This window comes from Monodon monoceros, unplaced genomic scaffold (genome assembly GCF_005190385.1).
Source record: "Monodon monoceros isolate NGI ecotype Baffin Bay Population unplaced genomic scaffold, NGI_Narwhal_1 Super_Scaffold_22, whole genome shotgun sequence".
NCBI lineage: Eukaryota > Metazoa > Chordata > Mammalia > Artiodactyla > Monodontidae > Monodon > Monodon monoceros.
In genome coordinates, this window is record NW_021703779.1 from 90,610,520 (window position 1) to 90,746,660 (window position 136,141).

The following is a 136,141-nucleotide window of genomic DNA, read 5'->3' on the forward strand; positions in this document are numbered from 1 at the left end:
TAAATGGCTTCCATTAAGTTTATATACCATAGCATCTCTAACCTGTTTACCAGTTAGTTTTTGCTCCTTAACAAACCAGCCCAACATTTACTGGCATAAGGTAGTAAGCATTTATTACCTCATGGGTCTGCACGTTGGCTGGGTAGTTCTGGTCTTGGCTGGACTTGGCCGTTTTTCCCAAGAGCTTGCTCATGTGCCTGTGGTCAGCTGTGGTGTAGCCGAGGCCTGGCTTTGCCCGTCGTGGCTGGGCTCTCTTACATAGCCCAGATTCGAGGAGGCTGTTTTTACAGTCTGCCACACCGGGCATGCCTTCTGATCAGTTTGAATGTTGCAGTAAAGTATTCTATTGGCAAGTTACTATTCTCTTTGTGTTCATTATTTGTAAATGGAAGAGAAGGAAAACAAGCAAAACTGACCCAGCTTCTTTCTTTCTATAGGGCTTTTTTGATATCCCAGTGGACAATTTGTATGCAGAGCCAGCTGTCCTCAAGTGGATAAGGGAGAACATCTCGGAATGGAGGAACTGCACGATTGTTTCACCCGATGCTGGAGGAGCTAAGAGGTATGGTTGAAAGTCATGTTATTCCCAACGTACTGGGGAAAAGCTTTCAGACAGTTGTGTCAGAAAACGATGTTTCTCTATTGAAGTGAATTTTTCTCTTCTTGAAGTATAGTTGATTTACTATGTTGTGTTAGCATCAGGGGTACAGCAAAGTGATCTGAAAAAGACTATATATATATATACATACATATATATGTATGTGTATATATATATATATATACACATATACATATATATATATACACATATGTATATACACATATACACATATATATATATAGTCTTTTTCAGATTCTTTTCCATTATAGGTTACTACAAGATATTGAGAAGTGACAGTTTTTAAGTACTTGGATGTGCCGGTAGCTAGGACATGGGCTGGATATGGTTTTACTCACTCCTCTTCTACTGGCCTGAGTCACTACCTGAAAGACAGCAGAGGTGCACAAAATAGTCTGGCATCGTGGGCTTGACCATAACCCAACAGTGACTCAGCGCTGCAGGGCTAGCAACAGCGCTGTGACCCATCAGGAGGGGGAGGAATTTGGTTTTCTAATGAATGGCACCTGCTATCGAAGCCCATGATAATAGTGAACAAGTAAGCTTTTACATACCTCCAAATGGTTGGTTAAACCGTTTTGATCCTTTAGATTAAAATATTAAGCAGGAAGGAAAAGAAAGTGTGGTGATTTTATTTAAGCCAAGCTCTGAACATTCTAAACAAACTGATTGCCAGGGATTGCCAGTTGCAGTGCTTCAGCTCACGTGGTGCAGACTAAGAGCTTTTCATTTCTTTAGCGGCTCACTCGTTAGTAATGCATTCAAAAGCGTGACACATGTTCTTGTTGTGGAAATAGAATGAAGAGCTACAAAACACATGATTAGGAAACGCGAATTCAGATCTTTGCAAAAGCCATTCAAACCTTCAATGACTGTTTCTCAACAACCTCTTTATTTCAGGAACGTCAACAGAACTGATAAGCTGAGAGCTTGAGTTCTGTTCTCCAGCCAGATGTATGGCTTTGTGAGTCCCTTGTCGCTAGTTACCATCTGTAATACTAGAGACGGAGCCTAAAACACATCCCCCTCATGGTGGTTGTCATACTTGGGAAAATCGTCTTCCACAGAGACATAGAAAACGGTCACATTTGAAATAAGTAATCAAGCACGATTTTCTTTCCAAAGTTGGGTACAAAAAAACTGCCTTCAGTAGATGGTTTATTGCTAAATGATTTTGTTTGTTTGTTTATAATTTTCTTTTAGTGATGAAAGATTTTCAAAGTGAATGGCTATCACGTCTGTCTTGGCAGGGTTTTTGGACTAGGTAGAGATTCCTGTGTGATTGTGACTTGCACGTAGTTCTACCATCAAGGATATAGGGAGTGACTTTTTTGAGTCCTTTACACTTTGTCAGTCACTGAGTTTGTTGGCCATTGAGTGTGGACGGTTTGGGATGCTTGAACTAAGTGATCATGCATTTGCCTCTGCTAAATAATCATTCCAAGCAGATTGGTAACTTTTTTTTTTTTTGGCTGCGCCGTGCGGCATGTGGGATCCTAGTTCCCCAACCAGGGATCGAACCTGTGCTCCCCACTTTGGGATCACAGAGTCTTAACCACTGGACCACCAGGGAAGTCCCAGGTTGGTAACTCATGTTGTTTATGTGCCCATGCAGTAGGAAAGGAGAGCACAGGGTATGGGTTGTTTAGATCAGGTGTAAATGTTGCCTAGGTTGTGGTCCAAGTCTTGTTTGTTCTTTATTATATGGTCACAGGTTCTCCCTTATTCAGCACAAACTCGAGATATGTGACCATAGCCACAAGGGAAATAGGACATAATGCTCTGGTTGGATCAGTATTACATTAAAACACAAAACGCAAAGCATAGGCCTCTTCACCCATAAGAAGGATGGCATGGTGGAGCGTGGTCGTATGTGTCACTGGGGCACCACAGTCATATACACTGAATGGATTGCTGTTTGAGTGGTTACATGGTACTTTGTCGCCAGAAAGATTTGTTTTCTATCCCACCTTCTAGTCTGGTTTGTATTGCCTTGTAATTTTTTTTTTTTTTTTTTTTTTGCGTTACGCGGGCCTCTCACTGTTGTGGCCTCTCCCGTTGCGGAGCACAGGCTCCGGACGCGCAGGCTCAGCGGCCATGGCTCACGGGCCTAGCCACTCCGCGGCATGTGGGATCTTCCCGGACGGGGGCACGAACCCGTGTCCCCTGCATCGGCAGGCGGACTCTCAGCCACTGTGCCACCAGGGAAGCCCTTGCCTTGTCATTTTAAAAAAAGGAATTTTGTTTTGATTTGGAGATGCTTTGAGCTGTACAGCAAGATGCCTGGTTTGCCCAGTTAATTGGTAAAACTTTTTTTCTAGCAGTCCTTAAAGGAATTCCCAAGCTTGGTGTCCAGGTACAGTTGACATTGACAGCTGGTGGATCACTGAGGGGAGTGTGATGAGGGCGTGGGCATTGGAATGGGCTGGGTACTGCTCCTCTCCCACCAAGTTCAGGTTCACTTCTCACCACATCCGCATGTCAAATCGGGGTGATCTACACTCCCGGCATTAGTTAACCAAGTCACCTCTCTCTTCCCTTTCACTGCCAGTCTAGTAAACGAACGTGCCCTAGCATTCATTATACCGCTTCCTGGGACTGGTGAGGGTGTCTGTCTTCCCCTACAGTAACCCAGAATGAATTGTAATCTAAGTTTGACTAATACATTCATAAACTGCTCTCAGGGTATGGAGGCATTAGTCTATGAAACCCAGTTTGTGATGCCAATCAATTCCGGTTGCTTTCTTCCAACCCTGGGAACTGTTGGGTTTCAAGGAGTCTTCTCCCCCAGAAAACAAGCCCATCCTTTATTTCCTTTCTTTGTCCTAAGACACACACGCACACGCACACGCACAGGCACACGCACATGCACAGGCACACGCACACGTTTTAACTGTGAATACCCTGTGTTGCAGAGTGACCTCCATCGCAGACCGGTTGAATGTGGACTTTGCCTTGATTCACAAAGAACGGAAGAAAGCTAATGAAGTGGACCGCATGGTGCTAGTGGGAGATGTGAAGGACCGGGTGGCCATCCTCGTGGATGACATGGCTGACACTTGTGGTACAATCTGCCACGCAGCTGACAAGTGAGTGCCTAGTGGTGGAGCTGGGGGTTAGAAGTAAAAAGCTAACTGCTATCTGAATGCCCTAATCCTGCTGATTCTCTTTGGAACTGAATTGAGGAGATGATAACTAGCTTTCTTTTGTCACCCTAGGCTAAAATTGCAATGCATGTAAATTGATAAGTATTATTTTTTTCTCTAGATTTTCTTAGTTTTATTTTTCCTTGTTATTGTGCTAAACTTTATGTAACATGAAATTTGCTGTTTTAACCATTTTTAAGTGTGCAATTCAGTGGCATTAGTTGCATTCACAGTGTTGTGCAACTGTCACCACTATATTTCCAAAATTATCTCATCATTCTAAGTACTCTACTTTTGATAGTTTTTTTTTTAAGATTTATTTATTTATTTTATTTATTTTTGGCTGCGTCGGGTCTTAGTTGCGGCACGCGGGATCTTTTGTTATAGTGCATGGGCTCTTCATTGTGGTGCATGGGCTTCTCTCTAGTTGTGGCGTGCGGGTTTTCTCTTCTCTATTTGTGACGTGTGGGGTCCAGAGCACATGGGCTCTGTAGTTTGCGGCATGCAGGCTCTAGTTGAGGTGCACAAACTCAGTAGTTGTGGCACACGGGCTTAGTTGCCCCGTGGCATGTGGGATCTTAGTTCCCTGACCAGGGATTGAACCCATGTCCCCTGCATTGTAAGGGGGATTCTTTACCACTGGACCACCAGGGATGTCCCTTGATAGTTTTTTAAAACAAGTTAAGGTAAAAAATCCATATGCCTGAGGAGACAGAAATAGATTCTCATGTTTCTATTTTACCTAAGCTAGAATCCCTGGCCTTACCTTTTGACTGTTCATGTTCGCTGCTACTACCCTCATTCGTATTCCTTCTCGTCGTTTGCCTGCACTGTTCTGAACTGCCTTCCCTCTGCTCTCTGCTGCCAGTCACCAGTCTCTTACCTCCCCAGTCCATCTTTCACATTGCCACCATACTCGCTTATCTTCCTAAAACTAAGACTAGACTCTCCTCATGCCTCCTTTAAAACCTTAAGTGGCTCCCCACTGCTTATAATCCAAGCCAGTATGGACAGCATTGTTTCTCATAATTTGTTTTTTAAATCTCCAGGTATCCGTGCCTTGCACAGTGCCTAGCATATATGTATAATAAATGCTTAAAAAAAGAAAAAGACTTGTGTGCTCTCCTGGTTTGGATCCTGGAGTATACATTTATAAAACTCCTTTTATCATATTAGTAAGTTAATGCTAATTGCTCTTAACAGATCAACGCCCTGAACACAGTAAAGTTTCTTTCTTGTTCATGGTATGCTCCAACACAAGTATTCCCCTTCCAGTCTCGTGGCGCTGCATCTTTAACATTTCCATTTTGTCCAGCCAGAAAGGGAAAGGAGCATGGAGGATCATCTATGGGAGATTTTACAAGCCTCTGTCCACATTTAGATAGCCAGAATTGAGTCACATGGCCACACCTAACTATGCAAGGGAGGCTAGGAAATGTCCAGCTGTGTGCTAGGAAGAAGAGGAGACAGATTTTGTTGAGCATAGAAGTCTGTGCCACAGTCCTTCTACACTAATCCAAACCTATTCAGATAAGTTCTTAGTCTGTTTCTCTCTCCTTGCTATCGACTGAATTGTATCACCCTAAAATTCAGCCCTAACCCCCAGTGTGATGGTGTTTGGAGATGGGATCTTTGGGAGGTTATTAGGTTTAGGTGAGGTCATGAGGGTAGGGCTCTCATGATGATATTGGTGCCCTTATGAGAAGAGACACCAGGGAGCTCCCTCCCAACCCCACCCCCCATTCTCCCTCTTGGCCTATGCACACAAAGAGGTCATGGAAGCATATAGCGAGATGGTGGCCACCACCAAACCAAGAGAAGAGGTCTCAGAATGAAACCTACCTTGCTGACACCTTGATCTTAGACTTCCCAACCTCCAGAAACGAGTGAGAAATAAAATTCTGTTTAAGCCATCCAGTCTGTGGTATTTTGTTATGGCAGCCCAAGTTGACTAAGACATTCTTCTTCCCTAACTCGGATTTTATAGTGACAAGTAAGATTACTCCTAATCAACTCTGCTTTTTCCTCTAGACTTCTCTCAGCTGGAGCCACCAGGGTTTATGCTATCCTGACTCATGGAATCTTTTCTGGCCCAGCCATTTCTCGCATTAATAATGCATGCTTTGAAGCAGTAGTTGTCACCAATACCATACCTCAGGAGGATAAGATGAAGCATTGCTCCAAAATACAGGTGAGGCTGAGATTCTTGCAAAACAAGACTCCACTGAGTATTTAGGAGGTGGTTACATGTGTTGAATTAGGTGTCTGGGTGGGTTCTAAAGATTTCCTCCTTTGCTCTCAAGGCTTAGTCATCAGGATCTGTGACCCAAAAGGAAAAAGATCACGTGTCTAAATATTCAAACAGCTAGACCTAGAATCTCTGGAGGATGGAGCCCAGGATTCTACATTTTAACAGGCTCTCCCAGTGATTGTGATGCACACTCAAGTTTCCAGGTCCATGCTTTACAGTTTGTGTGTATCACTCTTAACTGTTGGCCCCTGCAAACATAATGTGAAACCTTTAAACTTTAAACTGACGGTATGCTCCTTAGAACTTCAGTGTTTCTCAAAGTGTGCTCTGGAAACCACCTAAGTTAGTCACCTAGGGTTCTCGTTAAAATGTAGATTCCTTTGCTCTACCCAGGGCCTACAAAAACAGAGGTCATGGGACCGGGACTTTAATTTCCCCAGGTAATTGTCAGACAATAAAGTTTGAGTGCTGTTGCACTAAAAGAACAAGGCCTTGCTTAATTAAAACTATGTACAGTAATCCATTCGCTTTCCATTAGAAATATGGAAATATAATCCACTAGAAATATATGGAATTGGAGGGTTGATATCATTCTTAAGGATTTCATTTTCAGCTTAAATATTCTTTTTTCATTCCTAAGAATTTTTAAATGCCAACTTACCACCATCTTGGTGAGTCTGAGTCAGAGTTTTTCCTCCATAAGCATTTTGACTCTTTCCCAAGTGGTTGGTTATATTTAAAATGTGGGTATGAAGAGCATCTGGCTGTGGGCTCCCTTGGGGAAACAGCACAGTGCAGCAGTCTTAAGAGGAAGGACCCTCATCGGGCTGCTCATCAGTGTCTGCAAACTGGCCAGTCATCTCTGTCTGTATGATACTAACCTGATGCTTGCCTTGCCCTCCTAGGTGATCGACATCTCCATGATCCTTGCAGAAGCCATCAGGAGAACTCACAATGGAGAATCTGTCTCCTACCTGTTCAGCCATGTCCCTTTATAATAGAATAAGTTCTGAGGCTTTTAAAAAATAAAGTGAGTCCCGCCCCTTATTTTCCTTTGGTATTTGATGAAAAATCCACCAGAAGACCCAACTTGTTACAGTGTAGCTTTCTACATCCCACATCAGGTATATGGGTGTTTCTCCTACATTAGAGAAAGATGGAGATTAACTGCTGGGATTTCCTACCTGTATTGTCTCGTCCTGGCTTCTTTGATCTTGTGAGCCTTGCAGCTTTAACTCCAGCTCAGCTGCTACAAGATGTCAGACTTTGGAAAAAGTTGTGTAAGGGTGTCTGAATGTGTTTGGGGAAGCTCAGACTACTTTGCATGTGAATGCTTCAGCGCCCCCCCACCCCCAAAATTGTGACAAGTTCTCTAAAGTCTGTACTAAATTCCAGCATGATCCTGGGGCAGCCTGAACCCAGCTCTGGTTGCTGAGCCCCTCTAAGACTGGAACAGCTCTAGGGCAGGAGCCTGAGGGGAGGCAACCCACCATGCAACAAATGCTTCTTGGGAGGAAAAAGCCTGATCCATCACCCTTTGCTTGGATTCTGTCACTTGGATTCTCCTTTGTCCCTGTTCCTTTCCATTTGGCCTGACCTTCTTTTCCTGGCCAAATATCAACTTGGTCCCAAGTGATCATTGTGCCAGTCTTCTGGAAAGCAAACTCGTTTCCTACTATATAATCTATAACAAGTTACATGAGACTATTTCGCTGTAGCTTAATCTTCCTTAGCCCACTGCCACTGCGGTAGTAGGTTTTAGGTGGTGTTGTAGTGCCTTTTGATTAATTTAACTGTTTAATTGTCATCTTTATTCCTTGGATCTATTTGACCTCTCAGATGACCTGAGATTTCTGTTAAAGAGATTGATGTCACTGTCTCTTGTAGAAGAAACTAATAAAGTTTCTGTTTGATTGTGGGTCTGTATCTGTACTGATCTCTCTGCCAAAGCTTTGGTTTAAGTGTCTTGGCTGCCCAATGATAGCTCTTACTTCTTTGTTTCCGAGCTATTAACTGCATTGAGTAGACACGGCAGCGGTTTTATTCAACTGTAAGACCTTAAGCTGTCTGGGGTTAACTAAGAACTAGATGTAGTGTAATTCTGTGCATTATACCTGAATTACAGGCTGTATAATGCCTGTTGGATCTCCGGTTCTTATTCCTGGTGATAGGAATTAGGTATTTTCTCAGAGGAAGAGAGTAGTTTCTACAATTTATTCATTTTGAGCCAATTTTGCCAAATGTGGTAAGACTTCCCTCCATCAGTAGTTGACACACATTTAGCATTTAATTTCAGCCCTTCTAATTATAACGCATTCCAAAATGTTGAGTGAGTTTCTTTTTGCATCGTCAAATAAGGACACTGACTTTTTGGGATGCTAAATGCTTCTGGAGCTTTGTGAAGAGTGCTCCCTTGTCTTTGAAGCCTGGTTCTGCTTTTGTTTTTGCTTTGTGTTGAACACTGGGATATTTACAATGATCTTTTGAAAAAAGTGATTGAAAAGGGACTGAATTGAGCTATGAAGCGTGTTCTTTTGACCCTCTAGCCCTCTTTCACTTCAAGTCTTTGCTCTGGGAGAAGCTGACATGGAGCACTGATGCTATAACTTGCTGATTCTGCTATTTCCTGAAGTATTGGGTCAGTCGATCAGGGCTTGCCATGTCAGAATATTTTGACATCAGACCTGTACTCTGGGCCCCCTTGGGCAATCCAGTTCCTAGGATGAGGTTTTGAGGCCCTCAAGAAAGGCCCTCAGTCCCCATCTTTGATCCCTATGCCCGGGGGGAAGGTCAAGATTCAATTCCCTGTGACACCCAGTAAAGTGCCCTAAGTACCACTGAGGCCATTCTTTTTCTCTCCAGTGGGAGAGACCCAAGTGTGCTGGATGGCAAGTGATTCTTGACTGGGGAACAGTAGCAGGAACAGACCTGGAGGGGCCGGGGAGGAGGCACAAAAGCTGGAGTTGCAGGGAGAGCACAGTTGAAAGGAAATAGCTATGTAACTGCTTCTGAGCAAAAGGCATCACCAGGTTCGATTTCCCATATGCCCTAACCTCCCCTTACCCTCAGAACTGGAGAAAAGGAGATTCCTTGGACCGAGGCTGAGCTGGGCAACCCTCAAACCTAATGCCTTTATCAGAGGTTTCTTTCATCTCAAGTTGGAGCTTTCCACGTTTGGAATAAAAGCGTTTTCTGCTCAAGAGTTTACTTAGCTTGCCCATTAGTAGCATGTAGCCCTTAACCTGAGGGTTATTAGAATCATGGAAAACTTGAAATTTTAAAAAGAGAAACGTTGTCTCCCCTATTGACCTGCCCTCCTACCAGCCTCCCTCTTAACTAGCTCTTGGGGGGGGGGGGGGGGGATGAGGCCTCCGAAAAGGAGTCAGGTTATTGGTGGCACCTCCCCAACAACTTTTAAGGTGAGGACGGGGGAAGAAAGCTCTGCACTGCCGCCCCGGGGCCCACCACTCGGACTGGAGACCACTGAGTGGGTATGTGCCCAGTTTGCAAAAAGAGCCATTACGTTCAGTCAGGAAGTAGAGCCAGCCCCCAGCCTCGCCTTAGTCTGCACCTCCAGCCTTGAGACGGCTGGCTCTTCAGTTGATTGGCTCCTGCAGCACTGAGCCCCAGTCTCCTCTGCTTCTGGTTTTCCCTTGCCCTGCCTATGCCCGGGATTCACTTCCGTTACCCTGACAGGGCCTTTTGCGACCAGTGCATTACAGAACCAAAAGAGATAGGAGGGCCCTGTGTTTTTGGAGTCCTCTACAGAGGCCAAAGCATCCCGCCACCCCGAATCACGAGGTAACTGAGGTCACCAGCGTCATCTGTGCTGCCCTCCTCTCGGAGCTGCAAATGGGGGAGGGGGGGATTGGAATTCACATAGCCGTATGGTGGGAACACACTGAAGTTAATTCACACCTCATCTCCAGGCTGAGGCTTGACCGATCATGTGCCTGTTAGTCATTTGCTGCCTCTTGCCAACAGCCGGCAACAGTAAGGCTGTTCTAAAAGGCTCAGCCTTTTGCACCTGCTTATCCAAAAGCACACTCGGTGGTGTCCCTTCCCTCAGAACCAGTCATTGGCCCCTGGACGCTCCTGCCTGAAACAGGTTCTGTCTTGACGGTCATGGTTGAAAGGCAATGGAGCTACTACAGCTAAAGACTCCCCCTGCTGCTGTATTCTTTCGCCAGGTTTTGAAGCCCGTTTTCTCTTGTAGATTTTTTTGGCGAGTCTCACACTCCTTGTTTAAGAATAAAGCAAATTCTCCAAATTATGACAGATGAGGCTTGATGTTCCACAGAATCTTGCTTGGTTCAAATATTTCTTCTAAATCACCTTTTCCAAAGTCTTGGCCAGACAGCGGCAAGGGAGCTAAGATGTTAACGGGCATATTCAGATCCCTGGTACTAAACACACGTCGGGGTTAGGATCCATCAGGCCTTGCCATTGGTTCTCGGGTTGCTCTTCTGGGATATTTCTGCCGGGGCAGGTGATGTTAGCTGCCTCAGAAGAAAACCTTTGTGCTGTTAAGAAAAACCTGTGTTAGGAAAACTATTATTTCAGGGAGAAGATTGAATGTGAGGCCAGATGTTAGTTTTCAAATCTCAAGGAAATTCCAGCGTGAAGTCAGTTTCTGAGGGTTTGCCTTAAGTCTGGTCACCAGAAGACTGACCTATGGTCACATTTGGTACATTTGCATGGGGGTGAGCTCACTGTTTCTTTGGGTTGGGGGAGCATGCCACCCGGCTTGTGAGATCATAGTTCCCCAACCAGGGATTGAACCCATGCCCCAGCACTGAAACTGCTGAGTCCTAACCACTGGACCGCCAGGAATCCCCGTGAGTGTAGATTAATGAGAAGCATTGAAGTGGAGGGTGAGCGATACAGAGGGTGATACGAAGAAGAAGCGATGGTTCTTTCCTTAAAGCTTTCAGGAAGTTGACTTGGCCCCAGAAGACCCGTGGTAATGATGGTTGAGTAGCTGCTCTACACGGCCTCTAAGATTGCAAAGGTAAAGGGTTCGCAGGGACTGGACAGGTTCCCACTGCCTCACCCTTCCTGAGGCTGCTTTCCTGTCTCAGCACTGAGGGCCTGGCCACCACCTTCCATCCCTCCTCCCCCGCTCTCCTGTCTGGATGCCCTTAGCCTTTGATGTTCCTAAGGACATTGATCTTGCCATGAAGTTCCTTAGGCCCTCTGTTCTTGAGCGTGTTCCCTTGGTTTTTAGCTTGCAGAGTGAAAGGGAAGGAGACACAGAGCGGCAGGGTAACTTTTTCCATCCCAACCCTTGGTAAACTTACCCGCCCCAGAGCCTCAGAAACCTGGCTGGCTTCTCTTCCAGCTGAGTCCACGTGGTGTGATCCTCTTTGCTGCTGACCTGTTGTACGCCCCTTGGTGACAGCTCACTGTCCCCACCCCATGTCTGGAGGGACACCAAAGCCAGCCACCAGAGTCGGACTCTTCCCCATCTTTCCCTTTCTCCAAGCTCTTTTCCCCAGTACGTTTCTCCAAAAGCTCAGTGGCCAGCCATAAAATTAAAAACAGGGAGGGGAAGGCTCTTTTTGAAGCAAAAATGTCTGAAGCCCTGCAGAGTGACAAGAGGCCTTTCTCCCATTCCTCTCCATCCTGCTTTGCTTTTTCAAATGGCTCAATTCTATATTCTCCAAGTTCACCTCCACACTTGGCGTGTCCACTTGCCGCTGCAGCCGGGTCTTATTGCTTCTTCACCCATAACAGTCGCCATGAGCTCACTCACATCTTGGGGTTTTGATTCAGGGTAAATCCCCTACCTACGGACAAGTTCTGTTCCAAGAGCGTGTTCGTAAGTCCAATTTGTTCGTAAGTCCAACAAAGTTAGCCTAGGTACCCAACTAACACAATCGGCTATACAGGACTGTACTGTAATAGGTTTATAATAATTTTCACATAAATAATGCATAAAAAACAAACAAAAAATAAACATTTTTAATCTTACAGGACAGTACCTTGAAAAGTACAGTAGTGCAGTACAACAGCTGGCATCCAGGGGCTGGCATCGAGCGAACAGGCAAGAAGAGTACTGACTGGAGGAGGGAGAGGAGGTGGGAGATGGTAGAGCTGAAGGATTGTCAGCCATAGGAGATGGAGGGCAAGCTGCAGTTTCACTCAACGCCTGAGGTTGATGGCACAGGTTCTGGTTCCTTGCTGGATTCAATTCTATCTACCCTCTTGAAAAAACGGTCCAGTGATGTCTGGGTAGTACTGTACCAGCTACATCACTGCTGCTTTTACACTTCTTCCAGACATCCTGGGCTTGAAATAAAGATACTGTACCACTGTACTCTATACAGTACTGTCCAGTAAAGCACACAAAAGCACAACCACTTGTAGAGGATGCACGCACGTGACAATGTACGCCAGACACGTGAACTAACTTACGTGACTGGACATGTGAACGCACATTCGCATCTTTGAAAGTTCGTAACTTAAAGGTTTGTATGTAGGGGACTTACTGTGAAACAAACAGGGCAGCCAGGCTTGTCCATTCACCCGGGCGATACACAGCAGAGGTTCTCTGTATGTAAGCAAGCCTGGAGCCACTCCACCCAACTGTAGCCCTCATCCTCAAAGTTCTTGGGGTAGGGCCTCTGATGACACAGTGGGTGGGGACTCAGTGTGCCGAAGGGGCTGCAGCGAGGCGGGGGAGGAGCACAATGAGAGGAGGTCTGCTGCAGCCCAGATGAGGACCCTTCCCAGCCTGGATGAGGACCCTTCCCCCTCCCATGGTTTTCCTGCAGCCACCAACCACGGGGCCTGTCACTACTGTCCGACTTCCACCAGGGGGAGCCAAGGGGGCTGGAGGGAAGGGAGACCTGCTCAGGGCTCTAAGCCCCTGCGAGAAATCCAGGTCCCCTCTTCCCTTTTATGTCCCCAGCAGTCAGGGTGATAACGTGGTGCCCAATTCCCACTCATTCAGCAGACAGGAAAGTGCACACAGTGTAAGCGCATTCCAAGTGCTGTGCTAGATGCTAGGAACACAGAGGAAACTGCCTTGGTTCTCTACCCGAGGCACTCGTCTAGAGGGCGAAACAGGACATTACAACTTGGTGTGATAGGAACTCTGATGAGGGAAGAGCAAAGTGCGCTAGGAGTACAGAAGGGGCACCTGAGCCAGTGGTGGAAGTCAGGGAAGGCTTCCTCGTGAAAATTATTTTGACTCAAAGCAGTTGATTACAAGTTGGCCAAAGGGGGACTGGGGAGAAGGGTGTTTCAGGCAAACAGAATAGCATGTGCTTACCTGGACATCCAAAAGAATGCAGCTGGTGTGTGTGTGTGTGTGTGTGTGTGTGTGTGTGTTTAGGGGTAAGATGGGGAGCCGCGATGAGGAACGGGGCTGGTGAGACCAGACCATGAAGGATCTTATAAGTAGAATGACCGGACGCCTACTGTCCCAGGGTACTTATTAATAGCACGCCCTTACACACTGTCCTGGTGTGGTTAACTGAGGACCCTATCATATGGTACCCTACTTGTAAGACACGCTTAGGAGCGTGAACTTTATCCTAGGAGCAGAGAGAAGCCACTGAAAGTTTTAAGCAGGGTACTGACAGGATAAGATCCACACAGTTAAAATAGACTGGCAGCATGTGAAGAATGGATCAGGTGAGGGTGAGTGTGGAGGAAGGAGATCAGTTACAGGGCCATGCTGTTGTCCAAGGGAGAGATGAGGGCAGCCAGGGCGAGAGAAGTGCTGGTAGAGAGAAGACCAATCTGCAATATATTTGGCAGGAAAGTGCAACAGAACTTGGTGATGTTTTGATGCATGGGTTGAGGGAGGAGGGGGTCCAGGACAACATCCATTTTTCTGGCTTGAGTGCCTGGTGGATGCTGGTACTGTGGAGGATGGGGCGTGATGCTGAAGTTCAGCTGAGGAGCTGCTAAGTTTAAGGTGCCTGGGGGAGGGCCCAACGGGCAGCCGTTGCTGCCAGCGGAGAGGTTGTGCTCATCAATACATTTCTGCCCAAATGCCCTCTCCAGATAGTCATGAGGCAGTGGGGCTGTGAACCGGGCCAGCCTTAAGGATGCTGGGTGTTTGAATCCAAAGGATAAGGAAAAGTGGGGGGAAGCTGTGGAATGGGTGGAAAGCTAGGGAACAATGAAGAAAGGTAAGAAGTGTTTTAAATGCACAAGATAAAAATCTGGATTATAGGTTATCTAAAGGAGAACGATAAATAGAAGCCAACAAAGAAGACTCTAAACGAAAGAAATGTGGATATTCTAAAAATTACAGACAGTTTACAACAGCATTATAGACAGTTAGGGAGACGTGTGTAAAAAGCCTTAACCTGTAATCTGCCACCCCATGACAGTGATGATTATTTTGGTGTATTTGGGAGGTATGCATGAGTGAAGCAAGAGCAGCAACAGCAGGTTAACTAAAGAAAATCTATGGTAACAGTTTAACAGGGTCCAAGGCCAGATTTAGAAGGCTACATCAGCAACCCAGCTAGGGAATGGCAATCAGGGACTCACTGAAAGCGGGGGGCAAGGGCTTCAGAGCCTTGTGTCCACATTGAACGGAATCCTTATGTTTTTCTTAATTAAAATGTCTATTTTGAGATGATTATAGATTCACATGCAGCTGTGAAAAATAATTCAAAGAGATCCCATATGCCCTTTGCCCACTTTCTCCCAGTAGGCACATCTTGCAGAACTAGAGTGTAATATACAACCAGAATCAATATATTGATACAAGCAAGATACAAACAGTGCCATCACCACCAGGAGCCCTCACAGCCACTTCCCTCCCACCCCTGCCCCCTCCTTAATCCCTGGCAACTACTAATCTGTTCTTCATTTCTATAATTTGGTCATTTCAAGAATGTTATATAAATAGAATCATACAGCACGTCACCTTTAGGGATAGTTACCAATAGTTTGTTCCATGGTATATATGTACAGTTCAACCATTCGCCCATCGAAGGACATATGTATTTCCAGTTTGGGGCTGTTAAGAATAAAACTGCTATGAACATTCATGTACAGGTTTTTGCGTGAACACAAGTTTTTATTTCTCTGGGATAAATGCCCAGAAACACAGTTGCTGAGTCGTATGGTGGTTGCATGTTTAGTTTTTTTTTAGAAACTGCCAAACTGGTTTCCACAGTGGCTGCATCATTTCGCATTCCCAGCAGCAGTGTACGAATGGTCCAGTTTCTCTGCATCCTCACCAGCCTTTGGTGGTATCACCGTTTGGTTTTTGGCTTTTGTTTACACACCTCTGAGAGGTGTGTAGTGATGTCTCCTGGTTTTCATTTGCGTTTCCCTAATGGCTGATGATATTGACCATCTTTTCTTGTGCTTATTTGCCACCCTTAGATCCTCTTTGCTGTAGTGTCTGATCAAATCTTTGTGGATCTTTTCTAAGCCTTCTGTTTCAGCTGGCTCCCTCTGACATGGCTCCAGCACAGAAAGGGGGGATAGGGCGCAACCGCAGGACTGCCAGCTGGGGGTCGAAATACAGGTCGCCACTCAGCCTCCACTGACAACCAAGTAGGGAGCCTCCCTGTTACTGGTGGTCAGGATTGGTAGTTCCAGCCTCCACTGATACCTCCTGGCTGGGAGGGGTAGGAGTTCCTCGTTACTGCTCCCCACATGGCCTCCACTGACATCACAGGGTGGGAAGGGTGTGTCTCCATTACTGCTGGGTGACAGAGAAAGTCTTAGCTCTCTACTAGAGCTTTTTTTTTTTTAATTTATTTTTGGCTGCATTGGGTCTTTGTTGCGGTGCGGTGGGCTTCTCATTGCGGTGGCTTCTCTTGTTGTGGAGCATGGGCTCTAGGCGCACGGGCTTCAGTAGTTGTGGCACATGGGCTCAGTAGTTGTGGCTCGCGGGCTCTAGAGCACAGGCTCAGTAGTTGTGGCACACAGACTTAGTTGCTCCCCGGCATGTGGGATCTTCCTGGACCAGGGTTCGAACCCGTGTCCCCCACATTGGCAGGCGGATTCTTAACTACTGTGTCACCAGGGAAGTCCTCCTAGAGCTTCTGACACCACCCAGCCAGGAAGGGAAGGGTAGTCGCATTACCGCCTTGTGGGTGTGGAAGTCCTCCGTCCCCACATGGTCTCCACTGATGCCTGAGGAGGGACCACATTACCACCAAGTGAGGATGAAAATCCAGCTCCCTCCTCTGCCTCCTCTCCCTCCCCATCTGGCAGGGGACTCGGGTGGGAGCTTGGGGGCCTGAAGCTGAAGTCTCTGCTCCCCCCTCGGCCTTTGCTGGTAGCGATGGGGCCACAGTTTTTCCTGTGGTGTTTAGCAACAGTAGAGAGGTTCATATCTAAAATGTTCTGTCTTCCTGGGCTGCCCCTTTCCTAGAGAGAGACAACTTTTGCTGGGGCTTTTTAATCTGCAACCATTAGCCTTTCCAGGTTGTCAGCTTCTTCAGCCCAAAGTCTGGGAAAATGAGGCAAGAAGAAAACTGAGGGAACTCACCACCATGTCGTTCCTTGAGTCCAAAAAACCCTAGCCTGCCTGCCTTCTCCACCTTTCAGAATCTCCTGTGGTTGTTTCGTACATACTCTCCAGAGTTTTCAGATGTACTTAGCAGAAGGAATCGGCAAAAGTACATCTACACCATCTTCCCAGACCTCCTTTTGCTTTTGAAAGAAACACAACTTTGTACTGACGAACAACATATCGGAAAATGTGCAATTCATAAGTTTACAGCTCAATGAATTTTCACACACTGGACACACCTAACACCTAGATCAAAGCAACAGAACATTACCAGCACTTCATGAGTCCCCTCATGGCCCTTCTCAGCCACACTTTCCACACTGGAGTAGCTACTGCCTCTGTGGCTCTTACCTGGCTAGCCCAGCAGAAGGGCAGCAACAGCTGGAGATCCACTCTGGCTTGTAGCTCTCTCCTGTGTTGTGTGCATGTGTGTGTGTATGCCTCCTCACGTGCAGGCTGGTGGGGTTTTGCACACCACTCTATCCATCTGACCTCCTCGCCTGGGCACCTTAGGTTTGCAAGTTCTTCACAGACCTGAGTTCAAATTTGAGTTCCATTACTTACCCAAAGTTCAGTGTAGTGACTGAGAACATGGGCATTGGAGTCAAACCTGAGTTCAAATCCCAGCTCTCCCATTTGTCGGCTGTGTGGTCCAGAAAAGGGTAATAACAGTAGGCCCTTATATGGTGCTGTGAGGATTAAATGAAACAACTCATGTGAAGTGCTTAGAAAAGCACTTGACACACAAGCCAACCCTCAATCAATGTAGGTATTACCACGGTTAGTATTAGCACTTGTGTGAATCTTAAGGGATATCAATTATGTCAAGTGCCCGATACAGTTCCTGACACTCGGTAAGTGTTAGCTCTCCTCCTTCCTGCCTGCAGGGGAACACTGAGGAGTTGGTACCTATTGTAATTTTGTTCTCATGGGTCAGAGGAAAAGAGGGAAAAGCTTCAGTGGGGAAGATCCTGTGGTTGTTTCATACATACTCTCCAGAGTTTTCAGCACACACCGTGGCTGTGCTGTGATGTCCTTCCCCGGGCCTCCTGGGAATATGCATCGGGCTCCCTTGTGACAGACTTCCTTCCCCTGCTTGGGAGCAAGGTCAGGTTCCAGTGCCTTCCTTCATGCCCCGACTCCGCACTCTTCTCAGTGAAGGCCTGGATGGAGCAGAAGGTAATGCTCGTGGGAAAGCCAGCCCCCTCTCCACAGGTTGAGGTCTGCCTGGCCCCCCAGCTCTGACACTACTGTACTTCCTTCTTAATATGGCAGAGTAAAGGCCCTGGAGAGTTCCGGGCCAGTACAACTCCATGTCCTAGCTTGGTCCCTGTGAGTCCTTTCCTTTCTCTGGCAAATGGTACAGGCCGCCATGCCCAGGCCTGCCTCGGTGAAGTTCCAAGGTGTCTCCCAGCACCCCGGTCTGGGGGTTAAGGAGAGAGCTTGTCAATAAATAACCAAAATGTAGTCTGACATAACCTTCATTTCCAAACTATGTCACTACACATTTCTGTTAGGAGAGAAGGAAAGAGTATCTTGAAGTTGAACAGAGCTAGGGCATTACAACTCCCCAAAGTTTGGGGATCAGCTACTGTAATACCTGAGTGTAATTTATGAACTCGTGCTCTGCCTTGTTCCAGTGCAGAGATTTGCTACAGCCTCTGGACTTATGGCGTTGCCCTTCTCTCTGCAGACAGCAGAGGGCCTCATTAGCACAAACTCAATGTCACTGACAAATATATGGGAAGGGATGTTTGCCAAGGTTCTTGAAGCAAGGTAAAACTTTAACAGAAATGTGCAAGAAAATTGGCTGTTCGGCTTAATTCCCTTTAAAAAAAAAAAGGATTTTCTGAGTTAATAGGGGTTAAGGAGAACCTTCTTATTGTTCCACTCCATGTGGTTGAAAATTCATCCAAAATTCACAAGTTGTCTTCACTGCCTCAATTTGGAATTGGGATCCTGGGTAGGGTTGCCAGATTTAGAAAGTAAAAATACAGGATGTCAAATAACAACCCTTGACATTTCGTTGTTTCTTTTTTAAATAAGACTCTGAAAGATGGAGACAGGAAGGCAGAGCAGCTAGGGAGCCCAGGACCTGAGGAAAAGCATAGTGGTGAGTTCCTTGGGTTTCCTTTTTGTTTTGTTTTGTTTAAAATAGCTTTTATGTCCCAACATTTCATTGGGTTTCCTTTTTGTCTCATATATTCTGGACTTGGTGCTGGGGAGGAAGGCAATCCAGAAGTGCCAGTGGCCACAGACAAAAAAAGCCCTTACAAAACCCAGCTCTCTCTAGGCAAAGGAACAGGAAAGAGACAGCCTGAGACAGAAAACTTTCAGATAAAAACTGCTCTATAGCAACCAAACACCACAAAGAAAAGGGAAGACCTAGTGAGACACCACAATTGCAGGCCATAAGGAGGTGTCCCAACACGCCCCCCCACACACACATACACACACCAGGGTGGTTTCATGAAAGACCTAGCATGGGGCCACGGTTTTCACTGCCACCAGACCATAAGGAGGTCCTTCACCCCATGGTGCCAATGGAGATACCCCCTCCCCTCCCAGTGCAGGCCTAGTGGGGAGCCTGTCCTCCCACTCCTACCTGGCCTCTGGATGTCAGTGGAGCCTGAGTGGGGACCTTGTCCTCCTTCTCCCAGCAAGATGGTGTCTGAGCAGGTTGACTAAAACAGAAGGTTTAAATGAGATTCAGAATCTCCTAATACCCCAAATGTGCAAAGTGCAATAAAAAAATGACTCATCTCTCCAAGAGCCAGGAAGATCTCAAACTGATTGAAAAGTGACCGTCAACAGACGCCAACACCAGGATGATGGAGCTGTTAGAATTATCTGATAAAGATTTTAAAGCAGCCATCATAAAAGCGCTTCCATGAGCAAATATGAACACGCTCGAAACAAATTAAAAAATAGTAAGTCTCAGCAAAGAAATAGAGACATAAAGAGACAACTGGAAATTTCAGAACTGAAAAATACCAAAACCTCAAAGGATGGGCTCAACAGCAGAGTGCAGGGGCCAGAGAGAAAGTGTCAGCACACTCCAAGATAGAACAATAGACATGACCCACTCTGAACATCAGAGAGAAAGTAGATGGAAATGGAAGAAAAAGAACAGAACCTTGCCGACTTGTGCGACTATAATAACGAAAACCTAACATTCATGACATTGGAGTTCTGGAAGGAAAGGAGAAAGAGGATGGGGCTAAAAAGGTACTAGAAGAAATAATGGCTGTAAACTTTCTAAATTTGGCAGAAGACACACACCCACAGATTCAAGAAGCTGGGTGAACCCCAATCAGGATAAACCCCAATATAATCCACACCCAAACACATCATAGTCACACTTCTAAAAGCCAAAGACAGAAAAAGTCTTAAAGACAGGGAGGGAGAATTGGGATTGACATATATACACTATTGATACTATGTATAAAATAGATAACTAATGAGAACCTACTGTATAGCACAAGGAACTCTACTCCATGCTCTGTGGTGACCTAAATGGGAAGAAAATCCAAAAAAGAGGGGGTATACATATACGTATAAAATTAATTAAAAAAAAAAAACACAGGGAGGAAGAAACAACACCTTACCCATAGAGGGAAAACAATTCAAATGACAGCAGATTTCTCATCAGAAACCATGGGGGCCAGGAGGCAGTGCTGAAAGAAAAAAAATGTCAACCCAGAATCCAGCGCAAATATCCTTCAGGAATCAAGGTGAAGAATCAAGACGTTCTTAGATGAAGGAAAATTAAGGACAATTTGTCACCAGTAGACCTACTCTGAAAGAATGAATGACTAAAGGAAGTTCTCTAAATAGAAAGGAGTCGATTAAAGAAGGAATAGAATCATAGAACATCAGAAAAAAGGAAAGAACATGGTAAGCAATAACATGGGTAAATACAATAGGCTTTCTTTCTCCTCTTGAGTTTTCTAAATTATGTTTGATGGTTGAAGCAAAACTGGTAACCCTGTCTGATGTGGTTCTCAATGTATGTAGAAGTGATATTTAAGACAATTATATGCTTATAAATTATACTTTAGTAAAGCTAGAAAAAAATAAAAGAAAATAAGAAGACAGCCCACTATATTATAAATGGTGGAGTGTAAAAGGAGATAAGATTTCTATACTTCACTCAAACTGGAAAAATGTCAATACCAGTAGGCTGTGATAAGTTACGTGCATATTATATAATGCTTAGAGCAGCCACTAGAAAAGTCACGCAAAGAGATACACCCCAAAGCACTATAGATAATTAAAATAGAATTCTAAAAATGGTACAAGTAACCCACAGGAAGTTGGAAAAAGAAAACAAAAAACAGAACAAACAAGAAACAAACAATAAAATGGTGGTCTCGATCTCCAGAATATACAGCAAATAATCCCATTTGATGTATATGGTTTAAATACACCAAATAAAAGTATTAGAGTTACACAGTAGATTAAAAAACATGAAAAGAATACTGGATGGATGTTAACTAGATTTACTGTGGTGATCATTCTGAAATATATACATGTAGTGAATCATATTGCTTACCTGAAACTAATATAATGTTATCTGTCAATTGTATCTGCATTTTTAAAAAGTTAAAAAAAAATACTGGATGGCCAGCTAAATTTGAATTTCAGATAGAAATGAATAATTTTTTTTTTTTTTTTTTTTTTGGTACGCGGGCCTCTCACTGCTGTGGCCTCTCCCGCTGCGGAGCACAGGCTCTGGACACGCAGGCTCAGTGGCCATGGCTCACGGGCCCAGCTGCTCCGCGGCATGTGGGATCCTCCCGGACTGGGACACGAACCCGCGTCCCCTGCATCGGCAGGCGGACTCTCAACCACTGCGCCACCAGGGAAGCCCCAAAATGAATAATTTTTGTAGTGTAAGTATGTTCCATGCAACTGCTATTTTAAGTTCCCCATAGCTGCTTGTTTTCTTCCCAATTTGCTCACCTCTCCTACAAAAATCAATAGTCCGAAGAAAAATAAGCAGTTTAACTCAGGTCTTTTCTCCAAGGAAACTGACTTGATTGTCTATGAGGTAGATATCTCTCACAAGATTATTGTGTGGATTAGGCGAGCTAATGGAAGTGAAAGCCCTTAGCACCCAGGAGTTGCTCAATAAATATCGTTAACTTCTTTCCTGAATCATCAAGGAGAACTTCCCAACATCCTGGGCCTGTCTGTGGCTCAGAGATAAAATCCAGCTGACCCTCTGAACTCTGAATGTCATTATTATTTTAGTAACGAATGGTTTTATTGAAAAGATAAAACATGGTTAACAAAAATCCAGGCAGTACAAAATTGTATACGATGAAAAGGAAGTCTCTCCTATCCCAGCCACAGTCCTCCACTTCCTCTCCCTAGAGGCAACCGCTGTTACCAATTTATGCTTCCAGAGGAGCTCTATGCATATGTATGCCTATATATAACCCTCTTTTTTCCCACCAGTGTGAACATACTAGCCGCACTGTTCTGCACCTTCACACGCTATTTTTAGCATCTAATTGCCTGGCTGCAGTGGGATACGGGCGGCCGATCCTGAGGGTCCTTATGAAAAACAGCCCTTTGAAACTTGTTGCTACCGCTGTTTTAAGGATGTCGTCAAGGATGTCGTTCATTGTATCCCACAACATCCTCTCTGAGGACCCCCGGGAGGAATTCCTGTCTGATCTGAGTACTGGGAACAGTTGCCCTTCTGAGCAACGACTTTGTTTTTATCTCCTGGACATTGTGAATTGTGTAACAAGGTTTCCCCTTTCCTGTTGGCTGCTAGAAAGCTTAGAGCCAACTTTCGGGCCCACCCTTCGTGGGAGCAGAGGTTTTGATGGTATGCATTCCTACCCTTATTCTTGGCTCCACGTCCTGCCCACTCTTGTTTTTCTTTCCATCTTTAATTTATGCTGCCTTGACTTATCTTGTGTGCCCTTGTAAGCTGCTGGAAATCTTTTCTGAGAAAAGGCGAAGTTGGAATAATTAAATGACCGCCTGACTTTATTTGCTCGCTCACTCTCTCACTCCGGTCCCCACCCCACACCCGCCTTAACCCCCATCGTATCCTTTCAGTGGCTTCTGGCGCTCTCCTCTGGCCTGCTTGACTCTTACTCTCCCCTCCAACCTTTTATTTAAGCTGGCTTTCATTGCACTTGGCCTTGGGGAGCCTCTCTTGCTTGTCATTGTCCCCCCCCGCCCCCATCCCTCACCATCGTCCCCACCTCCATATACATTGTGGGCAGCCTTTCCATGCTTGATTTGATCATTCTAGGACCGAAGACTGTGGCGCCTGGCCACACATCCGAACAACTCTCCATCCACTCCAGGTTCCAGCTTGCACCCTTGGCAGCGGGCCTGTGTTGGATGATGTCAGTAGTGTGTGCTATAAGAACAGAGCCATCACGGGCTCAGGTTACGTCTCAGGACCAACTTGGTCAAAGCTTTGAGGGAGGGTTCCATAGAAGAGAAGAAATCATTTCGAAGGGCGCTGCATCCTTGTTTCCCAGGTAAAGGGTTTGCAAGGCCAGGAAGACAAAGTGGTCTCTGGAAAAGACCGTGAAGACCGTCCAGAAAAATTAGGAGTCTTGAGTTCTGTTCCCACACCTGCCACTGAATGGCTAGGCAATGTCGGACAAGTCCTGTCTCCTCCCTGGACCCTGGTCTTTGAATTCATAAAGATAGAAAGATTAGATGATCTCTAAGGTCCCTTCCAGCTTTAACAGTTCATAGTTTCATGCTTGGTACTGCTCTTTTTAGGGCCTCTACACATGCCTCCTGCCCCGGGGTGTTTCCCAGCCTCTGTTAGCCACCCCACAGATCTAAGCAGGTTGGCTGATTCCGCTCCCACCGGAGGGTGTGCTCACTCCACTCGTCTGCTGCAGGTCTGCCTGTCCTGGCCTTGCTACTGAGACACTTCTACTCCTCGGCCACAGAAAAGCGGTTCCGGCAATTGCCAATCATCTAAACTGGCAGAGATGCTCCTATAGACCATAATAGTCTGAATTGAAATTGAAAAGCGTAATAAGTTCAAGGAAGACGCAGCTAGAAGGTCTGATGGGTCCACTGCTTAGCTAGTTGTGTTTTTCTTTCTATGCCTCTGCAGTATTGTCCATTTCACACTGCAGTGCTGCGGCGGGTAGATGGTCTGGATCATAATGAATGGTATTAATTAGCACAGTGATCATTCCCATCGGAGCTCAAAGTGCTCAGAAGTTAATCGTTACTTTTTCCATGGAGTAGAAATACATATTTATTAAATTTAGAAATCCTTCAAACACACAGAAAAATACAGAAACAATAATAGCTGATTTGAATAATTCATACTTGAGTGCAGTAATGTACTAGGGCTGTTCAAAGTACTTTTGGTGCATTAACCCGTTCTTCACAACAACCCAGTGAAGGTGGTACTGTAGCCACAAGTCAGATTTAACAAATGTTCACTTTTTGCCATACTTACCTGAAATCCTTTAAACAAGCAAACAAAAAAGAAATACAACATGGCAGAACAGTTAACATTCTCCCTACCCTGTTCCTCTTCTACCCTCCCCATTGACAACCATTATTCTGAAGTTGGTGGTTGGTGAGGTAGGGTCTTTGCTAGCTGTGTTTTACAGTTTTACTACATGGTGTATATCTATAAACATTCTGTAGTATTGATTCCTGGTTTTTTACTTTACATTAAGTGGAGTCATGATGTACATTTCCTTTTGAAACTTGAGTGGTTAATTTTGTGTCTTGCTCTAGTGAATGGCCTCATTCAAGCAGTTTCCAGATCAAAAAATGTCAAGCGTTAGGGCCCATCTAGACCTGCCTTAACAGAGAGCTCCCAATTCCCTCACAGCCTTGGGCTTCAAGAGGTCTTCCCATCAGCCTTCCATGGACCAGCTTTATGTCCCTTCCAATAGAGCCAAGCTAACTGTCTCCTATCAGGCCGCCAGCCAGGAATTTCCTCAACTTCAAGCTGCCCCCCTACCAAATCCCCTATATCTTTATTCGCCACCTTAACTTTCTTCATCCAATTTCACCAATCCCCAGAGCTTCAGTGATTACCCATTGAATGACTGGCTCACAAAACCGTATACAACCCAGATTTTCTCCCAATCTCCAGGCCTAGATCTCCATCTGCTGAACTGGACACTCTGTCTGGATGTCTTAAAGGCACCTCCGATTCAACTTGCCTCAAGGTGAACTTATTTCCACCCTCCTCTCTAAAACAAAACACAACTCTTGAAAGAATTGTCCGCACACATGGGTTCAATGTCTTGCTTCCCATTCGCTCTTCTTTTTGAATCCATTCATTCTTCAACCCTTTCCCATCTAGCTTCCAGCCCTACCACTTCACCAAAACTGTTCTTTTCAAGGTTCCTGGTTCTCTCCAAGTTACCAACTCCAGTGATCAGTTGTCTGTCCTCAACTTATTAGGCCCCTCAGCACCAGTTGTCCCACTGATCACTTACTCCTTGTTGATATTCTTTCTTCACGTCGTTTTGGGGGCCCCTCCACACTTTCCTGGTTTCCCTACCTCACTGGTTGCTCCTTTTCGATCTGCTTTGCCAGGCCCTTCTCATCTTTGTGCTCGCTAAACATTGGGGTGCCCAGAGCTCAGCCCTCAGGGCCCTCCTCCTCTCTCCCTGCTTTCAGTCTGACGGGGAGCTCATTCAGTCTCATTACTGATGAACCCCGAATCTGCAGCCACACTCCACACCTCCTCTCTGAACTCCAGACTCATATAGCCAAGCACTTACAAGGCGTTTCGGAGGTCTCACAGCCCCAGCAAGTGTGGTCAAAACTGAGTTCAACTCACTGCCCAAATCAGATTTCCCCACTTCAGGAAATGGCCCTAAGCAGAAACCTAGAAGTCACACTTGACATCTTCTACCTGACCTCCCATGTCCTATCCATTGCCAGGTCCTGCCAATTCTGCTTCCTAAACCTAGCCTTGTCCCCACCACGTCTCAACACCTCTATAGCTTTCACCCCAGACTGGGCCACCATATTCTCTTTCTTGGACTTGTAATTGTTTTCTCTGCCTCTGCTCTTGTCCTCCTGTAACCCATTCTCCATACATATAGCAGATATATCTATACCTCTATCTCCATCTCTATCTATCTGTATAAATTTTGATATTTAAAAACTGTTGTTGTGGACAATGGGCAGACACTAAAGGATCTGGAGTAGGCAAGTTCATATATATTTGACTTACACATATATTGACTGAGAAAGCACATATAACAAGTCCCCTATGTCAGATCCTTTGACATCTGCCCACTGTCCACAGCAATGGTTTGAAAACTTGTGTGTGTTTTTTTTCTTTTTTTTTTTGGCGGTACGCGGGCCTCTCACTGTTGTGGCCTCTCCCGTTGCGGAGCACAGGCTCCGGACGCGCAGGCTCAGCGGCCGTGGCTCACGGGCCCAGCCGCTCCGCGGCACGTGGGATCCTCCCGGACCGGGGCACGAAGCCGCGTCCCCTGCATCGGCAGGCGGACTGTCAACCACTGCGCCACCAGGGAAGCCCAGGTGGTGTTTTTTTTTTAAGCAGTGGGACTTTGATTAAAAAAAAGGTTTTTATGGAAACAAATGAAACTTGTTAACACAGGTCAATGTGGAGCTCTTCTAGTTGGAGAGGGGCAAAGATCCTACAGCCCCTTTCACTCAGTGTCCATCCTCGTCCCTTTCTCCCTCTCACCCCCCCAGAGGCTCCACGGAGGCCTCTCTGTGGAAGCTTAGCACTCCATGGAACACAGTGGGAAAATCTGCAGGATAAAAAGTCCAAACTCTAACAAAACAAACAGCAGCAATAAGAAAGTACTCTATGCTCTGGGTCCCGCTCCCCTGCCCGTCTTGCCACCCTACAGCATTCCTTCTGCATGGGCCACCCCCAGCAGTTTCAGCCCTCAGTGCACAAACGTCCTGTCCCCTGGAAGAGTCCCCCATCATGCCTGCTTTGCCTCAGTCCGACAAACTTCTCTTTCAAGAGTCAACACAAAAGTCAGCACTGCCCCTGCGAAGTCTTGCCTCACTCCTCCAGGAGGACTTGCGGGGGGGTGGCCGGCTTCAGTCTCAGAGCTCCCGGAGCGTTGCACTTTCTTGGCCTGGGTGCCTCGAGGGCAGGCATCTTCCTCTGCTTATCTGTGTGTACCACGGCGCCTGCTTTGTAACAGGTGTTTGATCAGTGTTTGGAGAATGGCCGAGGAGACAGAAGTGATGGTCTTGACCCTATTAATAGACCCTATTAATATGTCACTGTGACCAACAGGACTACCTAGATAGGGCTATCTTTACGATAAGAATGAACTCCCGGGAGCCTGGTTTCTTCTCTCCCAGCCTGGAAACCGTAAACACTGTATCCGCACTGTCTCAGGTTCCTGAGGGGAGAGAGAGGTTTCTTCAAGCCAGCTGCCTTGGCCGCTTTCCTGAACCGTATCTGCCTGTTTGAGAGCCCAAGAGCAACTCCAGGTTAATGAGCACACAGTGGCCACAATGTGCTGGGCTGCGGGTGAAGAGAACAGTCTCTCTAGTCTCTATATTATTTACACTAACTTAACAAAAGCGCTGCGCACAGGTGGAGGGGCACCAGCCTGAGAAGCCCCAGGGAAGGGGGTGGGGGATGGTGGAGCATGGAGCCTAAAAATTCAACACCAACCCTCCCTGGAAAACAGACTGAGGTGGCTCCCGCCATCTCCTGATGGTTTTTTTGTTACTGGTGCTTGCTTTTGTTTTGCTTTGTTTTGGGATTTTTTTTTTTTTTTTTAGTCAAGGAGGCACTCAGGGGGAGAAAGGGACTCAAAATAACAGCTCCCATTTATTTAAAGTTTACTAGGCACCAGACACTGCAGTGATGGTTTTGTGTCTATTAGATCATTTAATTCCTCATAACCCCTTGCGATAGACACTATCCTTATTGTCCCCATTTTACAGATGGAGAAACTGAGACGTGGCAAGGCCAAGTAGCTTGCCCCAAGTTACACTAGGAGTGAGCCAGGATTCAAACCCCTGCAGTCTGCCCCCAGAGCCCACGCCCTTTACCATTGCACTACACTGCCTCCCACTGGCTGTACAAAGGCCATGGCAGCTGTGGTCATGGTCCTTGGGAGCTGACAAAGAGGGCAACCAAAACTGACATGGTCTTCAAGGGGAGAGAATATGACCATAAGTACACAGGACAGAAATAGTAAATGAAAGCCAGAGAGGCTCACCAGTCAGAGTTGGTGCTGGGGATCTTTGGCAGCAGCGTGGCGGTAGGATGGAGCGAAGTGAGGAGATTTTCCTAGAGGGGCTGACAGGTGTGCTGAGACAAAGCAAAGTCAGGGTAGAAATCTGTGATGGCAAGCTTCCTCCGAGGAGGGCCAGGCCACTAGCCTGCTGCGGGGAATGGACTAATACCCCAACATCCACTCCTAGGCAGATTTCCCAAAGTGAAAACAGAGACTCAAACAGATTCTTGAACACCCATGTTCCCAGTATTATTCACAATAGCCCAAAGGTGGAAACCCAAATGTCTATCAACGGATGAGTGGGTAAACGAAATGTGCTCTATACATCCAGTGGAATATTGCTCAGCCTTTAAAAAGAATGAAATGCCAACACATGCTACAACTGGATGAACACTGATGATATTATGCTAAGTGAAGGAAGTCAGTCACAAAAGGACAACTGCTGTATGATTCCACCTACATGAGGTACCTAGAATAGTCATATTCATTGAGACAGAAAGTATCATAGTGGTTGCTAGGGGCCGAGGAGAGGGAGGAGTGGGAAGTTATTTATTGTTTAATGGGTACAGAGTTTCAGTTTGGGATGATGAAGAAGTCTGGAGATGGATAGTGGTGACAGTTGTACAATAGGTGAATGTACTCGATGCCACTGAATTGTACACTCAAAATGGTTAAAAAATAAAATAAAATAAACAGGCCCAGCAGCGGCCTGGTCCACTGAGCTTGCAGCCCACAAGGAATGGTGATGGGTTTTGAGGTCCAGGGACAGAGCCTCAGATGGCAGAAGCTCTTCAGAGAGAGGAGCGGCAGTGAGTGTGCATTACCTAAAGAGGGTGCCAGAGAGCTCTGGGATGACGCGTTTCCTCAGACACCTCCTTCCCCCACCGCACCCCCAGTCTGCGCCTGTATACATACACACACACACACACACACACACACACACACACACACACACACACACACTCACCTACCCTCTGCAGAGAAGACATTGCCTGCCAAGCCAGCAGGAGCAGCGTCGGGTGTGGCCTGACTCCCAGGGAGTCCTGGGGAATCCCTATAACTGGGCAAAGGTCGTGCCTGCTTGTCTCAGCTTCTCCAGGGAGTGTGTCCTCCCCTCCAAGGCCCAAGCCAGTTTATTCTCCAGTGAAAAGATTGCTAGCAGGTGTTACCTGTCCAGTCCTCAGGATCATTCTGGGGGAAAAGGAGGCAGTCCAGTCCAAGTGGAAAGATCAGGGACTCAGACTTGGGTTCAAATCCTGATTCTGCCACTTGGCAGTGTATGACCTTGGGCACAGTGTTCAACCTCTCTGTGCCTCAGTTTCCTTGTCTGTACAATGTGATTGCTAAGAGCTCAGGGACTTCTCTTCAGTTGTGAGGATTAAATGAGATATGTCAAGTGCTTACAGCAGTGCCTGCACGTAGTGAGGAAAGCTATGGTTCGTGGTGTCTGGGGAAGACAGCGACAGCCAGTCTCCAAAGACCACTGCCTTGCATCCCCCTAGGCGGTTGCTGGGTGAATCTCAGAAGGCCGTCTGGAAAGGCGTGGGGGAGGGAAGCGAAGAACCGAGCTGGTGACACTGCTGGCCTTCCACGCCTGGGATGCCTTCAGGGAAGGGGAAGGGGGCGGGTCCATCTCGGAGTCTCCAGGGGCCAGCTGTACAGTAACAGCCTCTGTTTCAATTCCTCCCCTCTTGGTGTCTAAGCTTGTTTGTGTGTCTGGAGAGGAAAGGCAAGGGCGGGGCTCTGCTGCACAGCACCAAGAACCACAAACACGCCCCTGGAGTGAGGGTACAGAATGTACCCAGACTGCAAACCACACCCTTGTGGCTTGGGGAGGCCCCTGGGGTGGGCTGGAGAGCTGTCACACTACATTGTTTGAGAGCCCTGTGCCTAGCAACCGGCCTGGGATTCCACAGCCTTCAGACAACGGGATGTCCTAAGGGGGCCAGGACTGAGTTAAGGGACCTCCCATCAAAGCGTCTTCCTGGATTGAGGGTGCCTCTGATCTGAACAGAGGTCCACGGACCCCTGGCACCCTCCTGGGCCAAACTAGGTCTGGAGCTGGCCTAGGAGAGCTTCCAGCCTAAGGCCACCATGAGGGAACATTCCCAGCCACAGCCAGACCCTCCTCACACCCCAACCCATTTATGGGAACAGATTCTGCCTCTCTCCACCTGTCTGCACCATCCCCAGGAGGCCTCACTAGGGTTCCCAGAGCAGTGGAAGGAGGGAGACAGATGGGACATTTGGGGAGGGTGGAGACAGTTTCCCAAAGGCTGAAGTGACTTGAAAATGAAAGACAATTGGGAGGAGGCCAAACCCACAAAAGATGAGGAAAGGACTTCTGGTCGGACGGGTCGGAGAGAGAAGGTCCTTTGAAACCAGATGAAATTCTGTGGGGACAAGTGCAAGGGGATCATTAGCGACAAAACCTAACAGCATAATTTGGCTCAACACAAATAAACAAGAAAACACTGAGTAAAGGAGGGAGTTGACCACAAGTTGAAGATGAATCAGCCTCAAAATAGAGCGTGGCTCACTTATGTTGGCCCCATTTTCCAAACCAGAGATCAGGATGCATATTTGACAAGGATGAGTGTACTTAGGCTAAACAAGCTTCAGTGTTTGGAATTGAGACTCTCTCCCCAGGAAACCTAGGTCCTAGGCTCCCTGAGACCATGCTCAGTAACAGTCTAGTCTTCATCAGAGAGATATGTCCAGAATCTGGTGGAAATGAAGAAGGTTCAGAAGAAGAAAAAGATGAAAAATGGGACCTCTGGGCAAAAATGAGCACAGGAGAGGCAGCGTGATGAGGTGGAAAGAACCCAGGCACCCATGTCCAGGAGCTGGACTCTTAGCTACTGTGCAACATCAGGGAAGTTACTGAACCTCTCTGAGCTCGTTTCCTTGTCTTTAAAAGTGGAATCATAATATCTGCCATAAAGATTTTTGTGAAGATTTAAGGGATTCAAGAGATGCAAAGCACAAAACACACAGTAGGTCCTCAATAAATGCATAGGTGTGGGTTTGGAGAAGGGAAGAATAAGATACCAGAGGATTTTATGAGGGGGCTATGAAGTAGTTGTTCTCCCACATCCATGGAACAAGGAGAAATGGAAGATAACTGGAGTAGCAAGGACTTTGCTGGGTGTGGGTAGGTAAGAACCTGGTGACCATCAGAAGTCGCAAACTGGCAGCTGACAGGCTGAATCCAGCCCTCAGGCATGTTTTGTTTGGCTCAAACAGTGTTTTCCAAAAACTTGAATTAGTTGCCAACCATTTAAAAAGTGGAAGATTTCACATAAAAATCCGTATTTCTGGCTTCTCTTGAAAAAGAAAATCTAGCAACTCTGGACCCACATGTCTGCATGACAGCGATTGTGGGAGGGGAGTGAGAGAGGGCTGCTTCTAGAAGGTCTCTCACACCACTGTTTCTCAAACTGTAATTCTTGGAGTAATCACCTGGGAGTTCTGTTAAAATGGACGTGCTAATACCCAGCATAGGCAAATCCATAGAGACAGAAAGTATAAGAGTGGTTGCCCATGGCTGGGAGGGAGGAGGGAATGGGGGGGGAGGGGAAGTGGGGGGTGGAACGGGGTGATTGCTAATGAGTACCAGATTTCTTTTGGGGGTAATGAAAATTAAACCAGATAAGGGGTGGTGGTTGGGACTTCCCAGGTGGTGCAGCAGTTAAGAATCTGCCTGCCAATGCAGGGGACACAGGTTCGAGCCCTGGTCGGGGAAGATCCCACATGCCGCGGAGCAACATCGCCCGTGGGCCACAGCTACTGAGCCTGCACTCTAGAGCCCGCGAGCCACAACTACTGAAGCCCGCGTGCCTAGAGCCGGTGCTCCGCAACAAGAGAAGCCACCGCAATGAGAAGCCTGCGCAGGGCAACGAAGAGTAGCCCCCTCTCATCACAACTAGAGAAAGCCCGCGCGCAGCAACGAAGACCCAACGCAGCCAAAAATAAAATACATAAATAAATTTATTTTTTTAAAAAATAGGTGGTGGTTGCACAAGATTGTGAATCTAATTCTAGAAACAACCGAGTTGTCCTCTTTCAAAGGGTGAGTTTTGTGGCATGCGAATCATCTTAATAAAGCGGCTACTTTAGAAATGCAGATGCTGATTCAGTAGGGCCAAGGTGGGGCTGGCGAGTCTGCAGTTTAAACAAGCTCCCAAGCGTGGTCAGCGAGCTCTTTACACCACCGGGTTTCAACCTGTGCTGCGCGCTGGAACCACGTGGGGAGTTTTAAAAGCTACCCACGCCCGGGTCCCACCCCCAGTGATTCTAATAACTTTGGTCTGGGGTGAAGCCCGGGCATCAGGATTTTTTTTTAAAGCCCCTCACTTGATTCTACTTTGCAGCCAACTTTGAGAACCACTGACACCCCCTGGCCGCTTTCCCCTTTCCCATTTCCTTACTCGGGGGCGCCCTGAGGCATTTGACCCCTGCTTTGCTCCAAGCCCCTGGAGGCCAGCCTGGCCCTGCCCGCTCCCCTCATCCCACCCTAGTTCTGGGATTCTGAAGCCAAACATTTCCTCCCCCCACTCCTCCCAAGTCCCTTGTTAGTGTAGGTTGTTTGGTTTTCTTGGGCAGCTTTGGGTGAGGACATCTGTCAGAGGCTTTTGGAAAATCAAAAGAACTCCGATCTTCCCAGGTGCCTTTGGTAACTAAGCCAGGACTCGCTGCCTGGACCCAGGCAGGGCTCCGCGGCCGCCCGGCCTCCCCGCCCCGCCCTCGTCTGGCTGCCGCAGGGCCCACGCGCCTTCCCGCTCTCCGGTGGCGCCGCAGGGAAGCCATGTGCTCGAAGGGGAGGGTGAGCGAGAGGCAAGGGATGCCGATTAGCCTTGATGCCCCCTAAGAACCAACCACAGGGACTCTCCCAGTGGGACAAGGACAGCAGGAGGGGAGGAGAGAGGGCGGGGGCTGGGGCGAGACCATCCACGGAGGTTTACTGGGTAATTGACGATTGCGTGAGAGCATCTTAGAGCGGCAGCCCTGAGCAAGGTCCAGGCGTGGGCAAGTCATTCCAAGTGAAAAGAGGTTATAACCACAAAAAGACAGAACATTTCGTTCTGAGTGGGAGGAAGACAGCTGGGCAAGGCCAATGGAAAGCCCCCCCCCCTCCCGCGCCTCCAGCCAGCCTTGCTTTTACAGGACTGATACAATTTCCCAGATGTTTTAAGCATAACATCTGTATTTTTTTCCCCCACTGACTACTTATTTTCTCTGTGCAGTCGGCTTGAATATAGCTATTTGTGTCCTCTTTCTCTCAAGTGCTTGTCTCTTTTCCTAGAGATTGGAAAGGATTTAATTAGATTCTACCTAGAAGGTGCAGTGAAAGCTGGGGGAAAAGCTGGTGTTAACTCAAAGGCTAGATTGCTATAGCGATCCGAATTGATTTAGCACCGGGGACATTTTCACACTTGCTCTTGATAACTCCTGGGAGGTGCAGGGACAAGGAGGTGCCTTTGGAGGGCTGGTGTACAGTTTGGAAAGCGAACAAACACCTCCAGTGGTGGGTCACTTCCTGGCCCTCCAGGATCCCCTCTCTTTTCAAGACTAGCTTTGCCCCTTGGGTTTTCGGTGTGTGGTGTGAATCGGGGCACATGGTGCCTACACTGGAGGATGATAGCTGAGGGGCCACCGGGAGGGCTATGTAGGAGGTGATCTTTTGAGTTCTTTGAGCTCCTGTTCCTTCCTTCCACCCAGGAGATGATCAGAGATCCGGGCTGTGAGGGGACCCCACCCCTGCCCCCGCGCACAGGCCTGCTTTGGGCAAGAGCAGGGCTGGACATTCTCACAAAGCTCACTCCGTGGCGGCAGCTGCTCTCCCGCACTGAAAAAGTTCTGACCAGACAGACCCTTAGCATCTCCTCGGCCCCGCCCCGCGTAGCCATCTTGCTCTCTGCCCCTGCCCTTTGCCCTCTTTCTCTGGCTTCTTCTCCCACAATGGCACAAGAGATAAAAGGCAAAAAAGGCTGAGCTGTAGAAGCAAGTGGCTCTGAATTAGGATGAGAGGCCCCGGGAGGAGGCAAAGGTGGCCTGAGGGGGACAGTTCTGAGCTGTGACCCTGGGAAAAAAATCTGACGAGGGGAGATGGGCGTGAAGTCAAAGGGGGGTAATTATACTTCTTAAGATTTATTGAACGCTTACTAAGTGCCAGGTACAGGGCTAAATGCTTTACATGGATAATCTCATTTAATCCTCTCAACTATCCTAATTGCCACCATTTTACACCTGGGTAGTAGCAATTGTGGCTCGGAGAGGTTGAGTAACTTGTCCAAGGTCCACAGCTAGTAAAGGGAGAGTGAAGCCTAGACCTCAGCGCCATCTGAGTTTAGAGCCACTGCCCTTAGCTAGAGAGCCTCTTCACTGACGACATAATGGCCTCAGAGGTTACCAAGGAAGGTGCTGGCAACTCCAGCCCAGGCCCTGAGGGACCACTGCGTCCCACAGATCCTGAGGAAAGACAGCGGGGCTTGTGGGAAAAATCTCACCCCACCCTCTGTGCCCAGCTTTGCAGCCCGTGACGATCCCTTCCCTTCTGTCAGCCGTAGGTCCCTGCCCTAGCCTGTGTAGATCCACGTGCGGTGGGAGGAGCCTGAGATGGGGCAGGATCAGAGGGCGGTGCAAGTTTCTGGGCTAGCTGGAAACAAATCAACACGCAGAAGCAGGCTCTGCCTTCTCGACTCTTGCGTCCCCAGGGAGTGCTAGGCTTGAGCTAGGAGAGTGTTCTAGATGTTCCTGGCCAGCAGGGCTAAGATGGGGCATCTCTTTCATCAGCCGTGCTAAAAATCGCCCCAGAAAAGGCCAGCACTGTTTAGACACCTGTTGTTTTCCTCGATGCGAACCTTTCTGTAAGGGCTGGCAGTGGAGACCCTTCGGAATGTTCTTCGGGGTTGCCTGGTCCTTGCCCAGCAGGCAGGCCCTTCTGGCCAGGGACAGTGAATCACCCAGACCAGAATTGATGCATCTGCGTGGGAGAACACTGTGTGCTCTGGACTGGTGCCGGAGCCCGAGGGGAAAGGGAAGTGTGCAGGACTGAGCGGACCAGGAAAGACTGGGAGGGGCTTCTGCTCTGGCAGCTGCTCAGGCTCCTCCCCCTAAGCTTCGCCAGTGTCACCTCAACTCCCTCCCTTGTGTGGCAGGAGGTAGTGGGAGAAGTCACTCGATGCCCGCACTTGGAGGCAGCTCCCCCGCTGGCCCTGGGCGTTGAGTCACAATCCCCATAACTTACTTCCCCAGTGTGTATTTAGCATTAGTGGAGCGTCGTCTGATTTGAGCTGGGTTCTCCTGGACTCCACCCCTTCTCTCTGCTCACCATTTCTGCCATGACTCAGGCCTTGCCCATTCCCCTTGCCACTACCTGAACCATTGTTCTGAAAGGTATCTGTCAGTCCTGTGGTTGAAACCCTTCAGTGGTTCCTCATCACCCCCCAGGGCACAGGGTAAACGTTTTGACTGGCATTCAAGGTTTTCCAGGTTTGGCCCAATCATGCTCTCCACCAGTGTAGGGATGCCGGATAAATGCAAGGGTGCTCAGTTAAATGTGAATTTCAAATACACAAAAAATAATTTTTTAGTTTAAGTACATCCCTGGCATTGTGTCCGGTATTTTTATTTGTTAAATCTGGAAACCCTACTCCAGCCACATAGCCATTTTTACTGATATAGCCCTACTTCAGGCCCTTAGCATCACTCTCTTGGACGAAGTCGCCAGCATCCAGAATGACTCCTTCACCCCTGGGCTCTCCCTCTTCCAAACCATCCTCCTGTCCGCCCCAAGATGTTGCTCAGGCTGCCATCCAAGAATGCTCTTTGCATTTCCCACTCCTGTCCAATCTTTCTCCACATTCGAGTTCTTCCTCCATTATGCTCTGTCACAGTGTCCCAACAACGGTCACTCCCCCCTCTTCTGGGCTCTTGACACACCCTACTCTCCCACCTAACATTTGGTTATGTCATTGCTTCCGTTGCAACGCGCTGATCTGTGGAGAGTGTATCTCTACACATCATGATGGCCAGCATCACGCCTCGTCCTTTTTATTCTCCCCCTCCTCCCACCATCGCAGAGTGGGGCCTCAGTCACTGTAGGTCGGTGGATCAATGCTTTCTTTGCTCCCTCACAAGACTGTGAGCTCCTCAAGGGCGGTCTCTGGACTGAGGCTTTGTGCAGTTCTGTTTGGTTTAACAAACATTTCTTGAGTGTGTCTTCTGAGCCAGGATCTGTTCCCAACGTGAGGGTACAGAGATGGCATACAGGGGGCATAGTGGTGCTGCCCTCAGGGAACTCACGGTCTGTCTAGGGAGTTCTGATATGTATGGTTACTTACAAGGCAATGTGAATTGTGCAATGAATAAAGCATATACAAGGTGTAAAGTGCTTACAGAGGTGGAAGTGATGAACAGAATTTGGGAAATGGAATGTCGGAGACATTATAGCAGAGGTTGTGCCTCTTTAGAGGGAGGGTAAGAGCATTCCAGGCAGGGGAACTTTATGTGTAAGCACAAAAGCTTGGAGGCAGGAAAGAGCATGGTGTGTGTTAGGGAACCATAGGGTCCGGTATGAAGGACCTGGAAGAGTAACATGAGGTGTTTGGATGGTGAATGATGAGGAGCTGTTCAAGGGTTTTATCCCCAGTTTTATTGAGATATAATTGATATATAATATAGTATAAACTTAAGGTGTATGTGCTGATTTAATACACGTTTATATTGCAAAATGATTACCACAGTAAGGTTAGTTAACACATTCATCACCTAGTTTTCATCTCATTCATTTCATCTCATTGGGCAGACTTGTGTATTAAGAGAGGCAATCAAAGCCCAACACAAAGCACCACATACTGCATGATTCCACTTATATGAAATGCCCAAAAATGGCAAGTCCGTGGAGACAGAAAGTAGATTAGTGATTGTCTGAGGCTGGGGGTGGGAACAGGAAGTGACTGCTAATGGGCACGAGGGACCTTTTTGGGGTGATGGAAAGGTTCTAAAATTGGATTGTGGTGATGGTTACACAACTCTAAATATACAAAGATCACTGAATTGTACGCTTAAAGCAGGTGAATTGTATGGTATGTAAACTGTATCTCGATAAAGCTGTTTCAAAATAAGAGACCATCAGTCTGGCCACAGTGTGGGAAATGGATCGGAGTGAGGCAAGCCTGTGTGGGGCGAGAGCAGTGAAGAAACTTCTGCAAAGGTCCGGGAAAGAGTTAGTGAGCTCCGGTGCTAAGGCAGTGGCAGAGGGGCTGGGGAAGGAGGGTTGGTATTGACGGACACTTAGGAGGTGGAATCAATGAGATTTGGTAAACAAATTGCCTGGAGGGCATAAGTAAGAGAGATGGAAGGGTCTAGGATGACGCTCTGGTTTCTGGCTTCGATGGTGGGCAGGTGGTGGCACCATCAAGCCTTACAGCGCTTAGTGTAGTGCCTGGCCCTCAGCACAGGTCTGTGGAATGAATAAATGATTGGATGAATGAATGAAGTGCATTCGTATCATCTCCTCCTGCTCTATTGCTCCCTCTCAGCCATAGGCTAGGCCTTTGGACCCCGGTGTACTTGTTTCCATCACTGCCTATTTGGAGGCATGGAGCGGCCTGGAGATTCTGCTGTTCCCAATTCACCTCTAGGAAACCTGCATCTTATTTCTTCCCTTCCGGCCCAGAAACCACCCAAGCACACAAGGGGTCCCTGGTGTGGGGTGGGAGGCACTTGGGAATGGATGGCCACCTAGGCCCTGAGGACTCTTGCCATTGGCTCAGGACTCTTACACCCTTAAGCCCCACCCTCAACCAGACTCTCTCACTTATCCGCAAACCCACTCCGTCTCCCATCAATCAGCAATGCATCCCAAATGCTCAGGGAGCACCGCGTTCTTAGGCTTCCACTTAAGTTCCCACTCGCATCAGTGACCTGCCAGACCAATGGACCAGTGTTCCTCTAAGTGTTCTGTTTGGACCACCTGCCTCAAAATGATGTGGCGGGGGGCGACTTCCCTGGTGGCGCAGTGGTTAAGAATCCGCCTGCCAATGCAGGGGACATGGGTTTGAGCCCTGGTCCGGGAAGATCCCACATGCCGCAGGAGCAACTAAGCCCGTGTGCCACAAGTATTGAGCCCGCGTGCCGCAACTACTGAGCCCGCACTCCTAGAGCCCATGCTCTGCAACAAGAGAAGCCACTGCAATGAGAAGCCTGTGCACCACAGTGAAGAGTAGCCCCCGCTCACTGCAACTAGAGAAAGCCTGCATGTAGCAACGAAGACCCAACGCAGCCAAAAATAAATTAATTAATTAATTAATTAAATTAAATAACAAATTGACAGCAAAGTCCTTGGTCTATCCATTACTACTTGCTTCCTTTATATTAAAAAATGACTTGGGGTGTGTTTATTAAACACACAGATAGCTGGACCCCACACTTGACCTATTCTATCAGAATCTGCAGGGCTACTTTGGTTAGGGACTTCCCTGGCGGTCCAGTGGTTAGGACTCTGTGCTTCCAATGCAGGGGGTGAGGGTTCAATCCCTGACTGGGGGACTAAGATCCCACATGCCACGTGGTGCAGCCAAAAAGATTTAAAAAAAAAAAAAAAGAATCTACAGGGCTGAGTAGGAGGAAGGAATGTGTGCTGCATATTTCTCCCTGGATGGTTGTGAGACCCAATAATGTGTGAGCATGGATTGGGGGTGCTTGTGGCCGTGCCGCCCCAGCAAGCAGCCCCTGGTGGCCACCCGATGGACGGAGAGTCCTCCTCAAATGCTCCCTCCCGCGGACATGGTTGTCCTTCCCCTGACGTTCACCTTTCTATCAGGAAAAGCACTCGTGCCCTGCCGCTAATCAGGTCACCCTCTTGAACAATCTTCTGCCCCTCCTCCTTCCTCCACTAAGTTTCCACAGGACAGTCAGTGCTCAATGGCTCTCTCCTCTGTACTCCTGGCACTCAGCACAGTCTGCCATGCGTGAGAATTGTTTGTTTACATGGGAGCTCTTGAAGAGCCCAGACCAAGTCTGGGAAGACTAATACATTCAGACCGGCAGCCTCAAGGACACAGCCGGGCATAGAGTAGGTGCCTGATAGATACTAGGAGGGACTGAATCACTAAGGAAAGGAGCAAGAGGACTGAATAACATAAACCAAGGTCTTTCGCATTTGGCTTTAGGAATGACCACATTTGCCTGACAGTGAGGTCAATAGGTTAACACCTCTGCGTTAGAGCCCCAGAGAGGGTGGGGACCTAGTGACCAAGCTAAGGGGCTATGGGGGTGATACTGTGGGCTGCAAGGAGCTTCATTCATTCATTCATTCATTGAAGCAATTTTTAGTGAGCTCCTCCTATGTGTCAGGCACTGCACAAGGTACCAAAGATAAAATGGGTGACAGGACAGACAAGCTTCCTGCCCTCACAGAGCTTACAGTTCAGTGGGGAAGACAGATGTTAAATAATTGCAGAAAGAATTATAGCTGGGAGAGGGCTATGAAGGCAAAAAACAGTGTCCAGTAAAAGCGTATATGACAGGATGACTTGAATTAGCCTGTTGGGAGTGGAGGGGCAGCACTGTTCAAGGAGGGTTTACCCAAGGAGGTGACCTTGAACCAAGATCATAAGCATGACCAGGAGGTAAACAGGCAAAAAACTGGGGAAGGGCATCTCAGGCAGAGGGTACAGCCACGTGAGGACCTGAGGCAGTTACAAGCTTGGTGTGTTTGTGGAACGTGCAGGAAGGCTGGTGTGGCTGGAACAGAGGGAGTGACAGGCTGGGGGTGCAGGAGATGACACTAGGCCAGATCACGTAGGGCCTTGTGGGTCTTCAAATTTTACTTAAAGCGGGATGGAGGGTTTTAAGCTGGGGAGAGGTACAATCTAATCTGTAGTTTCAAGAGGGTCTCCTGGCTGCTGTGTTCGTAATGGATTGAAGGGGGATGGGAGTGGAAGCAGAGAGACAAATCAGGAGGTTGTGATGGTCACCTGGCCGGGGACGGTGGCTATGGAGACCTCAGTGAAGGAGTTCAGCCCGCACATTTTACAGATGAGGAAACTGAGGCCCCAAGAAGGGGAATGACTTGCCCATGGTCACCCCGCCCCCTGGTCGTATTGTCCCACAAGAGGGAGGTTATCAGAGAACCAAGCAGAGAAGGCTAAGTGGATTCTGGTAGGATGAATTCATGGATGCCTCGTGGCACATCTGGGGTTCTGGAAGCCGATACAGATGCTTGGAGTGGGAAGGAAATGAAGTGTCTCTGGTATCCATTATTTGGGGTGCTCTGTAGTTCTACTGCCTGGGGGTGCAGTGAAGCCAGCACCAGCTCTCAGTCCCATATCCCAACTCTGTGTAGTCTGGCCATTGCCCAGCCAGGAGCTAAGTACTTACTGGCCAGTTCCTTCCTGCCTCCATAGTATAACGAAGTGCTGAGCTGGGCAGAACTCCCAGAGCTCCTGGGTCTGGGAGCAAGCAAGCAGCAACCTCATGCAGGGCCATGTGAGGTCAGGGGGAGGGGCCTACACGCCTGAGCTTGTGTGGAATTGGCTGCTCGTTGACACACCACTTGTGTGGATGGCCAATCACGAGAGCCACAGCATTCTTGCTCTTTTTTTTCCCTCTGCACTTATCCTTGTGAAAGCCACAGATCTTCCCGCCACAAAGTGAGCTGGGGAGAGAAGTCCCTTCCCTCCACTGTCCCACGCCAGGCCCAAAAGGCCTTGGGGAGAGGCACCCTGCTCACAGCCCAAGGAGGATGAATGCTTTGCTTTCCAAAGCAAAATGTTTGCTCTTTGGGGGGAACTCTGTTGAAGACCAATTAGGGAGAAATGACAGCAAATGGATGGTCAACCAAGGCTTTGCTGAAATAGCCTTGGCTGTAGATAATCATGAGCCCTAGACAGGAGAATTCTCACAAGTCATCACTTGCTAGTCAGCATGGGTGCCCACATACACTGCACCAGCCAAAGTGGCATTTGTCATCTGCCTTCCCTGGGCTCCAGCAGGTCAGGCCTCTCCTCAGTACCTACCCATCTGCTTTGGGAGTTCCCTTCCTTGGGCAAGAGAGGCATTGAAAAAGTAGATTGAAAAGGGTCAGGGAATCTTTTCTTTTTTCAATTGAATTAGAGTTGATTTACAATATTACATAAGTTTCAGGTATACAACATGGTGATTCAGTATTTTTATAGATTATACTCCATTTATAGTTATTATAAAAAATTGGTTATTTTATAACCAATATTCCCTGTGCTGTACAATATATCCTTGTAGCTTATTTGTTTTATACATAATAGTTTGTACCTCTTAACCCCCTACCCCTATCTTGTCCCCCCCTTCCCTCTTCCCACTGGTAACCACTAGTTTGTTCTCTATATCTGTGAGTCTGCTTCTTTTTAATCCTGTTCTTTCATTAGCAGGGTGAATAACCTCTCCCTAAGTGCATTTCACCATGTAGAAAATAAGAGGTCCAAGTAAATGCTCTCCAAGTTCCCTTCCAGTGGGGACATGCTAGGAGTCTAGTAGCTGCTGTGCACCAGATACCAGGCCAAGCATTTTTACATTCCTCAACTCATTTAATCCCCACAGCAACTCCTGTGACATAGATACTATTATGCCCCACCTCCCCCGACTTCACAGATAAAGAAAATGAGGCTCAGAGAGGTTAAGCAACTTACTCAAGAACACACAGCTAGCAAAGGGCAGAGCCGGGATCTGAGTTCAGGTCTGTCTGATCCCACACCCCACACTTGTAACTGCTTCCTTAAGCAGTGGCTTTACAGGCTCTACACCAAGGGCACCAAACTGCCCTTGAAGCCCTGCGAAGCTGGGAAGGCCCAAGAGACAAAATGACCTTGCCTCGTCATTTTACATTTTGTGTGCCAGCCTGACAGGTTGGTAGAAGCAGGTGGACCCTTTGCTGCCATGAGCTGAGGGGTCAAGAGAAGGCCTCTTTCAATTAGTTCCTGGCAATGGTGCAATGGTGGGGTGTCCTGGGAGCCCAGGGAGAAGCAGAAGGGCACTGCCAGCTGGGAAAGTTGGCAGGAGGAATGCCTCATGAGGGCATCACCCAATTTATAGCTTTGGATCCCTCCCCTGGGCTCTGGGATGTCTGACAAATACTGGCCAGGTTCTCAGGTCTATACCCTAATGATATTAATGAGGGCAGGGGAGCCTAGTGAAAATTCAATAGACAAGTATAAAAAGTTTCACAGACTCTGTCTGCAGAAGTTCTTTTGAAGGTCTGCACAAAGCCGCAAGGCCTGCTTGGAAATCTTCGTCCAAGGAAATTATTAACCTTCCTCATTTCTGGAGAACGATGCTATTGGTTTATTAAATGCCTAAATTAAAAGGAGAGGATACAGTGCAGTTGGGGGTTTTCCATCATAATTCATCTGAGGCTCTCAGTCAGGGAAGTTCGAGCCTGGGACTGACTGGGCTTCCTGACCACTTCCTGCTCCCAGGCTCCCTCCAACCCTGTGCCTCTAACAAGTTCAGGTCACAGGGAGTTCAGGTCTCATTAACCCTTTGAAGTCTGAGTGGGTAAATCACAATTGAAGTCCACGAACCACGTCATGTACATCAAAGATTGGCCAAGAAAGCAATTGCTCCAGCATGGATGCTTTTATTGTAAGGATCAAATGAGATAATGTGTGTGTGTGTGTGTGTGTGTGTGTGTGTGTGTGTGCGCGCACGCGCGCACGCGCGCGCGTGTGTGTGTGTGTGTGTATGTGTGTGTGAGAGAAAGCACTTTGTGATCCTGGAAGCACAGTAAACTACTTTTATTATTATTTTTCTCAATAGGATGGTTTATTTATTTACAAGATGCATGCCTGCCCTCATTAGGCACCTATAAACAAACCACGTTGGTACTCGTTGAGCCTGGAAAAGTACTAAACATTCTTTGTATTTCCTCCTGCGTTCCTCAAGCTAATTGACACTTAAGAACTTTCTGATAGGCCTGGAGCCTTGCGCATGTAGAGCCAGTGCAATTTGCTGATTGTTTCTCCTTCACAAAGAAAGTGAATCGCAGGAAGATGCAGGAGCATTACCCAGCAATGCAGGGCGTGGGTTTGTCCGTTGCGCCACCCAGGAGGAGAAATCTCAAAGAGCAGAATTGTGTGCTGAGTGGCTGAGCAGCCTTCGTATGCATTGGGATGGATCAGTCACAAAGACAGGGCAGCTAGGAAACGGAGCTAATGTCCTGAGGAAACCCTCTTCCAAAGATGCCTGAGGTGACTCTCATACATTACTGGTGGAAAAGAAAATGGATACAATCCTTTGGGGGAGAATTTGACAATATCTCACAAAACTATAGATGCATTTACCTTTTGACTCACCAATTGTATTTCCAGGGATGTACCCTGACGCTACACCTCCAACAATATAGAAATGCATATGCATGAGGTTATTCATTACAGCATTGTTTATAATTGCAAAATACTTGAAATTACCTAAGTGTCCATACATAAGAGACTGGTTGTATAGACTTTGGTACAGCCAAAGAATGGAGTACCATGCTGCTGTAAAAAGGGAGGAGGACCGTCTCTATGAACTGATAGGGAGTGATTTCTAGGATATGTTGGTAAGTAAAAAGAGCAAAAAGCAAAAAATATATATATCTGTAATATGCTTCCTTTTGTGTAAAAAGAAGAGGAAGTAAGAAAATATAGCTGCATCTGCTCACTTGTACAGAAATGCAAGAAGCATAATAGAATTTGTTACCTACAGAGTGGATGGGAACAGCACATAGTAGGTGCTTCATAGGCATTTCCTGATAATGACTGGCAGGTGCTATAGAGGACAGTGTGGAAGGAATGGTAGATTCAGCCTGGAGTATCAGGAAGAGTTTCTATTGCTGTCTTGAAACATGAGTATGTAGTCACCTGGTTGGCTGGCCATTATGGGAGATTGTTCCAGGCAGAGAGAAAACTTATGAGCAAAGATCCAGACAGGGGAGATAGCCCGGTGTGGAAAGTGGCTGGGACATTGGGTGGGAGGGGGGACTATTGTGAGAAAGGCTGGATAGGGCAGGCGGGAACCAGAATGTGGACTTTCCTTTATGTAATGATAGTGAGTTTGAATTTTATTCTATGTAACATGAGAAGCCATTGGAATATTTTGAGCAGAGGAATGATATGGGTCAGTTTCTGCTGCATCGATCCCTCTGGCTATGATGTAGGGTGTGGACAGAAGCGGGAGAGAGTAGAAGCAGGGGGCCAGTTCGGAGGCTACTGCAACCAGCCAGGTGAGAGGGGACAGTGACTTGGACCAGGAAGGTAGGAGTAGAGAGGGAAAGGAGTGGTCCTGTTCTGGATATATTTGAAGGTGCAGCTGGTGGGACAAATTGATAGACTGGGTGTAGGGGAGGAGAAAGAGGAGTCTGGGATAACTCCTGGATATCTGGCTTCAGTGACTGGGTGTCTGATGGAGCCATTCGGCAAGATGCGGAACACGGTAGAAGGAGCAGAATGTGTGGGGAAAGGTCATGAGTCACCTTGGATGTGTCAAGTGTGAAGTGTCAGTGGATTGGGTCAGTTGGAAGTATGGGTCTGGGGCTCAGGGGAGAGATCTGGGCTGGGGCCATAGATGTGGGACCATATAGATGGAGGTTGAAAAGATGAGGCCAAAATGGGAGAGTGTGTGTATCACAGTGAGGAGAAGAGGTCTGAGGGCAGAGTCCTGGGGAACACTAACAGGAAAGAGGGGCAGAGGATGAAAACCTCATGAAGGTGGCTAAAGAGAAATCATAGTAGAAACAGCAGGAGGACCAGAAGAGGGCCATGGAGGCCCAGGGGCAGGGAGTTGCAAGGGGAACACGCTCAGCAGTGCCCAGGGCTGCAGGGAGACCCCCAAGACAGGAGCTGCAAAGGGTCCATTGTGTCTGGCAGTCACTTCTGATCTTTGAGCAGATGGGAATGGGGGCTGGGTTAGGTGAAGCCAAACTACAAGGACTGCGGAGTGAGAGGAAGGGCTCAGTGAGGGGGGCTCTTCTTCAAGAACCTCTCACTGTGAAGGGAAGGAGTGAGGTGGGATGGCAGCTGGGGGAGGGGAGGATAAAGGGTTGGAGGAGTGTCATTATTATAAGGAAGAAACAAGGGAGCTCATTTTAGCTCCAGGGTTAGTAGGCACACAATATTGAAAACCCAGAAGAGGAAGGACTTCACCAGTGGAGTTGGGTAGGGATGGGTGAGGGCCTAGGTGGCACAGAGAGCCCGCAGATTGCGGTTAGGGTTGAGCAGGAAAAGGCAGACCTCTCTCTGAAGAGTTACTTCTCATGAAATCATTTTCAGCGCGAAGGAAGCAGCGAAGATCAAATTATCCACGTGTGACTTGGGGCTCTTTGCAAACTCCGAGAGTGCGGGTGTAGTCATGTGTTAGTTCAAATAAGACCCTATGCCGGGGTCACAAGCATCCGCAGAGGATGGTGTTGACAGAGGCACTAGTCGCCCGCTGGAAGCTGCAGACAGTGTACACTTCAGGTGCATTTGTACAGACTCAAACGCAGCTTCATGTACGCTTGAGAGCCTCGGATATTAATCAAGGTGAAAAGTCTCCCTTAAAACAAATTATGAGACTTTACAATTAATAAATAGGACCTAATGAGTGGGTTTGCCAATTATTCTTTCCTGCTCTGGACTTTGGCCAGAAGCTGGAGGGCTGAGAACAGGACAGAGAGAAAGGCCCCAGGCTCCTTTCTTGGCTCTCGCCTCCGGGGCCACCCCTAACCCTGAAGGTTCAGGAGAAGTGAGGCCTGGGTGTGGCGCTGATCTTTTGCGAAGCAGAGGGTTTGCTCTCCAAGGATGAAGAACTAAGGGCAGACAATGGAGCTGCTAAGCTATTTCAGAGGTGCTCATGCAAATCATTGTCTAACAACAACAACAACAACAAAAACAATGTGCTGACCCTTGCCACATGGTGTGACATGGATTGGACAGAGAAGCAAAACGTTCGACTTTGGCCCAGGCTCCGTTACAAGCTTGCTGTGTGACTTTAGGCAAGTACCTTCTGCTCTCTGGGCCTCAGCTGCTGCATCTGCTAAGGGAACTGCCACGCCAACATTCTGGTTTGTTTGTTTGTTTGTTTTTTAATTAATAGACTATTTTTTTAGAGCAGCTTTAGACTCACAGCACAACTGATGGGAGAGTAAGGAGAGTTCCCATATACCCCCATATGCACGGTCTCCCCCACTATGGACATCCCCCATCAGAGGGGTACATTTGTTACAATTGATAAACCTACATTGACCCGTCATTATCACTTAAAGTCCATGTTCGTGTTGCACATCTTATGGGTTCTGACAGATGTATCCACCATCATAGAATAGTTTCACTGCCCTAAAAATCCTCTATACCCCAAGAATTTGTCCGTCCCTCCCCTCAATCCCTAGCAACCACTGACCTTTTTCCTGTCTCCCTAGTTTCTCCTTTTCCAGAATATCATATAATTGAAATCACACAGTATGTAGCTTTTTCAGATTGGCTTCTTTCACTTAGTTATAAGCATTTAGATTCTTCCATGTCTTTTCATGGCTTGATAGCTCATTTCTTTTTAGTGCTGAATAATATCCGATTGTCTGGATATACCTCAGTTTATCTATCCATTCACCTACTGAAGGATATCTTGGTTGCCTCCCAGTTTTGAGAATTATGAATAAAGCTGCTATAAACATCCACGTGCAGATTTTTTTGTGGACATAAGTTTTCAACTCATTTGGGTAAATACCAAGGAGCATGACAGTGTGTGTTTAGTTTTTTGGTTTGTTTTTGTTTTGTTTTTTTGCGGTACGCGGGCCTCTCACTGTTGTGGCCTCTCCCGTTGCGGAGCACAGGCTCCGGACGCGCAGGCTCAGCGGCCATGGCTCACGGGCCCAGCCGCTCCGCGGCATGTGGGATCTTCCTGGACCGGGGCACGAACCCGCATCCCCTGCATCGGCAGGCGGACTCTCAAACACTGCGCTACCAGGGAAGCCCTTCTGCCCATTTTTTAATTGGGTTTTTTTTTTTGGATATTGAGCTCCATGAGCTGTTTGTATATTTTGGAGATTAATCCTTTGTCCGTTGCTTTATTTGCAGTTATTTTCTTCCATTCTGAGGGTTGTCTTTTCATCTTGTTTATGGTTTCCTTTGCTGTGCAAAAGCTTTGAAGTTTCATTAGGTCCCATTTGTTTATTTTTATTTTCATTACTCTAGGAGGTGGGTCAAAAAAGATCTTGCTGTGGTTTATGTCAAAGAGTGTTTTTCCTACATTTTCCTCTAAGAGTTTTATAGTGTCCAGTCTTACATTTAGGTCTTTAATCCATTTGGAGTTTATCTTTGTGTATGGTATTAGGGAGTGTTCTAATTTCATTCTTTTACATGTAGCTGTCCAGTTTTCCCAGCACCACTTATTGAAGAGGCTGTCTTTTCTCCATTGTATGTTCTTGCCTCCTTTGTCATAAATTAGATGACTATATGTGCATGGGTTTATCTCTGGGCTTTCTATCCTGTACCATTGATCTATATTTCCGTTTTTGTGCCAGTACCATACTGTATTGATGACTGTAACTTTGTAGTGTTGTCTGAAGTTGGGGAGCCTGATTCCTCCAGCTCCGTTTTTCTTTCTCAAGATTGCTTTGGCTATTCAGGTGTTTTGTGTTTCCATACAAATTGTAAATTTTTTTGTTCTAATTCTGTGAAGAATGCCATTGGTAGTTTGGTAAGGATTGCATTGAATCTGTAGATTGCTTTGGGTAGTATAGTCATTTTCACAATATTGATTCTTCCAATCCAAGAGCATGGTATATTTCTACATCTGTTTATGTCATCTTTGATTTCTTTCATCAGTGTTTTATAATTTTCTGAGTACAAGTCTTTCACTCCCTTAGGTAGGTTTATTCCTAGGTATTTTATTCTTTTTATTGTGATGGTAAATGGGATTGTTTCCTTAATTTCTCTTTCTGATTTTTGGTTGTTAGTGTATAGGAATGCCAGAGATTTCTGGGCATTACTTTTGTATCCTGCAACCTTACCAAATTCATTGATTAGCTCTAGTAGTTTCCTGGTAGCATCTTTAGGATTTTCTATGTATAGTATCGTGTCATCTGCAAGCAGTGACAGTTTTACGTCTTCCCTTCCAATTTGTATTCCTTTTATTTCTTTTTCTTCTCTGGCTGCCGTGGCTAGGACTTCCAAAACTATGTTGAGTAAGAGTGGCGAGAGTGGAATCATTTTCTTATCATTAAGTTTTAAAGAGTTCTTTGCCTATTTTGGATAATGATCCTTTATCAGATGTGTCTTTTGCAAATGTTTTCTCCCAGTCTGTGGCTTGTCTTCTCGTTCTCTTGGCAGTGTCCTTCACAGAGCAGAAGTTTTTTTGGTTTTTTTTTTTGCGGTACGCGGGCTTCTAACAGCTGGGGCCTCTCCCGTTGCGGAGCACAGGCTACGGAAGCACAGGCTCAGCGGCCATAGCTCACGGGCGCAGCCGCTCCGCGGCATGTGGGATCTTCCCGGACCGGGGCACGAACCCGTGTCCCCTGCATCGGCAGGTGGACTCTCAACCACTGCGCCACCAGGGAAGCCCAGAAGTTTTAATTTTAATGAAGTCCAGCGTATCAATTACTTCTTTCACGGATTGTGCCTTTGGTATTGTATCTAAAAAGTCATTGCTAAACCCAAGGTCATCTAGATTTTCTCCTGTGTTAGCTTCTAGAACTCAATATTGTCATAGTTTTATGTTTTACATTTACATGTAAAGTCAGAGGACTGACACTATCTGACTTGAAGACTTACTATGAAGCTACAGTAATCAAGATCTTTGTCTAGACTCATCTTCTTTTGTATGTGGATGTCCAGTTGTTTGAGTACCATTTGTTGAAGAGAATACCTTTGCTCTGCTGTGTTGCCTCTGCTCCTTTGTCAAAGATCAGTTGAGTATATTTATTTGGGTCTATTTATAGGGCTCTCTTTTCTGTTCCGCTGATCTCTTTGTGTATTCTTTCACCAATACCGTACTGCCTTGATTACTTTAGCATTATATCAATAGTAGGTCTTAAAGTCAGATAGCGTCAGTCCTCTTTGTCCTTCTTCCATCTTGAGTTGCCCTAGAGTTTGCAATATACATTTACAACTAATCCAAGTCAACTTTCAAATAATGCCATACCATCCCATGGGCAGTGCAGGTACCGGGTTGGCCAAAAAGTTTGTTCGGGTTTTTCCATAACATCTTAGGGAAAAACCCCATAGAGCTTTTTGGCCAACCCAATATCTTATAATAACAAAACATCCTAATCCTCCCTCCCGTCCCTTGTATTATTACTATCAATCATTTTACTTATACATAAACACACATAATCAAATACATTATTGCTATTATTATTTTGAAAAAAAATGTTATTGTAAGATCAATTAAGAAAAAATATTTATTTTACCTTAATTTCTTCATTCTCTGATGCTCTTCCTTTTGTCATGTAGATCTGAGTTTCTGACCTGTATCATTTTCCTTGTCACTGAAGAACTTCTTTTAACGTTTCTTGCAAAATAGGTCTACTGGCAACAAATTACCTCAATTTTCATTTGTCTGAGAAAGTGTTTCTCCTTCACTTTTGAAGGATAATTTTACAGGGTACAGAATTCTATGTTGGTGCCTTTTTTCTCACAATACTTTAAATATTTCACTCCGCTCTCTTCTTGCATGCATGGTACGGGGGGAGAAGTCAGATGTAATCCTTATCTTTGCTCCTCTATGGGGAAGGTGTTTTTTTCCTCTGGCTTTCTTCAAGATCTTTTTGTTTGTATATGATTTTAAGCACTTCGTATATGATTTGTCCTTGTGTAGTTTCGTCAGCATTTGTCCACTTGGTGTTCTCTGAGCTTCCTGGATCTGTAGTTTGGTGTCTGACATTAATTATTGCTTTAAACATTTCTTTTTTCTCTTTTTGTTTTCCTTCTGGTATTACCACTTCATGTACGTCACACCTTTTGTAGTTGTTCCACAGTTCTTGGATATTCTGTTGTTTTTTTCACTCTTTTTTCCCTTTACTTTTCAGTTTTAGAAGTTTCTTTTGTCATATCCTCAAGCTCAGAGATTTCTTCCTCAGCTGTGTCCAGTCTACTAATGAGTGCATCAAAGGCATGCTTTGTTTCTGTTACAGTGTGTTTGATCTCTAGTGTTGCTTTTCTTTTTTTTTTTTTTTGCGGTACGCGGGCCTCTCACCGCCGTGGCCTCTCCCGTTGCGGAGCACAGGCTCCGGACGTGCAGGTTCAATGGCCATGGCTCACGGGCCCAGCCGCTCTGCGGCATGTGGGATCTCCCCGGACCGGGGCATGAACCCGTGTCCCCTGCATCAGCAGGCAGACTCTCAACCACTGCGCCACCAGGGAAGCCCCCTAGTGTTTCTTTTTGATTCTTTCTTAGACTTTCCATCCCTCTGCCTGCATCATCCATCTGTTCTTGTATGTTGTCTACTTTATCCATTAAAGCCATTAGCATGTTATTCATACTTTTTAAAAATTCCTGGTCTGATAATTCCAACATTCCTGCCATATCTGAGTCTGGTCTCTGATGCTTGTTCAGTGTCTTCAAACTGTGTTTTTTGCCTTTTAGTATGCTTTTTGTTGTTGTTGTTGTTGTTGTTGTTGTTGAAAGGGGTACATGATGCACCGGGTAAAAGGAAGCAGGGTAAGTAGTCCTTTAGTGACATGGTGGTAAGGCATGGGGGAGGGGAAGCATTCCACAGTCCTATGATTAGGTCTCAGTCCTTCATGATGCTGTGCCCCTCAACTATGAACATCACCAGTGTGTCTCAGTTTTTTCCCTAACTTTGGTTGGAGTCAGTTGGAGTTGAGTACTTCCTTCCCCCAAGGTCAGCTAGGCTCTGGTAAAACCCCAGAAGGTTAGGCACTGGTTAATTGGCTTCTCCAGAAGGCAGATCTTTTTAAGAAGAACAGAATGCTCTGGTGTATTTCAAAATGATTACTTTTCGCCTCCCCCCTGCCTGAGCACAGGGAGTTTTGTTTTTTCTTTTTTTCCAACATTCACTCTAAGGACCTGGTTGAGCTCCCGGAGATAAAGTTCACAAAAGTATGATGGCTTCCCTATGACTGGGTCCCTTGGAGTTTTAAAATCTCAGGCTTGTCCACACTGAGCCACCGGCAGTTCATCAATTACACTTTAGGTTTTCCTACCCCAGTACTGGTTCCCATGGAGGTTTCTGCTCTAAGTTGTGAGTCTGTATCTGCTTGCCTGTCTCTCCAGTTTGGGGGGCAGCAGTTTACCCAGTGATCTGACTTGTCTTATGAATCTAAGCCTTTTACTTGTTGTTGGATGGAGTGGTGACTTCTAAGCTCCTTACATACTGGACTAGAAACAGTAAGTCTCTATAGTTTTCTGTGTGTTTATTTATGGTTGGTTTCCCTGACTCTACTATAGGCTCTGTAAGGACAGGAACCTTGCCTGTCTTATATCCTCAGTGCCTAGCATTATGCCTGGCACATGGTAGGTCCTCAACACTCAATGTATGTTCAGTGAAAAAATAAGGGACCAGGAGTCAGAAGACATGGACCATGTGATCTTGGGCAAGTCCCTTCCTCTCTCACAGCCTCAGCTTCCTCTCTACCTGATGTTGCTCTTGTTTGTTTCTTGATTGTCCGTCTCCCTCCACTAGAATGTAGGCTCCAGGAGATCAGGAACCTCATCTGTCAGAGAGCCTGGCACACAATATGTTCTCTATTAATATTTATTGAACAAACAAGTGGGTGACTGAATGACTGAATCTACAAAGGGCGGGGATGGCTTTGGTAATTTGATGACAGGGATTTCTGGGAACTTTCCCTTTTCCATACCCTAACGGTGTGCCTGTCTGGGCTAGTTTCACGTACTCCCAAGAGAGCTTAATGCCTCGCTAGTAGAGGAACGGAAATAGGTCTCATGGGTTAAGATGATCAGAAGTGTATGGAAAAACAACTTGCCGAAATTTGGAACTCAGCAGCTTCCCTTCGTGTCGCCCAGGAGAACGCAGGCTGTGCTCCGACATGTGTGTCTGACAATAATTTGAAGCTTGATGTTGAGCCCTTCTAAACCACATAGACTTAGATAATGTGACCCAGTTCTTTGGTTTTGCAAGGAAGGGGGTATGCAACCGGGAGAAGAGAATGCAGTTATTTACCGGTTTCTTCCTAAGGGCAAAAACCAGAATGTTCAGCATTCGTGGGAGGGGCAGGACTTATGTTTTGCCTGAGGAATTCTTGCTAGCTGGATGGGCAGGGTCAGGTGACAAACTTCCACAGCTCAGCCTGGTACCAGAATGGGCTCTGCCCAGAGGCGGGAAAAATATTTTCTTTAAGTCCTAGTTTCCTCAGCATTCCCCAATCATGCCCTGGTGTCGCATTTCACAGGCTTGATGGGGGAATTCGAAAGTCATTAAACTGTGGACCTTCAAAGGAAACTCTTGTAGAAGAATTCATTTGGGAGGCCCGATGACCAAAGTTCTCAAGAGTCCCTTGCTTTTTGCTAAAAGCAAAATAAACCCATTCTTTGACCCTCTGCAAGGCAGCCACTGCCGATATGACACGGAAGCCTTTGGAGTTAGAAGGAGAAGGGAATTGAGGGAGCAGTCTGTCTTTAGGGGACACTGAATTGTCTATGTCGTTCTCCATAAGGTTGGCAACTGCTCTTCAGCAAGTTTGAAGGCTGTTGAAACAGATCCTGCATTCCTAGGTTTGGGGAACTAGGTGTGATTGGGTAATTTTCACCCACAAAAATCTTTTAGCTCTGCAAAATGCTACATTCCCATAGAAAATAATCCCCTCAAATGAGCATCTTCTCCACGCAGCCTGTTTGTCTGCTTTTTTTTCTTTCTTTCTTTTTGGCTGGGCTGTGCGACATGCGGAATCTTAGCTCCCTGACCAGGGATCAAACCTGTGACCCCTGCAGTGAAAGCACGAAGCCCTAACCACTGGACCGCCAGGGAATTTCGTGTCTTGAGTGTGACGTTGGAGGGTGGAAGACAGTGATGGTTGGTGGGGTGAGGCCGGACTCACTCTGTTCCCAGAGCATAGACCACACCTGCCAGCCAGCTCTGGCACATCCCCTTAGGTAGAAGTCAATGGCCACAGACCCTTTTATAATGCACTTTTTAATGCCTTCTTCCTCTTTTCTTCTTCTCTCTCTTTCTCATCTTTCAGTATATCCAAACACCCAGAGAAGAAACTTCTGGTTGTTTACTCCAACATGTATTCTTCTCTTCCTTATTACCAGTTGGAAGAGGGAAGGGAGACGGGGCAAGACAGGGGTAGGAGATTAAGAGACACAAGCTACTACGTATAAAATAGATAAACAGCGAGGATATATTGCACAGCATAGGGAAATATAGCCATTATTTTATAATAACTTTAAATGGAGTATAATCTATAAAAATATTGAATCACTTTGTTTTATACCTGAAACTAATATAATATTGTTACTCAGCTATACTTCAATTTAAAAAGCCCCACAAAAATGCAAAAATATGTGCAAATTACACAACACCAAGTTAAACACTGGATCAAAAAATAAATCACAAGCAAAACTTTGAGATGAGTAAAAAGAATACACTATGTATCAAACTTATACAGCTTAAGTGGTGCTAAGTAGAAAATGTATAGCTGTAAACTAAAGTTTCAAATCAATATCCTAATCTTTCATCTTAAGAACTAGAAAAGCAACAAGTGAAACTCAAAGTAAGCAGAGAAAAAGAAAATTATAAAGGCAAACATGGAAAGTAATAAAATAGAAAGTATAGAAAAGTAGAAAAAAGTCAATAAAACCAAAAGCTGGTTCTAGGAAAAGATCAGGGCACGTGAGTGAGCTTGGTTGAAAGGAACTAAGCCCAGTCCAAATAGGCTGAGCCCTACAGACTCATGAGCTAAATAAATATTTATTGTTTTATGTTACTGATTCCGATGGTTGTTTGCTATGCAGTGTTATCGTGGCAATAGATAACAGATGCAGCTTCAAAAAAAAAAACCTCACAAAACAGAAACTTAAATTTCTTTGGGGGTGGCCATGTATGCAGTTAAAGAAAGCCTCCCTTAGGAGGAGTGGCCAGACTAAGAACTGGCCAATGAGATGTAAGCAGAAGTGTTGTGCAGTGTTTTTGGCAAGCTCCCTCAAAAGGAAGCAGTGATTTTTTCTTCCCCTTCCTCCTTTTTGTTGTCTAGATTGTGGATACAATGGCTGGAGCTTGAGCAGCCATTGTGGACACTGAGGCAACACGCTATAAGTCTGGTGGAGCAGCAACTTGGAAGAAATTTGGGTCTCTGGTGACTTTATAGAGTCACCCTATCAACCATGGACTGCCTACCTGAAGACTTTTCTTATGGGAGAGATAAATGAACATCTATCCTTTTAAAGGAACTATTATTATTTTTTTCTGTTATTGCAACCAGAGCTAATCGTAACTAATACTATACACTCTCCCTAAAATGAGACTGGAGCTTGACAAGTGGCTCCAGGTAATGGGGTGAAGTTTTATAGGTTAAAATGTGGAGAAAAGTGAGCATTTAGACTGTCTTAAGGGATAACAGAGGGGATTTCTCTAGGCAAGAGGTATGGGAATACCACTAGGCTGTATGCAGTTTCCCTTCACAGTAAGCCCCAAGAGAACCCACATCACACTCTCAGATTTGTCACAGTATCCTCAGTGCCTAGGCCAGTGTCTGACATATAGGACAGGCTCAATTGAAAATTGTTGAAAGAATAAACAATTTGTTGCTTTCATAATTGACATAATCAACAGACAAACTTATGTGTGTGATTTGAAAGACTGGGAAAGCTCCCTCCGTGTCCCCATCCAAAATTTCTTCCCTAACCTACCATCACCTGCTACAACATCTGAACTTCCCATAAATTTTTTTTTTTTTTTGCTGATCAGCATGTGTCAGGTCCTGGATTCAGCTCCGAGGATGTAGTGGTGAGCAAAACCCAAAACTGAAGGTCCTGCCTTCAGGGAGCTTCCTGTGCAGTGAGGGAGGAGAAACAACAAACAAAAATACGTGAACTAGTCATTCCCATTTGGGATAAGTGCAAGGAAAGAAACAATAATGGGGGAAACTTCTGTAGATAGGGTTAGGGGTGAGACCTGTCAGAGGAAGGGAGACAGCCAAAGGACAGGAGCAAACAGCCATGCAGAGAGTCGGGTGGCAGAGTTGGTGGGAGCCTCTGGACTGGGGGAACCACGTGCACAAAGGCTCTGAGGTGTGTTTCAGGAATGAAAGACACTAGGGAGGGTTGGAGCTTGGTAAGAACGGGGGAGTGACACACGTAAAGGCTGGAGAGGTCAGCAGAGGCCAGATCACATAGGCACTTGTAGGCCATGCAAAGGAGTTTGGACTTTATTGTAAGTGCAATGATAAGCCTCTGATAAGCTTAAAGTAAAGGAATACTAGGATCTAGTTTTGCATTAAGAAAGTCACTCTGGCTGCTGTGTGGAAGTGGACAAGGGCCAGTGTGCAAGCAGGGAGACCAATGTGTGAGGCTTTTGCCTCCATGTGAGAGATGAGGGTGGCTTAGACCAGGGAGCCGTGATGGGGCTGGAAAGAAGTAGAGGGATTCGGGGTGTGTTTTTGGAGGTGGAGTGGCTCACGCTGGGCGATGGATTAGATGTGGGAGCTGAGGGGGAGGGAGGAATCAAGTGTCCGGTGTGAGCAGCTGTGTAGATGGTGGTGCCTTACACTGAGGTCGGATACACTGGGGGAGTTGGGAGTCAAGACTTTGATTTTTATCAGGTAGATATTGATGTACTTGTGAAACATACATATGGGGCTGTCAAGGAGACAGTCGAATATTTGAGCCTGGAGTTCAGGGGAATGCTTAGGACTGGCAATATAAATTTGGGAGTCATTAATGGGGGGATGCTACTTAGGACCTTGGGAATAGATGGAACCAACCAGAGCGAGAAAGTAGGGTAGAGCCGAGCCCAGAGGCGCTCCAACATTTAGAGGAGGAGAAGCCTGCAAACGAGGCTGACAGGGGGCCATAGGGTTATTTGTATACTGCTCGTCATCCCCAGCAGAATGTTTTAGAGTTTGAGGAGGCTGATAAAAAGCATCTTTTTTCTTCTGCCTGAAATCAGAATTGATCAAGAGAGACACACATATGAGTCAGACAGGAGATAAGAATATCTCCTTTATTAATCATAAAGCTGCCTGGAGAAAGAGTAGAGCTGCCTGTGAACAGGCCTGTTAATATGAGCAGCCTGTCTCATCTGCCCTCTCCACATGGAGACAGGAAACCAGCACCAGGATCACAGGGCCCGGGTTTGCCCTGGCCCGTGCCTAGCAGAGGGCCGGGCACCCAGCAGGTGCCGATGTGTGTGGCATGAATGGATGTCAAGATTGAAACCATCCTCACAGATCATCCAGGAATCACCTGGGGAGCTGACCAGTGCCGGTGCCCAGGTTACAATCCCACATTGATTTTATCAACATTTCTGGGGACCGAGTTCAAGACACCAGCATTCCATTAAACTCTTGCCAGGTCATTCCAATGTGCAGCCAAAGTTAATAATCATTGCTCTGGCCCAGTTCCTCCCTTTACCGATCGGGACCCCGAGGCCTAGAGCAAAATGGTCATCTGTAACTCATGGGCTCGTCCTGGCCCTGCTGCCTACTGCATGAGTGGCTGGGACAAGCCTGTTTCTCTGTCCGGGCGTCCATGTCCTCCTCTGGGAAATGAGGAGGTTGGAACAGTTGATCTCAAGGGCCCCGCCCAGCACTGATGGCATGTTACTCTGTCCTCTGATCCCAGGTGTGACTTAACTCGCTGGGACATTGCCTGTCCCTCGAGATGCTTCTGCACGACGGTTAGGCTAGCTTTGCCCTTGAGATGTCTGGGTTCTGGATGGCAAAGGACGGCAAAGAAGAGATGTTTGGGACAGTTCGGGACCCACAGAGTCAATCTTTGGTGGAGAATTTGTCCTGTTTGTTCTTAGACAGTGGCAGCAGGAAGTTCACGGCAGAGGAGCCACGCTGAGGAAGGTCTAAGGGGCTGGGGCTGCCCCTGGGGCCCACATTCCTCCTCTTCTGGTTCCTGTCCTATCCTGCCCACTCCCTCCAAAGTCATCTCTTTTTCATTCCTTTCCTGCCCTCTCTCTTTATCTGCATCAGTCACAAGTGTTTCCTAGGCGAACCGATTCCCTCTGCTTACCCAAGATGACCTCTGTGCCACCCACCCACCTCCCTCCCATGTGAGTTTGGTGACCCAGAGCTCGTAAGTGTGTTGTCACAATATAGGCAACCAGAAGTGATTCATGCAATGAGAAAGGCTGGGAAATAAGGCTGTAGGTGATTCCTTCCTCTACAAAATCACGTGGAGTGTCAGGGTGCTGAGCGATGTATCTGTCTTTAAAAGTGGCTTTTTCTTCAGCAACTTGATAAGAACTCGATATGAGGATGAAGAGAATCTGGGGACTGGAAGGAAAACTGAGGCCTAGAGCCAGGAGGTAGCTGTACAAATCTCATGCCTAGAGGGCTCTTCCTGGCCCGGGTACTTCCTAGGCACGTGGGCTGAGAATCGATCCTGGGTAACTGCTTTGTTTTGCAGATTGAGAAGCTCACGTCTGGCGAGGACACCAATGACTTGCCCAAGGTCCTATAGCTTGTTAGCCAAAGACCAGGACAACAGCCCAGGACTCCTGACTCCTCTTCCTAGACTATCTCAGCTGTGTCATTCTACCCCAAAATGACCTTTAAGAATTAATTTAATTTAATAAGCTGGTGGGGTTTGTGCTAAGGACTCTGGAGAGGAAATGTCAAAAAGAATAGACCAAAAGATAAAGATGGGGAGGAGATCAGAAAACCTCAGTGTTCCCTTGGGGCTTTTCTTGTCTTTCTCTGACACCTCCCAGCCGGCCCTCCCTCCTCCCTGTGGGCGGCCTCTGAAGCATGGCTCTGGGCTTTCTGCTTGGCCTCCTCTGCACCCACTTCCTGGGGCGCACGTCCACTCGCATCACTCCAGCCCCTGTGACACGCAGACACACCGCATCTGGTGCTCCAGCCTCAGACCTCACATTTCTTTCCATGGCTGGTTCTGGGATATTTCCATATGGAAATATGCTTAGCTCAGCCAGAGTTCAAAATTGGAATTCATCTTCCCTTGGCAAATCTGCAGCCTTTTCCTACACCCCTGCCTCTTCGGTGCTTCCATTGTCTCCCAATCCTCTGGACTCCAAACTTTCACGTCACCTGAGGCTGCGGGGAGGGGGAAAAGGGGAGTTGGTGTTTAATGGGTCCAGAGTTTCAGTTTGGGAGGAGGAGAAAGTCCTGGAGATGGATGGTGACGATGGTTGCACAACAATGTGAGTGTACTTAATGCCACTGGACTGCACACTTAAAAATGGTTGCAATGGTACGTTTTATGCTATATATATTTTATCACAGTTGAAAAGAAGAGAAAACACAAAACTTTCAAGTCATCCTTGACCTGTGGCTACTTTGCTTTCTCATCCCAACTCACTTTGTTACCAGGTCATGCTGATAATTTTTTCACTTAGTGGTGGTTCCTCAAACTTTCACATCCTCCAGCATGACCGGGGGAGCTTGTTAGCGTTATCAATCCCAAGCCCCGCCCGCTCCCCTCTTTAGTCTGGGGGTAGGGCTTGGAATCTGCATTTTAAACCAACTTCCCAACAAACCTGAGGTGAGTGGACTGCAGACCACACTTGGAGAAACACTGCCCTACAGTGCCTTTTGGCTTTGTCCCTTTGTCTCTTTTCCACGACCCCCTCCCTGCCCCGGCTGGCCTTTATCACCTCACACCTGGATTACCGCAACAGCTGGCTTGCCTTCGGCTAGCCTTTCTCTGCTCCAGCCTCCCCAGCTGCCAGGACCCATCTTCTGCAAATATCTTTGGCATCACATCACTTCCCTGCTCAGAAGCTTACCATGGCTCCCTCAGACCCGTTAGGTCCTAGCTCGATTCAACTGGCTGGGAGTCAGCCAAGTTGGCCTCGCATTCTTCCTCTTTCCTCCTTTCCTATTCACTCCATCCAGCCAGCTTCATTGGTCATTTTTAATCTCATGTTAGTCCCTCTGCTAGTTGGGGGTGGTCTCCTTTCTACCTCCCCCCACCCCACCCCCAGAACACCTCTGGTGACTTAGGGGGAATTATGAAAACTGTTGAGATTTTCCAGCCAGTTTTTCAATGCATCCATCTCCCCTCCCCTCCATCGTGGCCTGGCCATTCACTTGCTATAGGACTTCGGGCAAGTTGCTTCACCTCTCTGTGCCTTGTCTTCTCGTTCTCTCATCTGTAAAATGGAGATCTTAATGGTACATCCTCATAGGTTTGCAGAGACGATTAAAAGAGGCAATAGAAGTAAAAGGGCCTAGAACATTGTCTGACCCAAAGTAAGTGCCATGTAAGTGTCAGCTATTATTACTTAATCATTGTTATGATGGCCCCTTCCAGCGAGCTCTTCCCTGGAAACCACTTCTGCTTGGAATAGCTAACTGGTGGCGTTCTCTGTCAAACTTTGCCTGATCTAATGGAGGTAGTTAATTGTTAAGTATTTGGGTTCCAGTGAGCAGCTCTGCATGAGACAACCTGAGGAACTAGGCTGTCTACAAAGCAATAATTATGTCCATCAATTTCTAACGAACTAGGAGGAGAGGAGGTGAGACTTGAAATCAAGATTTTTCCAGGATAAGTAGGATTATGTTAGGACACTTCAAAATACCCTAAGAGACATTGGGTTGTGCACGTTAGTTCCTATGGTCTTTCTAGAATCCTTCTCCCTACACGCCATGTCCCAGTGGCCCCGATTCCTCATCTTCTCACTCCCTGGGTTCCTTCTTGGAGCCTAACCAGAAACACCCTCTTCTGTGGTGGTTTCCAGCCTGGGAGCCCTGCACCTTGCACCCCTGAGGTCTTTGTCTGTAAATAATCTACCACCCACATTTCTGTTCTACTTTTCAAATCCACCTCTATGCTTTTGTGGCGAATACAGTTAAGTTCCTTTAAAAGCCCCATTGAATTCACAGTCACTGCTTGTCATTACGTGTTCTCTCTCTTTCTCAGAGAATACAGGCATACCTTGGAGATACTGCGGGTTCAGTTCCAGACCATGGCCATAAAGCAAATATCGTAATTAAGCGAGTCACATGAAGTTTTTAGTTTCTCAGTGCATATCAAAGTTATGTTTACACTATACTGTAGTCTATTAAGTGTGTGATAGCATTATGGCTTAAAAAACAATGTGCATACCTTAATTAAAAAATACTTTATTGCTGAAAAATGCTAACCATCAACTGAGCCTTCAGTGAGTCATAGTAACATCAAAGATCACTGATCACAGATCACCATAACAAATATAACAATAGTGAAAAAGTTTAAAATATGGCGAGAATTACCAAAATGTGACACGGGGACAGAAAGTGGGCAAATGCTGTTCGAAAAATGGCACTGATAGATTTGTTCGACGCACAGTGGCCAGAAACCTTTAATTTGTAAAAAAGAAAAAAACAAAATGCAGTAGCCACGAAGCACAATAAAGTGAGGTATGACTATACTAAGAGTTCAACCACTCTCAGGTTGGGGGAGATCTGAGAAGAGTTTTGACATTTAAAAGGCGCCCTTGTTGACAAGGCTGTGGGAACCACTGCCCCATGGGATCATGGGGAGCCGTGGGAGTAGCACGGAGCTCTCTGGCTCTCAGTTTTCTTATCTGTGAAATGGAGGTGAATCTTAAGTGCCTCTTTTTCTAAGGGCTGGCTGCGTGAGGATTAGATGATGAGATGATAGATAGGAGGGTCCTGGGAGAGGGGGCATGTCCAGGCAGGGGACCATTAAGGCTGCTGCTCTTCTGGTTCTTTTCCTTGTTCTGGGTCCAGCGGGACCAGCTGAGCCCAGAACCCCAAAGCCTGTGAAGGTCTTTCCAGGAGCAATGTGTTCTTTTGCCTTTCCCCACCCCTGCTTGGTTTTCTGTGGAACAACAACAAGAGCTGCTCCTCTATGTGACTAACAAACAGCCACAAAGTTCCTCTTATCTACTCTAGCAACCGCTGCGGCCTTAGAAGTTGCAGTGTTTGTCTCTGTTTAGTCACGGTTGCCTAGGAAGCCAAGTTGTTCTCTCTTTCCCACTGTGTGACTGTGGGTATGTTTTTTCCCCTTTCTCGTAGGGAAGGGCTAGATGACCAGAGAGGGCTGTATGCTTGCTGGGGCATCTTCTGAGATTCCTTTTTTCATCGGTTGGTTCTTGTTTGGCTGGAAATCAGGGCGTTGTAAGTCTGCAGATGAGCCCAAGAGTCGAGAAGTCTCTCAGTTCTTCCTGAGAGGGGGATGGGATGGGAGTAAGTGGGAACTTGGGGGGGCCCGGTTGGGGCAAGAGGCGGGGGAAGCTAGGGGAGTAGCTGCCTGATTCAGTTTGTGTCCATCCCAGCAACTGTAAAATCTGCACAGCCCCAAAATCAACCAAATGGGCAGGTGCAGACAATAAACTTGGCATCATGAATAGGGAGGTGAGAAGCAGGGAGGGAAGTTGGGATTTGAGAGGCCAGCAAGCAGGGGTTTGTAACGTCCTAAGAGGTTTAGTGATTCGGAATGAACAGGCCAACATGTACGACCTCTATGGTGAAGGAAGCCTGACATTTGGAAAGTATTTAGGCAGCGACGGGTGCAAGAAAGGGAGCCAACACCTCTTGGTCCTTGAGGTTTATGGCTCAGGAAAATCAAGGAGTTCTTTTAAATTTCAAGTGACAAAGCGGGAGGTGCATGTGTTATAGGAAGCTGAGATTGAATGGAGTCACTCACATTTGGGGTGATAGCCTCCCCTGGGAAACCAGGGGACTTAGAACACAGCTCAGTGGCTCCAGGTTAGGGCGTGGTGGAGGAGACAATGAATGCCCAGAATCAGAAATGGCAGGACGCCAGATGCCAGAGACATGGGGCCAGGGAAAGGGTGATGGGTGAGGATGACCTTCAAAGAGAGGCAGAAGAGGGAAGTGGAGTTGGGATCGTTAGACTTGGCCGTGCCCACGAGGCTGGTGGGTTTTGTGAGTGAACTTTCAGCAGTGACAAGTGGGGCAGCAGGGTTTGAGAGCATCTTTCCTTGGGGGAGAGGGATGGGGTTTGGGCCACCGCATACATTGTGTCCTTTCCTCACTAAGGCCCTCTTAGCTCCTTTGCCCATGTCAGGGGTCTCCTGTGGATTGGTATTAAAGAGAATGCACCAAGTAATCTGGATGATGTTTCAAAAGAGGGAAGGGGCCCACTCACATTTATTCAGTTCCTCACTTCATGCTCCCTCACATGGACCCCCTGTCCTTTTCTTTTGGACCTTCTTGGGGTATCCTTCCTCCCGAATCACCCCCTCGAGCTGAAGTTGTGTTAGTAGTCACCTCGCCACTCACTCCGAAGCTGTTATATGAAAGCAGGAGCAGGACAGAGGGATGGGTGGAAGATTGGGTCCCAACTTGCCATAATAGCTGTGTGACTTTGTGCAAGTCACTTAAACGGGCTGAGCCTCAGCCTCTTCACCCGTACAATGGGGGTGTTGTGACAGTTACACAAGATCATGGCTGTAGCACAGGCCTGCCACTCAGGGGGTGCCCGTGAACGGACAGCGAGTCAGAAAACCAGTGCCCCTGGGGCCCCTACCGCCCACTCCATTTTAAACTCAGTAAGACACCAGGTTTATTTTTAGAAAAAAAAAAGAGCAAACTTTATTGAAATTTCAAGCTACATTTGAAACATCAAAGTCCAAATCCTGGAGACATAACATCAGGATAAGATGTCAGAAAGTGGAAAGTGTTCTCACTGCCACAGAACTCCCTAGAGACAAGCTCCCTGAGCACATCACCCAGGCACTGTCGGGTCAAAGCCATTCCCTTGTCTATCCCTTGTCCACAAGAGGACACCGGCAAGCTAATCATTCTGTTCACTTGCAAGTTTTCCACAAAAAAAAAAAAAAAAAAAAGTTTTCGAATGACAATGTGGTGTTCCAGCTGATCTTCTCTCAACCCCATTCTATGTAGTCAGCACCAGTGAATGGTGGGTTTGGCATTCAAAAGAGGACCTCACATGTCTTCAGGGGACAGATGGGGCAAAGGTTGCAGCAGCAAGGCATTCAGAGGGTGCCCCCCCCCACCTTTACTCTTTAGTTTTACTTAACCTAAAGGACAAACTGGATCAATCTGGTAAATGAACACAGTCAAAGAATTAGCCTTAAGAGATAAGGGACCAGTCAATACTCCCAAAGCTGGTTAGGCCCTTCAACACGTAGGTGTATGTGTATATGTATACATCGCTACACTAAGATACAGATCTAGCCCTATGGGTATATATACGCACGTATGGCTATATAGAAAAACTATGCCAACACTAACCAAACAGAACTTTGTAAGCGGTCATCCCAAAGCCGTAATCCCACACTGGGCTGTGCACAAAGCCATGCATTACACCATATTAACCAACAGAAGGCTGGCTTGGCTCAATCTCTCCCAACTGCGGCCCTGCCTTGGCGAGGCAGGGGAGGAGAGAGAGGCTGCCTCTGCTTAAACCACAACTGGCTTCTTCATAGGACAGTCGTTGTCAGGTGAAGCTGTTGAAGATGTCCATGGAAATAAAACAGACCCCTTAGACTTTCTGGAGCAAACTGGCGGCCTGTCTCAAACTACCTTTCTCCTCTGCCAGTTGCAGCTAAGTTGCCCAGGCCCTGGGAGCCCCCAGGGCGCGGTGGCATTAGAGGCTCGCTGGCTTGGGGTGACGAGGCCCCATGCAACTCAGCCTCCAGAGACCTGCTCTTTGTCAGGGGTCTGTCACTGGAGTGGACCCAGGTGGCCATGTCCTTGGGACATCTCTTGGCACCAGCTATGCTAGGTGTAAAGTTCTCCACGTGAGATGACGCTTGGGGAGCCAAAAACAAACTGGAAAGAACTAGGTAGAACAAGTTTAGTGGCTCTGCCCACCCTGAGGACAGAGCCACTTACACCGCAGAACCACCGGGGGCCTCGGGTGCTTCTGGGGTTTCGGGAGCTGGCTCCTCGGGGCTCAGACGGGACTGGAACTTCTCCAGCTGCTCTGGGCTCGCCAAGGTCTTCAAGAGAGTGTTTTCACGCTCCAGCTGGGAGTTCTTCTCCACCAGCTCCCGGATCTGCTCCTTCAGGATCTCCACCTCCTCTCTCACAGCATACATCAGATGATTCTTCACCAGATCCTGTCCCGGAGATCACGACAAAGTTATCCGTTAGCCGCGGCGGCCCCTCTGCGGCACCTTCTCCTGGCCATTGGGGCGCCTGCGCTGTCCCTCATGCTGCCAACCTCCAGCCTTCCCTCAGCAGCCCCTCAGAATGCTGGCCCCGCAGCCCTGGTCCTCCTGCCCCTTTCTCCGAAGCACCTAAACCTTCGCTCAGGAGAGCTGCGTGATCAGGGCCACGCCTGAGTTGGGAGCCCAGCTTTGAACTACATAGGAATTCCCCCCTGTAAGTTTCTGATGACTTTCAAAGCTGGCCTCCTGGGAGACTTTTGGGTGAGACTTCTGCTGGTTGTCGGTGGTATGCTATATCCCCATTTCCTCATAAGGTCCCGCGGCTGGCCCAGATCCCAGGGAACACCTGCAATGCACCCTGTACTGTTGGTTTGCTTTACCCATCTCCACCAGGAGAATATAATGGGCTCTTCTGGAGTCTCCTCCTGTCCACAGGACCCAGCATACTGAGCTGCAGCTGTCCTGCAGCCTGGCCCGAAAGGACACTGGCCCTGGGGGAAGGTACCCGGATGGCTTCATCCTCTCTGAATTCAGATGACTGCACTGGGGGCGGGGAGCTGTGTCATTAGGCTCCGGGGCACAATAAAGTGTTTGCTAAAACTGCTGGAGGCCCCAATCCCCTGCAGCCATTTTGGCTGCTTGGTGGAGTACGGCCTCTACCTGGTGAAGAAGGGAGAAGGGGTGGGGTGCTTTGCTTCCTGTTTCCTCCCAACTCCTGACCCCAGCCCAGGCTCTGCAGAGGCACTGCAGTGCGGTGGCATCCAATGAGCTCTGGCCCCTGCCAACTGTGGGATGCAGACAAATCCAAGGGTCTGAGCTCCCTGCCCTGCCACGGGCCCAGGAGGGAGCCAGAGGCTGCTGCAAAGCCCTGGGATGGGAGAAGGAGGAGGAAAGGAGAGGGTCCAGCAAGGGTGGCCTGGAAATGCCCTAAAAGGTGCCACTCTGATGGGACTCTACCTAACGCCTCCAAGGGGATAGGAGGCAGGCTGTCAGCTTCCTCAGGCTCTTGGCTTCTGCACCCACCCGCTCACTGCCACCCTGAGTTACATAAGCAGGAGCCAGGTCTGGGGATGGGAATGACGCAGTGATGCCACTCACCATGGCCTGCTCGATCTTGTTGTCTAAGGCCACCACGCTGGCTCCGGAGGCACTGCCAAGACAAAAAGGAAAGTGACTGTGTTACCCACTTGGTTCCAGTCTGAGTACCTGGTAGCGGTGGCCACAAAGTCCTCCATCTACCCCAGCTCTTCCTCTCTATCGCCTCGCTGGCCCAACGTTCCGGGCACTTTGTCCCTAGGTCCTCTCTGGCCCCTGCAGGAAGCTGCACCTCCCCACCCAGACCGGCTCCGCGCCGCCACCGCCCAGAGCTCCGCGTGGAGCAGCGCGCGGGTCCAGGGGCGCACGGGCCAGCGAGGCCTGCTCGGCGACATGCAAACAATGGGGGCGCGCGGCCCAGGGAGTCCCCGGCCGCCAGCCCATTCCGGCGCCGGCCCAGAAGGTCCCGGGCAAACCTACCGAGCTCCGAAGCTAGCTAGGAATTCCTCCTCGGCTCGACAGCTTCCGGCCTGCTCCCCAGCGGCGCACGGCGCGCGGCTAGCCCCCCTGCCCAGCCCAGGCCCACTGCCCCTCTGCCTCTGCCCCCGGCTGCAGCAGCTCGTTCTTACGGTGCAGCGGCCGCAGGGACGCTCCGACGGCGGATCCCAGCGCAGCGGTGACCCCCCCCTTCCCTGCGTCCCCTACCCCCGCCCCTTCCCAAGATGCTGCACCGCGGGGAACGGGGACCGGCGGCGCACGGCTCGCTCCGAGATCCCGCTCTCAGCCCAGCCCCCGCCGGCGCCCGGGCTTGGGAGCTGTGGCCAGGGGTTACCTGTTATCCAGCTTAACGGAAACCACATCCCCTCCAAGCAGGGAAGAGAAGAAGGAGATGTTGAAATTGTGCAGCTGGTAGACCGCCACCTCCATGGGGGTCTGATACATTTCGGTATTCATGGCTCGGGCTGCCGGGGAGCTCTGGCCGGGCTGCGGGCTGGGCTGGGCTGGGCGGGCTGGGCGGCCGCTGGCTGCTGGCGCGCTGGACGGGGCTGGGCTCTGCGCGTCGGGCCCTGGGGCTAGGAGGGGGGCGAAGGCTGCCGAGCGAACCCAAAGCCGGTCGGGCGTTCCAGAGTTGAAGGGAAGTGACTCGAGGGGTGTCACCTGGTGTGTCAAAAACTCCACGGCCGCCAGTCCAACCCAGACTCGGAGATATTTCGGCTCCTTCTTCTTTATATAGGAGGAGCCGGCTGCGTCACATGGCGTCAGCGGCATGCAAATGAGTCCTGTACCGGGCTTTGTGGCTCAGTTAAACCACATCCCCTCCCTGAACCTTAGTCTGGGGCTGTAAACAGTTCAGCACTTTCTTGTGCCAACTGGCATCTCCAAAGAGGGCTCTGGAGATTGGTAAAAACCAAAGGGAACTGATTTCTTAGAGAAATGAGAAGTACAAATGCCATTACAGGAGGTAGGAAGCGTTCAGTAGAGGGCGGCGCTGGTTTTAAAAGCTCTTCTTCGGATGTCCGCCAGCATACCTCCCGTGTCTTTGCAGTGCTGTCACAGGCCGCCCTCCCTGGACACCCGCCCTCACCATCAGGACCCTCACTCCTTCCTGGCGCCTGCCTTCTCAGCCTCTCTCCTGCACACAGACTTTGTCAGTTGCATGTCCCCTCACCCAGCCAGCTTGTCCACTGGCTTGCCCCCATCCCCAGCATCTATCCACTCACCTCCTCCTACGGATGTACCTGTCCGCGTACTGACACACGCACAGATCTGTGGCATGCACGGACTAGCTAATCTGTACATGCCAGTGTGCATGTATGGAGGAGAGCATGAGTGTCCAGGAACTCAGATGAGTGGGGGAACATGTACAAGGGGGCAGCTGGGGGCCAGGTGGGTGACAGAGGAGGTGTGGAGGAGACAGTAGGGGAGTGGGTGGGCACTGCAGTGACCGCAAGATGCCAGCCCTTTTCTCTTTGGTCTCAACACCCTATTCAACATCATCCAGGATCTCATGTTCCTATTTTTAAAAACAAGATTTTGTTACTGTCCTATGAACAGCAAATGACAGCAAAACTACAAACCAAGGCTAAATATAAACCATCCCAGGAGAACACCTGCCCTGTGATTGGTCCAGCCACACACGGGGTTACAGGGTACTTCACAGACAAAAAGATTCCAAGTCACAGGGAAAATGAGGTGATTGTTGCCTACTAAGAGTTACACATGTTACCATCAAAATATATTTTCATTCTTTTAAGCGTCAAGCTTAAAAAAAAAAAAAAGCCATCAGAGGCTTGAGGTCCTTTTATCCTGCTCTTTCCTAAGTGAGGCCACCTGGTGGTCTGAAGCAGAATTGCAGCCAGATGGAGCAACCTAGACCAAACAAGGGACAGGTGATGCAACTGGGAGTATTATTTACGCCAACTCAGGGCCGTAAGAAGAACATTGGGTTTCACCACACATACAATAGTTTGGATGAAGTTAGGGCCAGTACCCATGAATCAGTTGGTGATTCAGGCTATGGTCCAAAGAAATACCCTAGTGCAATCAAGCTATTGGAAAAGTACTGGGGCCTCTTATCAGCAAAGAAGGTAATTATTATTTGCTTCAGGATATTTCACCTAACCAGGTACCTGGCACAGACACCCTGGCCAAGGCCCCAGTTAAGCCCAGTCTGAAGGCCTTAGTTTTCTTCAGGCTGCCCGTGCAGTCATGCCACCGAACAGCCAACATTTTTCACTATGACGTGGAGCTCCCATTGGATCCCACCGGTGGTAATACGTGCACAAGGGCCATTCTATTTGCAAAGGACCGACAAAGAGATCTACCCAAGCAAACCTACTGCATGCACTAGCCCAGGATGGTGATTTCCTTCACCCCAGTTTAGCTGGGAGACAATCTCAATCTCAGGATATCATGTTATCTTCAGGTCACAAACTCCCTGAACAAGGTGTTCATGCTAAGCTGCGTGTGGTAGACAGAACAAAGTGCATACCACATTTATAGGTCATCAAGAACATTATTTGAGCAAAAATAAAAAAACCTTCTTAAATCCGGAGCTTAGCTGATACTGGAATTCCCTGATATATTAATCTGCCCTCTGTGTCACATAGAGCTTTTCTTGGTCCAGGAAGAGTCTGAGTTGACCTTTCATTGGCTTGTAAATCTTTCCTCAACTCACTATTGCTACCTACCCCAAGATTCCAAGGGAGATGATGAAAAGAAAAAAAGAGAGATAAATAAGCTGGGTCGGCAGGGAAAAAACACCACCAGGAAAACAGGGCATGGGACCGAAGAAAAACCAGCTCCTTCAATGGGGACTCCCTTATATGGAGACAGAGGCATAGAAATCCAGGTAGTTTGGGGAGGGGAAAAAAAACAACAGGTGAAGTTTGCTAGCAAGGCTGTGTTTGAATTGTACATTAATTATACTTCAATTAGAAATAAGCTCGGTTTGAGACCCGCTGACAATAACAGCTACCATTAACTGAGCCATGGCTGTGGGCCAGGCACTGTGTTGGCTGAAGTCACAAACCCTGTGGTGTAGGTGCTGTCACCATCATTTAACAGATGAAGAAACCGAGGGTCTGAGAGGCTACCTTGCCCAAGGCGGTGGCACAGCTAATAAATTATAGAGCTGGGACTCCAGCTCAGGTCTTCCTGAGTAGAGACCAAGTTTGTTCTTACTACACTTACTAGTGGGGGCAGGGAGTAGGTTTCTTGAATGAGTGAGTCAAGGAAGTTGGGGGACGGGTTGGAGGTGCCAGGAAAGTGGTGTAGAGGAAGAAAAGGTGAGGGGCAGGGGAAGTACTCCTAGGACTCCAGCAGCATGGGGGACCGGAAGAATATACAAAATGTCCAAATGAGCTTCATAACAGGGCTTTGCTCACCTGCATTATTTCAAAAGGCAGCCACGCAGTCCTCAAAGAAAGCCCTCTCTGCCTAGGAAATAGAAACTATGAAGCCAACTAGCTGGCTCCCAGAATGGACTACACAGCGTCCCAAATTAGGTATGGAGTCTCATGATAATAATCACAGTCCAGTCAATTTCCAGTTCGTAACTGGGGCCCTTAATTAACTCTTTCTCCCCCCTATTCCTGCTGTGTTCAGCTTTTAGGAGAATTAAACCAACAAGAAAACAAGCTAATTTCAGGGATTTCGTTTCAGAAAAACAACTTTGAAAGGATGTCCCAGGTTCAGCCCACACTCAGCCAATCTCTCAGTCCCCTCTGCACCTCTAGTTTACCAACCAATAGTGAGAAGAGCTCACCCTGAGGGCTTATGATTCTCAGTTCGCAAATAATGGCTGGATCCCTGGATCGCAGGCTTTGCTAAAGGGAGACCACCAACCTAAATGTCTCTGTAGAAAGATTTTCAAACAGCAGGGGTAGGGGAGACAGGGGCAGATAGGAGGGGGAGAGGGAGAAGTTGGAGGAACCCCAAAGGCTTTCTGTGTAACCCTCGGCACACCGGAAAACTCCTCTGCCCAGAATAGCTGAGCCAAATGTTGCAGTGAGTGGAAGCTTGTGCTGTATAGGGTATCTGTGATCTGATCTAACTCTTCTCAGTAAAGTGCTGATCTATGAGGCTCTCAGCGTCCTTGTGTCTCTGGAGGTGGGCCTCAGGCAGGAAACAGTGGCCTAAGGATTCAACAGCATAGCAACTCCAACATGTGTGTTTCCAAATTTCCTTTCTTCCATCCTGTGAGTTACATGGTAGGCTGGACCCAGAGCCATCGTGGTCACAGCGCCCAGCTGATGAGCCAGGTCCTTTGCTGGCTCTCGGTTCTAGGCCTACAGCTATGGGATTCTGTGATTAAACAGACACAGCTGACCCTCCCTCTCTCAGGGTGACTTTCTAGGTGGAGGGTGGCATGAGGAGGATGGGGTCAACTCCCGCCGTTTCAGGTGGCCCTGGAAGCCAACTTGTTCCCTTTGAAGTGGAAGAAGTGTCTCAACATCGTCACCGTTCTGTTCCACTTCAAAAGCCAGACTCTCTAGGACAAGAGCCCTTCCTATTTCGGGTTCCCATGGCGCAGGAAGGCGGAGACTGGGCAGTCTGGGCCTCATAACCTGTGGGCAGGATCTCAGCTCGCTGCCGAGGGGTGGGAGGCAGACTCAGGGTGGGTGCGGTAGGTAGGGGGTGGTGAGAAGGGGGAACATCTCACTTCCCTTTTTGTCACACTCGAAGCATTGTGTACCACGCAGCCCAAAGGAAACTCTTTATAGGCAAGTCTTCCTTATTTTCTACAGGGAATGTTCCACCCCCAAGGCTCGGCAATGTTGGCGGCGAAACACAGGGTCTTGCGGCAGGAGAAGCGGGAAAAGACACGATGCGAGAGGGGCGGGACAAGCCACCAAGCAAACGCTGCGTTAGGAGCTGGACAAGGAAATCAAAAAGGATGCTGAGCACCAGAGTGTTAGCACAGTTGACAGGGCGGCTGCAAAACAACCCTCCCCATTTACCCCTCCACAGCGGCCCCCTTCTGCCTGAAGCTCTGTCTACGTCTAATTACTGACTTGTCCCTTTTTCTGAAGAGGCTGGGGGAATAAGGAGGCTGAAATGCCATCATTTAATTTGTGCTGGCTTCACTCTTCTCTCTTCCCCTTGGTTCCACTCCAGTGTGGGAGACTATAGACAGGAAGGATGCTGCCACTTAATCTTTACTTTGGCCTCATGGAAAATCCCCAAAGTCCAGAAGGAGGGAAGCAAGAAGGAAAGACGGAGACAGACAAAGTGCCTTGTCCTCTGTGGGTCACGTGAACTGCCCTGCATGGCCAGGGCCCAGAACGTCGACTTTGGGGGGCAGGAAAACAGGGAGGAGGATGCGCACGCAGATGCAGAAGGCAGTGGTGGGCGGCAGGGAGCCCAAGAGGAATCGTGGTGGAGAGGGACATTGTCTTGGAAAAGTGGCTCTAGCAACTGATTTGGGCCAAACCCTGGCACTGAATGATGGCAGGAGCAATGAATTGTGCCTTTCAGCTCCCTCCCCAAACAGGATCCAATGTGAACTTCACAAACAATCTCCCAGTGACACGAGGGCTGACAGGCAGAACCAAACCCCATTTGGACAAGGCACTCCACTCCACTCACCCTCGTTCAAAGAAGTCAAAAAGGGCTCTTGTCAAATCACCTTTGTTACCCCAACTTTGGTGGCTAACTATGGGGGGTAGGCAGTCTCTCCTGGCATCTCAGCAAGACTGGAAGTACTGGCAACGTTATCCAGGAATGAATGCAATTTAGCTCAGTGGATCTTAAATTTCATGAACCTTGTATCAATATTTATGCTTGTCTCCCTTCTCTTTTTGCCTTGCAGCTGGGAAAATTTACGTCCATCATTTTTCTAAGCTCTCTTCTCATTTTCCACCATCCCCATTACCCAACTACCAGTATGAAACAGATATTCCTGAAAAAAGAGAATGTCAAATTAACCTCGGTAAATGGAATCCCCTCCTCCACCCAACACTAGTTGCCATTATCATTCAATACAATTCAATTCAACTCAATTCAAAGTTGATTGACTGCCTATTCAAAGTACAAGGCACATTTCAGGGAAATTAAAAACAAACAAACAAACTGGTAGTGCAGGTTAACAACTGTGCTTCCTTCCAGAATATCCTGGGCCTCTGGTGAACTCTGAAGTCTACCTACTGGTTAGATCTCAGTGAAATGTTTACTTCAGGAAAATGCCTAGGGCTTGGGGGTGCTCAGGAGGGTAGCCTGGGGTTTGGGAAGGCCACACCACCGCCATCACCCCTGGCATCACTTCAGTCCTCAGAATCGGGTCCGCCTTTTTTCTCCCCACCCTGTCGTTTGGTCCGTGCCCATCTAGATGGGGATTAACATAGCAGCCACAAAACTTGGAATTTCTGTGGGACCCAAGGCTCCTCTGACATGGTGGCCAACAGTGTCAGGGTCCCTCACTCTGATTCCCTTCCTTTGTAAACCAGGGGAACAAAGCACAGGTCCTTAAGGGTCTCTGAGTTGCCAGTCCCTTCCTTTTGAGAAGGGGGTCTATGTTTAGCACGGGGAGGGGGTCACCTCTGTCAACCTCCTCGTGGTCTTATCCTTGTTCTATAGTGCCCTCCCAGACCAGCGAGCATCTTCACGTGGGCAAATAAACTCCCTCATCACGGCCCACCTTCTGGGAATCCTGGCCCTCGACAGCCTTGTCAGGGGCTGGGAAAGGAAGCAGCAAGAACATGGCTACTCTCCATGTTTGTTTGTCTGCACCAGCCCTCCACCAGCTTCTCCGGGCCAGGGAGACACTGGCAGGGCCTCTCCCCAGTCCTTTTGCTTTATGGAGCAGTCCCAAGAGCCGAAATTCCAAGCCTTTTTTTTTTTCTGGCAGTTGCCGGGGTTACTCTGAGTGGTATGTGAAGGACTTGGGACTATTGGCAATGCTTGGAAGACGAGAACCAGGAGAATCTTGCTGGGGACGCTGAGCCAGCAGACAAGGGGCCTGTGAAGAGGCCAGGGGCTCTGAGGTGCAGCACCTGACTCCCCTGTGGGCCCCGCTATAGAATGGGTGACCTCTGAAGTGGTCCAGGTTCCCTGGGGAACAAAACGACGGTAATAACGCCGGCCTCTTCAGGCGCGGGGGCTCCTGGGCCACGATGGGTGAGCATTATGAGCCTCCCAAGGCTCTCACATTGTACGCCCGAGGCCCTTGTTTAACTCACAGCGGAGCTATTCACCGTGGGCTCACTTGAGGTAGCTCCTTGATCCTCTGTTGTGGGACTCTGTGACTTGTGAGGAAAGACTCTGTAATTGCAAAGGGCCTCTGGCTCTCCAGCCGCCTCCCCCCTCCCTTGGGTTTCCTGGATGGAAAGAAGGCAGCCCAGCTGAGGTGGGGGGCGGTGGCAGGAAGGGGCAGGGGACACACTAGTCAGGAGAAGAGAAAGAAAGGAGAGAAACAAGGCAAGCTTCTCCCTGGGGGCACCCCACCCAGCCCCAGCCATGGGAACAGAGCCAGGCAGCTCAAAGGCATGCGGGGAGGGGTTAAGGAAGGCCTCCTGCCCGGTTTGAGAATTGCTGACAAGGAATACACACACCTTATCAGGAAGAAAGGGCGGCACACAAGCACACACACACACACACACACACACACACACACACACGTTTATGCAAACACCCGTTCAGCCTTTGACAAAGTCTAATTCACAGAGCTAAGCACGCAGAGGGCATCATTCCATCTCTGTCTCTCTCTCCCACCTGATGCCAGCTTCGTGACCCCCAAAGGGGTAGTAAAGCAATAGGACATGGCAAGGTGGCAAGGCAGGACGCTGTAGACCCAGTCAGAGTGTCACAAGCCGTGGCCTCTGCTCTCTCTGACATCCAGAGCTGGCTGCGTGCTGTGCAGGGGTCATAGGTGACAGGCTCTTGGGGGAAGCTTGGAGTGGAAGTCAGGTGGGCATAGGGGGAACCAGCTTGAAGCTTCACACTGTACACCGGGCACAGGAAGTGCTGGTGCCGCCAGGTCCACAGTTTTCAAAGATGTCAATCACACACTCAAATGAAAGAGAAATAAAAACAAGCACCATTTGTGTACAATCAATCATGTGAATGCCTAGGAAATGATCCCCATAGGCTCCTCACGAGGACAGCTCTAAAGAGAGCCAGTCCTGGCATAGATGTCACATGTGACTGACGACCTGAGAAGTGTGATTTGAACGGCACTGAGAAAAATTCCTCTCAGTCCAAGCTGTTTGCCTGACCGGACTACTGCAGTGCCTACAAACGTCACCCTCAGAGTCATACCTTTGAGTTATAATGGAATTCTTTACACTTTGAGGAATTAGGAAAGTTTTTTCTTCCAGTGCAAAAGCCCTGGGAGAGTACCACATTCTGCCACTATCAGCTACAAATACTTAAATAGGGATAAACTAAATTTCTGTAATACTTTCAACACAGTAGTCAGTGGTGGATCAGCATCAGGAGATGACTAAACACACAGCAGGTACACCTTGCTGGTGGGCTGTGGAGGGAAAGAAATGGGTCCAGGTGAGGAGAGTACGGATATCCTGGGCTCCAGCCCTAGAAAATCTAGTGGAATACATCTGTGGCTTGAGAAGGGTACTTTCAGGAGATGAGGATGCAGCTCTTCTGGCCCCAGTCCATGGAACTGCTTTTGGGAACCACTGGCCTACAGGTGAGAGCCAAGACAGGATCTACCCGAAGACTCCCCAAAGTGCCACGGCCACCACGACCCACTCTGTGTGACACACGATGATGGGGCTCAGCATATTCTGAGCCTAACATCTGTTCAGTCATCTCCTTCCCTGTCATGTTTGGCTACCTCTTTCCCTCTCACTCCTGAAAACTTGATCAGAACGTGAATGAGAGCTGCTATTAGAAAGATAACGCAAACTTGCTCTGATTTATAAATCAACCTTTGGCAAATTTGGCTTCTCTGTTATGAGGAACAGATTGCTTCTAAGACACTTCACAGCTGTCTGTGGGAACGCTTGGCCTGGGAGGTTGGAGGCGTGGGGGGCAGGTATCACAGGGCGGGAAGGGAGAAGAACCCGGAGAGAGGGAGAGAACGGAGAGGGGCTGATTTTTCTCCAACAGCACAGTCTGGTCAGTTAAGATGCCCTACCCCCCTTCAACAAAAGCCAGCTCTCCTCCAGCCCTGTGGCTGTCCCTGCCTGGTCAAACGTGGATCCATTCCGAGGTTGGCTGGAGGGCTGTGACTCGTTCCCCCCTCAGGAGCTTGCTGGGGCTGACTACAAAGACTTGCCAGGATCTCTGCAAACGTGCCCATCCCGTCCCTGAGCCAAGCCTTGCGCTCCCCTGCCCCTACCATCCGCATCCCATCCCATGGCTTGCAAGTGCCTCCTGGGCAAGGAGGGCGCCCCTGCGGCTCACTGACTCCCCTCTCCCAAGGGAATTCACTGCTCTCTGTGGTACGCATCCGGCCTGTGTTTCAGTATTTTATTTTATTTTTATGTTTAATTTACACTGCCTGCTAGGTTTGGGGCTTAAATAAACAAAGGCCATGGTTTCCCCCAAGGCCTGGACTTCCCGGTTGCCTGTCAGCAATAGAGTAACCCTTTTAACCTCTTTTCTTGCCCCTTGAGACACGCAGTGTTGGGGGTGGGATTGGAAAAGAAAGATACTTTGGGTCAAAAGCCTGGAAATTCTTAGTGCCAGCCTAAAATACCACCCCCTCGCTCTTCTCCACATGAATGTTAAGCCCCGAAGCTGCCTTAGCAAGTACAGACTTCCTTCAAAGGCCACTGCAAGACTGTAAGGGTTAAGGCACAAAAACGGAAAATTCAAAGTATTTGCATTGATTATTTGAAAAATCTACTTACAGATGTCTTTGTACCACCGAGCAAAGACAGAAGGGCCCAGGTCTTGGTGGGTGGAGCCTTGGCAGTGAGCAGCCTTAAAGGCCTATAGACTGAGCAGAGCTCGGTGGGCCTGCCTGGGAAAGGCTTCCTGCCAAAGCTCATACACCTTAAAAAATAAGAGGAACACTGGCCCCTGTGTCCTAGGATAGAGCTCTAACAGCAAAGTAACAAATCCTGGTCAACAGTTCTGACATCCTGTTATTTGCTAAAACTAATAATACTGTGGCGTTTGTTGACAGAGTTGCAGAAGAGCTAAAGTAAACATGGAAACTGAGGAAAGGCCAAGTATAGACGGTTACTAGCTCAGCAGTTGAGAAAAGGGAGTTTCACAGACACTCCTTGGACATCTGGGGGCAGTGGGGCCTGAACACAGTTGGGAGACAACCCAGAGGCATCTGTCTTGTCACCAGGTGATTTCTCTCTAACAATAGGCTGCTGCAATAATGGGCTTGGCCCATGGAGCTGAGTCCTCAGACAGAGAGTAATGACAAGACGAATTGAGAGGGACTCTCCTAGTGTAGGAGTAGGTGCCAGGGTAGGTGCCCCCTGAGAAACGCAGCTCTGGCACCCATTCTAAATGAACTAGGTCAAGTGGGAAGAAAATACGTCAGAAGGCCAGAGTTCCTTTTCTACCTTACCACCAGGCCCCCAGAACTGCTTAGAAGGCTTCTAAACCCCCTATGCTGCTAGCTCCTCGTTCATGAAATGGGAATGATGCCCCCCTGCCCCACATAAACAACACACAAGGTGTATATGCTTATGGACTCCCCAAAGTCTGGAAATGGAGATAACATTGTATAGCTTTTGCAGACTGATGATGTCCTTGACAACATGTATATATGTGCCTATGTTTCCAGACATGGTGGATATCCTATAGGCGGCATAGCTGAGTTCTTCAGGTAGTAAAAAGGGCCACGTGAATGCGATATGTGCCGTGATGAGTAAGGGCCCTGGTCCTCAAATGCTGTTGGCAAAATGGCTCACCAAACGAGCAGTCCTATCAATGCTGTTTCAAAGTCCAGCATTTCTAACTTCCTGTCCAGTTCCAGTTTGTTGTTTCCATGATTTCACAAGTTATGGATACTGCCTATGGGGAGGGGCATAGTTTGAGGGACTGATGTTCAGATGGAATCAACATTCAAAATTTAGTGTCTTGACAGGCGGAGGTGAAGCAGGCGGTGGACGAGATGTTTCCCGAGGGTGCCGGGCCCTACATGGATCTGGACGAGGCAGGGGGCAGCACAGGGCTCCTGATGGACTTGGCAGCCAATGAAAAGGCAGTTCATGCAGACTTTTTTAATGATTCTGAAAATCTCTTTGATGATGATGATATCCAGTGAGGTGTGTCTGGCGGTGTGTTTGCTCAAGTTTTGCCACGCGGTGGTGTGGCGGATCTCCTCAAAGGACAATTTCAGATGGTTCCAGAGAACTTGTGGAAATCACTTAAAATTAGGAGATGGTTAACCAAGAAAGAGAAGATGGCTTTAACCATCTGGATGAGGCCTGTTAATCTCTGAATGTGGCCAACTTTTGTCCTTAACTTCAATTTAAAAAAGTGATGTTATTAAAAAAAAAATGCGTCTTGAAGGTCTTAGCAATCCTTCCCTCACAGAGGACTTGTAACTTGCATAAAGTTTTGGCCTTGAGAGCTTCTCCAATGGCACAGTCAGTAATCAGCAGGACCCCTAGTCTTTCAAGCAGGACTGAAGGCACAGCGAGATAAGATCATGACCACTGGAAGTGGACAGTGCAAATGGTCTCAGGTGAGCAGTGATTGGCTTTCTAGGCTAGAATACAAGCTCTTCGAGGGCAGGGGCTTATCTTATTCATCACGGCACCCCCAGAGTCTAGACTAGTGCCTGGCACACAGTCTCAATGCCATAAACATGTGCTTAGTAAGTAGAGAAGGTTTAGATAAGTATTAGAACTTGGCTAATGGCCTCCACAGGGAAGAACTACAGGCAAATTCATGAATTTGCCTCCTGTTAACATGTTAATTTGGGGACACTCATTGTACAAGAGCAACTCTGCAGTTAAAGACACGGAAGACTGGTGAAAATCAAACATACTTGGAAAACCCAACACAAACACAATTTAATTGAGTAAGTGGCCACTAATGACCTGGAACCAAGGCCCGACCTCTTCAATAAAAGGGATAATTCACCCGTGTGTGTGCTCCTGGTTCTGCACTAATGCTGGGACTTTGCTCAGTTCCCATCTTTAGCTGGAGGGGCTGGGTCAGTTGGGAACAGGGCACCCACAGGGAGCAGTAGAGGGTGATGAAGCCCAGGAGGAGGGCAGCCAAGTCTCAGCTGGCAGTAACATCAAAGAGGGATTTCAGGCTAGCAAGCCTGATTCTGAGCAAGTGACAGCCATATAACTGGAATGATGCGGCGGGGGTGGGTTGCAGATAAAAAATCCATCCTGACTAAAAATACCCTGATGACCGTCAACATAAAGGAAATTCTCACCATTAATGTCATCCTTGGGTTTGAAGTCTTGAGGGTCCCTGTTAAAATGAAAGGTCTTTCTCAGAAGGGGAACTATTTAGTTTTTCTCCGGAAAGGAACATGATGACCTGCTCACTGTGGTCCGAATAGTTGGGGGGCTTCTGGGAGAAGTGACCCAGGCTGACTAAGTATATAGACTAGGGGGGTACTGCCTGGGGTGGGCCATACAATGGGTCCTGGCTAACTGGTGGCCTTAGGCTTTCAGGGGACAGGCAAATGTGCCCAAATATTCCTGGACTCACTGTAAAGAAACCAAACTGCCTGAGTGGGCAGCTTTGAGTAGCAGAGTTTATGACAAAGGAGATTGTTTTCTCCTGCTCTTCTTGGTAAACACAAGCAAACTGTTCTGAAGAGGCGGCGAGGAGCAGTAATATATATATGTCCAAGCCCGACTGGGGGTATCTATCTTCAGTGCTTTCCCGTCTGGGGAATCTTGTTTGCATATGCTCATCAAAGCATCCTCCCTGGAAATCGCCTCCTCAAGTCCTACTGACTCACTGATAAGTTGGCATAGGTGAGAAATGGAAGGCTCTGTGACTGATAAGGGGTTGATGGGTTCTCCTTCCCCGTGGTAATTTCTTTTTACCAAGAGCCTCCTGTTGACCCAAAGGAATGAGTCCAGTGGGGGAAATGCCAGGCAGGAGGTCAGGTTGCTGGGGGGAGCTTTCTTTGGCCATTTTCCACCAGTCTCTGTTGGCAGTTGCCTTCTCTGCCTGTGTAGCAGGCGACCCTGGCGGCAGACACAGTACTCACACCAGAGCTGGCCAGGGCAGCCCTTGCCCCTCAGCACCCCTCTTTCTTGCCCTTGTAAAACTGGCAAAATCTCAGCCCCAGAACCCCACTCTAGCTTGACCAGGTGATGGCCAACTGCTTGATACCAGGCAGAGCTGGGCTGATGGAGGGAGGCAGGGGAGTAGGGCTGGGCAGGTTCCCCCATCCCCGTGGCTCTGTTGTGAGGTGCTGACAGCTGAGAGAGGACCTGAAACCAGTTAGCCTGGGGCTCCCAGCCAGCAGTGTATTTTCATCTTGTTTTGACTGGGACTGTCCTCCTCTGTGTAAACACGTCCATGTCAAGGGGAAGAAAATGTAGAACAGCTTAAAATAGGTGGGTGGAATGCATCCCACCCATGAATCACCAGCTCAGGGAATGCCCTGCAGGTAGGCCTTGCTTTAAGCAAACCTGACATATGAAAACCTTAATTCAACAAGAGGGTAGCGATGCACCGCTATTAGGTCTTGACCTATCACTGAGAGATCTCAAAGCCACATCTGGTCCAAATAATAACTTCAGTAGCTCCCATGTACTGATTACTTAGCAGGCACTGTGCTAAGAGTATATTCATTAGCCTTTTGAACGTTGTCAAGAGTTATGGATAACTGATAGTAGGAATTGGGTATCGTATTATCATTAAGCCCATTTTGTGGATGAGGAAACTGAGGCCCAGACAGGTTAAGTGACTTGCCTAGAGTTACCTAGCTCGTAGTGGCAGAGGAGAGATGTGAACTTCTGGGGTGTGATTCTAAAGCTCCAGGCTGTCTCTAGCTGGGCATTTAGCTTTGTCTTGAGATTTCTAGGCAGGGCTGCATTCTTGGCATGAATGTCCATTCGTGCTGAGCCCCCTTCATCACAGTTTGCAGGGGAATGATTAACAGGCCTTTATCAGGGTTAGGGTGGGGAAGCCCCCCAGGTGGGGGATGGTTCTTGCCACTGACTAAAGGATTCCCATAAGGGGGGCCCCCCTAGCATGCCAGGATCGGACAGATCTGCATTTCATTTCAGGCCTGGCAGACTGTTTAAGGGCAACTGCTTGACCAGACACAGGGAAGTCCCCTCCTAATTGCAAGTAAGTACAAACTACTCGACACCAGGCTGGGGTAGGGACAAAAAGACTCAGTATAATCCAGTATAAGGAAAGACCAAATGTAAACATGTATTTTGAAAAAAAAGTCACCGATCACAATGTTGGTGCAGGGCTGGCCCCCAGGCTAAACTGTGAAGTAGGAGTGTGTCTTCAGAACCTTCCTGCTTCCTTTTTGGGTACCTTCTTCCTGCCTGTCCCTGCAGGTGACCTGTGCCCTCCTGCTGCCTAAGGTTCCATGGGGCCCCTCACTACTGTTTGCAGCTGCCTGTCTTCCCTAGCAATGCCCCCTTTAAGGGGGACTCTTAGTCTCCCTCCCCCAAATCATAAGTACCCAGCCCATCCTAAAGGACAAATCGGGAGATGTGTTTGTGTAAGTGGTAAGTAGTAGCTTAACAGGTTTTCCCCAGATCATGGGCCTCTAACCCTTAGATTTCAGTCAGTGGTACAATTTTAGGCATGGGCGGGGGGTGTGGAGGTGGGCAGAGAACAAGCTGGGTGGGGGCAACAGTGGGAGCGGGGGAGACTGCTTGTCAGTGACCTTCAAATCTTGCCAAGTAGGCCATGTGCTCCTGTCAAGTCTGGGTCTGCGTGGAGGGATAAGCGCTCCACCCTTACACTCATGCTGTATTGTTTCCAGAGCATGGTAGACAGGGCACTGGGATAATAGGAGACAGGAGTCTGGCCTGGTTTTGCCTCTGGCTACCAGAACAACCTTGGAAAAGTCTCATAACCACTCTGAGTCCCAGTTTCCCCTAAATGTAAAATGAGAGGATCAAGGCTGCGAATTTATAGTTATTTGGGGGCTTATTTGATGAATGATACCCCCATTTAGACTGGGAGCTCCATGAAGCCATATACCAAGGGCCTATAACAGTGTATGGCACATAGTAAGTGCTCAACGAATGGAATAATTGAATGAAGGAAGGAAGGAAGGAATGGCAAAAGTGACTTCTAAGGTTGCTGCCAGTTCCAAGAGTCACAGCCTTGATGTCCTCAGATGCAGCTCTTTACAGCTGTGCCTCTGAGTGGAGAAGCCCAGGCCAAAGGCTGGGTTAGGCCTTCAGGCCCTTGCCCTCAGGACCAGAAGGTACAGGGGCAGCCTGCACTGCAGAGGGGCAGGCTCTGGGACCGAAAGCAGTAGGCAAGAGCTTCTGGGAGGCCCAGGAGGCTTGCAGGATGCTGGATGGGGTGGGGGTGTGGTAAGGAATGTAGGAAGGGAAGAGTCGGTCAGGAGAAGTCAAGAGAGTAACTTTTACACAGTTTTCTGTAAAACGGGAAGCTGAGATAAGAGAGACTTGATGGGTGTCTGGGCTGAGGTAGGAAAAGTGCCGAGTTGCATGGTGACTCAAGGTCAGGAGCTGGAATGGGGCCCAGAGCTCTCAAGCCTCTGCTCACCCCCTTGGGACTGGCCTCTGGCTCCAGGCCAGCTCCCTGAATAACTCCCCTCCCCCACTCAGCCGTCCACAATTCCAGCTTCTTACGCCAACCTGCTTCCCTGTCCAGCTGATGCCTTGGCTGCCCCCTCCCCCTCCCCCTCCCCCACTGAGACGTGAAGTCCTCCCCCAACCTCCCTCCGAGACTCCGGTGCAGTCACCCATTAGACCTCTAGAAGCAGACTTGCCCACCCCCCTTCTCAGCATCGCCCGCATTCAGACTCTGACGCAACTCCTCACCTTCTTACGCAAAAGGCTGCCTCCCTCCCCTCCCCTCCCTTCCTGGCCTGCCCCCCTGCCCTCCCCTCCCCCACCCCACTCCGTGGCCAGGGCACTCTCCTAGGAATACTCCCAGACAATATTCTAAGGCGCTGAGATATTCTCGCGTGTCCCCACTCTTTCCTCTAGCACCCTTTCACGTTTCAACAGGAGCCACAGTTTCAATCCAGGAGAATGAATCTTTAAGAGTGAAATTTCAGGTATTAGTGAGTGGAGAGAGAGAGATTTATGGGGCAGGGGTCTTTCCCAGAATTCCTGATATAACGCTGTGGAGGTGGTTACCTCCATACTCTGGATGCTCGTTAGACCAATTCTGTCTTTTGCTGCCCTGGGATTTGGGAGATCAAAGTTCTGGTCCCATCTCTGCCATTAAAACTGTCTGTGTGACCTTGGGTAAGTCATGTAATCTCACTGAGTCTCGGTTTCTTTATCTGTCAAATGGGAGTAATTACCCTTGCCCTACCCACCTCGACAGGGGTGTTTTGAAAATTAAAGGAGATGTGTGTGTGTGTGGTGTGTGTGTGTGTGTGTGTGTGAGAGAGAGAGAGAGAGAGAGAGAGAGAGAGAGAGAGAGACCACTAACTGCAAGGCCCGGGACAAATATCAGGGATTACTCATTCAGGTTACTTGGTACAGCCCTTTTTACAAAAATGCCAGTGTGCCTTTGGCCTGCCCCCTTCCTCTGTTTCTCCTCAAGGGCTTGGGCCTTAGCCAAATCTGGTCTCCTGTGTAACTCTGCCCAGCTTTGAGAACATCTCCCGCCCCTCCCCCAACCCCTCACCACCCATCCTGTCGCCCTTAGGCCTTCCTTCACCATCCAAGGGCCTCTTGCCACACTCTCTCCCTCTCTCGCAGCCCAGGGCCCAGGGCCATCCGTGTGCGCCGAGTGACCCTGCTCTCCCAGCCCTGACCTCAGCCCATCCCCATCAAAGCTTTGAAGAGGAAGGACTCTGGGGCAGGGGTAATGACTGAACTTGATGATTTGCTACAGAGGCTGAGCACAACGCAGAACACCCAGCATGCGCTCCAGAAACACATCATTGTTTGGTTGCGTGTGCTGAGGGAGACCTGGGGGTGGAGTCTGCTTTGGGGCTCCTGACATCGCGCCAGATAGGCAACTGCTCCACCTCTAGATCCGCCAGGCCCCGCCCGCCTGGTCTTCCCACCCATCTTCCCCTTCACCTCTCAACCCAGAGAATGTGCTGGGCTCTTTCATCTCCAGGACCTGCATGCTAGAATGTGATTTGGGGCCTCCCTGGCCTAGCGCCACTGAGTTTCTCTGGTGACCCCACCTTTCCCCCAGGGATAAGAGGCTGAGAGCAGTTTGGGGCACCCTCTGAATTTCCCAGCATAAGCAATCAGCTCTCTCTGAACGCCGTACCCAGGAATCTTCTCACCTGAGGAAACCTGGGTTTCCCTCTTCAGAATTAGGGGCTCCTGGGATTTTCCTAGGGGCTGGAGAACAATGCTTACCACAGTTCAGCATGGATCTAATAGCTCTGCTCCTATATTAGGTTGACAGCAGTCCCCTTGGCTGGAATGTCTCTTGGTCTAGCAAATACTAGAGAGGGTTTCTTCTAAATGGTGGGGGCAAAGCCCTTACTTTTATCCTTCAGGGCTTCGTTTCAACCCTCCCCTCCCCAAAGGAGGAAATTAGAAGCAAAAGGTGACCTTGCTAGGCCTTGGCAGGGAACTGGTGACAGGGCGGCAACACAAGGCCTTATTTTGTTGGCCCCTGCCACCTGTCTCCCTCCCTCTGCCTGCTGCTGGGGCCCCATGTTGGCAGGCAGGTGGAGAGGAGGTGGAACTCTCTGGAGAGGCCACCTGGGAAAGCTGGTCTCATAATGAGAACCTCAGTCACCTGGAATTGGTTTTTCTTCACTCCATTTTTTCCCCTAAGAGGCTAACAATTCCAATCAGGGATTTGTTTAAGAGCATCCAATGAATGGGGCAAAGGTCACACAAGAGTACTGGGCTCTGAATCAGGAGAGAGACCAACTTTTGCTCCTGGCCCTGCCGTGACATTGTTCTGTGACCGCAAGCTGGTTGAATTCCCTCTCAGGCCCTCAGTTTCCCCACCTGTCCAGACTCTATCTCTGGTCCTGGGCAGGGATCAGCGATGTATAAAATCCAAGGGTGTCAAATACTTAGTGATGGGCCCCTGAACCCTCTGTCCTCTGTGGAAGAAGCCCTGCCAATTTGAAAGTGTTTCCATTCCCCAAACTCCACTTGGAGCTTACCCTTTGGTGAGTCCACTGTAGCAGTCACCACCCTTAACATCTGGTCCAGGACCCACTCAAGACCTCTGTGCCAGGCGGTGGCTCCTTAACTGGCATGCCCTCCAACCAAGGCCCCCCTCACTGAACATGCATCCATGTCCCTCCCTTCCAATCTCTCCTTTGAGATGACCTCGCCCTGCCTCTTCCTCCCAATTCTCCTTGCCCTCCTTTCCCCCCAGCTCACTATTGCTCTGGGAAAACCATCCTTTCTTTTCTCCTGGCAAATATGTCAGATACACACTGGCTGGCTTCCTCCTTAAATGGGCAATTCTCCCCTTTGGCCTACTTGGCATTGTCTGACCTCTTTTTGTTGTGTTTTGTCTTCCCACATATTCAGAGAGATGGAAGGAACCTTGAGGATCAACTAGTTCCAACCCCTCCTTTTATAGGCAAGGAAACTAATTTGAATACAGCAAATGACTTGCCCAGGGTCACACAGCCAGGCAGGGGCAAAGCCAAAACTCCATCCAGGTCTACCTGATTCTGGGGCTTCTGCTCCTTTACTCTGCTCCCTTACCCTTCAGGTAAGGCCTTAGCCCACCAGCTGCCATTCCCCTCTCTTTCTCCAAATGCACCTATTGCCCATGTCACACCGCTGAGCACTGATTCTATTCCCTAATTGTTTCCCATGTGTGTATCTAGGTTTCCCAACGAGAAAGTAGTCTACGGGGGCGGGAGCTAACTCATTCCTCCCACTTGAATGAGGCACAAAAAGGGGAAGTGAGCCACCTAAGGTCATGCAGCTCTTCAGTGGTAGAACTGGGAACCAGATCTAGGTCTCTGAGTCTCCACTTGGGGCCTCTTCCCACTATACCACGATGTGGTGCACCTCTCTTTTTATCCCATTTTTCCCATTCTGTACTCTACTGGGATGTTTCATTCTTGCTTCTTCTTTATATTCTTATCCTCCTTCTTAACTTCTGCATTTCTCACAAATCTGCTGGATTTTAGAGCTGGAAGGGACCTCGGGGATCATTAGTTTCACCTATCACTGCACAGATGAGGAAACTGAGACCAGGAGAGGGGAAGTCATCTGCTCGAAATCAGACAGCTAATTAGTAGCCCAGCTGGGAGCCAAGTCCAAGTCACCAACTCTTAGTTCAGCGCTCTTTCAACCACCCTCTTCCTGTCTGCACTCTTTGCCAAGAGTCCTTCTTGTTTGGAAATCCCCCCTCCTCTGCCCTCCAGGTCCTGCAAGATCTGAGAGTGCTTGGGCCCAGGGTCATAGAGCATCATTGGGGAAAGGTAGAAGGAGCAGAGGCCTGGAACTGCCCATATCCTCCCACTTCCCACCCTGGGAGGCCCCAGCCTGGCCTTGCCGAGAGTGGTGACTACCAAGTATGTGTTGAGATAAAGCAATAGCCTCTCGGATTCTCAGTTCATGGCCTAGACGGTGGCGTCAAAGCCCGAGCCGGCTGCAAAATGAGGTCAGTTCACTGTCCTCCCAATGGAAAAATCTTGTAAAATCAATAGCACTTATAACGTCAACAGACCCGGAGACCTTTCCTGTTTATTTTTTCCTTCTTTCTCACCCACCCTGCTGTGAAGGCATAGACAACACAGGAATCTGGCAAGCGAAGCTGCAAAGGCCAGACCATAGCTCCCAGAGCCCCTGAACCGAATGGGGAGGGGTGGGTGCACGTTAAGGTATGAGTGACTTGTGAAGACCCCGGCCAAGGCCCTCCTGGCTAACCCTCGGGCAATGCTAATCAGATCCTAGGCCCTCCTTGGTAACTGGCACCTGGTTGGGAATAATCAGAAGCTGTCCGGAGCTCCAGTAGTGATTCTGGAAGCTCGGCCCTACCCCAGCTTTGCCACACTGGGCCTTCACTAAGGAAGAGAATAACTAGAAAGCCAATTAGACAACACCATGGGGCCTTCCTGCACTGGGAAGTGTCTGAGGCCCTCAGACTGGAGTGGATGTTGGCCCTTTTCCCAGACATCCTTCCCCCAGCCCCAGTGGGTGTATACTACCTTCCCTCCATGCACACAGAGAGTGGCTGCCCTCATGCTGTTATTTGCATGGTCACAAACAGGCTTCTTCCTCCTGCCCCGAAACTGGTCCTGAAACCAGACCACAGAGCCTGAGCCTGACATTTCTTCTATTAAATGCTGTCCTTTATATGAAAGTACTGTGAATTTATTCCAACCTGGATTCATTTCACAAATATTTACTGAGCGCCTACTCTGTATCAGACACTGGTAGCTTCTATCGACTGTGTTTTGTGCAGTTGAAGACTGCTGTACCTCACGAGTTCCAAACGAGCATGTAGGGTCAGATGAAGCTCGGGGGTCAGCTGCGAAGGCAGGTCCTGAGAGTAAGCGTGTACCATAGTGTGGGTCTCTGCACATCGGGGATACTGAGGCATGGGCGCCTAGGGTGGTGAGCTGGGAGATGCCACTTCTACACAGACTCCTAGGACCAGGGACAAACCTCACACACCAGAGAAGTTGTCCTGGGTAGCCGCAAGAGGCAGAGGTGAGGACAATCACAGGGCCTTCCACGGCTAAGGGACAGCTGTGCGCTCCACCCTCAGTCCTTGCCTATTGACCTCGCAAGCAAGGCAAAGGACAGGACATTTTGGAAGGAGCGGTGCTCTCTTTTCTGATATGTCCCCCGGGCCCCTGAGTTTGGTTCCCTTGCTGGTCAAGAGGTATCCAAGGCATTTAAAGGCAACTAGGTATTTCTTCAGGGGACAGTGTTCCTGGTTAAACACCCACCCCCTACCTCCCAAGTGCATGAACTTGACTTTGCAGCTCATCTTCTCCTAGGCAAGGTCTTGGTCCTGGGCCTGGTCCCCCAACCCTGCCCTCTGGGTGATCTTGCTAAAGGATGCCAAGGGAGTTGGTGGCAGGGGCTGGGAGCAGAGCCCAGGTTTCCCGGATCCTGGCCTGGCACTCTTGCCACCAGATCCCACTGCCTCTCCCTCTCTTCTCTTGCCCTTTGTGCTCTGTCTGCACCGTCTGGAGGCACGTGCCCTGCACCCCACTAGCTTTCACTGCATGAGATATTTCTGTCCGACACCAGTCAGCAGTTCAACCATATGGGGCATGGGGAGTCTGGCTGTCTGCTGCCCGTGGGGCCAGGCCCAGGTGGGGGAGGGGGAGGGCGGGTCGCTCTGCTGGTCTGGGATCCACAGAGCTGCAGCCCTAATGCAGTCATTTTTTTTCCAGGGGCCCTAAGTGGGGCCCCTAAGCTTAGCATCCCAGGGCTAGGGCTAGGTCACTGTGGGTCCCCACTCCCAGGGTTGTTGCTACGATACTGGGTTCTACAAGTGCTGAGTGGCACTGCCGGGGCCGGATGCAAACGGCATGCAGCAGGGTCTAGCTGTGAGCCAGTTGGCCAGCTGACATTTCAGGGTCCAAAGAGCTTGTGTGTACTGGACAAGCTGTTTATTGTGGTCTTGGCACTGCCCGGCCCTTCAGACAGCAACAAATGCTCCCAAACTGGGAAAGGAGAGGAAATAAGGAGACAGCCGTAGCCAAAGAAGACCTGGAATCTCTTTCCTCACACCATTTGCTCCCTGCAGCTGACATGGTGCTGGTGCCAACCATCGGAAGTGCCCCTGTGAGGGTACCGGAGGGGGCAAGCCCCACAAACCTCCATTCGTGAAGACCTACATTGCAAATCATGTACATGCCCACATCAGCATCCTTCCGACTGCCCAGCTCTCAGAGGCCGCTGCTGAGGGAAGGTTGAGCAGTCAGAAAACACTAGGAATGAGAAATCTTAATGTCACAAAGTTTAAACACGCAGAAGAACTGGTACCCCAAGGCTGAAGGTTCTTGACACACACACACACACACGGAAACACACACATGCGCGTGCACGCACACACACACACACACACAATCTTCAGAGAGATAGTTATCAACAGGCCATGATAGAAATGGTCATTTCGAGTCTTAGCCTGGTTTTTTAAGTTACACTCAGGGTTGACAACACGCTGGGGAACATGCAGCAAGGGCATGTGTATTAGAGCATACGGTGGGTGGACAGATGAGACATAGGAGACCCCAAATGAGGGAAGCTGAGAAGCCAGAGTCCAGAGAAGTTGTAGGAAAGGTAGAGTTTCCCAGAAGACATTTGGCCCTATCCACGCCTGGGAGTCTAGTCTGGCCTATGGCCTAAGGAGAAGCCTTACTTGGGAGGGACGGAATCAGGGATAAGCGGTTGAACTCGGCCTCAGGCTCTTGACCTCCATACCTTGTTCCACCCAAGATTGTGGCTGCCAGGGCTGGACAAATGGAACTGCCAGAGTGCCTTCTGAGTGTCTTGGTCAGGGCCTCCAGTTTGTCTATGGTTTAGCGCATAGTCAGTCTTATCAGCTCAGCTGTGCATGATAGATGCCTCCAATACACACACACACACACACACACACACACACACACACACACACACGGTAGCAGTAATGAACACCAGCAGTTAACATTCATTGAGTGCCTACTTTGCACCAAACATAGTTCAAAGCACTTCATACACAGTACGTATTTTATCTCAATTAACCCTCCCCAGTTTACAGAAGGGGAATCTGAGGTCCAGAGAGACGAAATAACTTACTCAAAGTCCCACCAGGTAGAGTGGCTGAATAGGGATTCAGTAGAGGTCTGGCTGACTGCAAAGCCTGTGCTCATTAAACTACAGGGCCCTTGTGACTAAGCATATGACTGTGCCCATTTATACAAAAAGCTTCAGGGAAGGAAGGAAGAGAGGGGTAAAAGGGAAGATTGGAGAGCTGGGCCTTGGAGAAGAACCACAATGGTGGAGGAGATGGTGGGCCATGGTGTGAAAGAGGGAAGATGGGCAGCAGAACGCCCACCAGATGCCAGAAGCTAAGATTATCTAAGTTTGCAACCTCACACCTCTTGGGAACCCCCAAGGCCCCCCATCATGGTGCTTGCCCTCACACCAGTACTCACTCAGTAAAACTGCTAAGGAGCAACCTTGGGGAATACACACAGACCAAGTTGCTGCCTCCCTCTTGGTAAGACCCAAGCTTTAAAGTGGTTTCCTCAGAGGCCAGGTCACCAGACATTACTTAAGCCCCCAGCACGTGGCAGGCACTAGGGGGATAGAGACAAACCCAACAGGCACCCTGCCCTTGAGATGTGGCAGGCTGGCAGAGGAGATGTTAGATTGGCCTTGAGCCACCCCCAGGGGTTAACTGGGGCTAACGGTGCGGGCTGTGCACAGTCAGGGAACAGAACGAAGCCCCTGGGTCTCCCCAGAGACAGGGCTGCTGCCTTTAGCTCCACTCACAGAGCTAGGCAGCCCAGCTGGCACCATTCTCCACTGGGTTGCTTCTACAAACGTAGCTCAGAGCAGCCTTTCAGGGCTGTGCCGGGACACTTTAGCTGACACACAGGGAGCCTGAAATGGGTGAGGGCTGGGGGAAGTGGTGAAGCCACAGGAGGATACCCTCGCCCTCTCGTTCCTTAGCTTCTGCCAGTGGGCCTCCCACCTCCAGCAAGGGGAGAACACTCTTCTTCAGAGCTCTCCCCCACCAGCCCATCCTCTCCTCCCTTCCTGGGAAGCCCAAGGCTTAGAGAAATGAATCCAAGTAATTAACTAATTAATGAATATGGATGGGAAAGTTGCTGAGGTTGCTGGAAAACACCCTGTTGCAGCCAACACACACAGCCCAGCCAGGCACCCGCCTCCCAGCATGGGTGAGAAGGAAGCTCCGAACGACTACTCGACTGTATCTCCCCAAGGCTCCAGCTGCATCAGAAGCACCCGCCACCCAGCAACCCCTCGCCCGATGCCAGAAGACCTGCCTCTAGACGGCACATCCCCTTGCAATGACAGCCACCACCACCCCACTCCAGCTGGGGCTGCGATCTGCTCAGTTACTCGGCATCAAGGGTACTCTGTGGTCCAAGGAAGTCCGCCTGCGGGCTCTCCCAATGCAAAGTGCAAGGCTGCAGGAGATGGATGGATGGAGATAGGAGAAGGGGAGAGAAAAGCAGAAGGAGCAACCAAGAGGCACACACAGCTGGCAGGAGCCCATCTCCAGCTGTTGGGCGGGCTGTTTCCTTTGATAAAGCACTTGGCAGTACTCCCAGTTCTGTAGTTTCTGGCCTGCGAAAGCACACCCGGAGCACAAGCCTGCCTGTGGGAGGACTTCAGCCTTGCTTTGTTTTCTTTCTTTCTTTCATTTTTTTAAGCTTTAGAAGATGCCCCTCCCCTTCCAAGGAACCTCATCCCTCCCCCACACCTGGACAAAGTGAAGTTGTACCAACAGGTGATGTGGGCTGGGCTGCCAGCTGGTCGTCATAGAAAGTCAGTGCCACAGAGGCACAGGGGTGTGCAGTGAGGCCTAGGCCTGTGTGTGTGTGTATGTGTGTGTGTGTGTGTGTGAGAGAGAGCGAGAGAGAGCGAGAGCGAGAGCGAGAGCGAGAGCGAGAGCGAGAGAGAGAGAGAGAGAGAGAGAGTCTGTGTTTGTCTGAGAGGCTCTGCTTGTTTGTTGTGGCTGACACTGCCTTCTGTGTGGCACACCATCACTGGTCTCCCCACCTAGCATCCTTCCAAGCTACTAATGTTTCCCCAGAAAGCACTGGGAAATAGGAGTCCCGCGGTCACGTGATCACACAGAACAACACGCCCTCCCTCAAACCCCTGGTCCTGTGGCTTTGTGGAAGCCAGTCTCCTCCGGCCCATGTGAAATGAGGGGCCGGGCTTGAAGGCCTCCCAGGTCCCTTGGAGGAAGCAGAGCAGGCGCTGTAGCAGAGCCCCTGTCCCCTCGTCTCCCCCAGGCTCATCGACAGCCTAATGACAAGCCGCCCCCAGGCCCCAGTGTCCCAGATCCCTGAGGGGAAGCTCATCGCCCGCCCGCCTGCCCGGGAATGGCACGGGCTCCTCGTGGGGTCCCCAGAAGCCCCCACTCCCCGAGGGCCCCGAGCCAGCACCCACTCCCACACCCAGTCCAACCCTGGGGCCCGGAGGCCGGGTCTCTCAGGGGGCCACTCAGCTCGCTTCGCAAGGCTGCCTCCCAGGGGAGGAGGACCGGCCGGGAGGAGACACACAACTTCCTCCGCAGCCAGAGGGGGAGGCCCGGGGCGGCCCTGAACCACCGACCCGCCGCCCCACCGTGTTCACGGCCCAAACCGAGGGGCCGCTGGCCCTTAGCCATGGGAGAAGCCAGTCGGGAAGAAGCAAACATGGAAACAAACACAACCTGGGAACTTTGGACCAGCTTCCAAACTGAAAGTCCTCAAATATACCTTGGCCGCCCCCTCACAAAAGAAGCATTTGTCTCATGAGAAAACCTAGGCACTTAGACTGCAGGATGGCAGAGCCAGAGCACCTCGGGGGATCATGTCGTCCAACCATTTCATCTTATGTATGGGGAAACTGAGGCCCAGAGTGATGTGGAGACTTCTGCTGGTTAGCAGAAGAGCTGGCACTAGAAGTCAGGGCACTAGCCCAAAGAGTTCTGGGTCCTGGCCATGGTTGGAAGACGATATACCAACCCAAGACCCAAGTAAGAATTCTGGGATCCAGAAGCTCTGAGTTGACATGGGCAGGGTAGCCCGGTGAGCTGAATGTGGCCATGAGGCTGGTGTGGGTCTGTGAGCACTTTAGATCCCTTTCACCTGTCAAGGGATATGCCTGTTGATGTTATGGGGCCATGTGGCCATCACACCTGGGGCTCAATGTCAAGTCGGAGTTGGGTTGGGGACCCCTGCTCTTTCTTGCCTTCACCTTTTCTAGAGTATTCTTCCTACCAGGGCTCAAGCTCTGGAGGGGGAAGAAACTCAGCCATAGTTTCTCCACCGGTTGGGGAGGGCAGTATGGGGGCAAGCCTAGGTATGTGGCTTTTGCCACCTCTTTGGGATTCAGAGCCCACCTTGCTCCTTCACAGCCCAGGTATAATCCTCCAGTTGTGAACAGGGAAGAAGAAGTGGGTAGGCAGGAGTGCCTATCAGCTTCAAGAAGGTAATAAGCCCTAGATAGCTTTCTTAACTTTGAGCAAGCTCTGGGGCCAGATTGTAAGCAGATGGCAAGGCCCACAAGGCTAAGCCTGGCATGCTCAGGCTGAAATTATATCGACTGCGTCTGTCTTCAAGCCATGCGCTGGGGCTGAAGCTGAGCTGACCCCACCCCCTCTGATGTAGCCAACCCTCTGCTACTAGAAGCCACTAACCCTTCGCTATGGCCAGTGTGGAAACAGCACGTGCTGTTTTCCGAGACACAGCTACCTGGATATCTGCGAGAAGCTCCATTAACATAAAGAGCTCAGCATGGAAGACAATCATGCCCAAAACTTTCAATACTTAAACATATGCTTTAGAACCTACTTTAACCACTTCCATTCCCCCTTGTTCTTGCTGAGGGCTGCGGTATTCAAGTGACAGTTAGAACAAGGTCCTTCTTGATCCCACTCATGAAGTTCTGCACCGAGATTCCAGACAGTTGCATTTACCACTTAATTCCACCCATCACTTTACAGAGACCATCATTTTATAAGACATTTTGCTATGTGTTATTTTACATCTGTGGACTATCTCTATCATTGTTCTGGAGTGATTTCTGTGTGTAATCTATCTCCCCAGCTTGATCCAAAGCTCCTGATGGGTGGGAAGCGGGCCTTTGGTGGCTTTTTCTCCCCTCCTCCCTCTCCCTGTAGCACTCAGGACAGTGGTGTGGCCAAGAGGATGGTCTCAATAGTGCTTGTTCAACTCAATAACAACAACTGGGGAGGCCAGCATAATTTCTGAATTCATCGGCAGGCGCATCCAGTGATGACGGAAATCTGCAGCTGGATGTATCCGCTGCTGTAAAGAAAGAGCTATTCTTGAAGGGAGGGTCACCCAAAGCCAGCGTGTCAGTTGACTTAACTACCCCCTCCCTGTCCCATCTTGATGAAACAACAACTAAGCAGTTGGGACAAGGGTGGGGTGCCTCACACCAAGCGGCCATTAAGCCGAGGAGCTGGACATTCCGTTTCCCAACATCCTCTATTCTGTTTCATCCATCTCTTTGGAAACAGGGTGTTAGGCTTCTTTCTAGGCTCGTTTCCACAAGTGACAGTCTCCCTGCGTCTAGCTGTGGGACGACAGTGGACCCAGATTGAATTATTGATAGGAAATTATTTGAAACTAGAGATCATGTTTGTTCATTAATGGTTATTAACGTATATCTTGTTTATGGGTTTACCTAGGGGAAAATAAAAGAGGACTGGCTTTGATGGTGGATACACATTTATGGATGGGAACCTTGAGTATTTAGGAATACTTCTCTTAAAACACTCATTCCAATCAGAACTGTCTCTAGGTTTTCCTTCTCTCCTGTTTCATAAGTGGCCTCACCAACTGAGTAGCTAGAAATCTTTCATTTCTAACAGGAGGAATACAGAGGTAGCCTGGAGACCTATGTTATAGCTGAGATTGAGAATTTAGCTAATATCTCTAACGAGTGAGCTACTTACCATTAACCCGGTCATTAATTAAGGTCATGTTTGCACTTCAATTGTCAGCCCCAAACATCTGTTTGTTTAAACCGAGGTCACTTCAGTTTATTACAGTTATAGCCACTAGTGAGATAATCTGCTTAGATTTCACAAGTATGTGTGAATTGCCTACCTCAGCCCTTATTTTCACAGAATAAGAGTTCTCTTGAAGGCACAGGGTCAGACTTAAGATAATACATGATTTTCCTTCTCAGTAGAACTAAAAACAAGGCTTTAATTAAGTCACCAAAATTCTCGGATTGAATATCTATATTACATTTCTTAATGATGTTAATCTGTCCAAGGGTGACCCACAGGATTCCCATTGATCCAAGAACAATCTTTAGGCAGACATTTTATTGGCTCGGAGATTGTTTCCCGATCATTCAGCACTGCCCTTCTCAATGGTGGAGTCACCCCCACTTTGTTGATAGAGACTGCAGGTGGCCTGGGAGAGGGGGGGCAGTGGGGAGGGATGATAGAGATCATGAAACAGAGAAAGGGGGGGAATGCAGAGGCAGAGAGCTTAAAGAGGTCTGTGAGTGGAGAAAAGGGAATAGGGGCCAAAATGGTTCTCCCAGGCAAGCCTAGGACTTGAGGAGAGTCCAGACATATACACCCTCACAAACCCTCACCACACACACACATACACACACACAGAGGCACACATGCCTCTTTTACATATACCTTCCTCACCCTGACTCTCAAGTCCCAAATACAGGAATAGGCTCAGATGGAGTTACACACATATGTCACACACACAAGAACACCAACCCTCCCAGATGCCATCTTTCCAGCTGTCCCTTCACGAACACAAGTGTCCCTCCCCATCTACACATAAATATATTTACCATACATTTTCCATACCTTTTTTGCATACGATTTGAACATATTTTTATGTACATTCCACATTACTACCCAAACTCCCTCCACACAACCAAGTCCTCACATATGTACACAGCTACACACATACACACACTCATACACATCTTCCTTCCCATCAGAGGCCAAAAAAGTCTGTGCTCAATAAATTCTAGTGCTTTCTTCCTTGGTGGGTGGGATTTGAAGAAGTGGCTGGATAGCCAGGTGAACTAGAGAAGTGCTTTTCCTAGCATGGTTCTTAGCATGGTGGAAAAGTCCATCAAGGACATTTGAAATCCCTCACAGAGTTCACTCCCTTGGCCTATAGACAAGACACCAGCGGTAACCTTTAGCAGCTGCCAAAAGCATCTAAGACTCTCTTAGTTCTGCTATGCTAGCTGACCTTTGCAAAGAATCCTGGGTATTTTGAACCAAGAACATTTAGTATAAGAAACAAAACAAAACAAGACAAAAATAAAAATCTTTCCCTGACATTTAAGAACAATACTAAAGTGTCTGTGCAAATTCACCTGGCAGGCTTGGCCTGTGGCAAGATGGCAAAGAAGGAAAAGTTGATTTTAAAGCCCACCAGCCCTGGATGTCCTCTTGGAGCCTGTCCCCATCCGCCTCCCCATACATGCTCTGGAATCTCATTGTCCCCCACCAGGCTGCCTCTGTTCTGGCCAAAGAAGACTAGAACTGGGAAAAGGCTTTTGGATTCGACAAAAAGGAAGTGATGAGCAAGCTGAGAGTGTGCAGTTAGTCTATTAGATCTAAGATCCAGGTGGTGGGCACTGTGATCTATGCAGTGCCATCTGCATAGGAAGTTTACGGTCCAGTTAGTTTCTATCCAAGTCCCACCAGCCTGCCCATTAAAAAGTTGAAATGTGGCTAGGCTGAAAAGCAATCAGATCTGTTATTGACACTGTTTCATTCTGAATAGCACAGAGGACTAAAGGCTTTCTTTACTTAGTTCATTAGTTAGCTAACAAGCATTTTCCAAGCACCTACTGTGCATGGAGCACTGTCCCAGACACTCGCTCTTGCCATTGCTGCTTCTGCTATTTAATTTCTGAATACAGGCTGTTGCCAGACATCCAATTTTCTGAGTGCTTGCTCTGACAGGGAACAATGACTAATGAACCAAACATCAGGGAGGGCCCTCTGATCTCCAGCACAGAACATGTCCATAAAGGCAGAGTCTAATTTGTTCAGCAAGCAGCTGCCAATTCTTCTGGGATCTTAATTACCTGGAGCAGTTTATATGGGTGAATCCCCTTGGGAGAGAAACCCTGAACTCCGTCTTTCTCACATCCTATCATACGCCAGGCCCTACAAATGGCTTTAACCCCCAGCCACTGCACATGGGTACAAAGTCCAGGCCACGGTGGTTCACCAGACAGGCATTCCGGCACTGCACACGACCCTCCTTCACACCTCTACACACACACACACACACACACACACACACACACACACACACACACAGCAGCAGCAGTGGGTTATAGCGGAAAGCACTCTGGACTGCAAGTTAGGAGATCTTGGTATCAACCCAGCTCTGCCTCTGCTTCTCTGTGTGACCTTGGACAAGACTTTTTCTGTCTCTGGGCTTCTGTTTCCTGTCCTATAACGTGAGGGGTGGGACTAGATGATCTCTGTGGACCTTTCCGGTTCTAGGACTTGACATTCTACTTCCTGAGCCCCAAGAGAGCTGTGTGACCAGGTCAGGTTTGTAAAATGGGGATAAGACAAGATGGGGGCAGTGGTCGACTCAAGCAGTCACCATCATGGAGAAGGGGATATCTCCTTGGGTCGGCCCCTCCCAAAGTTCCACTCTATTTCTGAAAAGTTTCACAAACCAGGCTGGGGGATCTGGTGGCACTGTGGGCTCTGCTGCTCCCTTCAACCTCATCTCCCTCCCCCATCATTTCTTTTTAACCCTTTTTCCAACTCTCATTCCTTTTAACCAGGCTTTCAGCTCATCCTGACTAGTTCCCTTTAGCAAGCTCTTCAGAGAGACGGATGATTAAATGGTCTTGAGAGTCTCCTGAGTCTGTAAAATGTAAATAACAGTCCCTGCCCTGGCGGCCTTCACAGGCTTTCCAGAGGATCAAATAAGATAAAGTCTGTGAAAGTGCTTTGGAAATTGTCAAGTGCTATGCAAATGCGAGGGATTATTATTAATGACGGTTGGGGAGGCAGCCACGTGATGCAAGGGGGAGCAGAGTGTCAACTTGCCTGCTCTCCTCACCATCTTCGCTGGGTGAAGGCACTGGTGTTGCCAGCCAGCTTGTAGCCAACTAACACATCAGTAGGGGTGGTTCTTTGATTAGCGTTACCCCCCATTGTCCCCTAGTAGAGTTCAGAACCAGAGGAAAGAGGACAAGGAAGGAGTAGGTTGATCTGGATATATAGAGAGTAAGGCCTAGGGTAGTGATTTTTTTTTTCTTACAAAAGCGAATCCTTTCTTTCAAACAGAGTCTCACATGGAAAACCCAATTTATAAAACAGATGAAAGCAGAGCTACTCTAGTTGAAGTTGAGATGAGGTCCATGGAGTCCCACTGGCTGGGCTCTCCGCTTGCCCTCGAGATCACTCTGGTGGCTCCCCAGGGCTCCAAAAGGAGCACATTGGAAAACTGGCAGTGTCGAGCAGGAGCTCTTGCCTGGCACCCAGTGCTCCAGACATCCAGGGGGCAGCCACAGCCTGGGCACTGGAGTGATGGGGGTACAGGACATAGAGAAGGGGAGTGAGAGAATGCTATAGAAAGGCAGACAGAGTTGGGGGCAACACCTTTTGTTTACTCAGCAGCTTTGTCCAGGGTCCCAGGCCGGCATTCTCGGGTTACCCTAGAATGGGGCTGCAGTTTTGTGAATCAGTGCTGGAAGGCCTACGGAAAAACATGGGTCTAGAAATGGTAAAACAAAGGATGGGACCAAATGAACGTGAGCAGGGCTCCTGCTTTCTTATTTTGCTTTGAGGGGCAGGGGGTGTTGGGCCTGGTCAGGATTGGAGTCCAGAAGCCTGAGACATAGAACAAGGAGAGACAGCTGGGGAGTTGGGGGGTGGGGAAAGAGTAGGCTCCCTCCAGGAGCGCTTGCTCCATTTTCCCACCCTCCCCACCCAAACAGGCTCAGCGACAGGGCACAGCTGACTGACTAGGCAGAAACCGATCAGATACTGCAGGTACAGGCTGAGGGTTCCAGGCCAGATAGGGGTATGTGTGTCCAAGACTTTCACACAGCCAGGACATGGGTTGTTGCTTACTCCCTAAGGCAGATGGAACAGTGTCAGGGATTTTGTTTGAGTCGCTGTAACTGGGAGGATATAATAATAATAAAAAAATCACCTTAGACTAAATGATGCTGGCATCCGAGAAACATCCGGCGCTGGTATTTCTATATTATTCAGGCCGTTTGCAAAAGCCCAGCATCTTTCTCTCTGTGGAGATTCTTATTCCACATGTGTCTTCCCCTGATTCCTTTTGCACATGTGGTGGCCTAGAGCTCCTTCTCAAATTACCCTGAGGTAGCTGCTACAGAGACACGTTTGCTGTGCCAGGGCTGAGCAGGAAATGGGTAACCCAGAGCAGAGGATCAGCGGCAAAAGCCATTTGTGCTCGAAGGAAACGAGAGCATTTGGAATTCCGGTGTGCTTGGGCGGAGGGGAAGAGGTCGTTACACGGGCCCAGACAGCCTTTGTCCCTGCTCTTCTGGAAAGGAGCAGTGGGACCATCTCGAAAAATGTGTTGGATGAGAGAATCACTTGGCTAGAGGTTACTTCCCCTGCATAAGCCTGTGTGAGCGCAGACACCAGGAAGGAGGTAGAGAAGGGGGCTCCTGAGGGGCCTGGGGAGGAACAGAACTCAAGGAGGAAAGAAGAGCAAATGAGCCAAAAATAGCTTAGCAACAGACCCCTTGGAAGGACTGTAACCCTTGCTCTGTAAGTGGTTAGAGCTCCTCCCTTCAAACGAGAATGGTTTTGCTATTACAAGTAATTGCCTCACTCTTGCTTTCTCAGATATTTAAAGTCAACTGAGTTAGGTACACACACACACACACACACACACACACACACGCGAGCAAGGATTTCCAGTTTCTTCCCAGCATCATCCAAAAGTGCCTGCCTGGCTGGTTGGGGGAGGGCAGAGGCCAAGGCCGAATTTAGGCTCAGCTGGAGCCTTACCCCTGTGTATGGGCTTCTATGGGTATGGGGGCAGGGCACAGCCAGGACTCCCTCAGTTGCCTCTGCTAAAGTCAACTGCATCCCCTGGGATGGCTTTGCACATACATGGAGAGGGTAGCTGCCTGCTTGGTATGATTTAAGGGGCTAAAGGTCAGAGGAACCTTGCCCAAAAAGGTCAGCTCTGCTAACCCCCAGCTGAGCCTGCAGTTCTCACTTCACTTCCATCAAAGGTCTAGGTCTAAACAGAATTGTGACTTGGGCAGGGGAAGCACATTCAGTTACTACCAGCTGTTTACACCTTGGCTGGATTCACTGTACCATATTAGCAGTAGCAGCAAGTAAGCCTCCCTCAGGGGCATGGTTAAGAGGCAGGGTGATCAGGAAAGTTCTGGAACACGAGCTATCTATCACCCTGTAGCTGAGAGCCCTAAGCAGCTGGGGGTAGTTTGAGGGAACCTGTGCTAGAAAGGAGAATGGGGGAGAAAAGAGAAGGTCAAAACCAATTTCTACCCAGTTTGCCATTTTCTGTAGAATGTGCCTGCTTCCTCTATCCAGGATGACAATGTTTCAGATTTGGCAATTAGGTTTACAACAAGAGAGATAAAATCACCTCTCCAGACAGAGGCATTTCCCCAGAATTCAGACTCATCGCCTCCCACATAATGTAGGGACCATGTGCTGGTGAGGAGGGATGAGATCTGGAGCCAGGAGTGTCATTCACCACCCTCCCTACTGGGCTTCAAGGCCTGGCATGGCCCACCCCTTGCTTCCTGAGAAGAGGAGCATGACAACAGTCACTAGTTTTTTTTCTCTTTCTTTCTTTTTTAAATTTTTATTGGAGTATAGTTGCTTTACAATGTTGTGTTAGTTTCTACTGTACAGCAAAGTGAATCAGCTATACGTATACATATATCCCCTCTTTTTTGGATTTCCTTCCCATTTAGGTCACCACAGAGCATTGAGTAGAGTTCCCTGTGTATGTTCTCATTAATTATCTATCTTATACATAGTATGAATAGTGTATATATGTCAATCCCAATCTCCCAATTCGTCCCACCCACCCCCCTTCCCCCTTGGTATCCGTACATTTGTTCTCTCTACATCTGTGTCTCTATTTCTGCTTTGTAAATAAGATCATCTATACCAAATTTTTCAGATTCCACATATATGCATTAATATATGATATTTGAGTCACTAGTTCTTTGCCATGGTGGGGAATCTGCTCCCTTGGCCAAGCCCCTGCCCTGGAGACAAAGAATAGGAAAGGAACACACAAAGAGCTGCACCTGGAGGCCAGGAGTCTGTTTCCGTTGGTGCTGGGAACAGACCTGAGTGGAGTGGGTGCTCCTAAAGACACTGGGTTGGACTTTGCAGCTGGGGTCCCTTGGCATTGGAGAAGCTAGAAGTCATCTGGACAACTAGAGCCCAAAAGATGGAGCTCTGCTACCCAGCTTATATTCCCCAGAGACACCACGGAAGCCTAATGACATTGCCAAGGGAGCAATCCTGGCAGCCACGCTTCAGGGGAAGGGATGTGGAGCAAAGATGCAGTCCCAGGCTCAGCAGAGGGCCCATAGCCAAAATGTGCCCGGCAGGCAAAAATACAAACATCAATTCACAAAGACTGCAAAGAATTAAGTCTAGATAGAGCCCCCTGGCCTCTGTGGGCTGCAGGGACCTGAGGAACCCCATCCACCAGGTTGCCACAATGCCCGTCATGGCAACATGGCATCTACTGCAAGCTGCTGTGACTGGCTCAAGGGTCTGAGGTCCGTCCCCTTGGCCTCTAACTGCCAGGCAAAAAGCAGCAACAAGCCTCCTTCCTTCACCTACAGCTTGGCCCCTGGCGGGATGCACCTGGCCAGCTCTGCTCTGTTTTCTTAAGTGTGTGCGGAGCCAGAGAGGAGCGAGGGAGGGAGGAAGGGGGTGAGGAGGGAGGATGGACTCGAGGAAGGGAGGAAGGGCCAGGATGCTGGCCTCCTGAGGTAGCCCGGATTCCGCATGAATACATTACTGACTGTGAAAGGTAGCAGTGCTGCCTCTTCCAATTCTAGCACTTCTGGGAGTCATTTCTCAGCTCACACTTCCCTCCTGTGACAGATACATAAATCCTTGGCTGAAGAGGCTGCCATGCCCCTTCCTGTCTCAGACGTGATTTTCCTCAGATGAATTGCACCACCTCCTTCAGACTTGCACAGGTCGGGTGACCAGATTAGGCACAGTGCAACAGCCATCAGGCTATGGAGAAGAGGGAGAAGGGAACGACGATTTCCTGTCAACTCCCTGGCCCTGTGCCTCCCCAAGTCAAACTAGGTACTGGTAGGCAGGCCCCTTAGACCTTCCTGGACAAATCCATGGCTTAAACAACTATATGACACATTCCAAAGACACACAGAGAAGATTTCTGAAAGCCAACTCCCAAGTATTTCTGGTGGCTTTTCCACTTTGTGAAATGTCTGTGGCAACACTTGGTCTCAGCTTAGCTTCTCCCTACACCCAGGTTCTCCTCCTAGTTTCTGTATACTCCAGGGATGCAAGCTCACTTTCATATGGGTCCAAATAATTAGGAAGGCAGAACTACTGAAAAAAATAAACTAGACCCATAGTGCAGTTCGAAAGCTAGCTATACATGATTTTTTTGTGTAACTTTTATTTTCGATTATCTATGCCACAGGTCCAATGTTACCTCAGCCACGTAAAATTCAACTATGATTGTATTTGGAATCTGTGTGTGAGCAGATAATTTATTTTTGCAAGAATCTTCTTTATTTATGCTTGACTTGGATTGGTGTCAAAGTGACCCTGCATGCCTGAACACCCAGAGAGCAGCTCAAGGGTGTGTGTGTGTGTGTGCTGGCAACCTGGGATTCAGTGACTTCTATGGATAATCCCCGATGTGGATAATGAATATAAGAATAATCAAAGTATGACTCTACCCAGATACGAGAATGGGGCTATGTGGGTAGGGCAGCAAAAGACAGAGGTTGCAATGAATTATAAGCACACAATTTAGTATCATTAAGGAAAAAGCATGATCCTGGATGCTCTAAATAAGGAAGAAGCATGTAGGAACTCTGAGGTCATTTTCCTTCTCTATTCTATGGCCACTGGCCACTAATGAAACCCTACACTGTTCCAGTCTCCCGTGGGACAGCCAGCTCCGGGGGTTAGGGCAGGTGATTGGGTCCTCCGAGGTCCAGTTAATTTTGCTCCTTTCCTAACCTGCATTCTTGCAAATGTGTGTCACTGGTCAAAGGAGAGATTTGGGCAATTGGCTAAGGGCAGAGACGTGCCTGCTAACTCTCAGCTGTTACGGAGGACAGAATGAAGTTTCTGGTGGAGAATTTGGAGACTGTCTAAGGAATGGAGAAATACAAACTGGTTCTAAGTATTTTTTAATTGATTTTGCTAATTTGGAAAAGAGAGCTGACAAAGGGCATAATAACCACCATTTAATCATATTAAGGGGGTATATCTGAAAGCAGGAGGACAGAATTTAGGAGGAACAGTCTCAGAGAGCAGAGGTTGTTAAACACTGGAGTGTATGACCAAAGGACAATGTGGTATTTCCTTTCTTAGAGGTGTTGGAAGATCAGCTGTCTCTCCTTGAGCCTTTGGCTAAAGACAGTTCCAGGGACAATACAGGAAAGACATTCAAGGCTCCTGAGGTACAATCCAGGTGGAAAGCAGGAGACCTGACCCAAAACCTTTATCACCTTTCCACTTCCTTCCAGGGCTCACCTCGCAATCCGCAAGGTGAGCCCTGGGAGGAAGCAGGACTAATAATCATGTTCCCTATCTCAGGGCAATGGAAGGAGGAAGTGGCCCAAGCTTATTTACACAGAGCCCATTACAAATTCTTGGCAGAAGTGGGAACCCTCTTGTACAGTTTGACTTTATACAAATTTCCCACCGAATCTTGCCCGAACCTGTCCGGAAATCGGCACCAGTTCATGCGAAATTGCTACAGTGACATATTTCCTGTCCTTCTACTGTGGCTTTGTGCATTCAGAGAAAGATTGGAACCTCTTTGACTTGCTTCCTGGATATACTCCTTAGGTTGGAGCTGAATATGTCCATGAACAATGCTGAGAAGTAGTCAGTGGAAGCTGGTGAGGACAACTTCTCAGTGCTGTGTCCCCGTGTGTGCCCGAGCATGGTAGAGACCATGCCCTGGAGCCAGGGAAAGGCCTGCTGCTGATCTGGAGTGTTGAGTGTCACGGGGCAGAGCAGGACACCAGAGATGTAAAAATAGCAGGGTGTTCTTACACTTGGAATCGGGCTGTCAGAGGGGGACTTCAAGCTAGGTGTACATGGACAAGACGATGTCAAATCATACTGCATGGCTCCTATTGACCACTCTGCTAACACAGTGTGGTAGGATGGCCCCAAATCCAATAATTTGCCTACCACTCTCAAGATCTGGGCCATATTTGAGGACCACCAACCAGTATTGTTATTTATTTATTTACTACTTTCTCTAAAATAACTTAAAGCAGATTAACTTTTTAAAAATGCCTCCACCTCAGAAATATTTTTGAAATCATACAGTGTACACACTCCCCCCCCCATACATGTTAAATAAATAAATAGCTACAAAAATAGAAGAACAAAGTTAGTCCACGTACCACCTAAAATCATCTTGCACACCACCAGCGTATGTTTACCGCACTTGGGGGAACAGTGCCCTCTGTATAGTGCACGCAGATGGTCCCCACCACCAACAAGCACGGCTTTATTTCCTCCTGCGATGTAAAGCCAGCAGGGCTTTAGAGGGCCGAATGGCCGGAATGCCTCCCTCACGCCTTCCTCTCAGGGCTAGAGCCCTGGCTCTTATTATTTTCCTCCTTTCAGGTGCCAGCCCCAGCCAAGGCTGGAGTTTGCAGCAGAACACAGGGCCCTTATTCTCGGTCAAGTGCTCCTTCCCTTGAGCTATTTCCCCTGCTGAGAATTCCTCACTAGACCTCACTTAACTCGGACAGTGCCCTCTGTGGAGTGGACTTCCTCAGCCTTGGCCCCAGGGGCTGCTTTGGCTGGAGTGCCCTAAGCCCACATCAGTCGCCTGCCTGTCCATCCCAGCGCTCACATGGGCCCCAGCAACCTCCGGCTGGGAAGCTCGGAGCACGTGGTGCCCTTAGCTGGGAACACCGTATTCCCTGGGAAGCCAGCGACCCCCCTCTGAGCCTGCTCTCCGGGTGGTCAGGAGACAAAAGGCCCGCAGCAAGAACATGAGCAGTGGGGCTCAAGCATCCTGCAGGCCAGAAAGATTGTGCCAATGTTGGCTAAACACAAGGACTGTCTAACAATCAGGGCTGACCAACAAGGGAACCGGCTTGTGGGTAGATGCCTTCAAGCTGAAGCAGTGTGTCCACCCCCTGGGGATGCTTTACAAGACATTCTTGTTTGGGCTGGAGAGTTAAGGCCCTTCAGTGGCTTACGGCCCTTTTTCATGTTGTTGTTAAACAGATAGTCATTCCCCATCCCCATTTCCCCCAATCTGACCTGGACACTCTCAGGGTCCCTGGATACAAAGTCTTCAGACGAGCAGAACTGCTCTGAGGGAGGCGGGGCTGAGGCAGGGAGTTCCACCCACTCGGCCCAGAGCCCCCTGACTTCCACCACCCACCAGGAAATGCCTTGTAGTTCAGGGCAGCCCAGCTCGAAAATCCTCTGGTGAGGAAAATTAAGCCAGGTGAGGACCCAAACCCCTCCAACTTTAAAAGACACATGCAGATTCTTCTTTGTGACCTTATTTGGAAGTGTAACCTCTATTTGATGAGGGCGGTGGCACAATCAACCTCCCGTCTTTCTTTCTGTCCCCCTCTAAACTCTCTCCTCTTCTCCTTTCCTCCCTTAAATTCACCTTCTCCCTGGCTTCTCCCCTGCCACCAACTCTCTCCTCCCTTTCTCCCTTCTTCTTTCCTTTCAGCAGTCCCTAAGGCACTAAGGAGGATCATAGCACTCTATATAGTGCAGCACTATTCCCTGTGGGAATTCTAAGATCCCTTGCAACCATAGGGATCTATGACTGATTAACTGAGGGGCAAGAAATGATTGTTGAACAAACTGAGCCAAGAAGAAGGAGGGTTAGCGGCGAGGAAGCAGAGTGTGCGGTGTTGAGGGTGAGGGTGCTAGGGAAGTAGGCAGGTGTCAGGACAGGTGGGGGCGGTTCCTCTTCTACTCACCCTCCCCACCACAGTCTCCCCAGCAGTGGAGAGGCTGGCTGGTACACGGTTGGCAGAGGACACTGGAGATGATCTACCATGTAGGGAACCCCGAGCTCTCAAGCCTCTTGAGAGCTCTCTGGTTAGTGAAATGGCACCTACTGTGGCTCTGGACCCTCACCATATAACCCAGGGAGAGATGACCCACTATGAAGGAATCTGAATGCAGTGAAATGTACCAAACACCAACATTCACCAAGCAGATTGGTTTCTGGTAGCTCATCTGGGCATTAGTTGGGGGGAGAGTAGCTATACATAGCAGCTGTCAAATTCTAGTCTTTCTTCTTAGGCAGTCTTTTAGGTCTGGACGTGAACATCCAAGACCTGAAAATCCCCCTAATTCGAATGAGAATTTCCACAAAGACACACATGAAGAACTCAAGAAACACATTCTGGATTGAGGACCTGAGCTGTGGGGGTGAAGGCGCCACTGGGAGACATTTGGTGGAGGGCTCATTGGCAACTACACACTGACCACACCCCCAAACACCCTGGTTCTCGTTACTAACTCATTCCGAGCCCATCATCCTTGAGTTTCGAAAATGGACCCTAATGTTCTATTCAGCCTAGACCCTCTCTTGGAGTCACGACTCTACACATTTACCATCTTCTCCTTCCCTTTTTTGCTTATATGAACCCCCTCTTTGTCACTCCCACCATTCTAACATTCAGGGGTTCAATGGCATATTCAACTGTCCATGCATCCCATCTACACACATCAAGATTTTAGAGATGTAGCCTTCCAGAATATCTGAATTGGAAGAGACCCTAGAGACCACCTTGTCTCCCCCCTCCCCCATTTTTTAAGTAGGGAAAGCAGCCCACAGAAGCACAGGGAGTTACTTACTCAAGCTCAAGCATCAGATTGGTGGCAAAATCAGGATTCGAACCCAGATCTTCTGGATCCAAATCTGACCCACTTTCCACCACTTCGAGCTGTAGCTCCTCCAGGAACTGTGCCTCCTCCACGAGTTCAGTGTCCTCTACAAGCTGGGGGTCTTCCACGAGCTGGGGCTCCTCCAGCCTTTCCCCCTTCATCTCGCTGTTGCCCAGGGAAACCTTGATTGCCTGGCTGGGGTTGGCTCCTGTCTCTCTCTCTCTCTCTGTGCCTCCCTCTCGCTCTCTAGCTCTCCCTCTGTAGCTGCCTGGCTAGGCGGGAGCAACTGGAAACTCTTTCCCAGGCTCAGAAGAAAAAGTGCTCAGGAGCCTTGGGGCCAGCCTGGGCTGGCTCAGCTGTGGAGGCGGGAGGAAGTTCCCGGCCCCGGGCCCGGGCCCGAGTGCCTTTGGGGGCTCCCAGGCTCTGAGGGAAGGCTGGAGCTCCTGGGGCCAGCGCTGCCCTCCAGATCTTCTGCCGAGGCCGGGCCAGCTTCCTAAACTAACTCCCAGACTGAAGGGGAGGGCCGGATCCTCCGGGGGAGCCCAGACGGCGGCTCTGCCAGCCAGCCCCTGTGGTTGGAACTTTCAAAAAGACCAATGTTTCAGTAACTGATTTCTTTTCCAACCCGAACAGCAGGCCTTTCTGTCCCCCTTGCATGACTGTGGCTGTGGCATGCAGCCCCAGCCTGAGCAGAAGCAAGATTCCAGGGCTGGGACTCCGTAACACCCACACCACTGGTCAATCCCGTTAAATGAAATCAAATTAAAAAACACCGTTCTTGGCATCAGGTAGACCCAAAGCTGGTCTCCTGGCATGGAGGTGTTGTGTACCTACTGGGATGGGATGTCCACAGCCGTCTAGAGACAAGAAGTCATGAGGCCATTGGATCAAGAGAATCAGGAGACATGGTTTCTTTTTTCAGCTGGTCACTAATTGGCTGTTTGCTTTGTGGCAGGTACCCACCCATCCCTGGGCCTCAGTTTCCTCATCTGTAAGGGGTGGGCGTCAGACCGAATGGCTGCGGAAGTCCTACCAGTTCTGAGCTTTTGTGTCTCCGGCTAAGATGCATGTGTCAGCCACCAACCCTCGGGAGGGGGAAGCTCAAGGTCTTGAAGAGGCAATCCCCAGCTCCACTGCCCTCTGAAATCCTTCTCTATTTGCCAGCAATGCCAGTAGGGTGCCCTGGTGCTTCTGTAGGTCTTGATCTGTTAAAAGTTTCGAAGCTCCCAGCAGCTCGTCCCCCCAACAGGAGGAAGACCAGAAGCCTTCTCAGTAATTTCCACCTGAGTGTGAATGAAGAAGGTTCAGAGAGCAAGCCTTGATAGGGAGAACGCTTGCCAGACTGGGCTGCAGGTGTTAGCTGGCTTTGGGCAGGACGGGGTGTGTGACTGACGGAGCAAGGAGAGGGGTCGGTGAGGGGACTGGTGAGAGAGGGAGATGAGGCAAGTCTGAAGAGGTTTTCTTCTGGTTCCACGTATGACTTGCCTAATGGTAACGAAGGCTCCCCTTTACTGAGTGCTTCCTGGGAGCGTCCTCTCACTTAACCTTCCCAACCACACTTTCACCATTTTCTACACGAGGAAACTGAGGTCCAGAGAAGTCACTTGCCAAAGTCACAGAGTCTGTCAATGGTAGTCTTATCAGACTCTTCAGGAGCACACAGTGGCTAATGTCCTTCTCTACTCCTCAGTGGCTCCTCCAGGAACTTTCAAGGGTGAAGAAGCCCAACCCAGCTCCCCACAAGGGCCAGCACCTCCCACCTCCCTGGGAGAGGAACCAGGGAAAGCAGAGTGGGGGCCCTTCCTCTCTGCAATCCTTGCTCCCCCAGTCTCTACAGCCCTGGGCACATCCTGCAGCCAATACTAGAATATACCAGCAAAGCCTCCCACGTTTGAATAGGAGACTGAAGATACAGCATTTTGGAGACATGGTCATTTCGGGGGGCCAGTTCCGAGTGTAATTTTCAGCACATTAGTTCTTTTTTCTCTACAGTGACCTTCATCCTGTTCATCTGGCAGGTGATGAGCTCTTCAAAGCCTTTCTGATCCCGATTTTCAGTTGATAGGCTATTACGGCCCTTAGAGAATCACTCTGCCTAAATCATGGCTGCTTGATCTTGGCAATGAGAAAATTTCCTCGGAGGTTTGCTCCTATCTGAGGGCCCCAGTGAGCCAGAGGAACTTCAAAATCCACATCTTAGGGTATTAGCGGTGACTGGGTTCATTTTAACTTTCCTTGCTACTGATTTGGGGCAAGAATCCCTCACAGAGGGACACAAGCAGTGCCCAAGGTTTTAACAAGGTGACTTTTCTTTTTGCGGATTGTCTAATCCTGGGGGAAGCCCCCTTAGCCTGTGTTCTCACGGCTTCCTGCACCTTTTCTTCATTATGATCAATTGTAATGATATGGTTATTTGTGTAATTATTATTTGATGTCTGTCTCCACTACTAGATTGTAAATTTCCTGCCGCGGGGATCCTTCCTGGCTTGTTGGCTGCCACTTTCTCCCCTGTGTCTGATTTTCATTTGTGTGTGGAAGGAGAAATCCTCCTCTTCCCCATGCACCTGGGGTGGGCAGTCTTATCCCAATGCCCCCCACATTGAGATGCTCTCCCAAATTGTTAGACTATGGAGGATAGGTGTCCCATTGAAGCTGATTTGTCCAGGAGATAAGGCTGAAGGATGCGGAGGGGACCTAACCGCTCCTTAGTCTATTCCCCCACATGATTCCAGTCCTAGGAGAGTATATGCTAGCTCTCATGACTGTTCTCCAATGGAAATTGCATACACATTTCTATTATGAAAGTATCTTCCTAAAAACACCTTCGGGCTTCCCTGGTGGCGCAGTGGTTGACAGTCCGCCTGCTGATGCAGGGGACATGGGTTCGTGCCCCGGTCTGGGAGGATCCCACATGCCGTGGAGCGGCTGGGCCCGTGAGCCATGGCCGCTGGGCCTGCGCGTTCGGAGCCTGTGCTCCGCAACGGGAGAGGCCACAACAGTGAGAGGCCCGCATACCGCAAAAACAAACAAACAAACAAAAACAAAACAAACAAACACTTTCATCTCTCACACAGGCACTTTCCTTTTCCTTATAAGCACCTACTCTGACTCCTTTGCTTTCCCCACCTGTCTATCCCCTTCTGTCCATGGTCCTTATAACCAGCCCTCTCACACTTTTATTCAGTTCTTTATTGCTATTGTTACCACCTTCCCCATATTTGTAATATAACATCCCTTGGTAATTTTGTCTAGCTTCTCTGAATGCTGGTAGGCAGGAAGTTCTTTCTGATATCTAATCGCAATTCTCCATGCTACAGTAGAGGCCTATTTCCTCTTGTTCTGTTCCTAGTGTGGTTTGGAAACAGCTAGTCACCATCTCTGAGTTGTAACTTTTCTTATATTTGAAAATCAACCTCTCTTCTCTCTCTCCACAACCCTCAGGCCCACCCTTAATGTTCCTCTCTGATCAATTATCTTAGTTCCTTTAGCCTGGCCACGCAGCTCCCTGAAGCCCCAGGCTTTAGCCCGTTGGCTAAACAAGCCTCTCTTCCCTTCTGCGTTCAGGCTGTTTTTCAGCCTGGACAAATTATCTGACATTTGCAGCCCAGAAAATTTACACCCCAGGCCCCAGAAAGGAGTGCAGCCTGAAGCTCTGTGCCCCACTGCCTCTGTACGATGAGAAGCATTCATAACTCAGAAGGAGGCCCGCAAAGGGAAAAGAAAACCCAGACGACCCTCCCCATTCTTTTTCTTTACAGTAAATAATTTACAAAAACAAATTTTCCTCCCCATATGCTATACTCACTTTATCACTGGTCCCCAGGGCCAGCCTTCACCCATTTCCATACTGTCATGGACTATTTTTAGCGAAGGATGACGTTAAGTACTAGCTGCCCCGTGGGCTTCAAACTCATCTCTTCCTCTTGTCAGAATGCTGTCAGTCCTCCTCTTTTGGACCTGCTGGCCACTCATGGCCTAGAAATATTTCCAAGAGTGTGAGCAGCTACCTAATGTTATGACTTCAGAGGTTCCTGAGAAAGCCTCTGTCTAAACACGTCTCCTTTGGCTTGGGTCTGATGATTAGAATTTCAGCAATAGAGATTCATTTCTTTAGCGCAATATCACTTCCTCAGGAAGCCTTGTCTGATCCTTTGTTATACTCTCTGAGAGAAGCTTATTCCTTTTCCCCCTTGGCACATATTTGTAATTATACTTTCACTAGCGTGGCTCTTCTCGTTAATGTTCATCTCCCCCAGTCTACGGACTATCCCATGATGGCTGTGACCATGCCTTTTGTGAGTTTCCCACTCTATTCCCAGTGCCTAACGGTGAGCCTGTTACATGGAAGGCACGCAAGAATTTGTTGTTGCTATATTTGTTGTTGACTGAATCTGGTCATGAACTTAAATGTGAATTCTCCAGAGCACTGATAGGAAAGGGTGTGGGCGCGGATGCCCAGGACACTAGCACGGGGACAGGACCGCAGAAAGTAAGGTGCTGACCACAAGCAGCATCCTCCTTCCCCAGATGATCTGAGACTGGTTCCTCTTTGCTACTCCAGCTCCCTCTCCTTTCCCGTCAGCTCGAGGCTTCCCTCCTTCCTCAGCCCAACCCCAGGACCGTCATTTATAGGGAACCTGGGAAAGAAGCGTTTGACCAAAGTAGAAGCAAGGCTAAAATGACACCCTGTGGGGTCTCCAGCGGCAAAAGGTATATATATTATCAGGGCAGCACCTTGGCACGCCCCTGCTTCTGTCACCCCCCCTTAGAAGGGGTCTGGTGGAGACTGTGCCAGAGGTGCACAGATGTGAAGCCATACCCCCAGGCTCGTCTGGTGCCCACCCTCAACTGCACTCCCAAGCTCAACGCTGCTGGTTCTGATGAGCTTTCCACAAGCATCCACGAGAGGTGCCTTCCTGCTCCCGGGCCCTGAAGGCCTCCACCTATCCAAGTCTAGCTAGGTCTCTGAGGGGAGGCTACTAGGGGCCAGCTTGCCCCGAGTCAGAGAGGGGCTATGAGAGGAGGGCCAGAGTAGGCCTCTCCTTCCTGAAGCTGGGTGACTCTGGGTTTCAGCCCAGGAAGAATAGAAAGTGTTCCTCACTGTTCCCACCGCAGCCAGCTCGTTCTGACCCATGAGCCCCGCTGGACTGGCAAGGTTCCCTTTCCCGCTCCCAACTAGAGAGCCCTACAGCTCTTCCCACAGGGCCACACCAATCCATTCTTTAAGGCCCTGCTGGAAGCCACAGCCAGAAAGAGACTCTCCTTTCCTAGTCTGCTTTGGCATCGCCTAAGCTCCGGACTTGCGGATCCAGGGAACAGCAAGCTCGAGGCCTTTCCCTCAAGGAGCAGAAGCCCCAGTGTGGCCTGCGGTGGCTCCGGTGGAACTGCTTTGTTCCCCGCCAGCATTGGGATGCAGCTCTATCACTCTCAGCTCCCCGCAGCCCAGCCCGTGCCTCTGCTGCCTGCCTTCTGTGTCCTCTACAGTGCTTAGCGGGGTAGACATTCAATAAATCCGCAGTAGGCGCTAGATTACTAGCAGGCCCCTGGTCAATAAATGATGGATTGATTAACTGAAGTGCTTGGTCACTCAGTGCAGGGCCTGAGTTCGTTCACTTCCCTGTGTACCTGGGGAAGGCGGAGTATATTGCCTTAAAACTGGGCAGAGGTTTTCTTATTTTTTTTTCTTTGTTTCTTTATTTTACTGCAACTGAGATGGTGGTCTTCAGCTTGTCTAAGGATTCATGACTCTGAGATTTGGATACAAATCATAACTGCTGGTAATTCCCAATGCCACCTTTTTGACTTTATCTCCCTGTTTCTTCCTCTTTTTCTCAGACAGGACAGCAGTGTCCCCAGCTACCCTCAACCTGTGAGCCATTTACCCCCTGGTGACACAGTGTGACAGGCTGGGCAAAAACGAGGAAAGAGAAGAAGAGGACTTATTGGTTTAGTCACAAACTTTGAGTCAATGCACTATTAGATCGATAGGGCTATTCTGTAATGTAGATATTCGAGTAAGCTTATTAGAGAAATACGTCATAGAATTCAGCAAGCCCCAGTTCACTGGGGGCTCAGTTGCACCAAACCGGTAATGCAATTTTCTGAACAGGCTAGGAAGAGAGCTAAGTTTCACTGTGAATTCAGGCTAGCCTGGGGACTTTTAGACTTTGTGGAGAATGGATTGGTAATTGGCTTAGGCCTTCCTTTAAAAAGTTCCTCCAGCTTCCACTAAACCCTTCTCCCTAAAGTCTCCAGAACAGTACCTGAACCAACAAGCAGATAGATACAAAAGGAAGAAGAACTTCTGACACCTGTTTTGGGGCCCCTCCAGATGCACCAGGCTGACTCTTTAGCACTGTACCATCAGGTGATAGCAGGAGATGCCACCCACCCCCAAAAAAACACCCCAAACCACACTAAGCCCACAGCAGCTCACCTGCCTGGTTACATTTGCTGCTGAGTATGGGGGCTCAAGAGGGAATCACCTTCACAGCCTGGCACTTAGCTCTGAGCAGATACTGGCCTGACACTAGGGAGAGCAGGCTGTTCCTTTGGAAGTGTAGTGAGCTCTACTTAGACCCCCATCAGGCTTCTGAATGCCTGGCCCCAGGGAAGCCTGCCACTGAGCAAGCAGAAGCTTGATGCCTCAGTAACCTGGCTCTGTTACATAAGGCACTACGCGAGATATGAGTCAGGGACCTCAGGCTGGCCCAGGCCCAGCCTAGTCTGGGAGTGAGGCTAAAAGGGAGGGGTGTGTGTGTGTGTGTGTGTGTGTGTGTGGTGTAAGCCAGGAAGGAGCCGCTGGAACCGCTTCCCTTCCTCTCACTTCTCACCCCCTTCTTCCTCAGGGATAGCTGTAGCCAATCACTGGCCTAGAAAGCTCGGAGCGGGAATCCTGGCCAGACCCTAAGCTGCGAGCAGCTGCTCTCCATCTCCCCTGAAGAGAAGACAAGAGGAAGTAGGTTGAATACCCAAGGCTGTTTCGTGAGTAAATTCTTCCTTCGAGGAAGGATGGGGAAGGTCCCTGTGGGGCTTTGTCCACAGGCAGGGGCCTGATTTCAGGCTGGGTCTATTTGAGGAAAGTGGCTCCCAGGGGAGGAAGGCTGATAGTGTGCCTGGGGCATCACTGACCAAGCATGCTTCTAGCTCTTGTTTCTCCCTGGGCTAGTGTCTGCACATTGGGAAGCTTCCTAGTCAGTCTCCATGCTGGCTGGGATCTCACACCTCTTAAACTATTTCCAAAAGGGCAGTAGCTACTTTGGGGCAGGGATTTCCAGCTAGAAGGTACAAGTGAATTAGACTTGTCTGTAGAGAAGATTCCCTCCTGCCTGGATTAGCATTTGAAAAAGTTTGTTTTCTATTCTCCAGGACCCCATCTTATCACCGCTCTGACTCCTTCGCTAAGCTGGATTTCGGTATGGTACATGGTAGCTTCCATAAGCCATTTCCCTGCCCTGACTCCTCATCAAAACTGCTTTGAGGCTGGGATCTATCCTTCAGGCCTTCACAGAGATCCCATTAGCCCACAGGGTCCTGCTCTGCCAAAGCTGCGGCCCCACAGCGAAGCCCTAACCCTTGCCCCATTACTGCAAGCCTTGGGACAGTACATGTCCTGGGCCATTATTGCCTTCTTCATCTAAAAGGGAAATTTCATCTTTTTTGACCCCTGTGGTCAAGGAATGCTCTCCCTTGAGTGCACTGAGCACACAGATGCCCCACCAAATGGGTCCAAGCTTCGGGTCCACACAGCACGTTGGCTTCTCCAGGGGTAGAGAGACTATTGCATGACACCAACCAATTTGTTATGTAAACCCAGCCAGCCATGGCAGATTATGGCTTTGTAGTTATCTTGAGGGATGCCTTACATAAGAGGAGAAAGTTCAGGTAGGAGCAGAATCGTGATGAGCAAACACCATGCAATGGCCACCACCAGGTGCAGACATGGCCGACCTTATTCCTCTCAACCAGCCCACAAGGTGTGGGCAATGCTCTGCTGGGCTCCATCACTCAGGGGACCTGGAGACCCTGCAGCCGTGGCCAGACACATGCATCTCCATTTCCCCAGACTTCTTGGCCTTCAGGACCTGTTATGGAAAGGATCCAAAGCTCTACCTGGAATTGAAAGCTTGTTAGCTTATCTGGAAGTGCAAATATAAGCAGGATTGTTAACCTTCTCTTCAGGCTGGGAGGGAAAATAAGGTCATCCTGGAAAGAGTTATTTTCTGAGGTGTGGGCTCACATGGGTCCATTCCTGACAAACCAGAGGCAGAGAAGGTGAAATCTGTGTTCTGTTCTTGCCACCTTTCTTGAAGAGCACGAGCATTCCATCCAGACCTCTCAAGCTCCATGCTGGCCAGAGCTCCACACTGCAGCAGGCCTTTCAAGAACTCCGGCCCCGTCTCTCTGCTTCTCTTCTCCAAACTTGGCTTTCCCATGTTCCATTCCCATAGAACCCTACTCCCAGTGAACTGTCGCCCCAAGGAAAATTCTGATAAACTAATCCACACATAGTAGGTAATGACAAGCAAAGCCGTTACATGTTACTCTTTTAAAAAGGAAACCCTCAGGTAGTAAACCCCCGTAGACCCTGGCCATTCATTAGAGAGACACGCTCAAAACTTTTGCCAGTTCCTAATTCATGAGCATCCTGAAATCACATCATTTCTCTCATATGACTTCTACTATTTCTGTTGTTTGTTAAACTTCTTAGCTTTCTTTTCATTGTGATCGCTAGCACTAGCAGTTGACTCAGGGAGGGGGTGTTCTCCCCAAAGAAGTAGACATTCACTCACTTCATGGGCATTACTACACTTGAATGGATTGACTAAGAGTAGAAGACCAAAACACTGAGTTGAAAAGTAGGTGCTGGGCAACTCCACTCCTAGGTAGAGACCCAAAAGAATTGAAAGAAGGGACTCAAAAAGATATGTGTATACCAATGTCCAAAGCAGCGTTCTTCACCAGAACCAACAGGTGGAAAGAGCCCAAGTGTCCGCGGACAGATGAATGGATTAAACAAAATGTGGTGTATCCACACAATGGAATATGATTCAGTCATAAAAAGCAGTGAAGTACTGATACATGGATGGACCTTGAAAACATTACGCTAAGTGAACGAAGCCAGACACAAAAGGCCACATATTGTATGATTCCACTTATACGAAATATCTAGAATAGGCAAATTCGTAGAGACAGAAAGTAGAATAGAGGTTACCAGGGACTGGGGGGGAGGGGAGAATAGGGTACAGAGTTTAATAGGTACAGAGTTTCTGTTTGGGATGATGACAAAGTTCTGGAAATGGATAATGGTGATGACTGCACCACTGTGAATATACCTAATGCTACTGAATTGTACGCTTAAAAATGGTTAAAATGACAAATTTTATGTTATATATATTTTGCTGGTATATATGTACGTACTAATATATATATATATACTTTATATACATATATAAGACACACACATATGTAATATATATAGTAGCTGCTAGTAGAGCAGTGGGGTCGGTCACTACCCAAAGCCTCTTAGCACATGGAATTCACATCTGTGCCTCAGCAAAAAGGCGATTTCTTACATATTGAGGTTCTCATGAGGTATACAAACCATAAATGTTAAGTTTGCAAATGCATTTGTGTTTTTAACAGAGAATGTGCCTTAATCCAAGAGTGCCTATTCTTTGTCAGACCACTAGGCACTCAGGAAATAGTTATTTTGAATTAACTCGGGCTAGGGAAGGACTTTCAAAGCTTGATGCCAAAAGCAAAAATCATGAAGGCAAAGAATGACAGACTTAACCACACGGAAACCCAAAACCTCTCTACAGCAAAGTACGCCATCCTCAAAATCAAATGGCAAATTAGTTGACAAAGGGTTGCAATCTCTAATTCAGGATTTCTTATGGTGTGGTCCAAATACCACTGCGCTATGGGATAGGAGTTTTAGATGGTACAAGGACAGAAAACTGATCTTAGAATATGAATTTAGGCACTACAGCAGGCAGGCAGGAGAGTTTTGTCCCTCAAATCACACCATGTAAGTGGCTACGTCCTCAGAAATCAGGTCCAGGAATATACATTTATGAAATCATTAGTCTGAAGATCTAGAGAAGCACACATAATTTTTATGCAATTTTTTGTCAGAAGCCTGATCTCTGAATCTACATCTTTCCCTTTACTGTTATATATTATGTCAATAGGGAAGGTTAAATGAATTAGCACACATAAAACAATTAGAAATCTTTGCTATTATTATTTTCTGAGCATCTAAGTGTGGGGCCCAGTTGTTGCCAGCTCAGAAGCTTAAAGGTAGACTCCTGGGGCTCTCCGAGCTGGAAGGGAACTCAGATTCAGAGCAGCTCAGATCACATTGGCTGACGTGCTTGGGGGCCAAAGGCAGAATAGAGCTGATTAAGTAGTTTTGGATAAAATCTCAGAAATAAATTTGAGGTTACAACAACAATGACAACAACAGAGTATGGCAAAAGCTCCCATTCCAGCTTGCTACACCTTACTGATCGGAGAATTAAGGCCCCTCAAATTTCAACTTTGCAAGTTTTTTAATAGGCTGTATTTCAATTGGAAATTTTAGCTCTTTGCCCGGCATATTACATCTGCCTCTTAAGTTTTCCAGTTTTAGGAGCATTTTCAAACGATATGGTATAGTCCCCTAATAATAGGGTGACCAACCATCCCAGTTTCCCTGGGACTGTCCCAGTTTGACCATTGAAACTCCTGTGTTGGTTGAAAGTCCTGGGATGGTTGGTCACCCGACCTAATAAGGACATTTTAACCATTTGGTTAGTTTCTGGGATAATATTTACCTCTGCTTAACAATTCTTTCTTCATAGACAATTCTTTAGTGTCTTTCTGACCTTAGGTGGAGTCTTGGCTCTGCTCTTCATTGTAAGGCATCAGGCAAGTTATTCAATTTTCCTGAGCTTCAATTTCTTTCATTAAAAAATGAAGAACGGTGATAACAGTACCCATTTCATTGGGTTGGTGTAAATATTAAATGACATTATGCAGCTATACTGCTTAGTACATGCTGTAAACACTCAATAGATGTTAGCTATTAATCTATTATAGTTATTAGTTACCTAACACAAGATTGAAGGGATGGTGTGTAAAACACATCATCTCCCCCCCACCCCAGTAGTTTAGAGGCACCATTTACATACCAACGAGCTACATGGCCATTACCACTGATTCACATGTATATACACAGCACTGTTCATCAGGACTTCTACCAAGCTATTAGAGTTACTGCATGTGGTTCATACCGAAAAAAAAAATCACATTTAAACCTTAATAAGAATTTTCCAAGACTAAAGTTGTAAAATCTTTACAGAGGACCACACCAACAATTAAGCAGTCATCTAGCCAAAAAAAACCTTTACTGAGTACTGGGTGTATAACTAAAAGCCAAGGGAAAGCCAAGTAAGTGGAAAACACGCCCTACCCTCAAATTGCTTACACTCTTGTGTTCCAAGGAAACCAAGAGCTAAGCTGGGAGCCAGGGACAGGTCAAAGCAGACAAACCAGAGAGAAATCAAGAACTTGCCCCACCCTTTCTCCCAAGAATATAGGAGCCCTTGCAGCAGGGGAGTGGGCTGCAGGAGGAGGGGCAGGAAGAGTCGCTTCTCCAGAAGAGACAGCCTTGAAGGTAGACAAATTAGAAGAAAAAGACACCCAGGCAGGAATCTGAAATATCAAATCATTAAATGGAACAGAAGGAAGAATGATGGCTGTGGTATGAAGATAGAAAACCAGGGAATAAATGAAGTAAGAAGAGGAAATTTTCACTCGGGAGAAGACTGTCCAGCTCAGATTTTGGAGAAACCCCGTGACCAGTAATAATGGTCTCCTACTTTGCTAATGAGCATGTCATTCTAGGCAAAACCTCAACCAAACTGAGGGTCTCCAATCTCGAAGGTCCCAGTTGTCAAGGCAAATGAGAGAATGCTTTGTCCTGCTATTGTCCCACTAGAACCGTTAAGGCCGTTACCACAGGACTCTGTCACTCCCCAGCCTCAAGGAAGCCTGAGGGCTTGAGATGCTCCCTCCGCCAATGCTCTCAGCCCCCAACCCAACCTGGTAGCATTTCCAGGCTTTCCCAAGAACCGAACGTCAACAAGCCAGTGTCAATGGAGTAGGTGACAAGGAGGTCTTGCCACTCAAGAAACCCAGACCACCAGAAAGCCTCCCAAGGTGTGGCACAAGCGAACACTTTGATTTCAGGCTTTCAGTCTCACCCCTCACTCGCTTAGGTCTGACCCTCCCAGGCCTCCAACCTAGGAACCAGAGCCGAGGAAGCGTCCCCTCTTCTGTGTCATCAAGCCACTTCGGAGCTGTTTCTCTCCCAGCTGAAAGAGTGCAAGCGCTACAGGCGCGCTTTCCAGGTGTCTTGCCACCCCTCCCCCGCTGCCTACTAGCCCAGATCCCAGCAGATTGTTAGGAGCCTGTTAGGGCTTTCGCCCAGCAGGGTTGCAGCTGCTGTGGTCTGAATACGCTTGTAGTAATCTTTCACCAGAAATGAAGATTCCCTCGAAACCTTTTCCATGCACAGCGTGGTTTCTTGGAGACAATGAGATAAATTGATGCGTAAAGTAAAATAATAGGTGAGAAAGGGCTTCGATGGCGTGGAAAATGCCTGAAAATACAACCTGTTATAATAATGCTAATTAAGTCACTTGTCCCCTCCTGGAACTTCTGGGGCTGAGGACGCAAACCTGGGCTGAGCACTAAGTGAGGGTAGTTCTTGCCTAGCTCGATGGCTTTTAAACTTTCTTATTTGTGCCTCACTGAAAAGCCATTCAATTATTCAAGTATTCTGTGGGAGCTCAAAATTTCTTATTACCTTGTCTGAGCACATTACCTGCCCACAACCTGGCATCTCAGAACTAGAAGGCATCTTAGAGACCAGAGAGGTCAGGCGACTTGCTCAGGTTCACACAGGGAAGTAGAGCCATAACTTGTACTGCAACCCAGGTCTCCCACAGCGGGGTTTCTCTTTCTCTTACATAACCTGTGATGTTGAGAAAGAAGAAAATCCACCCGCTTGCACGCACGGATGCGCACGCGCGTGCGCGCGCACACACACACACACACACACACACACACACACACACACACACACCAGTGCCCGGTTCCTATGGCTCTAAGAACACCAAACACACCACTAGGTTTCCTGAAGTTGCCTCCCCTGCCTCCAAATTGCCTCAGTTGTCCCCCCAAGACCGGCTCTTACCAGAGTGTCTCATACTGGAGGACTGCAGCCACCTTTGGTCTTCCCATTGTGTTTCTATCCTTCCCTCTCTCTTCCTTGCCCTTCAGCAAGATTTCTAGAAAGCCTGACCCGCACTCCAACACACGTCTGCTATGACATGGATCATCCACCCTCCTGTCCTTAGGATGCTCTTTGGGGCTGCATTTAATCGTCATTGGAAATTGAAGGCTGTGATCCATGGAGGAGGTGCGGGGTCCCGCCCCATCCGGAGTTTCAAGAAATTCTCACAGGTCTCTAATTTTGCCTATCCCCCCCGCTCTCCCCGACACCAGCAGCAGCTTAATTTGTCTCGACATTTTGCTTGCCCTCATCCTCAGTCAGGGCCACTCAGTAATTTAAAAGCCCTTGCCGTTTCCATCTGAGTTTGCATATTTGGAAATGGGCTTTTTAATGAGGGTGGGACTCAGATCCCAAGAGCATCCCATGGCACATTCTCCGAAGTGGCTGTAGAAAGGTGGGCATTTGGGGAGAAAGTGCCTCCAGCTACACCCAAACCATCTAGGACTCTGTCCACCTTCTGGGCTCCAGCATCTCCCTAGGAAAGACTCTGCAGGCACCTTTCAAAACAGGGCTCCCACCTGCCAGGCTTCCCCTCAGCCGTACAGGAATCCAGGTGGCCTCAGGGTCCGGTCGTGGCAGCCCGGGAGCCCGACAGCCGCCCCCCCCAGTGCCCCTTTTGGCCTTCCCGTTGCCCCTTTCTGTCAGAGGGGCGGGTCCAGCCGAGGCGGCTGCGAGCCGGGCCCGTGTGCCCACCCGCGTGCCCTGCCACCCACCTGTGGAAGAAGAGCAGGATGGAGAGAATGGTCTGGTCGATGTTGCGGTTGCAGATGCCCTCGTTGATCAGGTAGCAGGGGTCCCGCAGCACGGGCTCTAGCGAATCCTGCCGCATTATGCTGTTGAGCTTGTCGGTGTTGAGGTTCTCGAAGATCAGCTTCTCCTGCAGCTGCCGAAAGTTGCTCACGGTGGGGCTGCCCGGGTTGTTGTTGGCCCCGCTGCTGTCGCGCTGGAGCCCGCTCCGGTGGGCCAGGGCCAGGCAGCAGTTGCAGCAGTCGAGGCCGACAGGTGAGCGGCAGTCGGACTTGGACTGGGCCATATTCTCCGCCTCGGGGGACGCCTGGCCCGCGAGGTCAGGGGCGGCCGGCAGGTGCGCGCCCGCCGGGCCGGCCTGAGGGGACTCCAGGGTGTCTGGGAAAGACAAGCTGTGAGGAGAAGAGTTGGAAATGAGCGCCGAGAGCCGACCACCCTCGGCTCGGCCCCCTTCTGGCTGTGCCGCTCGGGGTGCGAATAGAAACAGCTGGACAAACAGCTCTGAGCGGATCCTTCGGGCTCACTTCCTCCTCCTCTCCCCCACCCGCTCCTCTCCGGGCCGGGGCCGCCCCCCTGAGGTGCCACACGCGGCCCCAGAGCCGTCCCAAGTTTCCCAAGTGTAAGCGGGGGCCCGGGGCGGACCTGTGGTAGCAGGAAGGGCGGTTGGCGGGGTAGAGGGAGAGCCGGGGCGCGCCCTCGCTCCCTCCCTCACGGGTTCCCTCCCTCCCTCCCCGGCTCGCGGACTTGCCAGAACTCGGGCTCCCCGGGGCTGCGCCGGCGGAGCGGTAGCAGGAGCCGAGCGCGAGTGAGCGAGTGAGCGAGTGAGCAAGCAAGCGAGCCGCGCGTCCGGTAGTCGGCGCGGGGCCGTGACAACATGCAAATGACCCCTGGGGGGCAGGCGGACCACGAGGGGCAGCGCTTACCCCCGCGTGCTCCTCAGAGCCGGCGCGGTCCTGCCCCGCCCCCAGCCCCGCCCCGACCCCCGCACTCTAACGGCTGCCCGCACCCTCGCCTGAGGCGCCGGGAGCCCGGCCCAGCTCTCCCTCCCTCAACGCGCTCCACGGCGCCCAAGCTCGGGCTCTCTCGCCGCTTCTGGCGCATCTTCGGCCAGAAATCCCCGAGAGCCGCCGCTCGGGGCGGCCTCGCCACCCCGGTCTCGAGCTCCGCGGGCGGGCCAATGTGTCTGGTCCCACCGCGGACGGGTGCCCCTACAGGAGAGACGCCGCCTTCGAGAAGCGGGGTGGCGGTGGTGGTGGGGGGAGGTGCAGAGAGAGCGGTGGCCCCTGAGGAGAGTCTGAGGGCGCCGGGCACGCCTCGGGAGGACCCAAGACGGGCCTGGAACAAAACTCACAGAAGCACACTCAACTGCTCCTTGGTCTCTGTCCCTTTCTTCTCCCTTCACTCATCTTCCCCTTTCTTCCCACTTGCTCTCGCCTGTCTCCCCTGAGCCCCAGCGGAGGCGGTCTCTGAGCTCGCTCCGGGGAGTGCCAGCCCCTCAGCGGGCTTCCCGCCGCCCCTGTTCCCTCGCTGTCTCAATCCCCCACCCCCCAGCCTGCCTTCTCTTGGCCCTTCTCCCATTCTTTATCTCAGTTTTCCTCTTTATTTACTCCTTTCTGCTCTTTCCTTTCTTTCTCGCCCCCCCCTTTTTTTTTTTTTTTTTGCGGTACGCGGGCCTGTCACTGCTGTGGCCTCTCCCGTTGAGGAGCGCAGGCTCCGGACGCGCAGGCTCAGCGGCCATGGCTCACGGGCCCAGCCGCTCCGCGGCATGTGGGATCTTCCCGGATCGGGGCACGAACCCGTGTTCCCTGTATCGGCAGGCGGACTCTCAACCACTGTGCCACCAGGGAAGCCCGCCCCCTTTTTTATTCCTTTTCTGGATTCTTTTTCTTTATTTCCTCATTCACCCCTTTCCTCCCCCATTCCTCTTTTTCTTGCCTTGGTTTCTTTCTTCCCCTTCCTTTCCCTCATTTTATTTCCCCCTCGCTTCCCTCACCTCTGCACCTCCTCTTTCTCCCTAGTTTTGTCCCATCCTCCCCTCTTCACTTAGTTTCCCCGATTTTTCCAAATTTCCTCTCCCCTCCCTTTTCCAATCCCCACCTGCCACCTTAGGTGATCTCTGTCCTTACCCTTTCAAGGTGGGCATGTAAATTGATACAGCCACTATGGAAAAAGTGATACATACCAATAAATTGATACATACCACTATGGTATGGAGGCTCCTTAAGAAACTAAAAATAGAACTGCCTTATGACTCAGCAATCCCACTACTGGGCATATACCCTGAGAAAACCATAATTCAGAAAGAGTCATGTACCACAATGTTCATTGCAGCTGTATTTACAATAGCCAGGACATGGAAGCAACCTAAATGTCCATCGACAGATGAAGAGATAAACAAGATATGCCACATATATAAAATGGAATATTACTCAGCCATAAAAAACACAATTGCGTCATTTGTAGAGATGTGGATGGATCTAGAGACTGCCATACAGAGTGAAGTAAGTCAGAGAGAGAAAAGCAAATATCGTATATTAACGCATATATGTGGAACCTAGAAAAATGCTACAGATGAACCGGTTTGCAGTGCCGAAATAGAGACACAGATGCAGAGGACAAACGTATGGACACCAAGGGAGGAAAGTAGCAGGGAGGTGTTGGTGGGGGAGGGGGATAAATTGGTAGATTGGGATTGACATATGTAAAATGGATAACTAATAAGAACCTGCTGTATAAAAAAATTTTTTAAAGATTATAGGGCAATTGTGTCCGATAGAAATATGAGAATCACATATATAAATTTTAATTTTCGTATAGCCATATTTTAAAGTTAATTTTAATAATGTTTGAATAATGTAATTGAAAAACATCAATCTAATAGCCCTATATCAAACTCTAAATTTTCATAACAGAGAGAATATACTTTCTTTTCAGTTACTCAGAGAACTTTTACTAAAATTAAGTTATATAAGACTACAGAGAAAAGATCAAAAAATTCTAGAAAGTAGAGGAAGAATAGCATAGCGGTTAACCTGTCTTGGGTAGATCCCACCTCCACCTTTGGCTAGCTGACCATGGGCAGTTTTCCCTTGAACTTCCTCTTTTCAAAATATCACCAATTAGAACAAGAACAGGCCATAATGCTCCAGCAATGTCCTGGTGGCCCCTGTGGCAGCTAACAGTCAATTAATGCTTCAGTTGCATGGAGGTCTCTTAAGAGGGAAGGTGGAGGGCAGGGGTAGAAGCCAGGACGGCCACGGTAGCTGGGAGCTTTGCAGAGGTTGGTGGGAGAGGCGGGGGAGGGGAGGAGGTAGGTGGCTCTAGGCAGCAGCTATTCACCAACCGTTATGGATGTATCTCAATATTTTAACAACTGGTGCAGCTTTATTATAACAATGTAACTGAATAACTAAAAAAAAAAAAAAGAGGTGCAGAGATTGGATGTTCATGGGCACTGGGGTGGGGAGGGGGCATCTCATGAAACTTTGACCTGAGGGTTCTTGACCCTGAGGAGAAGGTGCCTTTGGAGCTGAGATGAGGTGAAAGGGCAGACTTGTGGGGAGCACGGCAGGCTGATGCCCTGGGTCAAACCCCGCCTTTGTGAGATGTAGGGATGCGCTGGGTGGGTAAGTGGTAGGGTTCTGGGGTGTCTCGGAACTTGGAGACCTGGAATACTTTGAATGCATAGGATTCAATAACTATTGGTTCCTGAAAAATATTTAAAATATTCATGATGTTCAGTTTTCACTCAAAACTCAAACGGATTTCAGTTTCAGTCAGCACTCCCCACCCCCCTTCTTTCACAAGCCCATGGCCCTTGCAATAGAGCAGTATATACTGCCATCTAGTGTTCAAGACTTCGAGCATTTCCTGCCTGAGTCAGGTCTTGAAGAGACACTGAATTCCACTAGTGGAATTCCACTTGCCTGCTAGTGGAATTCACACTGCACTGGTCCTGAGAGCCGGAGGAAAGAGGAGGTGGTTCCTGTACACTAAGAGGGCTTCGTGGCCAGACTGACACCAGTTGGGGCAGAGCCACCCTCTTCTAGTGGTGCTCCACTTGCCTGAGTCCCTGTAGATTGGGCTTTCATAGATTTGACATTCCCTCTGTATGCCACGAGGATCACCCCCATGATTAGGAGCAAAGGGCAGCCAACAAACTCCTGTTTCCAAGGCTCTTGGGTCTTATATGGGGCCCAGCAATTTCCAGAAATGGAAGGAGGGCCATACTCCCTCTGCTGTAGGGCCCAGAAAACCAAAATCAAGCTGTACCCCTGCTTCCTGACAGGATCCCAAGATAAGACATGAAAGAGGCATTGGGAGGTCACTGGCCAGTCCAGCAAAGCTGAGAGTATGCTGTGTTCTCACAGACTACTGAAGATTGTTTGTTCTCTCAAAACCCAATCCTTTAGATGCGTTAATTTCCCCTTTTCTTCTTCTTCGCTGTCTTTTTTTTTTAATGTTCTTGGGTAAAAGCCAGAGGAGGTAGTAGAATAGGAAATTTCACATGCATTGTGTGGACTTATAGCCTACTAAATTGTTTTTTAATTACAGTGTTTATGATTTTCCCTCTTGTTTATAATTATTTTATGTTAAACATTATAACAAAATATATTAGCTCCATAAATGTTTATTTAAGTTGTGTTTTGAGACCTGCTGGGACCTTTTGCTTCTACACTTGCCTGAGTCCTCTTATCTTTGTGCATAACCTTGGGACGAGGCCCTGGTGGAAGTATTTCCTTCTTGGCATTTGGCACCATTAAACTCCAGATTTTGTCCCCTTGACATTTCTCTTGTAGTCTTTGCTCGCAAGCAGTATTGTTAATAATTCAGTACAGCTTTGCATACTATATCCAGGCTGATCAAGAGCAAATATAACTTAGAAAGAGGAAAATCTAGATAGTTCAGATATAGAGTTCAGAAAGCTGTTGTGTGTTTGCATACAAGTCCAGCTTGTACTGACATATAGCATAACTCCCCGGGAAGGCTGACTGGGCAGGGCCTCCTTGACTCCTCTCTGTGAAGCCTTGCTTTGCTCACATATATTGTGTTGGATGGAGAGACTCCAAGTAGCAAAGCGTTCTTACATAAACCCAACAAGCAGAAGGGGCCCCCACTTGCAGACAGAGCTGGTGGCTTTCTGGGTGGAGTAGAAAGGGGAGAAAAGGGACACCTTCTTCTCAGATGGAGTCATCAACAGTCACATACTCTCCACTTGCCCTGTGCCAGGTATGGGGTTAGTGAGGTTTCAGAGGTAGATAAGACACAGCCCAAGCCCCCAAAGAACTCATGGTCTAGTTGGCAAAACAGATATGTAAACAGACAAAAACAGCACAAATGGGAAGTGACGATGGAGGCCTGGTGTGTGTGTGGGGAGCACTGCTGTGGGAGTGTGAAGGAGGGGTCAGCTCTGGAAGGAGAGAAGGGCAATCTACATGGAAAGAGGAGAGAACAGAGGCCTGGAGGTGACAGCAGGGTGTATGTTGGGGGCTGCGTGTGGATTACAAAGAAAGTCGGTGTTACTGGAAAGTAAGATGTGAGAGATGGAACGATGAGAGTCAAGGCTAGAAAGGGATTTCAGGACCAGGTCTCAGGGGACCTTGTGTGAAGCATTAAGGAAATCCTCCTGCTTCACAAGTTTGCCACACATTTAGCAATTATTAAGAAAAGGAATAGATATTACTTATTGAGGTCATGCTATGTGCTGGGCACTTTACATATATCATCTCATTTAATGCCCACAACAATCCTATGAAGTAGGTACTATGATTCCAGTGATGAGCTGGGCTTGGGAAAGTTAAAGAAGCTCTCATGTCACATAAGTAGTAAGTAGTGGCATTTGAATTTGAACCTATCCCTTTCCGACTTCAAAGCTTATGCCTTTTACCATTAGGTGACTTTTTAGTGATGGCTTATTATACATTTACAAAGTATAACATCTGTTTTAAGAAGATTGCATACTGCAAAAAAAGTGCAATCAATGATTTATTAACAAATATATATATATATATATAAAACCACAATCTTCTTTTTTTAATTTTTCAAAAATTTTATACAATTTAAAAAGTTACTTTCCATTTACAGTTATTACAAAATATTGGCTATATTCCCTGTGTTGTACAATACATCCTTGAGCCTATCTTACACCTAGTAGTTTGTACTTCACACCCCCCACCCCTATATTGCCCCTTCCCCTCACTGGTAACCACTAGTTTGTTCTCTATATCTGTGAGTCTGCTTCTTTTCTGTTATATTCACTAGTTTGTCATATTTTTTAGATTCCACAGATAAGTGATATCAAACAGTATTTGTCTTTCTCTGTCTGACTTATTTCACTTAGCGTAATGCCCTCCAAGTCCAACCATGTTGCTGCAAATAGCAAAATTTCGTTCTTTTTAATGACTGAGTAGTATTCCATTGTGTGTGTGTGTACGTGTGTGTATACACATATATACACACATACATATGTGTGTATATATGTATATATACCACATCTTCTTTATGCATTCATCTGTTGATGGAGATTTAGTTTGCTTCCATATCTTGGCGATTGTAAATAATGCTGCTATGAACATTGGGGTGCATGTATCTTTTCAAATTAGTGTTTTTGTTTTTTTCAGATGTATACCCAGGAGTGAAATTGCTGAATCATACGGTATCTATTTTTAGTTTTTTGAGAAACCTCCATACTGTTCTCCACAGCGACTGCACCAATTTACATTCCCACAAACAGTGTACAAGGGTTTCCTTTTCTCCACATCCTCGTCAACATTGGTTATTTGTGTTCTTTTTGTTGATAGCCATTCTGACAGGTGTGAGGTGATCTCTCATCATAGTTTTGATTTGCATTTCCCTGATGATTAGCAATGTTTAACAGCTTTTCATGTACCTGTTGGCCATTTCCATTTCCTCTTTGGAAAAATGTCTCTACAGGTCTTCTGCCCTGACCAATATATTTAAAGACTTTTGTTTGTACTGTGGAGAGCCAGGAAGGAAATTGATAAGTCTGGTATAATAATTAATATTATAGTAGCTGATGGGCTTCCCTGGTGGTGCAGTGGTTAAGAATCCGCCTGTCAGTGCAGGGGACACGGGTTTGATCCCTGGTCCGGGAAGACCCCACATGCCACGGAGCAACTGGGCCCATGCGCCACAGCTACTGAGCCTGCGCTTTTGAGCCCGCAAGCCACAGCTAATGAGCCCATGTGCCACAACTACTGAAGTCCGCGCGCCTAGAGCCGGCGCTCCACAACAGGAGAAGCCACCACAATAAGAGGCCCACGCACTGCAACGAAACTAGAGAAAGCCAGTGCACAGCAATGAAGACCCAGTGCAGCCAAAAATAAATAAATAAATATTTTAAAAATATTATAATAGCTGAATTTTTTATTACTACCATGGGCCAGGCACTGTGCCAAGTGCTTTACATGGCATTATCCAATTTAATTATCACAACAACCCTGTGAGATACTATCATCATCTCCACTTAAAAGATGAAGAAACCAAGGCACTGAGAGGTTATATAGAATATCTAGAGAATAGGAAGCTGCCGTCTAAGCACTTACAGTCTAATTAAGTTCAAGTCAAGGCATACAGTAGTTTTTAGATAAGTCCATTTCCCTACCATCAATATTTAATTTTGTTAAACTTTCTTAATGGGAGAAAGCAGAGTATCTTTCCTGAAACTTTCACAGTTGTTCACAGATTTGTAGACTGCTATAGTTGGTAAGGGTTTAAAACCTTCTAGATCAGGGCTTCTATTTTTTTTTTGATGATTAAAAGATAAGGTTATATCTTTATTTAGTTGATCTGGACTTATAGTTAAACCATTTAAGAATTGTCCCGTGAAGGATTAAATCAATTTACATTGGGAAGAACCAATTATACAGACAAAAAAACAAATGATCTCAGTATCATGCATGCAATCTCTGAAAGAATCAGTTTTTTTAAAAAAAAAATTATGAAATGGTAAGCAGTACACATTCAAAATATGTTTCTGTAAAGATTTTTTTTTTGGACTTACTATTTTTTAATGTAATGTTTTTTTTCATTTAAAATTTCTTTGGAAGCACAAAGAATAAATATAAACATAATATACAATATATGTATATAATATGTAAGTATAATATACATAAAATAAGAGGAAATAAATTAGCAATTATTTCACCTTCTAGAAAATTGTGTTGAGTTTTTTCCTATTTTTCTCTATGCATTTAGACACGTTTTTTGCCTAATTATGGTTAGAACAAAGATCTAATTTGGCACACAGTTTTTCACTTAATATAAACAGTTTTATATAGTTTTATACGGTTCATAATTATAATTTTAAATGGCTACATAATATATTCTTTTATTTTGCATGTTCATATCAGCTTTATTATTTTCTACCTGCCAGCATCATTTACACAACTCTTTTTTTTTAAGTTCTTTTTTCACACACACACACACACTGTATTTTATTTTTACAAGAGATAAACTGACACCAAGCATTGTAAATGGATGACCACAACAAAAGCAACGATGATTGCAATTACCAAACACGAAACACACTCATACTATGTCATAATATTGACATTCAGTCCAGTAATCCTCCACTGTAACCGCTCCTTTACTTTGCAGTGAAAATTGATTTGTATATTTTTTGCCTCTGAGTCCTTGTGGGACTTTTTTTTATTCAAACAGAAAGTCACAAAAATTATAATCATCCTCATCAGTTCACTCAGTCCCATGTAATTAATTTTTTTTTCATCTTGATCTTTTGTTAGCACTTTTATGAATTCATCAGTTTTCCACTAGAGTTCTGAAAATGCTTATTCATTCAGTTCAGCAGTATAGTCAGTTACCAGAAACCTGTACCTGTCAGAGTCTTTTCCATGAATTCCTTGAAGATGAAACCCTTTTATAGGAACATTTTTGCAAAGGCAACAGAGTACACCCAGAACTGTCTGTAATGACAAAAGACTTAAAAATGACCACGGTTAAAGATTTGATGAAAGTTCATAATAATGCAATTGACAAGGAAATTTAGTTATTTCTGAGATATACATTTTAAAGTAATAACTAGAATTATGACTTATAACATTATACCAGAACATAGAAGATTTTTAGAAATTTCATGTAATGTCTGAAACATTTATATTAACATATTTCCATACAAATAACCCAAAGAAAGTTTAGTATTAGTTGTTTTTTTTGTTTGTTTGTTTTTTTATACTGCAGGTTCTTATTAGTCATCAATTTTATACACATCAGTGTATACATGTCAATCCTAATCGTCCAATTCAGCACACCACCATCCCCACCCCACCGTGGTTTTCCCCCTTTGGTGTCCATACGTTGGTTCTCTACATCTGTGTCTCAACCTCTGCCCTGCAAACTGGTTCATCTGTACCATTTTTCTAGGTTCCACATACATGCGTTAATATACGATATTTGTTTTTCTCTTTCTGACTTACTTCACTCTGTATGACAGTCTCTAGATCCATCCATGTCTCAACAAATGACTCAGTTTCGTTCCTTTTTATGGCTGAGTAATATTCCATTGTATATATGTACCACATCTTTATCCATTCGTCTGTCGATGGGCATTTAGGTTGCTTCCATGACTTGGCTATGGTAAATAGTGCTGCAATGAACATTGGGGTGCATGTGTCTTTTTGAATTATGGCTTACTCTAGGTATATGCCCAGTAGTGGGATTGCTGGATCATATGGTAATTCTATTTTCAGTTTCTTAAGGAACCTCCATACTGTTCTCCACAGTGGCTATATCAATTTACATTCCCACCAACAGTGCAAGAGGGTTCCCTTTTCTCCACACCCTCTCCAGCATTTGTTGTTTGTAGATTTTCTGATGATGCCCATTCTAACTGGTGTGAGGTGATACCTCATTGTAGTTTTGATTTGTGTTTCTCTAACAATTAGTGATGTTGAGCAGATTTTCATGTGCTTCTTGGCCATCTGTATGTCTTCTTTGGAGAAATGTCTATTTAGGTCTTCTGACCATTTTTGGATTGGGTTGTTTGTTTCTTTAATATTGAGCTGCATGAGCTCTTTATATATTTTGGAGATTAATCCTTTGTCCGTTGATTCGTTGGCAAATATTTTCTCCCATTCTGAGGGTTGTCTTTTGGTCTTGTTTATGGTTTCCTTTGCTGTGCAAAAGCTTTGAAGTTTCATTAGGTCCCATTTGTTTATTTTTGTTTTTATTTCCATTACTCTAGGAGGTGGATCAAAAAAGATCTTGCTGTGATTTATGTCAAAGAGTGTTCTTCCTATGTTTTCCTCTAAGAGTTTTATAGTGTCCGGTCTTACATTTAGGTCTCTAATCCATTTTGAGTTTATTTTTGTGTATGGTGTTAGGGAGTGTTCTAATTTCATTCTTTTACATGTAGCTGTCCAGTTTTCCCAGCACCACTTATTGAAGAGACTGTCTTTTCTCCATTGTATATCTTTGCCTCCTTTGTCATAGATTAGTTGACCATAGGTGCGTGGGTTTATCTCTGGGCTTTCTATCTTGTTCCATTGTAGATCAGGGCTTCTTAACCTTTTTTGTGCCAAGGATCCCTTTGAGAATATAATAAAGCCCATAGATGTCTTCTCAGAACAAAGTTTTTAGATACACAGAATACAATACGTAGGATTACAAAGGAAGTAAATTATATTGAAATGTACTTATCAAAATATGAAAAATGGAAAACTGTCATATAGTTATGTAAGTGCTTGTTATTAATGTAAGTAGCAAGATATGGATGCAGCTCTGATAACCACAGTAACTTCAAAGTAATGATGAGTGTAAAAATATTTAAAGACATCTGTAATAACAGTAATGTGACATAAAACTGTGATTTCTACTGATGACAAAGTCACAGGTACTGCTAATACTACTGCGATCTATTCTCTGCATTTACAATGGAAGGAAATCTAAATTTCAGTTAGAGGTTGGTGAAAATACAGATGTAATATTTTTCCCTTGAAGATCATTTATCCCCTGATTTTTTAAGAGTTCCTGTTCTAGACCAACCACCTTATAATATTAATAACAACAGCTAACATGAATGAGCCTTTACTATATGCAAGGCACGGTGCTAAGGGCTTTACAACCATTTTCCATTTATTCCTCCTAGCAAGCCTATGAGGTAGCCTTGTTTTACAGCTCTCCCAGAGATGGAATTAATTTTCCAAGGTTACACAGCTGGCAAGTGGAAGAGAACGACAGAAATTTATTTTCTCACAGTTCTGGAAACTAGAAGTCTGAAATCAAGGTGTTGGCAGGGTTGTTTTCTTCCGAGGCCTCTCTCTTTGCCTTGTAGATGGTTATCTTCTCCCCTGGTCTTCACGTGGTCATCCCTCTGTACATGTCTATATCCAAACATCCTCCTTTTATAAGGATACCAGTCATATTGAATTAGGGCTCACCATAATGACCTTGTTTTAACTTAATTACCTCTTTAAAGATCCCATCTCCAAATATAGTCACATTCTGAGGTATAGGGGGGATTAGGATTTCAACATATGGATTTTGAGGAGGAACATAATATCACCCACAACAGATCCCAATTATAAGGATTCAGATTCAGTAGGTCTGGGGTGTGGACCAGGGATCTATAATTTTAAAAGGTCCCCAGGTGATTCTTATAGACAGCCAGGGTTGGGTTCCCAGCCACAGATTTTCTTAGCACAGTGCTTGGACATGGTAGATGCTCCATAAATATTTGTTGATTGACCAAGAGGTGATGCCTGAACTGATCCTTGAAGGATGAACTGGGAAGGCTGAGTCCATTTTCTAGTGCTGAGTTGAGATAGTAGATATACAATACTTAGTGCCTAGCACATAGTGAGAGCTCAATAAATGTTATATATTATTTTACCTGACCCTTTCAAACAAACTTGAAAGACAACCTGTGTTTGCACTGAGGCATAAATGAGATAATGCATGTAAAGTACTTAAGATAGTACCTGGTACATAATAAGTGCACAGGAAAAGGTGGCAGTGGATAGTGTTGGTGGTGGTGGTTTTATTATTTTTAGGTTTTACTGGACTGAGATGGAATCGTCTATCTCTGATCTTCCGTGTTGTATGACTCTGCAGTTTGTCCTGTTACATTATTTCATATATAGTGTCTCCAAGCGTGCTTATATTTGAGATTTCCCTTATAACAAGCACTGGCCCAGCCACCACTACCACCATCACCAGTCATGTGGTGTGTTCATGTTGTAATCTCCAAAAGTGTATAGAAAATAGAGGAGCTGATGGTAGAAGAAATGGATCAGAACTCTGGTTGCCTTGGAAGATATTTTTGTGTAGTAAAGGGGTAGTCTCTGGTTTTCTGATCAGTACAGCCCCTGAAAACAGCTGGTAGAAGTGAATCAAAAGCTTTCCCCCTCTTTCTTGGGCACTTTCACTGTCTGGTAGAGTATACGTAGGCCACAAGTATGGTCCTCAGTCCAACCCAGTCTCCCCACTAGCAGCTGACGATCAGTTTTCCCCCAGTTTCCCTAGCTAGTGCAAAACTCTTAGTGTTCTCGCAGAGCTTCATGGATATCGTAATGGGCATTCGTAAATGGTGGGTATCAGACTTTGCTAGCTTGCTGCCCTATTAACCCAGAGTTCCCCTGGATATAATCAATTTTCTTGCTAAGGACTTCAGTGAGAAGGCACAAAAGTCCTTTGTTTTTTCCATGGTCCTTTGTTATTAGCTTTCCACCTCTCTCCATCCTGGGAATCCTGTTTTCACCAGTAATCTCATTTTACCCAAAACAGTAGTCTTCTCCCTCTTTGTAAGGAAAAACTGTGTTGTACTTTCCTGAAGCTTGGATCTCCTCTTGAAAGAAGGAGGTAAGGGCAGAAGGAAGCCAAGTAAACCTGGGGGGTGGTTGTCAGGGTGTGGGTTGAGAAGGATGGAGGTTGGGGATGCTGTTTTCTGTCTTCTTCTCTGAACTGAGAATCAAGGCAAATTATAGAGAGCAATGCAGGAGGAGGGTAACCATCTCGCAGAGATAACTTGTAAGGCCTCTATATTGTTTGTAGATCCGAAGCTACTGATTAGGGGCCCCTGACCTAATATAGTAGAAAAATGGTTCGTGTTGCTCTTGCTGCTGTTTTTAATATCCTTCCTGAGGTGTATCTCCCTTCCTGTATTAGCTTTCTAAACCTTGATACTGTGCCCTCAGATTGATCTATTTACCCTACTTTCCGCTCCTTGGAGCATTCTCATTTACCGTTCAGCCACCTCTAGAATTCTGGAGTCGGTTTATCTAGCCCTTTGTCACCATTCCATATGTTGACATACAGGCAGCCTCCAACATGTACATAGGCTGAGATCTCAAAGTTCACTCTGAAGTCAATCGTTTGGAAGGTGACGTGCGTTTTTCCATAGGAGAAAAAAATTGTTAATAAATGGTAGTTACATTTCCAGGCCAGCCCACAAAAGATATTTTTTAGCTTTAATGTACTAGAACAGTGGGCCATTTGCGATGAAAAAGTAGAAAATCTTAGTAATTCAGCGAAAACAAGAAGATAGTCCAAGGGAGTAAGAAATGCTTTAGCCTGACTCTGCTGGCTGGCGCTGGAATCAAGGAGGTTGAATTGGATGAGGAAAATGGGGCTTTCATGGAGGCTCTCAAGGGGACTTTGGAAGGCTACACTAGTTCTTTGTTATTTCTAACTTCACTTTGAAATGGATCGCTTTCAATAATAATGAGTACTATATACTGAGCACCTACTCTGTGTCAGGCCCTATGCTAGACAGTTTACATACTTTCTCTTCATTTCAACCTCACAAGAGCACTATGAGGCAAATACTATAATGACCTTTATTTTACAGATGAGGGAACTGAAGCTCAGAAAGGTTTATAAGCTTGATGAAGGTTATTCACACAGTACAATGGGAAACCAAGTCTGTGGTTTCCCACTCACCAAACTCATGCTTTACGGCATGTTACCTGGCTACTCTTTTCTTTTCCTTATCTGGGCATGTCATGAGCACTACTTTTAGGGCTCTCAGCCATAATTAGAGTTGTTTGTTAGCTTACAATGTAAACAAGAATCAGAGAAATCAAGAGAGGTGGAGGGAGGGAGAAAAGGAAGGAAGAAGGGAGAGAGTTTTACTAAGTTCAGCTAAGAAACAGGTATAGCAGTGCTTCTCAACCTGTACTGTGCGTTCAAATCACCCGATGCTGCTTCTGTTGCTCCACGGGCAACACTTTGAATTGCAAGGCCGTACAGTGCAAATGATAAACGAACAAACAAAACCCATTAAGCATCATTAATTTCTTGTTACTAATTTAATCGGGGTCAGCTTCTATACTGAACAGTCGCTTATTACACTCTTTTCTCCTGTGGGCTGTCCTAGGCCATCGTCTCTGCTTTGGATCTGCCTGTCTGTTTCAGCTTATGCTCAACTGTTTTTTAAAATACAAGTGTTAAAGACATATGAGCATCTTCTACCACTCTGAGGCCTAAGCAACCTCAATCAAGCATTACTTTCTCTTGGCACAAGCCAGATCTCTGGCCATGAGGTCCAGGCTTCAACAGCTGCTCTCAGCTTTCTCTGTCTTCCTAGGAACAGTCTTATAAAGGTGAGGCATGTAACACTGCTGTCCCAGCTCTTTCTAATTTCCTTTCTCAGAGCTACTGCCTTCATCTGGAACAGGAAACAGCCTGGCTTTTTAAAGAGTCCAAATCTTTATTTCTTCCGCATAGTTGAAATAATACCAAGCGTTAATTTAAGGCAGCCATTGAAAAGGTGCTTCGCAGAGTTCTCCTGCTAATTCCAGAAAGCCAGTAAAATTTGTTTCCTGGAAGGTTATTTGCTTTATCTTGCCACCTTCTCCCCTCCCTCCCCTTAGGATTTTGATTGTGATCATTTTGAGCCATTCTTCAAGTTTTTCTTCTATTTTTAGATGCTCTGACTCATTCTTCCCCACTAGCAAGAGTCAGGGAGAGCCTTCTATTCTAGCCAAGCTCTACTTTATAAAGTAGGAAATAGTCTCTCACAGTGTCTACAAATCAACTTGATGATCTGTGGCCTGCAACGACTCCATTGCTTTTCCATCTTCTTTAACAGTAGCCTTTCTAACTCCCTTTTCAGGTATGTATTCATCCAGCCTCCACTTTAATATACTAGGTAAGTTCACATTTCATCATTGGACAAATGAAAAACTGTGCAGAAAAAGATTTGCAATCTTCTCCTTGTAACTTCTATCCATTAATCTTACTTTTACCATATGGAGCAGAAATAACCCTTCAAATGTATCATATCACTTGAAGGGTTATTTCTGCTCCATATCCTTTAAAGGTTAACTATCTCTTTGCTAGACTAAACATGCCCAATTCCTAATCAATCCACTCTAGTTTGTAAGTGTTCACTTTAAAATAAGGTGCCCAGGAATGGATGTACTGCTCCATGTTTGGTTTGACCAGAGCTGAGTACATTAGGACTGCTCCATCTTGTGATCTTCTAATGCGATTTTACTATTGTGTGGGCTTAAAAAAAGTCACTTCTTCACATTTATTGAGCACCTCCTTTGGGTCGGATACTTCACATCTACTAAGCAACTTCTCCAAAGGTTCAGTGGCAGAAGTTCTCTGTTCTCTCTTACCCCGTGGAGCCAGGAAATGATATAGTTACCCTCTTCCAATCCTTCTTACTGTTACCTACAGCCCTCCAGGTCTCTCACTTGCTGAGCACCTCAGTACCTCACTTATAGTCTCCCCAACTCTGGCCCTTAGATATGCTCAGCTTTCTCCTATTCAAAAAAGAAACAAACATGGACCTAGAGATTATCATACTGAGTGAAGTGAGTCAGACAGAGAAAGACAAATATCATATGATATCACTTATATGTGGAATCTAAAAAAATGATACAAATGAACTCAGTTACAAAGCAGAAATAGACTCACAGACGTAGAAAACAAACTTATGGTTACCAAAGGGGAAAGGGAAGGGGGGAGGGATAAACTAAGAGTTTGGTTTCTATCTATAAAAGAGTTTGTATCTATCTATAAAATAGATACACAGCAAGGTCCTACTGTATAGCACAGTATCACAGAATCACTTTGCTGTATACCAGACGGTAACACAACACTGTGAATCAACTATACTTCAATTTTAAACAAAGAGAAACAAACAAGCAGAACTCTCCTTCGACACTATCCCTAACTGGTGCTCACCCTATTTCTTTCCTCCCACTATCATAGAAGCTTTTCAAAAGAGTAGTCTACACTTACTGTCTCCTTTTCCTCACCTCCCATTCAAAAGCCAGCCCCGCCTCCCTCCACCCCCCAGTCTGACTTTTCTGACCCCAGAACACCACTGTTAACTGCTCTTAAGGAAACCAATGACATCCTGATTGCCAAATCCAACGAACAATTTTAAGTCTTTGTTTTACTGGACCTTTGTTTTACTGGACGTCTTTCTGCTGCATTTAACATCTCATTGTTCCTCCACGTCTGTCCTCATGCCTCTCTCTCTTTTTTTTTTAACATCTTTATTGGAGTATAATTGCTTTACAATGGTGTGTTAGTTTCTGCTTTATAACAAAGTGAATCAGTTATACATATACATATGTTCCCATATCTCTTCCCTCTTGCGTCTCCCTCCCTCCCACCCTCCCTATCCCACCCCTCCAGGTGGTCACAAAGCACCAAGCCGATCTCCCTGTGCCATGCGGCTGCTTCCCACTAGCCATCTACCTTACGTTTGTTAGTGTATATATGTCCATGACTCTCTCTCGCCCTGTCACAGCTCACC

The 136,141-nt window shown here is 47.9% G+C and overlaps 2 protein-coding genes and 1 pseudogene across 5 annotated transcripts in view; 2 read left to right on the top strand and 1 right to left on the bottom strand.

The window, feature by feature from the left end:
- PRPS1 (phosphoribosyl pyrophosphate synthetase 1) overlaps positions 1-7,928 on the top strand; it is an 18,896-nt gene extending 10,968 nt beyond the window's left edge. Inside the window, exons 4-7 of one of the 2 annotated variants that reach the window (XM_029241519.1) lie at positions 438-562; positions 3,535-3,708; positions 5,797-5,956; positions 6,922-7,063. In XM_029241519.1, coding sequence (XP_029097352.1) covers positions 438-562; positions 3,535-3,708; positions 5,797-5,956; positions 6,922-7,014 — 552 coding nt within the window. In that variant the 3' untranslated portion in view covers positions 7,015-7,063. Of the gene's footprint in view, positions 1-437; positions 563-3,534; positions 3,709-5,796; positions 5,957-6,921 lie in introns of both variants that reach the window. The other variant, XM_029241520.1, reaches the window with a different exon arrangement.
- Positions 7,929-62,370: 54,442 nt separating this feature from the next.
- TSC22D3 (TSC22 domain family member 3) lies at positions 62,371-120,036 on the bottom strand. Of its 3 annotated transcripts, none has more exons than XM_029240866.1 (3): positions 65,812-66,230; positions 65,043-65,094; positions 62,371-63,893 (listed from the first exon to the last, which is right to left on the bottom strand). In XM_029240866.1, the coding sequence occupies exons 1-3, from the start codon at positions 65,931-65,933 to the stop codon at positions 63,663-63,665; spliced, it is 405 nt and encodes a 134-aa protein (XP_029096699.1). In that variant the 5' UTR covers positions 65,934-66,230; the 3' UTR covers positions 62,371-63,662. The 3 variants fall into 3 exon arrangements, with proteins under 3 accessions (XP_029096699.1, XP_029096700.1, XP_029096701.1); XM_029240867.1 differs by lacking the exon at positions 65,812-66,230 and adding an exon at positions 119,355-120,036 and having other exon boundaries at positions 62,376-63,893; XM_029240868.1 differs by lacking the exon at positions 65,812-66,230 and adding an exon at positions 65,460-65,630 and having other exon boundaries at positions 62,383-63,893.
- Positions 74,065-76,674, top strand: LOC114906393 (annotated as a pseudogene).
- Positions 120,037-136,141: the final 16,105 nt, after the last annotated feature.

Bases quoted from the DNA above. Each gene is read 5' to 3' on its own strand.
- TSC22D3 (XM_029240867.1), bottom strand. From the start codon at position 119,674: ATGGCCCAGTCCAAGTCCGACTGCCGCTCACCTGTCGGCCTCGACTGC. The intron at 65,095-119,354 runs GTGGGTGGCAGG...TTGTCTTGGCAG, and splicing joins ATCCTGCTCTTCTTCCACAG to TGCCTCCGGAGCCAGCGTGG. The intron at 63,894-65,042 runs GTGAGTGGCATC...TCTCCGGGACAG, and splicing joins ACAAGATCGAGCAGGCCATG to GATCTGGTGAAGAATCATCT.